The sequence below is a fragment of the Cricetulus griseus genome (assembly GCF_003668045.3).
Source record: "Cricetulus griseus strain 17A/GY chromosome 1 unlocalized genomic scaffold, alternate assembly CriGri-PICRH-1.0 chr1_0, whole genome shotgun sequence".
NCBI lineage: Eukaryota > Metazoa > Chordata > Mammalia > Rodentia > Cricetidae > Cricetulus > Cricetulus griseus.
The window spans coordinates 138,642,930-138,787,108 of NW_023276806.1; the positions used below are offsets into that span (position 1 = coordinate 138,642,930).

The 144,179-nt window shown below is 43.7% G+C and overlaps 2 protein-coding genes and 3 pseudogenes across 3 annotated transcripts; 3 read left to right on the plus strand and 2 right to left on the minus strand.

Moving 5' to 3' along the window:
- Positions 1-8,728: 8,728 nt before the first annotated feature.
- Positions 8,729-29,654, plus strand: Mdm2 (MDM2 proto-oncogene). 2 transcript variants are annotated; one of them, XM_027392338.2, is made up of 12 exons: positions 8,729-8,922; positions 9,407-9,484; positions 9,590-9,674; positions 14,261-14,335; positions 17,384-17,517; positions 17,913-17,962; positions 20,658-20,725; positions 21,437-21,530; positions 22,547-22,695; positions 24,883-25,038; positions 26,387-26,464; positions 27,818-29,654. In XM_027392338.2, exons 1-12 carry the CDS (start codon positions 8,915-8,917, stop codon positions 28,376-28,378), a joined length of 1,536 nt encoding a protein of 511 aa, XP_027248139.1. In that variant the 5' UTR covers positions 8,729-8,914; the 3' UTR covers positions 28,379-29,654. The 2 variants fall into 2 exon arrangements, with proteins under 2 accessions (XP_027248139.1, XP_027248140.1); XM_027392339.2 differs by lacking the exon at positions 9,590-9,674.
- Positions 11,766-11,866, plus strand: LOC113832383 (annotated as a pseudogene).
- Positions 29,655-32,752: 3,098 nt separating the features above from the next.
- On the minus strand, positions 32,753-91,084 carry Cpm (carboxypeptidase M). The gene is made up of 8 exons (XM_035450620.1): positions 90,925-91,084; positions 58,095-58,192; positions 50,077-50,249; positions 48,009-48,193; positions 46,053-46,223; positions 41,806-41,958; positions 39,517-39,665; positions 32,753-37,311 (listed from the first exon to the last, which is right to left on the minus strand). The coding sequence occupies exons 1-8, from the start codon at positions 91,082-91,084 to the stop codon at positions 37,069-37,071; spliced, it is 1,332 nt and encodes a 443-aa protein (XP_035306511.1). The 3' UTR covers positions 32,753-37,068.
- A 35,984-nt stretch (positions 91,085-127,068) lies between these two features.
- On the minus strand, positions 127,069-133,600 carry LOC100772416 (annotated as a pseudogene).
- A 570-nt stretch (positions 133,601-134,170) lies between these two features.
- On the plus strand, positions 134,171-138,541 carry LOC100772709 (annotated as a pseudogene).
- The last annotated feature ends 5,638 nt before the right edge of the window (positions 138,542-144,179 follow it).

Genomic DNA, 144,179 nt, shown 5'->3' on the forward strand with positions numbered 1-144,179 from the left:
CTGATGGGGTGACTCAGCAAGTCCAAACAGTGACCTCTGCCTCTCAAAGGAACTAACACCCTTAGGAGAAAACATGTCCAAACATGTCCAAACATGTCCATTGCAGGGTTTCTCAGGGAAAAACTATGAATGCTGAGATGGTTGGTAAATAGACTGGCAACCAAAATGTACAAACTACAATTACTATGCTACACCTTAAAAGAGTGGGACAAGGTCAGGCATGGTGGTGGACACCTTAAATTCTAGCACTTGAGAGGTCGAGACAGGCAGATTTCTATGAGTTCAAGGCCAGCCTGGACTACATATCTAGTTCCTTTGTCATATCATTAGAGTAGAACAGTAAGCATAAATTGTTTTCCTGAGTTCTGTGGCCATCCTAGAAAACCATCACCCCTGAGAGAGCATTGTGGGAACTGATGGGAAGCAAAGTCATGCATGATCTGGGACCTCTGATGAGCTTTTGAGGTCCTTGGGAACAGCCTTTGACCTTCGGGAGCTGACTCGAATGCAGGTGGACTTTTTCCTTTACACAGGTTTTGTAAGGACCACATGAAAATGTGAGCACATATGTGAGAGGAACGAGGAGCAGCCAGCTTAGTTGGTGAACCTGAGAGATAGGGACTTGAGCATGCTCCTGTTTTTGTTTTAGAGCATTATTTGTTACTTGTTTAGATTATATCTAAATGAAAATATGTATTCATTTATTTTCTAGCCAAATATACATATTGTTCTGATGGAAGCTTCACCGCAGCCCCTGGCAGCCATATACCCAAAGAGTTTGGGATGTTATGGTGGAGGTTCCACCCAAGCCCCCCTCCCCTATCTCTCTCCAAACCCTGCAGCATCTCAGAAAGCTGTCAAATGATGACCCCTCCCCCAGAGATACTGGGGTACAGTATTGAAACTGTACCCCAGAAAACAGACTCATGGTTCAGGTCTCCCTTTCCCATCTCCTCTGGGGGGAGGGGGCTGGAAAGCCATCTGGGAGTGCTGTGTTCATTAAACATGGCTTTTCTATTTGGTTTGATTTGCTCTGATTTGGTTTGCTATATTGGCAGAGAGACTTATCAGGATACAGAAACTTTTCACATAAACCCATAAACAAATAAAAATGCTGTATTAACTGTCATATGTGTAGAGACAGAGAGGCAACACAACTTGAAATCAAGAGAGATGCTTTCTTTTATATCCAAAATGAAAAAGAGAGGCCTAAAGTCTAAACAGTTGAAAAGTTTCTGCACCCTAATAAGCCTCTCTGCCTTTTCTGGGGTGCAGTTTAAATACCCTGTGGGAGTGGTCTTGAGCATCTCTGGGGGACGGGTCATCGTTTGGCAGCTTTTTGAGATGCTGCAGGGTTTGGGGGGAGATAGGGGAGGGTGTTTGGGATGGAACTTCCTCCAGAACGTTCCAGATTCTTTGGGTGTATGGCTGCCAGGGGCTGGGGTGAAGCTTCCACCATAACAATAATAAGGATGCCTAAAGCCACGGGGCTCCAGAGCAAGCAATATGAGATGAGACCTCATTCCTGGGGATGAGGTTTGAACCTCTGGGCTACAGCATCAGAAGCTACCAGAATGTGGAAATGAGTGATTATGGGCCCCATAGCAGAGCACTAGGAAAGCAATTTAGAGTGAAAACAGGGAGTGAGAGAAATCCAAAGTAAATATTGAACATCTCTCCTCTGAGGGACTAGACACTGACTAAATTAACTTACTGAGTCATCAGATCCAACCAGTTTTAACTAATATTTGCATTTAAATAGCTCTCTTAATAAACTGCAGGCATCCCCTGACCAATATATGTAGGCAAAATAAAAGTGCTACTTTCCCAGCTGCTCCTCTGGGTTGTAAAAAGTTAAATATAGTTTCGGATGACAGTATCTTACAGTATCCATAGCAATGTCCATGGTCATAAACAGAGTCAGTAAGACACAATGCACTCCAGGGTCTGTCATTTTGGCTTCTTAGGCCTAATTTTCAGCTGTTTAGCGCTTACATTCTAGGGACCTGCATGACATCAAATGTCAGGCGTTACCTCTGTTCATGATACTGTCTACTGATTCACAATAAAGAAACAAAGAATACCATGGCATTTTGGGAAATAATGAATGTCACAGAGACTGCCAGAGGTTGGTTGGTGCTGGGCTTCCAGGTTCAGCTAGGACAGAGTTCAAGCTCCCATATGTGCATCGGGCAGTTCTTCATCACAACGAAACTGATGGCGTATTTTTAACCACTTCACAGGTCAGTAGCTGAGACCCGTGGTGCCAATTATGGTTACAGCTCCACCCCAGACCTCCTTGTCCTGGAGATTGAACCTAGGCCCTCATTCATGCTAGACGAGTGTTCTACTATTGAGCTATATCCTCAACTCTCTTTGTATTTTCTGCTTTGAGGTGTAGGCTCACTAAACTGTCCAGGTTGGTTTGAACTTATGAACCATGTTCCCCCTGATCCTCACTAACTGGAATTACAAGCCTGTGCTATTAGGCATGGCTATGATTAGAAATTTCTAAATCCCTTAGCAGTCAGAGTAAAAATACAGAACAGGCTTTGAGCCTGATGCTCTTGAGGAAAGAAATTCTAGACACACACTGAGCATGGCCAGAAGTATTCCAGGCTCGCCGTGGGAGGAGAACTTTCATGCGACCCAAGACTGTCAGGCAGTCCCACAAGGCAGTGCTGCTTTTGTGAGATTTTAATTTGAAGCCCATGCAAACCTATCTTTCAGAAATACTATAACTGCTGGGCAGTGGTGGCTTATGCCTTTAATTCCAGCATTTGGGAGGTAGAGGCAGGTGGATCTCTGTAAGTTTGAGGCCAGCCATGTCTACAGAGTAAGTTCCAGGACAGCCAGAGCTACACAGAGAAACCTTGTCTTGAAAAAAACCAAAAAGCAAAACTATACAAAAGTACTGTAGCTGCCTAACAAAAATACTGTAACTGTCAGACTTTCTCAGTTTTAGGTTGTGCTATCTCTAATTCACTCAATGAAAAACTGCATCAGGTCTGGACAGAAGGTTCAGTAGTTAGCAGTACTAGTTACTCTTGCAGAGGACCTGAGCTCACTTCACAGGATCCACGTGGTGGCTCACAACTATCTGTAATTCCAGTTCCAGGAGATTTAGTACCCTCTTTTCGGAGGGCACCAAGCATGCATGTGGTGAACATCCATACATGCAGACAAAATGCACATAGAATAAAATAAATCTAAAAATGAAGAAAAAGTAAGAGAAAAATTGTATCAGTCGTTCATGATAGTTGTAAGCACAGAAAGCAACACTAACCTTGAGGGAGGCAGAGAAGATATGTTTTAAAAAATTAGCTCAATAAATCATGGATTACTCTAAGAAATAGTTTGGGAATTGAACAGGTTGGACATGGCCAGAACCACAATGAAAGGTATGACCCAAGCCAGCCCAGAGAGAACTTCCTACATTTGTAGGACATTGGGTGGTACAATCTGAACCGCTCTGGAATCTTCTGTGAACTCTTGGCTTTCCCATTATTAGCACCTGATCTCAGTCAAGGTAACTTGCCCTTCTTGTCCTTGCTGCCCTGGAACTGGGAAAGCAAGTATGTGGACTTTTGCTTTAGCAGTAGGGAGGAGACTGTGCTACCTCCCACCAATACAGGCAAAGAGAAGGGGATTAGAGGCTAAGCAGTCTAAAGGAATAATGAAGTCCACTCCAAAGTATGTTTACCATCTCTACCCTTGTCCACACAGCCACTAGAAACACAATATTTGGGGCCACAGTGCTGAGCTGACCCAGAACTCCTAGATTCAAGTAATCCCTCTTCCCTCCAGTCAAGTTTCCTTTTTCTAGGGAGATGGTTGACCAGATGGGGTACCAATGACAGACCAACATACAATTCCACCCATTAGAAAATAGGCCTGCACCTCTGGGCCAGATCCCAGAACCTGAATTAGGCCACGCTTTCCTGCAGCTCCCTCTGGGACAGAGGGTTAAGAAGCTTGTCTGGGCTGTGGCCTGAGAGCAGATGCTGATTGATGATCCTAACCAGCACCAGGCTTCTTCATGTTCTTTGTCACTAATGCAATGTAGAACCGAATCATGCCTGCCACCCCTAAGAGGTTATAAAAACCCAGATCTTTGTTGGTGGTGCACGCCTTTAATCCCAGCACTCAGGAGGCAGAGGCAGGCGGATCTCTGTGAATTCGAGACCAGCCTGGTCTTCTACAAGAGCTAGTTCCAGGGCAGCCTCCAAAAGCCACAGAGAAACCCTGTCTCGAAAGACCAAAAAAAAAAAAAAAAAAAAAAAAAACAGATCTTTCATTTGTCCTGCGGATTGGGCTGAGACTCCTTCATGGGGTTGGGGGCTGCTGGAGAGGCTCTCCAAAGGAATCTGTCCTCTGATCTTCCCCAACTCTGCCTTTCATGGCTGGGCCTCTCTCTCTCTCTCTCTCTCTCTCTCTCTCTCTCTCTCTCTCTCTCTCTCTCTCTCCAGGCTTTAAAGGGACCCCCCTCCTCTTTCTTTTTCATATCCCATCTTGTTCAGATCTCCCGATATTGCATTGCTTCTGTCTAGTGTGTTCCATTCCCCTAGAGGCCCAATCATGACCTCGAGGTTCTTCTAATAAACCTTACTGGAGAGAAATAGGTACCTGCTCTCTCTCAGGACCAGCAGGCTGCTGCTTTACCTCTTTATGTTTAACATCACAAAATCCAACTTGGCAAAACAGTGAGTTTATTGGGTTCACTTACGGAACATGGGTGAGGGGTTACTTATAGGAGAATGAGTCACACCCCCCCTCCAACTTCACATCCTCACCTCATCATGGATAATGACCTAATACAAGTTGCCTCATGGAGTCCTCCTTTTAGTTAATCTACCCCTTCCTATATGCTAGATAGGATGTATAGTATATATTCTAGTCTCTCACCAAATGGCTTGCAGTTGAGGAGGGAAAAAGAAGGGGCAATGGTTGGAACCCCAGGTGAGGATCGTAAGACCCTTTCATCCATTCCTCTACTAAGGAGTGCTGACAGGTCCATTGGCATCATTACAGATCTCACTACTCTACTGTTCTGTTCAATTAGTTGCTATGGCTACCAGGCCAAGGTGACCTCTGTTCCAAGATGATGATTGGCCAAGCATATTATTTCTGGAGGAAAAATGCCATACTACAACACGCAGTCTCCCCAGCAACTGAGACTATGTGTGTATGCCACCAAAAAAAAAAAAAAATAACATTTTTCTCTATTTAACCACCATCTTCTCCAGGGCCTGCCTGGCCTGGGGGAAACTCCAGCAACTTTTCCATCTGCCAGAGTGAGGATGCTGGCCACCTTCACTATGCCTCTGCTCCTTCAGCATCTTTCTCTTGAGATCTGAAATTAAGGCTTGGATGTATGGAGCATACAGGAGCTTGTGGCTGGAAGAAAGGCTGCTGCAGGTGGGCGTGGCCTGAGTAGCAGTCTGGTCTGGATTCTAACACCAGAGGCTTGCTCATGCCAGGCATGCTCTATCCCCAGTACTGTAGCAATTGCTTTAGAGAGAGAAGATCTAGTTTGACTTCTCATGCCTCAGGTCCTTAATGTAGGCAGTATTGATCCAGTGACTCTCTGGCCCAGTGTAGGTTGGCTTCCTAATTGTTCCTCTTAGTTATTCTTTGGCTCTTCGAAGCTCCATCTCCAACTCAAGCTTCAGTTCCAGGCTTTCTACTCCTGAGTGGTCTTTGATGTTTCCTCATCCACACTTAACAACTCAACTTCTTGCTTCTTCTAGTCTTACTGATGTCAATAGTAACACCAGTTTTCTTTGGCTGGAAGGGGAGTTTGGGTAGAATCCATTACAGGAAGGGGTCTGCCTATCTTTGTTCCCCTCTCAGCCTATTGCCCTGGTACATGCTACTTTGGTGTGTGGTAATGCAGGGGAGTTAAACGTCTTTCCTCTTCTGAAGACTAAGCAGAGGGCGGGCAGACTGACATTTGGAATGGCAAACAAATTTATTGTGTGCATAAGCATGGGAACCTCACAAAATGTAAGACTCAAAGGGCCTGGCAACTGGAGCTTGTCTAATATCCCGAACTACAAGAGAGACACAGAGGCTTGGGGCTTCTAGAAGCAGGTGGCCAGCAGGTGAGGGGGAGGGGGTGAATGCACAGGTAAAAGGTTGCTTTGCTGTGCAGATTCTGGAATGTTAGCACCGCCCTTGGAAGAGTGGTGATGGGCTGTGGCAATCTGAGTGACCTCATGTAGATATCTCTGGTTGGACATGTCTTGGCAAATGCCACCACTTGATGTCTGCCATTCACTAATGTAGACAGATGGACATTTATCCCAAGGGGATGATTTCCAGAGCAATACTTGTGTCCACCCTTCCTGTAAGAAGCCATCTCAAAATATGGTATGAAGTCTATTTTGGGGGAGGCATGTATTGGTCTACTTTTGTACATGCCATAAACTTGGAGTACTAAATCCATGAAAGACTGAAAATTAAACCCAGGAATTTACACATGCTAAACAAGCACTTCCACCATAACTATGGCTATTACCAGCAGGTCTTTGGTGGTGATTAACCCTTCCCCCAACAGGCACAGTTTTTTGTTTTGGGATGTAGTTTTTATTTATAGCCCAGGTCAGTCTCTGTTCTTTATTTGGCCTCGGCTGACCTTGAACTTTAGATCCTCTTGCCTTAGTCTCATGAATGCTGGAATTACAAGTGTATACTACAGGTCCAGCATTACACACACACACACACTTCTACTACTTGAGGTTTCCTTCTTTCTTATTCTCTCTTCCTCCTTCCCATCCCTCTGTCCAGCCATCATTTTACTACATAAACCAGGGTGGCCTCACACACCAGGTAAAACCCCTGTCTCAGACTCGTGAGTGCTGACAGGGCTGACATTCCAGCCATGTGCCACCACACCCAGCTTGAGGCCTTTCCTTCATCCCATGTCAGGTGTAGTGTCACAATCAGAAATCTAGTTGTATTTGATTTTATAAAGGCATGGTTTCAAAGCCACACCAAGTCCCTGGGGTTAACAATGGTGGGGACTTATTTCCTCACAGGGTCTCATGTTGTCTCTGACTGGCCTCAAACTCACTGTGGTCAAAGATGACTTTGAACTTCTGATCCTCCTGCCTCCACCTCCCAAGTGCTGGGATGGCACATGGGCATCATCATGCCTGGTTTATGTGGTCCTGGGGATGGAGCCAAGGCTTTAGTGTGCTAGGTGAGCACTCTACTGGCCGAACTACTTCATCTCCCAAGGATTTACTTTTGTTTGTTTGTTTTGAGGCAGGGTTTCTTTGTGTAGCCCAGACTGATCTGGAACTCACTGTGTAGACCAGGCTGGCCTCGAATTCACAGGTTTCTTCTTCCCTAGCCCCCAGTGCTGGGGTTAAAGACCTATGCCACGACACCCGGCCCAAACCCCAAAGAAAAAAAAGTCCTTTTCTCTTTCTTCTTGAGATGGGTTATCGATGTTATCCAAATTAGCTTACATTGCTCATCTCAAGCTATTCTACTGTCTCAGCTTCCTGATCATCTTTGACTGTACAAATTGCCCTCACACTTGTTTTGTTTTTAAAATTTAAGATCTGGGGCTTTCCATTTTGGTGTCAATGAATGAACAATGCAGGACTTCCCCAACAAGAGCCTTATGCCACTCTACACTCTTAAATGTATCTTAAAAAGTAGGCCTGGGGCTAGAGAGATGGCTCAGCGGTTAAGAGTACTGGCTGTTTTTTCCAGAGGTCCTGAGTTCAATTCCCAGCAGCCACATGGTGGCTCACAACCATCATGTAATGACATCTGGTGCCTCCTTCCGACCTGCAGGCACATATACAGACAGAACATAATAGATCTTTGCGGAGTGGTGATGGCGGCACACACTTTTAATCCCAGAACTCAGAAGGCAGAGGCAGGTGGATCTCTGAGTTGGAGGTCAGCCTGGTCTACACAGTGAGTTCCAGGACAGCCAATGCTACACAGAGAAACCCTGTCTCTAGAAAAGCAGACAAACAAATAGAACCAGCCAACTTGCTGCTCTCTCTGGGATTACAGACACACCACTACACCTGGCTTCAGCCTCAAGCCCAATTCCTTCAATAACTTGAGCCCCGACGATAATCACCAACTAGAAAGTTTGTAAACACGTACGCCCGAGTGTGTTTTTTCATTTAAAATTTTATTATATGTATGTGTCTGTGCACACCAGTGCAGTTGCTCATGGAGACAAGAGGGTGTTTGATCCCCTGGCGCTACAGTTACAAGTGTGTGCGGCGTGGGTGATGAGAACCGGAAAAGGAGCGGTATGCACTCTCTACCAGAGCCATCACCCCAGCTCTATTTTTGCTTTAAAGTCTGAAAATAACTCATTTGTCTACAACTCCAGCTGCTGGCGTGGTTGGTTTAAAATACCACACAGCTGTTATTCTTGCTTCCGTTTTGGTAGCAGCAGCATTTGGATAATAATTTGCCTGGCTACTATTGCGGTTTGAGCTGTAAACACACGAAACAGAAAACAAAACAAAACAACTCCAACTCATTAAAAGACTGCGAGCCACACCTGGGTTCGGCGCCGACCCCCCCCCCTTCCCACCCATCTCCTGCGCACGCGGGCACTGCGCGGCCACCGAGGCCCCACCCAAGCCCGTCTCCTATTGGTCCAGGAGGTGGCGCCGGACGTGCGCGCACGCGCGCCCAGGTGCCCGGATGGGCCGTGGCTTCCGTCGCTCTCCCAGCGGGCGGTAGGAGGCGCGCGCCGCCCAGCTCCGGTTTGTTGTGTGGGGAGGAGGGGTGGGGGGCGCCGTGGGCCCGGGTAGCCGAGAGGCGGCCGCGCTCTCAGTGAGGAGCCGCTGCCGCTCGAGCACCGGAGCGAAATGGTCGCCCAGGCCCAAGGCCTCCGCGCGTGCCGTGAAGGGTCGGGAGCCACGCGGGGATGAGCAGGTACGCGCCGGAAGCGACGCTCGGTCCCGGGCTGGGCGGCGGAGGGGTCCCCATGGTTCCCGCGTCCTCCGTGGCCCAGTCGCAGGCCGGGCCGGTTCGCGGGGGAGCGGGGCACGAGGCTGGGCGACCGTTTGGTGGCGGGTGGCGTCGCCCGGCCGGAGGGCGGGGTCTCGGTTGGCGGGGCTCGCCGCGGGTGGGGGAGGGGAGAGGAGCCGGGGTCTCCCGGCAGGCCCCGCGGCCGGGCCGGGGGTAGGGGGTGGTCTCCGGGTTCGTTCTGGGCTCACTGCAGGGGTCGGGGCGTTAACAGGTGCCTGTCTCCCGGTCCTCTGCTCTGGGAGGGGCGGGACGGGGCCGCTCTTTGGAGTTGACTCAGCTTTTCCTGTCTGGCTGGTCAAGTTGAGACAAGTTTGGCGTCGCCTGTTGGAGGAGCTAAGTCCTGACTTGCCTCCCGCTGGAGCTATTTAAACCCTGTCGTTCTCCGCAGCTGTGTGCTGGCGAGCGGAGAGGGGACACCTGGGACCTCCCCGGCCACGACGACGGAGCCTCTCCTGCGTGGATCGAGGTGAGGAACAGCCCGCTTAATGTCTCCTTTGTGATTTTTCGCACGTATCTTACCATTTCAAGTTTTTATCGTGTGTGTGTTTTCTTTTTTCTCCCCTACTTGTAGGCCAATGTGCAATACCAGCATGTCTGTGTCTACTGATGGTGCCGAAAGCACCTCACAGATTCCAGCTTCGGAACAAGAGACTCTGGTTGGTATTTTTGTCTTGAGTGTGCAAAAGTAACTTATTTTTTTTTACCAGGTAATCAATAACTTTAAACCCAAATTAGAGCACAGATCTTAAAATGTAACCATGTATTTTAAATAGAAATTGTTTTTCGCTTGAATTAGAGAATTAACAGCAAGAACCTGTGTTGTTGTTGGGTTTTTTTTGTTTGTTTGTTTGTTTGTTTGTTTGTTTCCGAGACAGGGTTTCTCTGTATTGCTTTGGAGCCTATCCTGGAACTCCCTGTGTAGACCAGGCTGGCGTTGAACTCACAGAGATTCTCCTGTCTCTGCCTCCCGAGTGCTAGGATGAAAGGCGTGTGCCACTACCGCCCGGCAAACCTGTGTTTTCAAACTTGGAAAATGAGTTCCATTACCTCAGGTGTGGATGCTGACGCTTATGACATGCGTTTTCTGGTTTGTCCTATCACTGTTTAACTTTTTAAATAATAACCCGAAAGTCACAGAATGTGTGCTTCTGTGAAGACTTTAGTCACTATAGAAATGCATGAAATAAAAATTCAAAGTTCCAGTCTTTGCTCTATATCTTTAAAGTTTCCTATTCTGTATTAACATACAAAGGTGTTGTACAGTTGTCACTGAGCTACAGGATTACTTTTAATGGCTGCTTAGCATTTGCTAACATGAGTGCACCATTTGAACAGTTTTCTTGTTTGCTTTTGGTGTCAGGCATTGAGCCCCACCCAGCCTTTGGGGTGTGGGTGCATAAGTACTCTCCCACTGGGCTGAGCTACAGTCTTACCTTATGACCTGCTGGTAGATGTAAAAGTCCTCTCCTGTTTGTGAGCAGAATAAGTATGTGATTATTCTGTAAGAAAGATAGGGCGATAGAAACCCTAAGACCTGAATAAACACAATTGATTGCTACCTGGTAACTGGTTCAGCAAAAGGTTATGATAGTCTTTAAGCTTGTCAGCACTGAATCAACCAACCTTTCTTTCCTCCCTCCTTCCCTCCTTTCTTTCCTTCCCCCCTCCCTCCCTCCCTTCCTCTCTCGATGTAATTTTGTACATATTGTGAAGAATAATATAATTTGGTACATGCATGCAAATCAAGGTAGTTAACTTTCCATTTCCTTAGACATTTATCATTTCTTTGTTGTAAATCTTCAGACTCCTCTTCTAGTTCTTTATAAAATATCTCATAAGACTGTGAGCCAATTCCTATACTTACTGGACTGTTTCACTATATATGCCCCAGACCTCTCGTGAGGCAACACATCTTTATCCTGAGGTTTGCCCAATATCTCTTTCTTTAATTCCCCTCTTCCTTCCCTCTCCCTTTCTCCTTTTTCTCCCTCTTTCCCTCATCCCTTTTTGCATTTTTCTTGGTATCTTGTATAACTCTTCTATGCATTTCAAGTATAGTTATTATTTTAGTACTGTATGCAACTTGATGTTGTCTTCTCCACTGACAATATTTTTATGGAGTCAGACTTGTCTGTTTGAATGGCTTTTGAATTTTCTTACAGTGCTTTGAAAGAATTCCTCCATTTCATGATTATGTACATATTTATCGTATTTTCATGTAGCATTTTCAAACGTTGTTGGGGGCAGGTCGTGGTTTGAGACAGGGTTTCTCTCTGTAGCTCTGGCTGTCCTAGAACTCACTCTGTAGACGACTGGCTTCTTTGAACTTTCAGAGATCCTCCTGCCTCTACCTCTTGAGATTATGTCACCACCACCTGGAGCATTTTAAAACTTTTACATGTAGATCTTTACACAGAATTGACTTTTTTATTAAGTATAAGATTACAAAGAGTGTTATCTTTTTTTTTTTTTTAGATTTTATTTATTTATTATGTATACAACATTCTGCTTCCATGTATATCTGCACACCAGAAGAGGGCACCAGATCTCATAACGGATGGTTGTGAGCCACCATGTGGTTTCTGGGAATTGAACTCAGGACTTCTGGAAGCGCTGTTGGTGCTCTTAACCTCTGAGCCATCTCTCCAGCCCAAGAGTGTTGTCTTTTAATAGTAATTTGTCTTGTTTTTAAACCAACTCTTGTAAGCCTTTCCATTGTAGTTTTGATTTGAGTTAATAATAATGAGATGCTTGCTTGGGTACATGTGCTAAAATTGACACACTACAGAGAAGAATAGCATGACTTCTGCATAAGTGACATGAGAATTAAGTAATTTTCAAATCTTTCAAGAGTAGTTTGTTGGTTTTTTTTTTTTTAAGGGGGTTTCTCTGTGTAGCCTAGATTGCCCTGGAACTCACTCTGTAGACCAGACTGGCCTTGAATTCACAAGAACCACCTGCCTCTGCCTCCCAAGTGCATGAGCCACCTCGCCTGGTTTAGCCTTTGTCTTCTGAGTGCTGGGAATAAAGACATGTATCACCATGCCTGGCTGGTTCCCATTTCTGTTTTAAAACTTTTTCTTTGTTTTTGAGATTAAAATTATACCATTTCTCCCTTCTGATTCCATTATCGAAAGCCTCCAATATACCTTTTCTTTCCATTCTTTTTTTCTTAAGATTATAATTTTATGTAGCTGGGTGTACAGTGTGTATGTGCATGGTGCTTGCAGAAGTCTTAGAAGGAATTAGATCTTCTGGAATATGAGTTACAGACATCTGTGAGCTGCCATTTGGGTGCTGGATGGGAATGAAACCTGGGTCCTAAGGAAGAGCAGTCAGTACTCTTAACACTGAGCTACTTATCCAGCCTCTCTTTCTCATTGATTTTTATCACACACACACACACTCACACACACACTCTCACACTCACACATACTTACTTTTCTAAATACAACTTGCTATGTGTGAACAATTCCATTTGTATGTATGTTTTCAGGGCTGACCATTTGGTATTTGATAACATTTGTGCGCTCTTGAGGAGTAAATGCACTTTTAAAAGAACATTTTAAAACTGTGCTAGAAATAGTCTTTAAAAGAAAAAAGTTGACTGGAGAGATGGCTCAGAGGTTAAGAGCATTGGCTGCTCTTCCAGAGGCCCTGGTTCAATTCTAGGCAATCACATGGTTCTTCATAACCATCTCTAATGAGATCTGGTGCCCTCTGGTGTGCAGGCATACAAACAGGCAAAACATTATACATAAAAATGAATACACCTTTAAAAGAAGAAATGTGGAGAGAGAGCTCAGCAGTTAAGTGCTCTTGCAAAGGACCCAGGTTTGATTCCCAGAACAAAGTCGCTCAACCTTCTTGTGCCAATTCCAGAGGATCCTGGGCCCTCTCTTGGTCTCCACAGGCACTGTATGCACATAGTGCACTTACATACATGCATGTAGGCTACATACCAATACACTATAAATAAAAGTTAAAAAAGAAACAAAAATATGCCGGGCATTGGTGGCATATACCTTTAGTTCCAACACTCTGGAGTCAGAAGCCAGCCTGGTCTACAGAGAGAGTTCCAGGACAGGTTCAGGTTCCAAAGCTACATGGAGAAACCCTGTCTCAACCTGCGCCCCAAAACAAAACACCGAAAATATGTTCTGATAGGGAAAAACAGCTAAGTGACTAGGAGCACTGGCTACTCCTCAGGGACCTGGCTTCCATTCTCAGTACCCACGTGATGGCTCACAACCATCTGTAACACACAGTTCTAGGTGATTTGACACGCTTTCTGGCCTCCCTGGGGACCAGGGACATGAATGGTACACATAAATACATGCAGGTAAAATATCCAAAGGTTGTCCTTGTGGGCACCCCGTAGTTACAGAACATGGCTAATAGGAGCCATGATCATTAAAGCTGTAAACAATAGGAGCAGCTTCAGAGCAGTGCTTGACTGATGGTAAAACTGTGATTTCAGACTTAGGTGGCTGTAGCAAGTTCAGTGCCACTTTATCATGGTGCTTTTTGGTGTTGCTGTACAGGTGGATACTGGCTGCTAGGCTGGGCTCACCAGCTGCTCTGTGGGCCATACTTGTCAGTTAGGTGGCAGTTGTCCAATTTTCTTCTTTTACACATTTTTATGTGTATGAATGTTCTGAATGCCTGTGTATATGTGTACCATGTGGATGCCTGGTGCCTGCAGAATCCAGAAGAGGCTGTCAGATCCCTTGAAACTCAAGTTATAGATAGTTTTGATCTATCATGTGAGTGCTGGAAACCAAACCCAGGGCCTCTGTAAGCAGCAAGTGCTCTTAACCCCTAAGCTTTTCTTCAGCCCCACCAGTTAATATCTTACTACTGGGAAAGGTAGATTAGAGTCAGACAGACTGTAGCTTCTAGGAAAATGTGACCTGGTGGGAACTCCCTCTGTAAACCAGACTGACCTTGAACTCACAAGAGATAGTCAGCCCCTGCCTGGTACTAAAGGCATGTACCACCACTGTCCAGCTTGACCTGTCCCATGTTGTTCTCCCCCTCCCCCTCCAGGGTTTCTATGTGACTTTGGAGGCTGTCCTTGTAGACCAGGCTGGTCTTGAACTCACAGAGATCCACCTGTCTCTGCCTCCCGAGTGCATGGTCTTTGCTGCCTTTTTTGGGCTGCTTTCTGGACAGACTTGCAGGGCTTATGCTATAGAGTGCTTTTATGGGTGTTAACAGCAGCTCTTCTTTTCTTTTACAGGTTAGACCAAAACCATTGTTTCTGAAGTTGTTAAAGTCTGTCGGTGCACAAAAAGATACCTATACTATGAAAGAGGTGAGCGGAACTGAGAGATAGGGAACTGATATCCTAATAGTCACAGCTGTATGTAGTAGTTTTCAAGTTTGTGGGTGAGATTGTCCATTGGGTGAGAAAGAATTTGTAGAAAGTAGGGACATTATTTTGTGACCATTTGAACTATATTTTGAAGCTAAAAATACTAATTTGTATGACTTTCTTTTTTTGAGACAGTGTCTCTCTGTAGCTGTGATTATCTTGGAACTCACTATGTAGACCAGACTGGCCTCTAACTCACAGAGATCCTTCTGCCTCTGCCTCCCAAGTGCTGGGATTAAAGGTGTGTGTTACCACACTTAGCAGTGCATTTCATTTTTTTAAACTGGAAAGCCAAACAGAAAGAAATAGTATAGAATTCTTAGTGTTTTGGGCTATGAACTCATTTGGCAAACTGGTGAAAGTCTCATATCTGTCCATAACTTCTCAGAATCATTTAAATTCATAACAGTAAGCAAATTCGTGATAATATACTTTTTACTTGTTTGAGACAGGGTTTCTCTGTATTACTTTGGAGCTTGTACTGGCACTCACCCTGTAGACCACGCTGGCCTCGAATTCACGGAGATCCGCCTGCCTCTGCCTCCCAGGTGCTGGGATTAAAGGTGTGAGCCACCATTACCTAGCTACTTTTTACTTGTTTTTTAATTTTTAAAGCTTTATTTATGTGGGAGTATGTACATGCACAGTGGAGATTAAAGGACATTTTAAGGGTATCAGTTCTCTCCTCCCAAGTCACTCCTGGGTAACCAAATAAGGGTCATCTGGCTTGGCAGGAAGCACCTTTACCTTTTGAGCCATCTCACCTGCCCAGTATATGCCTTTAAATTAAGAAAATACAGTAAGTTTAATACATTTGATTTTAATGTGGTGAGGAATAAAAGATTATGTTGATGTGCATGCTTGAGGCAAACACATTTTGATCAAAAACATTTTGATATTTATTTGTGACAAAAATCACTTACAAATATTATAGTTTATTGCCTATCTTCATAATTGAGGGGAAAACTAAAATTGAAGATTTACCCCCCCCAATCCAAATTGTTGGATTCCCTAAATTTTATCCAAGGACTTCTTGGGTATCCCTGGGTCCCAGGTTGGAACTTGTACTCTGGAGCTACATGAGTACAGCATAGTGTACTTAAGTTCTCAGATGAGCTGATTCATCAGCCTGTGTCCTGTCTCATGGATACAACGTTGTAATGTTGTTTTGCTTAAAGTATGCTGGGCAGATTTAGACAGAATTTCAGTGTGAGTGAGATACAAGTGTTTCTTATCTTTACTTAAAACACTATTGTGACAGGTTAGTGGGACAGGAAGAGACTCCCAAATCTTGTCTTCAGCTATAAGGTTAGAAACATCTCAGGATCCTTTGTAGGAGGAACCTAATCCTTCCTGTTTGACCCATTACCTGTCAGCAGCAACTGTGATCCATGGACGCATACAAACATTCCTTTAGGATTGATGGGCCCCTGCTTAGCTACCAAGTCTCATAAGTGTTAAGTGATGTTTTATGGTCAATAACTGGATTGACCTTTATAAAATTAGTTAAGGAAACAAAGTATGGATTTAGTAGTAGATAGACTAGAAAATTGATCAAGGCCATCAAAAAGATGTAATGCTTGTACCAAGCTGTATGCAGTGGCTCAGTGGTCTTCCTTTACTCTCCGAAGGATATTGGTTCGAGGACCCTGCCTTCTAAGTCCCTTATTTATTCATTTTAAGATTTATTTATTATGTATACAGTGTTCTGCCTGCATGTATGCCTGCTGGCCAGAAGAGGGTGCCATATCTCATTACAGATGGTTGTGAGCCACCTTGTGGTTGCTGGGATTGAACACAGGACCTCTGGAAGAGCAGCCAGTGCTCTGAACCTCTGAGCCATTTCTCCAGCCTTCCTTAAGTTATCTCTAGATTACCTATAAACATTAGACAGTTGTTAATGCTGTATTATTTAAGGAGTATTGACGAGGAAAAACATTTCCATGTTTAGGACAAATCCCTGGATGAATGGTGGAGGTGGGACTTAGAGTAGTTTATATTGTCTGCACTAGTTTTCAGTTACAAGATCTTTATCCTGGGGCACTTGAGAGAGTAGTGAAAACCAGTGTAAGTGCACTGGAATGCAGTCAGTCCTAGGGTCGTTTCCTCATTTTTTTTTTTTAAAGATTATTTATTTATTATGTATACAACATTTTGCTTCCATGTATATCTGCACATCAGAGGACGGCACCAGATCTCATAACGGATGGTTGTGAACCACCATGTGGATGCTGGGAATTGAACTCAGGACCTCTGGAAGAGCAGTCAGTGCTCTTAACCTCTGAGCCGTCTCTCCAGCCCTCCTTATCTTTTTTTATGCTTGCTTCTTTTTTGGTGGTGCTGGGTGTCAGAAACGAAGTGGTAACCTCTTCATTTCTGTAGAGTGATAACAACTGTGTGGTGTCCGGATGGTAAGACTGCACTGACAGCTGCACTGTGCACTGTATAGCGTGCTCACAGATTTATGTTTTTGGGCTTCTTTGGGATAACGGAAAGTATGTGGCTAAAGCTGAGCTAATGGAGCATATGGAATATCATTTAATAGTAATAGTAATAGTTGGGGCCATGGACTAGTTAGGTAGATCACTTCATAACTTTGAATTATTCTGTTCCTCTGGGATAACTAAAGAGCTGTTGAAGTATATGTTTGTGACATTTGTCATTGCTCTAATTCACTGCCATATTTTAGTTGATTTTTTTTTTCCTTCAATTTTTTTCCATTTTTGCCTCCCTTTCCTAGTATGTTAGTATCTAGATTTCTGGGCAGAATCAAAGTTTATGAGAAAGAAAGAAAAACAAGAAATATTTGAGTAATAAGGAGAAACAGTTATTTCTATTTTCATCAACATGAATGTGTTCAGAGGAGCTGCTTCCAGACACAAACTGTACATGATTGTGGGTATGATTTAGATAAGTGGGTATTTCTAAAAGTGTGTAGAGCTGATGTTTAGTTTTCTTTAATACTTAGAAACCTTATTTCTATTTCAGATTATATTTTATCTTGGCCAGTATATTATGACTAAACGATTATATGATGAGAAGCAGCAACATATTGTGTATTGTTCAAATGATCTTTTAGGAGATTTGTTTGGAGTGCCAAGCTTCTCTGTGAAAGACCACAGGTAAATAAGTCAGTAAAGCTGCAGCTCACCTCTGTCTCTCCCTGTGTCAGAGAGAGACTAAAACTGTGTATGCAAATGACAGGATGGGGTTTCAGTTTGGTTGCTTTATTGCCCTTAACACTCCTCCTGGTCCTGTCCCTAATATTTGGGGTGGAGGTGGGGGTTAGTATGTTGTTTGAGAACCTGAACTCTGGAATCTTAGAAATCCACTATTGGGTTGGTTGGTTGGTAGTTTTAATTGTGCATGTGCCATTGGGTATGGAGTTGAGAAGCCATCAAGGAGTCAGCCCTCCTCCCACCATGTGAGTCCAGGCATTAGTTGTGTGGGTGTGTAAGTGGATCTGACTTCTCTCAGCCTTAGGTTCTCTGTTTGTAATTTTTCTTTTCCTTACAAGGAAAATACATATAATGATCTACAGAAACTTGGTGGTCGTAAGTCAGCAAGGTAAGTTAATTTTGAATACTATGAAAGTACTGAAACTTTAAAGACCTTTTTGATTCAAGGTCTCATGTGTTCTAGTCTAACCTCAAACTCACAATGTAGCTGAGAAAGCTGAGCTTTTAAAAAAAAAAATTTTTTTTTTTTCCGAGACAGGGTTTCCCTGTGGCTTTGGAGGCTGTCTTGGAACTAGCAATTGTAGACCAGGCTGGTCTCAAACTCAAAAAGATCGCCTGCCTCTGCCTTCCGAGTGCTGGGACTAAAGTCATGCTTTTAAAAAATTGAGTAGCTTATTGTGTGTGTATATGATAGGCATCTGTGGTGTGGGCCTCTGCCTTCCGAGTGCTGGGACTAAAGTCGTGCTTTTAAAAAATTTGAGTAGCTTATTGTGTGTGTATATGATAGGCATCTGTGGTGTGGGACACAGGTACCATGATGTACATGTGAAAGTCAGAAAACAACTTCATGGAATTGGTTCTCTTTATGTGGGTTCTAGAGATCCACCTCAGACCTTCAGGCTTACAGGCAAGCATGTTATCTTCTGAGCCATCTCACCACCCCTCCCCCCCAAAAAAGCAAAAACCCCTTTTAAGAGTGCTTTCCTTGAATATGTGCAGTTGTGACTGTACCCCTTAGCACTGTAAAATAAAAGGTAAAACAAAACATCACAGAGATGTTGTTACCATGTGCATGTATTTTGTATTTCTGGTTTTCTTATTTTTTTAGTCAGCTCTTTCAGTGCCCACTAATTTTTTTAAAAATTATTATTCATTCTTATGTGTGTCAGTGTTTTGACTTCATGTGTGTCTATACCATAGGGACGCTGTCAAGTCTTGGAGTTACAGATGGTCGTGAGCTGTTGTGTGGGTGTTGGAAATTGGATTGAGAGTCTGGAATAGTAGCCAGTGCTCTTAACCATTGAGCCATAATTCTAGTCTCTGTTTACTTTTTTTTTTTTTTGAGATTGGATCCTTGTAAATTACTCAGACTGATTTGGAACTGTCTTCCTGCTTTCCTCCAAGTAGCTGGGATTACAGTCCACATGGCATTCATTCATTTATTCAGCACTGCTGGGAATTGAACACAGGGTCCCATCTGTGCTTGGAAAGTGTTGTACTAGTTAGCTGCCTTGACAGCTCTATGGTTCATTCTCATTCTTTCTTCAAAAATTAAAAATGCTGGGAGGTGGTGGCATGTGTCTTTTTAATTCCAGCCTTCAGAAGGTAGAGACCTGAGTTCAAGGCCAACCTGGTCTACAAAGTGAGTTCCAGGACAGCCAGAGCTGTTAGACAAGGAAACCGTGTCTTGAACCCCCACCCCCACCCCCAGTTAAAAACAAGGTTTTTCATTTTATGTATATGGGTGTTTTGCTGTATGTATGTCTGTGTACCTCTGGTGTACAGTGCCCAGAGACCGAAGAACAGCATTGATCTCCTAGGACTGGAGACTATTGTGAGTGAGCTGCTCTTGGAAGAGCATCCAGTGTCTCAACCTCGAGAACCATCACTCCAACCTTCTTTTGAGAAACATTTCATTATGAAGCCTGGTGTGATGAATGCCTTCAATCTCAGCACTTGGGAGGCAGAGGCAGATGGGCCTGTCCAGTCATGTCTACATAATGAGACCCTGTCTCAAAGGAAAACAAAAGAAAAGATTTCATTTATGCATGTGTCCCTGTATGTGGGTATGTGCACATAAGTGCAGGTGTCCACAGAGTTGTTAGATTCTCTGGAGCTGGAGTTACAGGTGATTTTTGATCCATCTGACATGCTTTCTGGGACACTGAACTTAGGTTCTCTGTAAGAGCAGTATGTGCTTTTACCCACTGAGCCATCTTTCCAGTCCCAGGAGTTTCCTTAAAAACAACAAAACCTTACATTTATTTGTGTGTCTATGAGCATTTTATGTGCTATGATGTGCATTTGGAAGTCAAATGACAACTTGGGGTCAGTTCCCCTTCTATCCTGTGGGTCCTGAAGATGAAACTCTGGGTTGAACTCAGGTCGTCAGGCTTGACAGTGAGTGCCCTTACTTCCTAAGCCATCTTGCCCCGTGATTCTGGGCCTCCTGAGTGCTGGCATTAAAGACTTCCGCCACCACCACCCAGCTGTATATAGGAGTTTTATGATTGCTCCCTGGGGAGAATAGTTGTGAGTTTATTTCTTAAACTAAAACCCTTTTAGTGGTGAAAGATTCCCAAATGGCCTTAAGCAAGTTTATATAACTGCTTAAATAACAGCTCAGAAGAATGACATCTTGTGTTACTTGGCTGAGCACACGTGGCTCCTTGCACAGTGACCCTGCTTCCATTCCAGTAACAACGAATTAGTCTTATTTTGTGCCACAGGAAATGTTTGTGTCTGGATGCTTTTTTATATACTGTTTTTTTCTTTTTTTTTTTTTTTTTTTTTTTTTTTTTCTGTCACAATGTCTTTCATACTCCAGCTTGGGCATAGGCTATTACAGTTTTTTGTTTTTGTTTTTGTTTCCCCAAGACTGTCCTGGAACTCACTTTGTAGACCAGACTTTTTTAAAGTTGAATTTATCTCCAGATTTTAGCATGCAAATGACACTTGGGACATACATGGTTAATATTTGTTGAAAGATTAAACTTTGTGCAGGGCTGTGTTAGACTGGTCTGGTGTATGTTGAATTCTTTCTTGTTCTTTGTTTTGAGTAAGTTTTTACTTTCTTTTATTAGAGTCTTCAGACTCAGGCACATCAGTGAGTGAGAGCAGATGTCAGCCTGAAGGTGACAGTGAACAGAAGGTAATAGTTAAATTCATTTTTTTCTTTCTTTTTTTTTTTTTAAGATTTTTTACTTATTATATGTACAGTCTTCTGCCTGCACACCAGCAGAGGGCACCAGATCTCATAACTAACGGATGGTTGTGAGCCACCATGTGGTTGCTGGGAATTGAACTCAGGACCTATGGAAGAACAGTCAGTGCTCTTAACCGCTGAGCCATCTCTCCAGCCCCTAAATTCATTTCTTACTCTAATACAATGTTTCTTTTTTTCTTTTTTGGGTTTTTTTGTTTGTTTGTTTGTTTGTTTCCCCCAAGTCAGGGTTTCTCTGAGGCTTTGGAGGCTGTCCTGGACTAGCTCTTATAGAACAGGCTTGAACTCACAAGTGCTGGGACTAAAGGCATGCACCACCAACACCTGGCTACAATGTTTCTTTTTAAAAAATCTTTGAGTGTGTTTGTCTATGAGTGTGTGAGCATGTGTGTGCATCCTCCTCGGGCCAGAAGATGATGTCATATCACCTGGAGCTGGAGTTACAGGTGGTTGTGAGCTGCTCCAGACATTAGTGATGGAAACCAAAGTTATCCAGGCAGGAACAGTACATGTTCTTAATCTCTGAGCCATCTCTCCAGCTTCATGACAGATAGTTCTGGAAAGTTGAGGTTACATAAAACAGAACTTGGATGAGCATGTGCTGTGTTTGTCATATTTTATGTTTTCTTGTGTATTTAGGACCCCGTGCAAGAGCCACAAGAAGAGAAGCCTTCTTCAGATTCAGTTTCTAGACCGTCTACCTCATCTAGAAGGAGAACAATTAGTGAGACAGGTATATATGACTAATTATTTGATTGGGGGGTTCTTCCTCTAATGCAGCAGTTCTCAACCTGTGGATGGAGACCTCTTTTGGGGTCAAATGATCCTTTCACAGGGGTGGCCTGAGAATGTCAGAAAACACAAATATTTACATTATGATTCTCTTTTTAAAAATCTAGTGATTTTTTTAAAAAAGATTTTATTTATTTATTATCTATACAGTCTTCTGCCTGCGTGCCAGCAGAGGGCACCAGATCTCATTCAAAGTGGTTGTGAGCCACAATGTGGTTTCGGGGAATTGAACTCAGGACCTCTGGAAGAACAGTCAGTGCTCTTAACCACTGAGCCATCTCTCCAGCCCCTACATTATGATTCTTAACAGTAGCAAAATTATAGTTAAGTAGCAACATCAAGAACCATGTTTAAAAGGTCGCAGTATTAGGAAGGTTGAGAACTGCTTTAGAGTCCCAAATTTTGGTTCTTTTAGTAAAAGGATGTGAAGTCTTGTTTTCTGTATTAATTAATTCTTGAGACCGAATCCCTATATAGACAAGGCTGGCCCCAAACTCAAGAGATTGACCTGCCTCTGCCTCCCAGGAGTTAGGATTAAAGGTATGCATAGTCTTTGGGGGGGGGGGGGGTCCTGGAACTCACTCTGTAGATCAGGCTGGCCTCGAACTCACAGAGATTCGTCTTCCTCTGCCTCCCGAGTGCTGGGATTAAAGGCTTTCGCCACCAATGCCCGCCTGCATAGTCTTTATTTTTAAAGCTTGGTGTTGACAGAGAAACTGTATATTGTTGGGGCAGAAAAGCTCTACATGGATTAAGTGTATTGTAACTTGTGGAGGTAAAGTTCAGGAAAAATATTGGAAGCTTTTAAATGTACTTAGCTGAACAGATCGAGTGAGCCACTTGACTTTTGGGATGTAAATGATTGACTTTGTGTTTAAATTAATTGAATTTAAATTTTGTTACAAACAGGTAGCCACAATATAGGGATTTAACTACCCATTTTCCCTTAATATATAGAAGAAAACGCAGATGAGCTACCTGGTGATCGACAGAGGAAGCGCCACAGGTCCCTTTCCTTTGATGAAAGCCTGGCTTTGTGTGTGTTACGAGAGATATGCTGTGAAAGAAGCAGCAGCAGCGAGTCCACAGAGCCCCCCTCAAATCAGGTAGGCTTGTGGTGGACGCTGTGATAAAATGTCACATTCCACAGGGGTTAGGGTCCCATCATGGTGGGGCAGGGGCAGGGGCAGGAGGGAGGCATGGTTTTCGGATAAGGAAGCTGAGAATGTATCCATAACAGCAAGCATGAAGCAGAAAGACTAAACTGGAAATTGCCAAGGCCTTTTTAATCTCAAAGCTCTCAAACAGTGCCCATCCAAACCACCACACTAGTTATATGGTAGTGTCTCTACAACCATTGTCACTATTTTTAATTGTGTGTGAGTATGTGCACAAGTGTGTGCATGTGTCCTCAAGAGTCCAGAAGAGGATGTCAGATTCCCCTGGAGTTGTAAGCCCGTTAAAGTAGTGATGGGACCTGAACTGCAAGAGTGGTGTGTGTCCTGTTCTTCAACAGCTGAACTGTTCTCCAAAATACAGCTCAAGGAAGTTTGTTTTCTCCTTCTGCCATGTGGGTCCCAGGGATAGAGAATTCAGCACCTCAGTCTTGGAATCGTTACCCATAAGCCATCTCTCTGGCCCCCAATAGTATTCATAGTTTTCATAATACTGAAGAACCAAAGGGTTGTTAAATAACATATAGTTAACCATTTGGATTCGGTCAGCTTTGATCCCTGTTAGGTTGTCTTAATGTGGAAATGCATCTGTAGATGTGTAGATAGACAGGCACAGCTTTGTTCAGGAAAGATTTATTTATAAAAATACGGTGGTGTTATGGCTTGCAGACCACTGCTGCAGAAAGTAGCCTCCAAAGCCACAGAGGAAACCCCCCCCCCATAAAAAAAGAAAGTAGGTCTGATACTAAAGAGTTGAGTCGGTCACTAGAGATGTAACTGACTGTCCTGTCTTGTATCAATGGATTTCCTCAGGAATTAGAGCTAGTTCTTGATGATTTGTGTACTGTTAAGCAACATTACTTGAAAGTCTTTACTTAGAAATATATAAAATAATAGTTTATTTTTGTAATCCTTTCACACCTCAAGAGACTGTCAGTATTCTCTACAAGTTAAATATGTCTGAAGTTAAACAGCTTTTTGGCAGCAAATTGAGAATGCCTGTCTCCTGACTCTTAATGTGTTTTTCTCAGTTATCGATCAAGATCCACTTTCTGATCAGTTTAGTGTAGGGTTTGAAGTTGGATTTCTTATTAGACTGATCTCTATTTAATCCTGGCTCTTGCCTGTCCTCTGTAGACTAGGCTAGCCTTCCCCCCTCCCCCCAATGCTAGGGTCAAAGGTGTGTGCCACCATACCCTGCCTTGTAGTTGAATTTCTTGATTCAGAAGATTTACAGCCTTAGCATAGAGAGACAGCATTAGGTTCTGAAGCTGTGAGTTATTAAATACTAAAATGAGGGTCAGTTGAAAGTACACAGAACTTAAATAAATTTTAAAAAATTCTTAAAGCTTTTCATATCAAGTTATTCTGAAAGTTTATTTAAAAACAAATACACCATTGCTGGGCTGGCAGCATCAGCTTTTAATCCTAGCATTCAGAAAGTAGAGCCAGGCTGAGCTCTTTGAGTTAACAGCTAATGAGTATGGTCTACATATCAAGTTCTAGGCAGCCAGGGCTACATAGTAAGAGCCTGTCTCAAAAGAAAAAAAAAAAAAAAACCCAAATACCAGATTTGCATTTATCCTTCCTTCCTGTTTTTCTTTTTCTCTCTTTCTTTTCTTTTTCGTTTTTCAAGACAGGGTTTCTCTGTGTAGCTTTGGAAGCCTATCCTGGCACTCGATCCGAGACCAGGCTGGCCTTGAACTCACAGAGCTCTGCCTGCCTCTGCCTCCCGAGTGCTGGGATTAAAGGCGTGTGCCACCAACTCCCTGCTGGGAGTGGGATTTAGAAACTCAATTTATCTTATGAGGGAAAGTTAGTGTCAGGGTTAGGAAACTGATCTGGCTAGAGTGTGGGTGTTGAGTAGGGTGGAGGGTGGGTTTAGCTGGAGGCATTTGAAAATGTTAAAGCAGTCATAATGAGTGTAACTTCAGTGCTAAGGGCCCTTGACCTTTTTCCTTTGTGTAGTAGAATTTTGAGTTGGGAAGATTCAATATTAATGTAATAACCTTGAACCTTAACCTTGCGCCAGTCCTGTAATGGCACAGGATGAATTAAGAAGCTCTTACTGAGGCCCAGAGGCAGTGTACTTAAGTTCACTTTATTGTTTCTCTATAGGATCTTGACGATGGTGTAAGTGAACACTCAGGTGACTGGTTGGATCAGGATTCGGTTTCCGATCAATTCAGTGTAGAATTTGAAGTTGAGTCTCTTGACTCAGAAGATTACAGCCAGAGTGAAGGAGGGCAGGAGCTCTCAGATGAGGATGATGAGGTGGGTCTCCGGGCTGGTCAGTTTTTAATAAGACTGAAGATGGTGGGATACATGGGGGTGGGGGTGGGGGGGTGTATATTCAGACTCCCTTCATCCTGGGTTTTTGATTTGTGGACTTAAGGCAAAAGTATAGTTTCTTTTTGCCTGGTTTGTTATAGTCTTATATTACTAAGTCAGAAACTTAGACTTTGGTGTTCATTCTTGTAATAGCCTGCCCACACACTTCTCCATTTGGCTCTCCCACTTACTTATTCATTTGTTTGTGTAAGACAGTATCAACATGTGGCCCTGGTGACCCTGAACTGGCTACGTAGACCAGGCTGGCTTAGAATCCACAGTGATCTGCCTGCTTCTGCCGCCTCTGCCTCCAGAGTATGAGGATCAAAGGCAAGCACCACCACTTCGTTGTTTTTTTTTTTTTTTTTTTTTTTTTTTTTTTTTTTTTTTTTTTCCCGAGACAGGGTTTCTCTGTGTAGCTTTGGAGCCTATCCTGGCACTTGCTCTGGAGACCAGGCTGGCCTCCAACTCAGAGATCCGCCTGCCTCTCTGCCTCCCGAGTGCTGGGATTAAAGGTGTGCGCTACTAACGCTGGCTAAGCACCACCACTCTATCCCTCCCTTTTTAGTACTAATTTGTTTTTTTGTTTGTTTTTCTTTTTTTTGGTTTTTCGAGACAGGCTTTCTCTGTGACTTTGGAGGCTGTCCTGGAACTAGCTCTTGTAGACCAGGGTGGCCTCAAACTCAGAGATCCACCTGCCTCTGCCTCCAGAGTGCTGGAATTAAAGGCATGTGCCACCACCGCCCGGCTTGTTTGTTTTTAAGATTTCTTTATTTATTAGGTATATAGTGTTCTGCTGCCTGCAGGCCAGAAAAAGGCACTCATTACAGGTAGTTGTGAGCCACCATGTGGTTGCTGAGAGTTAAATGCAGGACCTTTGGAAGAGCAGGCAGTCTTAACTGCTGAGCCATCTCTTCAGTCCCCTGTTAATTTGTTTTTCACAAACATAAAATATGCAACAAACAGTTAAAAGTGTCAGTACCTGTGTATCTCTCTCTTGGGTATCACTATACCTTTAACATTTCTCATTGTTTTCTGGTTAATAACTCTGAATTTATAAAGTAGGCTTTCTTGAATATTTTGTTTGGTTTAAGTATTTAACAACTCTTACCATGGTGGGTGAAGAGTTTACTGTCCTACATTTTCTACTTGATTGGAATTGAGTTTGACTTTCCCATTAGAACTTCTCATGGACAGTAGTGGCTCATGCTGTTTCTTTAGGACTTACTAAGAATTCAGCTTTCTTGGTTAAAAGGTTGGTAAATTGATGCTAATAAATTTGTCTTATTAGGTCTATCGAGTCACAGTGTATCAATCAGGAGAAAGTGATGTAGACTCCTTTGAGGGAGATCCTGAAATCTCATTAGCTGTAAGTATTCAGATACTTGACAGAAATACAAACAATGCTTACTTAGATCAGAACTGTGAAAATGTGCTTAATTTACTTAAAATGAGGCAATTTTATACAGTTAAAACTTTTCAACTCTTATGACTTAGAATATTTTCCTTCTTTGTTATAGTGGGATCTGTTGCCATATTTATTTGGTTTTATGGGGTGGAATTTAAAACTTGAATATATTGGACCCATTGAAACATCCATTCCTGCCTGGTAAAACCTTTATGTATGGTTTTGGGTAAGAGTGGAAGCCACACTCAATAAGAATCAAGGAGTCAGTGTGGGAAAGTATATAGACTACCCCCATTGCTTGTGTATTAGGCTGCTTGCTGGGCAGTGTAAACTGGAATGTATTTATTCAGGGTACACTAGGAAGTGTCTTCAGGTAAAACTCATCCTTCGGTTATGAAGGATGTAGGATATGTTCATTGATAAGGCAGAGATATGGAAGAGTTTGTCTTTCTAGTTGTGTAAAGAGAATTTGGATAAGGGGATACACTGAGCAGTTAGAATACAGGAGGCGATTGACAAGGAAGGGCAAATAGTTTGAATTGTGGTCAGAGTGGTAGATTTGAGCTCTAGTAGCTGACAATATTGTTGTCTTATGGATGAAAAAGGGGTGTTCAGTTGAACTGGCCTTTAGAGCATGTCTGAAAGAATCTTAGGGACTGTGGGTTGGAAGTGTTTCTTTGGGAAAAGCAGATATCTGGATTGATCATGTAATGTCTGGGCAGTGTTCAGGATTGAGCTTTGAAGGAAGTGGGTACAGACTTAAATACAGAGGAACACATGCTATGCCATTTACTTCCATTAATTGGATAAGCTGTGTTTGTCCTCAAACAGATACAACTTGCTAGGTACACAGTACCACAATAAGTGGTTGTAGCTTTGGGATTTTTCCACTATGAGAAGGAAGACAAAAGTATTCAAAGTCATGCACATATCCAACAACAGTTCACCAGTGAACTGTGTCCCCAGCCCAGCTGACTATATTTTTAAAAATCTTTTAAAAATTAATATATTTGGGGGTTTATAACTTTTTTTTCTTTTTTTTTTTTAAACAGTGCTAGGGATTGATCCCAGGCCTGTAGTCTATTATTTTCACATAGATCTTTTGTGTGTGTACATGTAGGGAAAGTACCTTAAATTTACTCTCTTAGCTGATTTCTGGCATACAGCATTAACTACATTCTTCATGTTCTTTTTTGCATGTTTTATATAAAACATGAAATACTGAAAATTAAACTATGTGATATACAATATACCTCCAGTATGTTGAAGGTACTGGCCTAATAACTAAAGAGCTAATGTCTTCTTTTATTGAAGGACTATTGGAAATGTACCTCCTGCAATGAAATGAATCCTCCCCTTCCACCTCACTGCAACAGATGTTGGACCCTTCGTGAGAATTGGCTTCCGGAAGATAAAGGGAAGGATAAAGGGGACATGCCTGAAGAAGCCAAACTGGAGGCAGAAGGCTTAGATGTGCCTGATGGGAAAAAAGCTACAGCGAATGATTGTAAGGAGTCCTGCACTGAGGAAAGTGATGATAAGGAAATATATACCTCCCAGTCACAAGAGAGTGAGGACTATTCCCAGCCGTCAACGTCCAGCAGCATTGTTTATAGCAGCCAGGAAGATGTCAAAGAGTGGGAGAAGGAAGAGACACCAGACAAAGAAGAGAGTGTGGAATCTGGCTTCTCTCTTAATGCCATTGAACCATGTGTGATTTGCCAAGGGCGGCCTAAAAATGGTTGCATTGTTCATGGCAAAACTGGACATCTCATGTCATGTTTCCCATGTGCAAAGAAGCTAAAAAAAAGGAATAAGCCCTGCCCAGTGTGCAGACAACCAATTCAAATGATTGTGCTAACTTATTTTAGCTAGCTGACCTGCCCATAAAAATAGAATTCTATATTTCTAACTATATATAACTCCCCAGATTAGGTTTTATTTTTTATCTGCATACACTAAAACGAGAAAAGTGTCTCAGTCCATGTAAAATTTGTTGTACAATTTATCTCCTTTGGAGTAAGAATATTTCCTTCCTTTGGGATAACTTCACTTAATTATATTTTACATTGAGGTTTTGATATAATCTGCATTGGCCATGTAGCTCCTTTTTCATTTTCCTTATGTTTTAAATAATTTCCACTTGGACTGACTGTTGGAAGTGAAATGAGTCCTCTACTACTGCAAATGATGATGGCTCTTTCTGAGGAGTGGCTCCATAAGAAGTATTTGATTTCCTTTTTTTCCTCTACAAAGAACATTTAATTTATTTAGTACCTCTCATGTAAGGAGTTAAAAACTGTGTGAAGGATTAAATATTTAAGTTATTGAAATTCTGAAATTCTTTAGGTCTCCAGTGGTTATGGGCTGGAGAGATGATGCAGTTGGTAAAAAGGCACTTGCTGTGTAAGCCTGATGGATGACATAACTTTGCTCCCTGGGACCCCAAGAACCAAGTTGTTCTCTGAACTCACACCTGCCCCGTGTACACACAATTTTTTTTTAAAGGTACGAGTGTCTGGTGATATGTAAGTAAAAACACGCACCTTATTTTCCAGCTTTTTGTCATGCGGAGTAGTGGACCAGGTGATGATGCAATGTTCTCCAAGGTTGAGAATTCTTAGGCCCTTAGAAAGCTCCTCCTTGGGCTCAGCTCCATGGTTCCTGATGTTGCCTAAGGATCCAGCTGTACTTAGGCTATGTTTAGAAACCATTCAGAAAGACTTTAAAACACACATAGTATTTTAATATGATTTCTCCATCCATGTAGATTAACCGCTTGATTCATAATAGGAATCTTTCCCTTTGATCAAAGGGCCCAGTATTTTTCACATGCTCAAGTATAGAAAATAAAATCATCTGGACTGTAAGTTTAGAGTAACCAAAGGATAGTTTTGTACTAAACTTGTTGATTTATGCATTGAAAACAATAAACACTCCTCCCCATTAGTAAGCATCTCACATCCAAGGAGGAGAACCAGTGAGGAGTGAGTCTTGAGCTTTGGCACCCTGTAACCCAGTGAAGCTTCACTCTTTGGATTTGTAATTCCGAGACTATATCCTTGGGGAATACTAGTCTCTTAATGTTAAGGTGTGCTATAATACATTATTTATTTGCAAATAAATGGTTTATTAAATATTTAAAGAATTATATCGAGAGCTTCATTAAATCTTATGTTTTTCATAACAATCTACATGGCTGACAAGTCTGAATATCTCTGCATCTGGCTGTACTTTCCCACTTTGCTGTGATGCCATCTGGAGCCACCAGGCACTGAGTAAGAAGTAATGCTGCAGTTTAAGAGGGGCAAGAATGAATGCTGTTTTCACTATGCTGCTTGTGGGTCCATCAGGTGGCAGACTGGCTTAGGTAGTGTTTGTCTTGGTGGCAGTGAATGGTATAGTATAACCTTATTGAAATTGCTTTCTTTGAAACTAAATCCTAGGAAGCCAGGAATGTCTTGTCACAGCTTTATAGGTGCTCATCAGGAATTGACCGAATGGGGCTGGTGATTGAACCGAGTGCGCCCATGAGCTCCTCAAGTCAATTCTCTAGCACTGGGGGAAAAGTAATTTAGTTTGTCTTGAGACCTGGGTCTCGAGGATAGCCACACAATAGCAGCATGCAGACTTAGAACCCCAAACTGAATCCTCCTAAAAAAGTAATTGCATCAGTCTTTGGGACTTTAGAGGTTTAAGTCTAGAGACCAGGAGAGGCCTGGCACAGCCACCTGGAATAGACATCAGCTTAACAGGATTCTTTTTATCTATATCTATCTATCTATCTATCTATCTATCTATCTATCTATCTATCTATCTATCTATCTATCTAAACAGGATTCTTTAGGACTCATTTGTGACTAGCCATTTCCAGGACCCAGCTAGGAAGCCCTGATCCTGTCTGCTCAAATTCATGGTCACAGGACAAGGTGGTCACAGGTCCCTTTGTGTTTTCTCTCCCTGGTAGATGGTTGCTTCCTTCTGTTCCCTTCTTCCTCAAGCTATGAGATGAAGTGCATTGTGCCTGCAATTGGACATCCAGGATGTTGACAGGCAATGAAAACAGCTATGCAGACTTTTTTTCTCCCAAATTACAAAGAAGACTTTTTTTTTTTGTTTGTTTTTCGAGACAGGGTTTCTCTGTTGTTGCTTTGGGGGCTGTACTGGAACTCACTTTGTAGACCAGGCTGGCCTCAAACTCAGAGATCCGCCTGCCTCAAGGTGTGAGCCACCAACGCCCTGCTGAAGACAACTTAAAATATGAAAAAATACTGTTGGTATAAAAATTATCCCTCCCTAAAAAGTTCTGTGAAGACTGGTCTTTTAAGACTCAGGTCAGAATTGTAACATAGAAAAGATTCCTCCACACCCTTTATATATTCCCCTTCCCATTTACGGACTTTTTTTTTTTTTTTTTGGTTTTTGAGACAGGGTTTCTCTGTGTATCTTTGAACTTTGGAGCCTATCTCTGGAGACCAGGCAGTCCTCGAACTCACAAAGATCCGCCTGCCTCTGCCTCCCAAGTGCTGGGATTAAAGGCGTGTGCCACCAATGTCCAGCGACTTTTATTTATTTTTTTAAATAAAAAGTTTTCCAGAGTTAGCATGGAACTATGACTTGGAAGCAGCATGTCAGGAGGGCTGAGCTCAAGCACCCATTAGCGGTAGACTTCTAATTGCTACTGGAATAGCTCAGGAAGAGAAGTTGCTGGCTGGCAGTGCAAAGAATTAGCCCAATTTCACTGAAAAAACTGCAAACAACAATTCTTTATTGTTGGACACAATAAAGTTGGTGCTTTTATTTTGACATAGTTAATGAGTTGCATTTTTTTCCCCATTACAAAAGCAACAGGGAAAATTTGGAGGCTGGGGTTTCAGTGCTGGAGAGAATTCAGCCCTCACACTCATGAAAGAAATGGAAGAAACAGTTCTACTATCCAGAAACCATTTATAGTTTGATTTTTTTTCTGGCTTTCTCTTACACCTAATTATGGTGATATCTTTCTTACACAAAGCCTGTCTCGGGGTCAGAGAATGGAGCTTGCCACTAGCTAACCATAGAGGTCTGGAGGTCTGTATAGACACACAGGAAGTGACGAAGCTGGGCAGAAACAGGATATAAGTGGGGAGAAACAGGAAATCACTCCCTTGTCTGCTGAGATGCTAAGGAGGTGTACAGTGTATTGTGGCTTGTACCTTCTCTCTGATCTCTCAGCATTTCCCTCTATATCTGACTCCCCGCTTTTTATTATCTAGACCAATTAACTCCATTTACACCTGTTTTTAAATTCTAGCATAGGGCTGGCTTATTAGGGAAAGCTAAGCCTCAGACTGTTTAATCCCGGAACTCACTTGGTGGAAGGAGAGAACTGACGTCTGCAGGTTGCCCTCTGACCTCCACATGTGCACCATAGAGTGTGGACATGCATTGTGTATGTACAAATGTAATAAAAAATTTAAAGACTAGTTCATCTTAGAACTGCTTTGTCCTCTGTGAGGTGGATTTGTAATGGATGTTTCAATAGTGGCAATGACCTGATTTCTACTGTCTGACCAAAAAATCACCAGCATGTGAGTTTTTTTTCCTGTAGCCCTGGCTTCCCTCACTCTGTTGACCATGCTGGCCTCGAACTCAGAGATCCACCTGCAGACCTCCTGAGTGCTGGGAGTAAAGGCTGGCGCCACCACTGCCTGGCCCAATTAGCAAGATTTTTATAGATGAGGTTAGGACCCTTAAGTGCCCCAGATCCTTCTGGAAGCAAATTTCTTGTTCACAACTATGCTGTGTGTCTCAACAAAAGGACTGGGGAGAGCCAATAAAACTTGCTACTCAGGACAATTTTTTTTTTTGATTCCTCAAAATGTGTTTGGAAATCTAAGATTATACTAGGCTTGTGATTTACTCGAAATGGTTCCATGGCTAAGTGTACTTGGGAAGTCGGTTTCTCTCCTGCATGACTTCTCAAATCCTTTATTATGTTACTGTGAATCTCCCAAAAGTGTTTCGTTTCTATGATGTTGGAGAGTGAATCCAGGCCTTGTGCAAGCTTGGCAAGCATTTCCACACTGACCTGCACCCTTTGCCTCAAATTAGTTTTGATCAGAAAACACTCTTGCCTACACACAGTCACACAATTCAAATTAACTTGGAATATGTCACAAATAGCATACACTGTCCTGGAAGGACCATGTGGACTTTTGGGAATACTGTTGAAACATTCTTTTTTAAGATCTTAAATTTGGTCTCTCCTACAGTATATTTGATGGCAGTCTTTTCTAGTTTGTAGATTTTGTTATGTTTGCAAACAAAGTAATGGAAAGAGCATTCACTATATGAATATTCTTTATTGATAAACAGATAATGTAAATTTAATAAGCTCAGAGGTAGTCATGACCCCTCCACAGCCAATGTTACAGTCTTAGACAATCTGAGCATATTTATTTTTATTTTTTTTGAGACATAGTTTCTCTGTGTAATCCTAGCTGTCCTGGAACTCCCACTGTAGACCAGGCTGGCCTCGAACTCACGGAGATCTGCCTTCCTCTGCTTCCTAAGTGCTGGGATCAAAGATGTTCGACACCACCACCTGGCTCAATCTGAGCATCTTGCTACTTCTTTTAATGAGAAGAATCACTAAGAAGCTTGTAATAAAAAACTAGCAAGAAGCCGCTTGCGAAAGGCTGTGGGGTGGCTTGTATGCTAAAATACGATAAAATGGTCTCTGAGTAACACAGTACAGCATGTGCTTATTAGTGATGTAGAGTCTAGAACAAACCCAGGGGGGTGAAATATGGTGTAGGCGTCCAGAACACAGTGTTCTTTACCTAATCTAGCCATTACCCCCGCCTCACCCCCGGGTCGGTAGGAAGGCAGAAGTGAGCTCATAAACAACCACTAGGTTGCTGCCTCACAGAATGAGAGTCAAACTTCTATTGCAATAGGAGAATACCCATGTGATGCAGATTTGTACACATTTCCTAGAAATAGATACTTCTCCACCCAGTGTGACTTCATACATTGGAAAGTAGAGCTAGCATACACCATTTTGAGAGACAAATTACATGTAAAAATTTGCTTCTGGAACAGAGCATGGCATTGATTCTTGAAAGACACTGAGAAGTGAATAGAGTAGACCAACCATTTCTGTTGTGCTCGGCAGTCTATTGAGTGAAAAACAAAGCACCAACTTATTGTTTCTCTAAACATCCTTCACTACTCATTTATCTTATTTATTTACTTATTTTGAGACAGGATCTCGATTATGTAGCTCTGTCTATCCTGGGACTCACTCTATAGACCAGGCTGGCCTTAAGAGATCCACCTGCTTCTGCCTCCTGGGTGCTGGGATTTCACCCATCTCAATTTGAATAGGCACACAAGTGAGCTAGGTCACTTTGTGAAGAGTTTCCTTGAAAATGACATGATTCTTGCTAACCAGTCTTTCAGTTTGCAGCTCACCTTTAATACGGTGTTCTGCCTTCAAAATAGTTACTCACCAAATATTAGTTGTGCTTTTTCAACCCGGAGGAGCACCAGAATGTAGTCTACCACCACTGTGTCAACAGTCAGGACCACTGGGGAGCATGTGTCGTCATCATTAGACTCCTGCACTGTTCCGATATACAAAGTAACCCTTGTTACATTGTATATCTGAACTTCAAAGTATCCAACAGGTTAGAGGACACAGGGACAGGTGTTGTGGAGATTTGAGGACCCAGACCATAGAATAATTTCACGTTCATGTTTTGTTTTGAGGGTGGGATAGTTACTGGAGATCGAACCCAAGACTTTGTGTATGCTAAGCACACTATCACCGAGCTGCACCCCTTACCCTGTTTAGTTTATTTTTCCATTGGGTTTTGATACAGATTTCTGATCTAAGTAATGTTACCTTAAGATGTACATAGTGGTCCAGACTATAACAGCTACTTCGGAGGCTAAGGCAGGCAGACTCAAAGCCAGCCTGGAGTATGGTGAGTTCCAAGCCCAGCCTACACAATTTAGTGAGACCCTGTGTCAAAACAAAAAGTAATAAAAGAAGTAGCTATGGCTCAGTGGAAGAGCACTTTCCCCATGTGTGTAAAGCCCTGGGGCCAGTCTCTAGTAAGACACATCCATGTGCAAGTTATTTCAATAACCAGTTTGCTGTTAGGCCCATGAGCCAATTCAGAAAACAGCTCATTTCCTTTAAAAACTACCCTAGAAAAGGGTCAGTCAGAATTCAGACCCCACTCCCACCCCCCATGGCAAATGAAGTTTGCTCTTACAAATTTTATTGTTTTTGTTTTCCTAAGATGGATCTCATTTATAGTCCAGGTTGGTCTTGAACTTGTGTCAGTCTTCTTGTCTCAGCCACCACACCTGGCTTTACATTTATACTTTAAAGGTAATATACCCAAACCAGTTTCTGAAATATTAAGATATAAGCTAATGATTATTTAAGTAAAATGATCAAGATATTCATGCTCTTTTCAAATTTAGAAGTGGTTAAAAACTTCAAATGCTACAGATATTAAAATAGAGAATAAGTTTGGCACCGAGAAAGGGCATCAAGGGGCCCACGGATCTCTTCGGCTCTTTAGAGTCTCAAGCCTTCACCATGTACCAAGCCCGGAATGGTTTCACAGCTGTGCAGGGCTTATGACCAAAGAACCAGATGACGCAATCCCATGGAAAATGCACTCAGAATCCTGCACACCAGAGCTTACTGATTTTCCTGTTTGAGCTTCATCCTTATTTAACTATTTTTGAGACAGTGTCTCTCCCTGTGTAGCCCAGCTGGCCTGGGGTTCAGAGATCCACCTGTCTCTGCCTCCTGAGTGCTGGGGTTAAAGGCGGCACCACTGCACCCAGCTTTTAATTCTCACAATGAATTAGAATAAATTTACTTCCACGGGGGGCGCTTCGACTTCAGACTGATTGTAAGAATCATTTTTGTGGTCTAGAAGGTAGTTTGAAGAGCGTCTAACAGCTAGCAAACGCCCTCCCACCACCCTTCCAGTGCCTTCACCCCCATCTATCTTCGGATTGTTTTCCTTGATGTATCCATGAAAATCTCTCTCTCTCTCTCTCTCTCTCTCTCTCTCTCTCTCTCTCTCTCTCTCTCTCTCTCCTCTCTCTCTCTGTGTGTGTGTGTGTGTGTGTGTGTACACTAGTGAGCTGGATGTTGCCAAATGTAAAACTTATTTTCATAAAACTGCTCAAATCCCTACAGTTCTGGAAAGGTCTGTAGCAGGTTGCTGAAACACCTCCCCCACCCCATTCATTTCCTGTTTTGTGCTAGGCTCTGAGGATACCGGAGTGAACTTTTTCAACAAGTAGATCCTGGACTCAAAGCGCCCATGCCAGACTAGAGAAGGCCAGCATGAAGTAGCTAGCACCACTGTGCTGTAAACTAGTAACCAAGACAACCACTTCATTTGAAGGGTCCGAGAGGAGCGGCCTTGACCCAGATCGCCCGGCATTTCACGGAATAGGAAATGCAAGTCTCCCTGGTTGAAGAAGGTACTTGGAATGGAGTTTTACTGAGTGGGAAACAGATGTGGCACAATCAGAATGGCACACAGATCTGGGACGGCGAGCACCGCCTTGTGTTTAGGGAGCGGAAGGGCTTTTGGGCAGCCCCCCTCCTCCAGTACTGTGTGGAAGATGGACCTGGCAAAGAGATACCCATGAGCAAGAGACGGTGGCGCTGGGTCAGCGGTGAGGGGGAATCACTCGTGTGGAGAGGACAGGATGCATCAACACAGCAGCTTTCAGTGACTCACTGGCTGGATACCCAAAACGAAGAAAGCGTCAACGGGGACTCACGAAGCAGGACCAGCCTTCGCGTGGTATCTCAACTGTCAATAGGATGAGGTCAAGTTCATACGGGTCATATCCGAGTGGGCGTGTCCAGTGAGCAGCTTGCTGAGCATCTGGGACTCCAGCATGAGGCTAGGATTACATACGAGGTGTCATCTTGGTCGGACTGTGGCATCGGGTGCAGGGAGGCAAGGACATTGGCACCGGAGACAGAGGCCATTTCACTTCAGGCATGTTTGCCCATTTCCTCTCACTTCTCCTTAGAACACTGGAAAAGTCAGTGCTCTCAGTCCGGTTACCTAGGAATCTCTTCCTTTAGGGAGAGCCACTTCTACGTGGTGTTAGTTCTTCACAAAGAGCACTCATGGCATGGTCACACATAGTAGGTGATCAGGAAGTGTTCATCATCGCTGCTCAGATCCATTGGCCTTTCTGTATACAAAATTAACTTTTTTTTTTTTTTTTCCTTCTAGGGATGTCTGTTTTGCTTCTCAAGTTTCTTGCAAATTTCTGGTTCTATTTCAGGATGGAGTTTCATGTAGGCGGCACTTGCTAGGCAGTGACCTCCAATCATCCAGACTGAAGATCACTTTTGTCATCGGATGCTGCTCTCAGCTGGGTTTGGAAACATCCAGTTTTCCCCTTAGGGAAAACAGTGGTGTTTATCCCATGGCAGTCTCGTAAGAGGGACAGTTGCCATCACCTGGAGTAACCAATCCCTGATTCCAGGTGGTGATGGGGCTTGAGTTTCACATTTGACTTTATTTGAAAAATATGTGCAAAAGAGTCAAGAGGAATACATACAAAGTAGGCTTTGTTGCAGCTGTGTGGTTTGGCCTTAGTTTATACAGAGGAACCATTGGGCACGAAGGATCTGATACGAGGATGGAATCCAGTTGCACTCGAAACGGGAGGTGGAAATCCTTTTTAAGAGCACCGAGGGTCTGGGAATTCCTTGGGATAGTCAGCTTTGTGAGGTGCGGGTCATGCCCAGGGACTGTAACCTGAGAAGGAACAAGAAACCATCCCATGAGTGATCTCAGATGCGTGTGGAGCCGTGCTGAAGACACAGTTCTCCACCACTAGCATGTAGCCTTTGTGCCGTGGGTGACAGCCTGCCGGGCCTCAGGGGTGAGGGGGGGGCTCAGGGGTGTGGGGGGTGTGGGGGGTGTGTGGGGGGAGGGGCACCACTGCTGGATAAGTTTGCCCAGTGTCTGCTGATAGCAAGAATTACAAAACGAAACTAGAACACAGGCTGGTCCAGCATCTGGTGGTGAGTAAGGAGAAAGGAGGAAGCAGGCAGCTGATTCTGCCATGGTAAAGATGATTTCCTTTGTACCAAGCCTATACTCACCTATACTCAGTATCCTTAATGGGTAGCAAGATTTTAACTACTCTTATCCCAATCTGACACCATTCCCTTTGCCATTGATTTAAGTGTACAATTCTACCCCTGCCTTTGTTTTTAAATATGCATGGTTATTTTGCCTGATGTTATCTATGTACCACTTGCAAGTAGTGCTCACGGAGACCAGAAGATGGCATCAGATCTCCTAGAATTGGAGTTAGAGATGGTGGTGAACTGCCATGTGGGTTCTGGGACTCCAGCCTGGGTCTTCTGAACTGCTGAGCCCCTCCACTGCTTTCTCTAAAAAACGAGTTTTTCTAGCTTTGTTCTTGTGCCTCTTCAGTTAGATTGTGATTGCTTTGTGTTTTGAGGTCCTGGCTGGCCTGGAACTCACTGTGTAGACCAGGTTGGCCACGAATTCAGAGAATCCACCTGCCTCTGCCTCCTGAGTGCTGGGATTAAAGGCTTTTGAGTCCTTTTTGTATCCTAGAAACCAACCTCTTAGCAGTTAATTGGTTTGTAAATCTTTTCTCCCAGTTCTGAAGACTGTCCCTGAATCTGCTGATTGGCTCCTTTGCTTTAGTCTTTTCCCATTCTGTACAGTACTGCCTGTGAGCCTTCACATACAGACTTGGGAATGTACTTTACACCTAAGAAACCGCCGAGATCATTTGCATCTGCAGCTGTGGTCCCGAGGCTGTGGTTAGGGAGGAGACCAGGCAGTGAGCGGTTGGTCTGAAGCCACCTGGTAGCTCTGTCCCTGGAGCTGTGGGGCTCAGCTGGCACCTGGATAAGCTCCTGATTGAGTGTTGTGGACTGAGTGTTGGCTCGCTGCAGTGCCAATGCTGTGGCTGGCAGAGCCTTCCCTAGAACTTGTGGGGCAGACTGAGATAGACCGTACTTGGGCTTCGGCTCTGGTAGCTGCTGAACTCTGTCATCTGTTCAATGAAATGTATACTGGACCAAGGCTTCGGTCAGAGTCCAGGTTGGGCTACCAGCTCCTAAGCCAACATGGTGCCCAGCAGTGGCTGTGGAATGGCAAGGAAGAGTTTGAAGTGACAACTTTCGTTGGAATGGGAGAGTCACTTTCAGAATAGCACCCTGGACTGAATCTAAAGCTTGTGACTTTTCATTCATGGTCTCCTGCCATGCTGATGCTTGCTAGTACTTCTCTGCCTTCCCCAGGGGGGAGGGGCAGGGTGAAATTGCCAGGTGTTTCCTTCCTTCTTTTCTCTGGGTTCCTTTCCAACCATCGCTGCCGCTGAGGGCTCCCATTACTCCTTTGCCAGTCTTCCGAGTTCTCCCTCATTCATCCTGACAATACAGTGTCTCCTTTGCTGCCCTGGCCTCTCTGCCAGGGCTACATGAAAGGCACCTTGCCTCCTTGGCTTGCCCCTGGTCTGAATAGTGAGGTTGCAGGTGTTTATTAGATTAGCCATCTCATGCTGATGAGATGGTTCACCAGGTGAAAGTGCTTGCCTTGCAAGCCCGACAACCCACGTTTCATCTCTGGAATGTTAGCTGGAAGGAGCAAACTGACCCTCCCCGCCACCCCTTCCCCAGCTGCCTTCTGACCTCTGCACCTGTGCATGGCACGCATACTCGTACATGAAAAAATGAAAAAAAAATAGTACTTGGCTTCTATTAAGAATTACCTGCCAGTTAAGAAAACACAGGATTTTCCTTCCTAGTTTGTTCCTGTCATTCCTACCTCTCCATTTCTTTTCTATCACCTCATGCCTGATGTTATCTTTTCTTTCTGCCTTGCTATCCCCACAGTTAGATTTCCCCCTTAATTTGGGTGGTCCTAGGTGAGCACTGTGCACTCTATGTTTCACAATAGCTGGCCTTGCACACTTACATTGATCACGTAGGACCCTGGCAAAAGAAGCAGGTAGTACTCTCCAAGTTTGTTGGTTCGATATGGGCAGATGTGTTTTCTGTCTTGGACTTCCACAATTACATTCGGCAATGGATTTCCACTCTGGTCAAACACTTGACCTTTTACACCTGTAGGACAAAAAGAAAGTTAAATATAAATACCAGATTTGGGGCCAGTGAGATAGCTCTGTGGGTAAATTTCTTGATGGGTAAAACTGAAGACCTGAGTTCAATCCTTCCCACAGTGGGAAGAGAGAAGAGACTCCCTAAAAAGCTGTCCACTGGCCTGCACAGTAATAATAAAATTTAAGAATTTTAAAGTAAATGAAACCTCTTATGGCATGCAGAAGAAATTTCCTCTTTAATGATTTAAGAAATATATTCCTAGTATTCATCTGTCTTAACAGCATTAAAGAAAAGAGTAATTTTGATCCCTGTAAATCACAGTCGAGCTACTTTACAGTTTATGCTCGCTGGTTATTGGCTATTCAGTTATGGCACTTATCGTCAAAACGGAAGATCAAAAATGAGAATAACCCAAACCATGTGGCGTTCACACTGGCTCCGGCCCTCTAGGCCAAGCCCTTGTGCTATAGAGGAGGCTTCTGTGTCCCAGCTAGGGCAGGTCGGAGACTTCCCGATGAGTCACCATCTCAGACTCAGAGCCTCCTAGCACGTGGTGAACTGAATCAATGGATAAATACAGTGTGACGAAGACCAGGGAGTGCCACTAAAGGGGCACTTGCCCTCATCACCTACAAATAAAAGTGCTCTTTGATGTCAGTCAGGGCCCTAATAGGGACGAAGACGTTCTACTAAGTAGGAACACACAGTAATTTGAAAGTTTTCTATTTTTTTTTCAAGTCAGAAAAAGACATTCTTGTTTTACACCACAAGGGGGCAGGGTTGATATGCTAATAAACGTACTGTGAAGTGAGCTCAGCGACAGGCAATTTTTTTTTTCTTTTTTTTTCGAGACAGGGTTTCTCTGTAGCTTTGGAGGCTGTCCTGGAACTAGCTCTTGTAGACCAGGCTGGTCTCTAACTCACAGAGATCCCCCTGGCTCTGCCTCCCGAGTGCTGGGACTACCACCGCCCGGCCAGACAAATATTCTTGATACAACATAATTAAATGGGCTTGTATTATTACTTCTGCATTAATAGTAACAATACTTAAGCTACAACTTGTGTGGTATTTATCGGGCTATACAGCTCCTGCACAGTCATATCCTATTATCATGGCAGGCAAAGCTCTCTTTGAGTCATCTGGACAGCTAGATTAAGAGTCTACAGGGAGAGCAGTGAGGTACAGGGACATGTCACGTTCTGTCACACTTTCCCAAGAATACTGACGAAGGGTGAACTTCAAAAAAGAATTCAGAGTAACACCAAAGGTTCAACACTGGGAGAACTGCGATGGACCTGTTAGATGATTACAGGACCACAGGGAAAGGCCAATGAAAACGGAGATGTCACAACAACAGCAGAGGACCCAACGGAGCAATTACATGAGGGGAAGGAGGAAGAGTCAATAAATACGTTTGGAATGTTATTTTGGTTTTATTTAAAATGTTTTTAGATTATTTACTTATTCATTTATTTATTTATTTTTGGTTTTTCGAGACAGGGTTTCTCTGTATTGTTTTGGAGGCTGTCCTGGAACTAGTTCTTGTAGACCAGGTTGGCCTCGAACTCGGAGATCCACCTGCCTCTGCCTCCTGAGTGCTGGGATTAAAGGCGTGCGCCACCACCGCCCGGCGTAGATTTATTTATTTATTTATTTATTTATTTATTTGGTTGGTTGGTGGAGGCACTCCTGTGGTATGGCATAAGTAGGTGGAGGTCAGAGGACACTTTGCAGGAGTCAAGTCTCTCCTCCTTTCCTGTGGGCTCCCAGGCTGAACTCAGGTCACCAGGCGTGGTGTAGGCACCTTTACCTGCTCAACTAGGGGGTTCAAACTAGGCTTCTAATTGGAGATGTTGCAAGAGTACTGTCTTGTTTTCCTGCTCTTTTGCCAGATTTTCATATCATTCAATGTGTAAAGTTAGGGGTACTCTGGGCTTTCACACCCTCAAATCAACTGAACATGAACCATCCAGTCTTAGGAATAGCTGGGCACAGCACTGCTCACACACTGCAGATAAAAAAATGCTTAGTCCTGGTACTGAAAACGAAGTCCTGCCCCAAGCCTCCCAAGAGGTTTTGAACATGCTTAACCCAAAGGTTCTTTGCATGCTGTGTGCGTTAACAAATAGTATTAGACACAAACCTAGGTGCACCTGTCTTATATATTCAATCAAAGAGGCTCTGTTGTCATTCCAAAACACTGGTAGCTTTTCTTCTCGAGGGTATTTACAGCATGACAGCTCCAATGTAAGTTCAAAACACTGGGCCCAGATGTAGTTGTAATCTTGCATTCCACCTAAAAACAAGCACATTTCATTTTTGTTAAGCTCTAATGCTGGAGTCAAGCCTAGTATCGAATGCCCAGGAAATGTGCGAGTGAGACAGTTGCAAGGAAGCACTTAGAAATGGAAAAAGAAGCACTGACTGTTTAGCATGTCATATTTACATTTTATCACCACGTGACGAGGCAGACACAAAGAATCCCAAGAGGTAACTGGGTCAGAGCTGACTGCTGTTCATTTTGCACCAAAATTAAGTGAGAGACAGAGAAAGAGCCCTTTTTATTTTTGAAATTCAACATTTCAAATAGTTTTTCCTTAAATTGCATTTTTTTTTAAGGGGGAGTACTAGAGATATGGCTGAGGGGCAGAAGTTATATTTTATATGGATACAAACTAGGATAAGAGTTTTTTCTTTTTCTTTTTAAGAGTAGCTTAGGGGGCTGGAGAGATGGCTCAGAGTTTAAGAGCTCTGGCTACTCTTCCAGAGGTCCTGAGTTCAATTCCCAGCAACCAAATGGTGGTTCACAACCATCTGTAGTGAGATCTGGTGCCCTCTTCTGACCTGCAGGCATACATGCAGATAATACACTGTATACACAGTAGATAAATAAATCTTTAAGAAAAAAAAAGAGTAGTTTATTTAGGAGAGGGACAGCTAGAGATAACTGAATCCAGTACTCAGGTTCTCAGGAACACTTTTAATTAATTAAAAATACTGCAAAAAAGAAAAAAAAAAGAACAGTTTATTGACTATACCAAAAAAAGTCAGCGGGGTAAACAGCTATATTGCCTGCAGTATAGGGCAAGGGGTGCCCAGGACAGCAGAGTAAGATTATTCTCACAAATATTTCTGTAGGGCTGGAGAAAACACACAGCAGTTAAGAGTGCTTGGTGCTTTTCCAGAAAACCCAAGTTCAGTTCCCAGCACCCACATCAGGTAGCTCAAACCATCTATAACTCCAGCTCCAAGGATCCAACCCCTCCTTTTGGCCTCCTCAGATACTTGCACAGACGTGGCGCGCGCGCACACACACACACACACACACACACACACATTTTTAAAAAATATCTTTGTAAACTATAAAATTAATTAACTAAATCCAGGAACACTAGTGTTAGAGGAAATAATAATGTCTAATATTTACTGAATGTTTGGTGTTTTTAGGTTCTTCCCGGTGTTTTTAGGGCAGCAATCATAAATACTAAGTCATGAAGGTCCAGGGACTCTTGCCTGTGGGCTGCAGAGACCAGGGTGCAGCCATCTTGCAAGGAACCCGGTGGCTTTGGCCCTCATTATGACAATGTTTCTATGTTTCAGAGAAAGGACACTCAGTCCTAGGAAGGCTCAGACTTGGGTCCCTGTGGCTTCCAGCTGTCACTGCTCATGTTTCCTTTCCAATTCTTTGACATTCGGAGACCCTAATTTCAAAGGTTATATTAGAGCATATTTTGTAGGGTGTGAAGTTTCATATGTGATATCTCTGGATTTATGTGTCTTAAATTTTATGCCTGAAAAACATGTGTTTAACTGAGGAGATCTTAGGATTGTCTCTCCTGGTGGTGTGTTGTATTTTATAGGAATGACATCTTAGACTTGATGAAATGCAGTAAATTTCCTTTTTCTTCTTTTCCTCCCGTACTGTACTGAGGTCACGTCATACTAAAGTGGTCCACCACTGAGCCACACTGCCAGTCTTATAGTAGCTCTGAAGGAGGTGGGTTTTACCATCTTCTACTTGGTGCCTGGTATGTTTGAATATGCAATGCCTTCCTGCAGGGTCATTGGTCCTTGGTTGGTCCTGGCAGAGGCAGGGACACACTGATAGGTCAAGAGGCTGGCATCTGTCCTGGGTCTGACCAGTGGTCTCTGCTTCCTGATCTGCCAATGGCCCCACCTCTGCCTCAACCGTCGTGCAAGTGTGAGGTAGAGGAAGCCTCCTTCCTCTCAGTTGCAGTGGTCATTCCCAGAAATGACAAAAGTAACTACTGCAGTATCTGCCTAAGAAAATGCAAAAATGTATTGTCAGTTCTACCAGGTACTAGAGAAGTTCAATTTCAGCAAACTGGTCAAGGGATAGAGAGGTGTCTCAGTGTGTGTGTGTGTGTGTGTGTGTGTGTGTGTGTGTAGGGATGTGGAGGTTGGTAAGAGCAATGTCTGCAATCACAGAGGACCCAGGTTTGATTCCCAGCACCCACACAACAGCTCACAGCCCTCTATAACTCCAGCTCCACGAGAGCCGATGCCCTCTTCTGGCCTCTGTGGCACAGGGCACATGTGGTTCACAGACATACATGCAGGGAAAACGCTCATATATATAAAATGCATAAATAAATAAATATATATATTTAAAAAACTCACAAAGAAAATATCAAAATGTTAAGTAATCTAATATAGATCCAGATTCTAGTGACAAAGATTACTTTGTCCTTTCAATTTCTGTTTTTTTTTACCCTATGGATTTTTTATTCCTCTCTGAGACCATTTACACACACACACACACACACACACACACACACACACACACACACACACACCCATACATATATACATACACAAATACACAATTGCAAATAACTTGCAACAACTTTGGAAATTTCCACACATCTGGATTTTTGTCTTGGCAGTTACAGTTGTGCCTCAAAACAGAAGGTCCTTTGTAGTAACGAAGAGTGAGGACCAGGGCTATGCTGGCGACCTGAGGTGGGTGGGAACAGATCTTGAACAACAGAATGAATTTTAGGGTGCCTCCATGTCTAGCAGGGCCCAGTGCCTGAACACCATCAATTGAGGTCTATGCTTATTTACTTCATCTGGAAAGTTGGCAGCAGGCCACCCAGACACAAAAGTACCAGTTTGTGCTAGATTACTAGACAGCCCATGCTTCCAAAGTGACAGCTGGGGGAGGCGCCTGTGGAAATGGCCTATGTGCAGAAATGCAGCCTGAAGCTTGCTGTCTAGGGGCCAGGCCGACTAGTCAGGGGGGAATGGCTGCTCATCGCTAGCATGAGGTCTCTCCTCTTACCCTCCCTCTCTATGTCTCTCCTCTTGTGTTTCAGTACCTAGACTAGTCCTAACTTCCATACACCCCTGTATGGAAGTAACTACATATTGTAGTAATTACTTTTGTCATTTCTGGGAATGACCACTGCAACTGAGAGGAAGGAGGCTTCCTCTACCTCACACTTGCACGACGGTTGGGGCAGAGGTGGGGCCATTGGCTTCTGTTGACATTACTCTTTCTGCTAAGTGTGAGCTACGCCTTAGGGTACAGGCCTATAAATCCCAGCTACTTGGGAGGCTGAGACAGGAGAACTGAGAGTTCAAAGCCAGCCTGGGCAATTTAGTAAGCCCTGTCTCAAAATAAAAGTAAAAAGAGGGCTGGGGATAGTTCATTGAAAGAGGATTTCAAATTTGCACTTGCACATGCAAAACCTTAGTTTCAATCCCCAATAACGCCAAGAAGACAAGACAAAACAAGACAACAACGGAATAGCCTTCCTTCTGAACTCCCTCCCTCCATTATCACTCTTTCTTTGTCTAGCCATCTTATTCAAGGATGGGAAACCAGAGCCCCACTCCCTGGTCCTGCCTGAAGAACATTTTTTCACGATATCCAAGTTGGAAAGAGACTAGCCACATGGTCTCCACTATTGCAAGGTCATATTCAGTGGCAGCCATCCTTGTAGGAGGGATGTAAGTACCACCTTCCTTCGAGGTCCCTGCTGGTGTTGGCTGTGGCTGTCCATCCCTTCACAACACCTGAACCTTGTCTAACCCTCTCTTCCTACTCTCATGGCACTGTAACCCAACTCCTTATTTTCATTCCACTGGAGGGTGAGACAGTCTTCCATCTTTCTTGGCATTGTTTCTGGATGCACTAAGCACACACAGAGTCAACAAACAAATGTCTGAGTCAATGAAGGAGGCCATGGGCAGTGAGGCACATGTCTCTACACCCTCCCAAACTGCCGGTCACCTCCACTGCTCCTGTGATATTATGGGATGGAGACCTGCCTGAGGGACTGCATTGTGCCTTAGAGATCTTTTGACACTACCTGGTACCTCCAGGTGAAAGCAGCAAGGCAAATATAAGGAAGACAAGCTCACCTTGCAGTGGATACCAGGAGTACCCATTAGTAATTCCATTGGGGAAGTTCCTTTTGTTTTTGCACTGATCTCCTTTTGTCATATTGGGGTTCCGGGAAGCGTAGGTATATGCGAGGTGTTGAAAAACATCGTCATCTGGGGTTAGGCTTCGGGACAACAGTGTCCCCGTGGCTGTGTCAGGAAGGCAAAGGGATGTGTACAACACATATCAGCAGACATATCACAGCACTCACAGTCTCATTCTCTACTTCTGAACACTCCCTGTGGTAGTCTGAATGTAATTGGCTTCCATAAACATATAGGGAGTGGCACTATTCTGAGGTGTGGCCTTGTTGGAGGAAGTGTGTCACTGTAGGGGTGGGCTTTGAGGTCTCCTTTGCTCAAGCTATGCTCAATGTGACACTCAGTTCACTTCCTTTTGCCTGAGGATCAAAATGTAGAACTCTCAGTTCCTCCTCCAGCACCATGCAGGCCTGCAAGAAAACCATCCTTCCTGCCATGATGATAATGGACTGAACCTCTGAAACTGTAAGCCACCCTAATTAAATACTTTCCTTTATAAGAGTTGCTGTGATCATGGTGTCTCTTTGAAGCCATAGGAACCCTAACTAAAGTATGCCCCTCCATTTTCTTTCTGCTTTTAACCAGCAAGAGTGTAAGATCACAGAATAATTAATTTAAAAATGAAGTCACCTCTTCTTATGCTTGTCAGTTTCTGGAGTTCAGCAACTTTCCTTAGGTGTTGCTAGGGGTTCATGCATGTCACTGTCATACTTTCAAAGATATTTTTTTAATTGTTGGTTGTTTGTTTTCTGAGATAGGGTCTCTCTAAATAGTCCTAGCTGTTCAGGAACTCACTGTGTACACAGGCTGGCCTCGAGCTCACTTAGTTCCCAACTGCTAAGATTAAAGGTGTGTACCACCACACTTGGCCCTTATACTAAAGCACATCTCATTCAACAGACTCTAAAGCAGGGTTCTCCACCTTCCTAATGCTGCAACCCCTTAATACAGTTCCTCATGTTGTGCTAACCCTCAACCATAAAATTTTATTTGTTGCTACTTCATAACTGTAATTTTGCTACTGTTATGAATCGTAATGTAAATATCTGATATGCAGGGCTGGAGAGATGGCTCAGAGGTTAAGAGCACCGGCTGCTCTTCCAGAGGTCCTGAGTTCAATTCCCAGCAACCACATAGTGGCTCACAACCATCCCTTATGAGATCTGGTGCCCTCTTCTGGTGTGCAAATATACATGGAAGCAGAATGTTATATGAATAATAAATAAATAAATAGAATCTTTTAAAAAATCTGATATGCAACCCTGTGAAAAGGTCATTAGACCTGCAAAGGGGTCGAGACCCACAGACTGAGAACCACTAGAGTCAACACTGTTCATGAGATTAAAAAAAAGATAAGCCATCCTGGTTTTGTTTTCTTCTAGCCACATACCCTAAGTCTGTGATAAAATCTCCATCTGGCTGTAGGATTTCACCCATGAGTATCTTGTTACTGGTTGTTATTTCAGTCTCATTGTCCACCCACTGTTTAAGAATTACAGGAAGAGCTAGCCATGTAGCTCAGGCTGCCCTGGGCTTGCCTATTACACACAGAGCCCTGGGTTTGATCTCCAGTCTTTCATAAACCAGGCCAGGTGGTGCAAGTCTGTGTGGATCAGAAGTTCAAGGTCACTCTCAGCTATGTAGTCTGTTTTGGGTACCCTGGTACAGAGATTCATTCTTATTCCTTTTCCTCGACAAACAAGCAAACAACAACAACAAATCCAATGACAGGACAGTTCAGTATTAGGGAAAGTGAGGCTTTTTTTTTTTTTTTTTTTTTTTTTTTGCCAGCCAGAGAAAGTTAAGTGTGGGTTGCAGACTTCATTCTATTTCAGGGATGGAGCATTTGCAGCTCAGGTTGGCCAGGGTCAGAGCAGGGGCCACATCACCTACCTTGCACGCCATTATCGAAGGGGTAGCTGGCCACCAGGGCACCCCCGTGGAGATTGGCAGAGAGGACAAATGTCTCGGTTTTCAGCCACTTCATGACTGCCAGGGTCTCAGGCTGCTGTGTCACGTTATTATTTTCGAAGGCATCAGGAAAGTTTCTGTTCAGGTCATAATTGTTGTAATTTTCCCTTGAAAAGAAATGATTTTGTTTATTGGGGTGTGTGGGTGTGGGGAGTTGGTCTTGTGGTTCCAGGTGTTTCCCAGATGTGAACACAAGTCCAGTGGATAATTGATGTGGGGACCTCTCGTGAATCATAACTAAAGCCCCCATCCCCTACTGTGTGATTTGTTTTCCCGATGGGACATTAGCTACTGTGTCACAACCAAAGGTTGGACAGTTGTTTGCATTCTGGAACTTTTTGTTCTGGGAACGGTGCCTTTTAGACACTGAGGCACCACTGGTAGCCACATGGTGGGCTACATAGGACAATGAGGAACCCAGGTGACAGCCAGAATTCAATGCCAGACACATGGCCCCAGGCTAACTGTCTCAGACAGACCTGCGCTGAGACCCCAGATGAAGCAGGGGTTGACATCAACCCTGCTTTGCCCCTCTTAAGCTCAGCACTGCCAGAACCAACAGTCAATAAAAAGGCTCTGTCACCATGCTTGGCAGAGGCTCCTTACACTACACCCAAGGGCCAGAACAGGTCACTTTATACAAACATGCTTCAGAAAGCTGTTGTGACCATGCCTAGCTATGCTAGGAAAGTTAAAGATGAATGGAATCCAGTAGTGAGAGTTTACTTATTTATTTTCGGCGAACTCAACAAATTTATAAACTGTGCAAATATATGTGTCATTAAGCACCGAGAAACTCAGCTCCCTGAGGCACTTTAAACAAAACACACTAATAGACCATGCTGTAACACCTACACTTTTTAGGGTATTGGATTAATATACCAATGGGTAATTTTGGAAGGTCTGTGTATGATGCTAAGCCAGCAGCTCTCAACCTGTGGGTCACGACCCACTTGGGGAGATCAAACAACTTTTTCACAGGGGTAGCATATCAGATATCATTTACTTATTTATTTTAAATATATTTATTTATTTATTTATTATGTATACAACATTCTGCTTCCATGTATATCTGCACACCAGAAAGAGGGCACCAGATCTCATAAGGGATGGTTGTGAGCCACCATGTGGTTGCTGGGAATTGAACTCAGGACCTCTGGAAGAGCAGTCAGTGCTCTTAACCTCTGAGCTATCTATCCAGCCCCATCATTTATATTATGATTCATAACAGTAGCAAAATTACAGTTGTGAAGTAGCAATGAAATAATTTTGCGGTTGGGAGCCAGCACAACATGAGGAACTGTGTTAAAGGGTCACAGCACCAGGAAGGTTGAGAACCACTGTGCTAGGCAATGTTGAGCTAACAATGATAAACTGCCCTTAGTAGCTTGAGTTTAGTGGAGGGAAAGAGATTAAGTAAGAAATTAGACCTTGGGACCCAGGAGATGGGTTAACAGGTAAAGGTGCCCGATGCTGAGCCTAGTGTCCTGAATTTGATCCCCAGGACCCACACACATGGTACAAGGGGAGAATCAACTCCCACAAGTTAATTCTCTGATCTCTACATGCCCACTGTGGCAAGTCCTAGATCATGCCCCACAAATAAATAAACATGCTAAAAATTGTGCCATGAAGGTATAGATTCAGAGGATCAGAAAGCACACGGTGGAGGGACTAAATACATGCCACATGTCTGGGGAAAGAGTCTTTGTAAGAGTACTATTGAGGCAGTTGATGGGGATGAAGAATGGGAACGGATGTACACGGTTCTTGAGCTAAGACAGCACCTGAGAGTTCTAGGAGAAAGATCAGAGGGCCGAACGAAGCAGGGAGGGTGAGCAGTGGTCAGTAGAGGCTGAGGGACTAGGTAGGTGGCCTGAAGAGCCCCAGGGCACCCATGACAGGCACAGGATCTGGGGTGCTTGACTGGGAGGTGACTCCTCTTGCTGGGGCCTATGGGTGCCTGACGGGAGACCATGCCCCTCTTTACCTTCCGTTACTGTAATAACAGTCGGGCTTCTTGACGGCTTCAAATCCATCTGGGTTCATGGAAGGCATGATGTGGATCCGAGTGCTGTTGATTAGTTGTGTGATTTCGGCATCTTTCCCGTGATTGGTCACCAGGTAGTCGATGAGGTGGAGCAGCAATTCTCGCCCCACGGTCTGTGTGCAGAAAGAGGAGTGGGGCTATTATTATTAAGTCAGAAATAATAGGGAAAATGTTCCCCACGCACAGATCCCCCTGTGTGTGTGGGGGTCTCCACATTTGCTGCTTTAGATTACAATTCGTTTGTGAGACCACTACTTTTCTTCCTCCCTTCCTTTCTCTTTCTGTCTCCTCTCCTCTCCCTACTTCTCTCTCTCCCCCTCCTTTTCTCCCTCCCACCCTTCTTCCTTCTGTCTTGCTTGTTTGGTTGGTTGGTTTTTCAAGACAGGGTTTCTTTGTAGACCAGGCTGGCCTCAAACTCACAGAGATCCCCCTACCTCTGCCTCTGCCTCCTGAGTGCTGGGATTGAAGGAAGGCCTGAGCCACCAGCAGGTGAGACCACTTGTCAAACAAACCACAGTGGCAAATGTCAGTTCACAGTAGACTGCTGAAAAGGATTCCTTTGTGACAATTCAGGGTGTGTTTGTAAGTTATCTGTTCTGGTTTGTCGTCGCTGCTCAGAGTCACCTGACACAAGCGACCTGTGTGCCGGACCAGTTCGGCGGCGGGTTCCGAACACCGAACACCCAGAGGCAGCCTGCCTCCATCCGCCGGCCCAGGACCCTGCACCCCCTGAACACTGCCAACACCCAGGGAACAGTGACACCTCTATTCACGAGAACAGGACCGACATCAGAGTATTGGATCTGTTTGCATCTACCAGAAGAGAACCTTGGTCCCACACCCACCAGGAGAACCAAGAAACTCTTGCTATACCCCCCAGAAGAAAGGATGAGAAGAGGACAAGGTAAAAACACATCCAACAACAGAAAACCCAATATGACATCACCAGAGACTAGGAACCATACACCAGTAAAACCTGAACATCACAATACAGATGAACCAGAAGAGAATGACCTTAAAAACATCTTCAGGAAAATGATAGAGGAACTCAAAGAGGACATGAGAAAATCCCTTAAAGAAATGGAAGAAAAAAACTAACCAAAAAATACAAGATATCAATCTTCAAGTCAATCAATATCAATCTCTCAAGGAAACAGTTCAAGAACTAAAAACTGAAATAGAGACAATGAAGAAAGCACAATCTGAGGGAATGCTGGAAATAGAAAAGCTGGAACTACAGATGTAAGCATAACCAACAGAATACAAGAGATGGAAGAGAGAATCTCAGGGGTTGAAGACACACTAGCGGAAATAGACTCATCAACCAAAGAAAGTCTTAAGTCCAACAAATCTCTATCACAAAATATCTGGGAACTATGGGATACTGTGAAAAGGCCAAACCTAAGAATTATAGGTATAGAAGAAGGTGAAGAAATCCAACTCAAAGGCGCAGAAAACATATTCAACAAAACCATAGAAGAAAACTTTCCCAATGTAAGTTCTTTGTATGTGCATGACCGAGTGAACTCAGAACGATTTAAAGGAGAATCAGAGTGACAGTTCTTGTCATCGAAGTCTTCATTTCCTTGCCTTTCAAGAGAAGAACATGGCACACATGAAACCCAGATCCAAGTTAGACACTGGATTTTAAGGTGGTTAAATTTTATTCATTACTCTCAGGACTCAAGCAGGTTTCAGCGTTCCATAGTCTCCTTTTGCAGCCTCTGCTTTTGCTCATCTATGTTATTTTTCTGTATATTTCTGACTGTTACATTCTTATGGCCATGGAACTTATCATGTTGGCTTATTATCCACATACCACTCACAGTTTTTGCCATATGATTTTGGTATACACTATTATTTACATTTCCTTCAAACATGCCCACTTTTTTGATTATGTTAAAAGTAAAACTCTGGGGCTGGAGAGAGGGATCAATAGTTAAGAGGTTGCTCTTCCAGAGAACCCAGATTTGAGTCCCACATGGCAGCTCACACTCGTCTATAACTCCAGTGCCAGGATTCAGTGCCCTCTTTTGGCCTCTGCAGGCACCAGGCACTTATGTGGTACACAGACATACATTCAGGCAAAAGCCCACACATAAAATAAAACTAATAATCAAAAATTAAAAATTAAAGCAAAACCCACTGATATCACCAGGCTGTCCTCTGACCTCCCTGTGTAAGCCTGTGGCAGTGGGTCCAAACACTTGAACACAGCAGTATCTCTCTCTCTCTCTCTCTCTCTCTCTCTCTCTCTCTCTCTCTCTCTCTCTCATACACACACCCTCTCAAATACACACAATAAATAAATAACATATAATAAAGAAACTAAAAAAAATCCACAATACCAAGCTCTCCATCTAGTTTTACTTCAGTTTTATTCTCTGGTTAACACATTAAATTTGAATAAATTCCGTGCATTTTACATATGGACTATGCCATACATTTTATTTTAGATTTTTAAACTTTTTGTTTAATTTTGAAATTTTGTTTCCTGTGTATGGCTGTTTTTCTTGCATCTATGTCTGTTCACCATGTACATGTCAGGTGGGGCCAGAGAGAAGGCATTGGATCCCCTGGAACTGGACTTACAGACAGTTGTGAGCTGCCATTTGGTGCTGGGAATTGAACCCGGGTCCTCTGGAAGAGCAGCCAGTGCTCTTAACCACTGAGCTGTCTCCCCAGCCTCCTTCCTCCTGCCCTGCCAGATTATTTTAATTTCTCCTATTCTCTTGTCACAGAAAGATATGAATTTCTGGAAATATTTTTGAAAATATTAATAATGGCCATTCGGGGTGATAGTTCCCGGATGGCTTCTCAATGCTTATTTTTCTAGTATCACTTTTGAAACTGAAGAAAACCCATGTTGTCATAAAATAATTAAATAACGTTTCTTTCAGAGGAAATCCATGTGTAACCAAAGAAGTATCTTAATAAATTTCTTAGTGCTTAACTAAAAAAAAAAAATCTCATGAATACGCAGAAACAACCGTGCACCAGTTAGCTTTAAAAGGCTGAGGCAAAACACATGACGTCTCAGAGAGAGTTAAACAAAATCCTCTTGTTACTTTCCTTATTGGGCCATATTTGCCGCCCTGTGATTTATGACAAATATTATTCAAATGTATTCTCCCTGGACTGAATATAAATGGCTCAAGTACTCATTCATGTTTTATGTATAAACCTCTCTTTTTCCCTTAAGTTTAAGGCTTGGAGTATGGAACCTCGGGTGGCCAAACTTTAAGAGAGAATGTGGTGAGATGGCCTCTCAGCTTAACCAGCTATTCTCCACACTGACTTGCTAGAGAACACAGGGTTCTTTCTCATTAGGGTCCCTGGAAACAATGGCAGGCCTGAGACACACACCGGCTTCTGGGACTCCCCACCCCCACCCCAGGTGACTCAACTCAGAAAGCAGAAAACAAATTCTGTATCAGTTTAGTTCACTCAGCCAAATGGGAGCTGGCCAGATAGGTAAAAATGCGTCTGGGTGTCTGGGTCTCATTCTACAGAGAATGCTTAGAAATGGTGGAAAATTTTGAAAGCATCTCCTTGGCGGGTGCCAGTGAGAGAGCAAGTGGTAAGGAGGGAGGGGAAGAGAGCAGAAGGGGGAGGGGGGAGAATGAAGGAGGGGAGGGAAAGAGCAAAAGCTTGAACCAGTGGGGGTTATTTTTAAATTGCTCACTGGGTGTGGTGGTGGCAGCAGTGCTCGCTCACCTTTAATCCCAATGTTCCCGAGGTAAAGGCAGGTGGGTCTCTGTGGGTTCAAGGCTAGCTTGTTCTACATAGTGAGCTCTAGAGGAGACAGGGCAGTATAGTGAAACTGTATCTCAACAAACAAACAAAAAACTATGCTGTACGGCAGCTGGGGGTGGCGGCAGTGGCAATAAGTCTGTCAATTGTGGTTGTTACAGGTTTAATCCCTTTGTCGATTGCTTAGTCCTTCTTGTTCAGATGTTGGCCTAAATATTATATTATCTTGCATGTGTGGTGATATTTGGTTTATGATCTAACAAATAAAGCTTGTCTGAAGATCAGAGTGCAAAAGGTAGCCACAATAGTTAGCCATAGAGGCCAGGCAGTGGTGGCACATGCCTTTAATCCCAGCACTTGGGAGACAGAGGCAGATGGATCTCTGTTAGTTCAAGGCCACCCTGAGCTACTCCAAATTGATCCAGTCTAAAAGAGAAACAGAGCACACACAAAGGAGATCTCAGCCCTTGGGATCCCACACCTTTAACCCCAGCACCAGAGAGAGGAATATAAGACAGGAGCTCAGTGCAGTCTGAGGTTCGGTGGAGACAGATGCAGCCTGCTCTGAGCATTGGGAGAGGTGAGAACACCCCAGTGGTTGGCTGCTTTGTTTCTCTGATCTTTAGCTTTAACCCCAATATCTGTCTCCAAGTTTTATTATTAAGACCAACTAGAATTTGCGCTGCAGGCATGCTTTCTCTGACCTTCACATCTAGGTTGTGGCCCCATTACACTTGACATCTCTGTTACTAACACAGGCTACAGTCCCTGAACTAACCACCCTTCCTCTTCCACTGAAGCCTTCAGAGTAGGAATTCTGTTTTCCTCTTCATCCACGGGTCCTCTGGACTGTCTTGCCTAGCTTCTGGCAAAGCAGGCATGTTGTGGAATATGATTTTAATTGGGCAAAGATGTGTTACGTTTGTTTATGCTGTGGAATATTTCTTTAACCATGTAAAGGCATGTGTCACATTTGTTTCTACTGTATTTGTTTAATTATGAAAAGATGTGTTACTGTTTCAACCTTTCCTGCCTAAGGCGCTTGATGGGTCTAATAAAAAGCTGAGTGGTCTATAGGTAGGCAGAAGAGGAAGAGCTGGGGCTGGCAGGCAGAAAAGACAAAGCAAAGGACCTATCACAGGCAGGAGCAGAAAGCAAGCATGTACTGCTTGCTTGTTTGTTTGTGCTTAACTTGGCCCCTTCCCCCTTTAGAGACGGGGTCTCACTCTGTAGCCCTAGCTGGGCTACAGAGATCTGCCTTGTGAGTGCTGGGGTTAAAGGTGTGAGCCATCATACCAGTGATTTCTCCATTCTTAGAAAGGTCAAGACTCCCTGCCTACGGAATGTGTGTGTGTGTGTGTGTGTGTGTGTGTGTGTGTGTGTGTGTGTGTGTGAGTGTGTGTGTGTGTGCGTGTGCCTGTCTGTCTGTCTGTCTGTCTGTCTGTGTAGGTACACACGTCCCAGGGCATGTGGAGGTCAGAGGATGTCTTTTGGAAGTTGGATCTCTCCTTCCACTGCCTGGGTCCTAGGGATCAAACTCAGGTCATCACTCTTGGAAACAGGTGCTTTTACCCCCTTAGCCATCTCACTGGTCCTTAACATTATTATTTTAATATAAAGATAGATGATTCTAAAATAAGGTGTTGAAGAGGTAAAGTGGAAATTCACAGGGGACAGAAATGGGCCCTGATGCTGCAACTAATCTCATCAAGCACATAGAACCAATTATGAACCTCCCCCTTCAGGTGATGGTGTCTAGGTGAGAGAGGAAATGTCCTCAAAAAATCATGTGGTACAAACTGTCTGCTGAGCCACTCAGTGTGTATGCCTCCTAAAGGAATTTACCATGAGGCACTAAACTTTTGGAAGTGCTGAAGATCCTGGGGTCAGAGGTCCAAGTTCACATCAGGAGATCAAGAAATACCTCTAAAGAAGGGCAAGAGCCACAGTCCAGGATGTTAGCTACATGGCTTTCTAGGAGGATTGAAATCAAGAACTTTCAAAAGATCTAAGAGGATCATGGTGGGGCTCAGATTTTATGCTCAGAGTAAGCCCTCTTCTTCCAGGTAGGGCATCCCTGTCTCCAGCCCCTAGAGGCACCAGTAGGAGGGCAGAAGACACAAGACCTAGAGTCCAGAATAATACATTTCTTTAATAGGCCCGTAGAGCCCACAGACACAGCCATGAGCTGGGACATAGAAGACATTCACAATACTTCAGATCCCCACTCAGAACATGTGAAGGCTTTCTCCATCATCCCAAATCCATTCTCAACGTTCCTTAAAGACTCGGGGTGAACCACAGAGCCTGGGTTTGATGGGACACAGTGATGCCCTGCAGATAGGATATCAAGAGTTTGTAAACGAACACAGAAAGGGCAAGCATAGCTAGGCAGGGAGGGCAGGGACCAGGCTCTTCTCTGGAAATTTTGGTTCTGAGGATTAGTTTCTGAGCAGCAGCCTGTAACCTCTGAATCCCCGGGGAGTCAATAAATAACTTCCTGGAGACAATGAGTGCCATCTGTCTCTTATTAAAAATGGATTCCAGAAGCCCTTGATCAATAGACTAGATAGCAAAAGGAAAAGGAAGTCTGGGCCGCTGTGTGTAACAGACAGCTGTTCATTAAAAGCGATTTTGGGCAGATTCCTAGCAACATGAAGTCTTTTAAAGAAACAGTCCATTATGATTAAAAACAATGACAACAAAATAGTTGTATTGTTCTGTATGCTCCCCAAATCAGGTTCCTCTCTTGCAAGCATGCATTTGCATTTTAACTCCTGCTGCAAGAAACAGCCTCTCTGCAGGACGGGTTGGGTGACATGCTTGGCAAGGGCTGGCCCTGTGTGTCATAAAGGGTGGAGACAGGTCCTATGGAACCAGAGCTTGAGGAGGTTAAATTGGGTCACAAGGTCCAGCATTGACTAGAGCATCCCACCCCAGCTATTGCAAATCGAGAATGATTTGGTAACCAGCAGGCTGTGCTTCTGGCCATATGCATGGACTCTGAAATTCCTAAAGGCTAAATGTACTTTATAGGGAACTTTATACATCCCCTGTCAATTTCATTTACAGTGGGAGTTACCATTCCTTCCTCAGCTGTGTGGAGCCCTGGTATACAGACAACAATGAAAGGATCCAGAGGAAGCAAGGTCAGAAAGAGGTAGATATCTTCAACAGCCCTACTATCCTGGTTGGTTTTCAGTCAACTTTGTACAAGCTAGGGTCATGTGGGAAGAGGGAACCTGAGTTAAGCAAATGTCTCCATTAGATTGGCCCATAGGCAAGTCTGCAGGGCATTTTCTTGAGTAATGATTGATGTGGGAGGACCCAGCCCACTGTGGGTGGAGCTAACCCCTAGGCAGGTGGTCTTGGGACTTATGAGAAAGGGAGCTGACTGGGAGCTAGAGAAAGGCAGTAAGCAGCTTTCCTTCATAATCTCTGCTTCAGTTTCAGTCCTGAGTTCCTTCTCTGACTTCCCTTAATGACCTGGAATAAACCTTTTTTTCCCTCTAAGTTGCTTTTGGTTATGGTCTTCATCAGTGCAAAAGAAAGCAAACTAGGGTACCAGCCATTCTTGTAAGAGCGGTAAGAGGGTAGTTTGTGGAACAAAATAAAAACAATGTTCATCTCCTCTAATTTGGAAGAGATGACACTACAGAGTCTAAGTGGTCGAATGGAAGGAACATTGTGTATCTCTCGACTTGCACCCTGGAAGTCCCAGAGCTGTAACAGACAGCTCCAAACGCCATGCTGGGGCTGGAGGAACAGCTCAGGGATGAAGTACTTGCCTAGAAAACATGAGACCAGTGCCATAAATGAATAAAGATTAAAATTAAAAATGCCAGATGCTGGGAGTCTGGATTGTTATTTGGTGTCTTCTCAATTGTTTTGAGTTCAAGTACAACAGAACTCCTGTGCTCCAAGAAGGAGCCTTGGGACAGGGCTGGAGGCAGCTCAGAGAGTGCCCCAACACAAGGGCAGCTCTGGTTACTCTCTCAGGGGACCAAGCATACAGCCACATTGTCTGATGCTGCTAGAGCTGGCTCCCTTAATTTCCTCCCACGCCTCCCAGGGAAGACAGCTCGGGCCCTTGCTGCCTGACTACGACTCATGGTGTTCATCCAGGCTTTCTTGTCAGTGTGGACACAGACCATGGGAAACCTGAGGGCAAAAGTTTCTTGCAGATATTCCCACCAGGTACATACCTCATCTCCATGCATATTAGCCACGTATTTGAATTCTGGAATCCCAATTCGGTGTTCCTTTGGAGACTTCCCCACAACAAGAACCCACAGGTTTCTACCTTTACAGAGAAGAAGGAGAGAAATAAGTTATCTCAAAAACACAACAAATGAACTCTGAGAGAATGAGAAGGTTAGCACTCGTCTCCCTCCTGGAGACTTTACAATTTCACGGTGACTTATGTTCATGCGACGAACATGGGCATGCTTCAAATACTCATTATTTACTGTCGGAATGGAAAGAAACTCAACTTAATAGAAACATTTATTACCCTAAAATGTAATTTAAAAGAGCAGTATATTAGGTTACACTGATCTTATTTTCCAAACATTTATGTACTGTGTTCTGGGATCCTACTGCCTTATAGCAACAATCTTGCTAAAGCACACATTATACAGTGAAATCACAGTTGATGGTTGACTGGAAGGGTGCCATAACTTATAAGCAAAAAAAGGAAAGGCAGAGCAGTGAAACTTGTAATTTAGGAGGGATTTTTTTTTTTTAAAGTAAGAGAGGTCTTGTATTCTTGTATTCTATCGTAGGTCTTGTATTAGGGTGCTGACATAGTATGGCCTTAGCTGTACTTTCTGTGTTGTGTGAAGAATTCAACCCAAGGCTCTGCATACCAGCAAGGAATGTGCTTTGTCTACTGAGGTATAGCCCCTCTCACCCTCTCCTTGTTTTTTTTCAGGGTTTATTTATTTTATTTTATGTGTTTGCTTGTATGCTTGTATGTATACACATTGCAGGCAAGTATATATACCTCATATATGTATACATATACATGCATGTATGTATACCTCTTGTATGTATACACATTGCAGGCATGTATGTATACCTCTTGTATGTATACACATTGCAGGCATGTATATATACCTCTTATGTGCTTGGTGCCTAAGAAGTCAGAAGAGGGTGTTAGATCTCCTGGAAATGGAGTTACAGATGGTTATGAGATGCCATGCGGGTGCTGGGAGTTGAACCTTGGTCTTTTGGAAGAGCAACTAGTGTTCTTAATTGATGAGCCATCTCTCTAGCCCCTCTTTTGTTGTTTTTGAGTCCAGGCTGGCCTCAAACTTACAAGTCTCCTGTTTTGGTCTCTCAAGTGCCAGGATGGCAGGCATGCATTGCCATGCCTGGCTTTGGCTGTGCCTTTGACTGTGCCTTTGATTCTATTGGGTTCTGTCAAGTAAGCCAGAAACCACAGCCCAACCTAACAATGCCAAGGACAGCTTGCAAGTCCCCTTTCAGCCACAGACTGGGATTAAGGAAAGCAAAGGCAGAAACAGATCACTGAGGTTGTGTGTGTGTGGCAGGCATGACAGTTGGCACTCTGCCTTGTAATCTTAAGTGCTTTCTTGTCATGAACCACTGAGCTAGACTGCCAATAAAACTTTTCAAATGAGAAGCTATTATGCAAACTGCTATGATCACACAGTCAGTAAGAGACTATGATTTGATTCCCAGTCCTACAAAGTTAACATTTTTATAGAAAACAAAGTTGCTTTTTTCTTAATGGAGGAGCTGTTAATCATGGTTCTTTGAGTTTGTTCTGATAAATACTTTTTTTTTTTTTGTAATGATTAGTGCTTTCGAGGCTGGTAATCATAGATTTGTATTGAGTGTAGTCTTGCTCCTCAAAGTCAAGGGGGAAATTCGGTACTCTCTCAACAACATTTGCCAGCTGTTGTTCATAATTCAAAGTCTGCAGTTGTTGGCATGTTGCATACATGATAGTGAATGGCAACAAAACTTGACTTGAAATGGATGCCGAGTATTATTTAGTATAAGGGAAGGGAAATCAAATCAATCAAACATAAGTAAAAAAACATGTCAGTGGGAAACTCAATCCCACTTTTGGCATGGACGACCTCTAGATGAACTGCAAGATAAGAAACTGACCTTGAGTGATTTCAATGACTCCCAGTCTGAGGATAAGAGCAATCGGTCACCTGAACAATACATATAATCCTTTTTGGAATGAGGACCCTCTTAAAGGGCTTTACCCACCCTCTCTACTAACAATGGGCCCTTGAGCTTGGTCTCAAGTAAGCAAACAGGAGATAAAGTACTCGCTTTTAACCATACACTTGCCAGAGTAAATTTTTCCAGAGTAAATTTTAAGCAAGATACTCCTTCCCCACCCGTAAGGTTGGAAATACTTTATTTCCCAAAGTTCTAACAAATAACGGTGTGCTCAAGAGATCTGAGTTAGGTGGGAGAGAAACAGCTCAGCAAGTAAAAGTGCGTGCTGTGTGAGCCTGACATAAAGTCATGGTGGAAGGAAAGAACCAGCTTTCTCCTGACCACCAATTAAATGAAACTTTCATTCTAGACATTTCAGTATGGATTTACTAACTTGGTTTGACAGAAATCCTGGGCTTGTGACATGGGTACAACTGGGTTTGTATGGAGGAGCAGGAAATGATTGACAGTTTAGAAGCATTCGCTGAAATACAGAAGACGCGATGGGAAGGTGGCCCAGTGGGTTAAAGTGCCTGCCACCAACCCAATGACCTGAGTTTAGTCCCCAGAACCCACAATGGAAGGACAGAATTGAGTCCTAAGTTATTCTCTAACTTCCACATAGATTCCAGGGCACACACAGATCACATATACATGTGCACACATAATAATAATAATGAATACTTTCTAGATTTATTCATTTATTTAATTATGTTATGCCTATGTGCTGGAAGGAGAAAAATCAGTTTTCTATAATGGAGTGTCACTGGGTGTATAAGCTGCACTCAGGCCCAGGAGTAGTTGGCCAACCCAAAATGAACTCGAGGGTTTTTTTCCTAATGGGCTTTCTTCTTCCTCCTCCTCCTCCTCCTCCTCCACCTTCCTCCTCCTCCTCCTCCTCTTCTTCCTTCTTCTTCCTCCTCCTCCTCTTCTTCTTCCTTCTTCTTTATCTAATTTCATTTTGTTTTGCCAGTTTTTGTCTTATTGACTTTTTGTTTGTTTTGATTTTTGTTTTTGTGTTGAGAGAGAGTGAGAGAAACACAGAGAGAGAGAGATACTGCTTTAATCTGTAAAAGCTTTAAATTAAATAATGGAGTCATTGGCATAGGTCTAAGGGATAAGAAAACCAAGTATAAGCTGGGCCTGAGTGTAGCTTATACACCTATAGTTTGCCAATTTTTAATTTATCAACATGCTAACGTAGCATTTGTTAAGTACAGTTATTATATGTCAGGCTCTATGCTAGGAAACTGAGTTAAATGGCAGAACCATGGTTCGAACCCACTCCCATCTGATTCCAAAACTGCTGCTCTTTTGACAACACTAGACTGCCCCAATCCCCAAGTGCATCCTGGGATAGGGCCTGAGGCAGTAGTGCCATGTCCTATATTTTGCATTGAAGTGGATTCTGCTTGCTGCCTGGCAATGACTGCTCCAGGACTACATAGCTGAACTAGAGGCTGTGTTCTAAGGACATTCCATGGTGGGTGTTGCTGTAACAATCTGATCAGACAACCTCTGCGTTGAGAATCTCAGTGGACATGTGCAGAGAGGAGTAGGGACTTTGAATGGTCCTGTCACTAGAGCAGAGCTGCAGGTGTAGTTTGTCATGAGTCTTGTCAAATGTAGGATCTGGTACCCAGAGCACTAAGTCAACTTCTGGTTTCTCAACCTTCCACGTTTCTCTGTTCTTATAAGCACACTTTGACTTAAGTCAAAGCTTGCAAGCACTCACATGTGTACCAGGTTTCTGTTTCCTCAAAGACCAGAAGGAGTCAACCCACTGGGAAAGCTGCTCCAAGGATGCCCAGGAACAAGTTACCAATTGTTTTGAGTTCCTTTCACCCTTCCATGAGAAGATCTTGGATCTGACACCATCTTGCATTCCCCAAGCCCACATATGATCCCATTACCACCCACACAAGAATCTTATTACACACAACATGCAAACTATGTTGAGTGCACTGAGGAGTTGAGCACCATATACTCTCTAGGTCAATATAACCTCATTCTTCAACTTAAATCTGTCTCCAAAGTTCACACGTCCTCTTCATGTGAAGTAGAGAAGTCATTATAAAACCAAAGCAAGTTTCACAGACACAGACACACACACACACACACACACACGCGCACGCGCACGCGCACGCGCACAGATGATAACAAAACAGAAGCAAAAAGCATGTACAGAATGTCCTGACTGTTTTGTGTCACCCCCAGCTAAAAGCATCTCACATATGTTCATTCATTTAGCACTAATAGCCGCCAGCAGTAGGCATTAGTAGTAGTCTTCTACACCCAGGCTTCAGAGGGCAGCACCCACGTCCCCTTCAAACTGGTTAGAAACACACATCTCTGGGCCCCACCAATATCTGATGGGAACTCTGAGCTCTGGGGTGGTTTTTATTTTCTGAGACAGGGTTTCCATGTGTAGCCCTGGCTGTTCTGGAACTCACTCTGTAGACCAGATTAGCCTCAAACTCACAGAGAACTATCTGCCTCTGCTTCCTGAGTGCTGGGATTAAATGCTTGGACCACCACTGCCAGGTTTCTGGGATGTTTCCATAAGCTCTCCAGGCACACACAGGGCAAAAGACCACTCCAGCAGAAGCTGGTGTTGGTCCAGCATCCTTGTTGTTCTGCTGCTCAACAAGAAATGGAAAATGCATTATATAATCAAATGAGCAAGGCAATAACAACAAAAACACCCACAAACACGAAAGTCTGTGCAAGCTCACTGCGAACCCAACTTCTGATGTGGGGACTTTCAGCTTTTCCACCCTGAGAACTAGAGAGGGAGGGAGGAAGGGGAGGGAGCAGTTTCCAGGGTTACAGCTACTACCAGGTGGCCTTTACTTTTTGTTTTTAACCAGGCTTCCGCTGTTGCCTGCCCAGCCTCCTCTGACTTTGGGCTTGCAGGCAAGCCCAGTGACTCTGTGCTCCAAAGCTGTGGAATCTGGTCTGGCTGTGTTTACGGGTCTGGTTGACCCATTTTCACTTGTGTTGTTCTCAGCATAATAGGGCAACCACTGGATTGCCTACTTCAAGTACTGTGAATTCCACAAAGAATTCTAAGAAATTCCCTCCAAATAATTAGCTCACAGATATCACACCTCAGATACCAATTTACACACATGTACAGACCCATTCTCTCTCTCTCTCTCTCTCCCTCTCTCTCTCTCTCTCTCTCTCTCTCTCTCACACACACACCACCACACACACACACACACACACAGAGAGAGAGAGAGAGAGAGAGAGAGAGAGAGAGAGAGAGAGAGAAACTAGACAGCAAATACATTGGCTAAACTATAAATATGAGGCCAAGTTGGAAACAGTGGCCTTGCCAGGCTCTAGTCTGTCATCATTGTAAACGTGTTGTCCCCTAAAGAGCCAGCATGCATGGACAGTGTGACCATAGTGGCTAGCTTCCACTCACTCAAGAAAAATTCCTTTTCCATCTAATCTCCTGCTATTCTCCTCTTCCTCCCCTGCCACTATTCCTTTCCTTTTTTTTCTTGTCGCCTCCCCCACCCCCCGCCTTTTAATTTTTGAAATAGGCTTTCCCTGTGTAGCCCTGGCCAGCTAAGAACTTGCTGTGTAGACCAAGCTGATGTTGAATTTGTAGCATTCATCCAGCCTCTGCCTTACTCTGAGTGCTGAGATTAAAGGCATGGGCCACTTGGCCTCCAACATCTTTCTTATTCTTCTCCTACATAACCCTGGGTTGGATAACTCTCGGGCAACACTCCACACTTACTGCAACCACAGAGTATATGCAGGCAAGGAACCATGATTCCCTGTACTTTTTGTATGGCCCTGGCACGATACTGTAGAGGATCATAAATGTATGCTGGATAAACAGACAAGCAGCTAAGTTAACAGGCAAATCAAGGAGGCCAATTGGAGCTGACATCACCCCTGGCCCAGAGATTAGATGGAGGATTTTGGTTTTTCCAGTATTTATGGAAACACCTGTGGCCTGCCAACACAGTGCCTCTGGGGTGGGCTCTGGGTAGAAGTCAGTTTTCTATTCCAGAATAGATGGACCTTCTCGGAGCACTTCCATATAAATGAGTCCTGAGGCCCAAAGCAAACATCTGGCTTTGGGTTAGACTCCGCCAATGCACACCGAGGGATGGGGTTTCATTTGCTCAGACATCTGTCCCCATGGATGGAATGCTTTGGTATGGACCAGAGAAGCGTTGATGTTAGGCTTCATTTTATTTCTTGCTGAACAGGTGAGGGGGCGGGGGTAGGGAGTTTTAATTCCTAAATGAAAGGCCTTCCATTTTTATTTATTTTTTAATTAAAATAAAGCAGAAAAGCATAAACAATGTCAGGCATCAAACCCAGGTCTTTGTGTGTGCTCTGCCAAGAACACGAGTGGCTAGTGGCAAGCATTCTACCACTGAGCTACACTTCCAGCCTGATGGTGCATTTTTAATTAAAAAGGGGAAAGAAACTATCTGAAGACGAGTCAGGTTGGAATACGTTCTCTTTTTCTGTTTGATTTCAACATGGTTAAGACTCCTAGAGACACAGGAGTGCATGTCATCAACCAAACAGAACAGCCAAGGCCAATCCTTTGCTTTCTTCCTCCTGCTACTCTCCACTTTCTAGGCCTCCTTCTCTCTAGTTGTTCTCATTCCACACACCACAAACTGAAAATTACTCATTTGTAACAAGTTTTCAAAAAATAGACATAAAACCATCATGTCCTAACCATCATAATTTTCTCTGTCTTTTTTTTTTCTTCACACAGAGACAGGAAACTTGTTTTTAAATCCCCAAAGCTGAAAAAATAAATCTCTAGAGGTCTCATACTATAAAAAGCCCCAGCTTCCCTTATTGGTCCCTTGGGGGAGAGATAGCAGCTGAATCTGCTCTCTTTTGAAGGGCAGGTCAGCAATACTGATGAGAAGTTGAGCACCCCCTTGAAGAAGTGCAAACAAGTACTTAGAGAATTCTTAGATGTTTTTGGTGTTGGGGCTGAACCCCAGGGCCTCACACATGCAATACACATGCCATGCACATGCTCTGCTATGCATGCTCTACACCTCCAGTCACTTGGTTTTAGAAGATGCAATTCCCCATAGTGTATTGTCATTTGGGATTTCTGTTTTATTGACAGAAGTGTTATGGTCCAGTGGTGATGCCGGGCAGGTTAGACCCAGGATGAACTAACCAACCAGTCTCCAAAGATATGACATAAAAGACAATGGGTGGGTCAACTTGAGGCCCCAAAACAGCATATACGAGGATGGTAACGGACTGGTGGTCAAGAAAGAACGCTAGTAACAGTGACCACTGTGCCAGCTCAGGGCGCCATACACAGGACTTAAGGATAATGGGTGATAGTGAACATTATCTAGATTGGATCAAAGCAACTTTAGGGATTTCTTCAGCAGAGGTGCCAAGGCAGAGCTGCCACCCTTCCCTCTAGCGAACTTTGCAACATTAGGTGTGCCTAGGCTCTTCAACATATCCTTGCACCCTATCCATTTACTTAGACTGAGTTCTGGGTAAAAGGGGCTTTTTCTAGAAGATGAGTTCTGGGTAAAAGGGGCTTTTTCTAGAAGATGACCTGGGAGAGGCACAAGGGAAAGACAAGAGGGAGAAGAGAAATCTAAACCCCATGGCTAACAAGACTGGGGCTGCTACTGGTTGATTCAGACCTCTTACATTTTAAAGAGTATATAAAAATTTTTGGAATTAAAATAAAATTAAATCATTTTCTTCTTTCCCCTTCCACCATCTAAGCCCTCTCATGTGTTTCCACTACCCCATTTTCTCTCAAATGCTCGCCTCTTTTTCTTTGACTGCTATTATAATCCTATAATGCTACTTGTATGTCTATCAGTCTGGAGCTGACCACCGTGGATAGGATAACCAACAGGGGTTCTTCCCCAGGGAAGACTACTTCTCTCATCCTCAGAATCCTTTGGTTGCCTGTAGTTCCTTGTCTAGGAGGATTCTTGGTGAGATTTCTTGCTTCCGAGTTAGCCTGTCTACGGGTGTCATCCTTGTTCAGGTCTTGTTTAGGCAGCCATAGAGTTGACACTTCATGAGTGTTGTTTCCCTAGCATTTCTAGGAGATGCAATCTGACATCAGATTTCCTGGTCCTCTGGTTCTTGCAAACTTTCCACCCCCTCTTCCACAATGATTCCTGAGCTTTAAAATGTAGGTGCAGTAGTTGCTTTCTATATGTATTGTTTATGGCTGGGCACCATGAAATCACTTGTTTTCTGCATTTTGATTGGCTGTGGTTTTCTGTAATGGTCTCCATCTGTCGCAAAGAGAAATTTCTTCAATGATTGTTTCTTTGCTTGCTTTAACTAGAGTCTTAACTGCTTGTGTTTTGATGAAGTCTTCTCTTTGGGGAATCACAGGACCTGAGAGGCTGCTGTTGAAGTTGAAACTAGAGGATACCAGGGTCCTCTCATGACAGTGAGATTGCAATTCTTTCAGCTTAACTAGTCGTCTTTTCTTCTCTTGTTCTTCCTTCTTCTTTCTCTTCCTCTTCCTCTTCCCCCTCCCCTCCCTCTCTGTCTCTCTCTCCCTCTCTCTCATTTCTATAGTGAGGGGTAGAGATTTGTATGCCGTAGCGCATGTGAGGAGCTCAGAGAACAACTTTGTGGCGTTGGTTCTCTCCTTCTACCTTTACCTGGGGTCAAGAGATTACATGGTTGTCAGGCTTGCACAGGCAGTGGGGGTGCACACCTTTAATCCAGCACTTAGGAGGCAGAGGTAGACAGATCTCTTCGAGTTCAAGGCCACCCTGGGCTAATGAGATTGATCCACTCTAAAAGAGAAACAAAGCTCACACTTTTGATCTCAGCACTTGCCAGGCAGAGAGAGGAATATTAGGCAGGAGGAGACAGGAGATCATTGCATTCAGTCTGAAGGTTTGTAGGGACAGGATTGCCCCTTTGTTCTGAAGATTCAGTAGAGGTAAGAACTAGTTGCAGGCTGCTCTCCTTTGATATTTCAGCATTAACCCCAATATCCAACTCCAGGTTTTGTTATTAAGACCAATTAGATTTGTGCTACATTCTGTCAGTGAGTTGAGGAGGTGGCTCAGTGGTATAACACTTCCCTAGCATGATCAAGGTTGTGAGTTTGAGTCCATGCACCACAAAACACAAACAACTACAAAGGCACCCAAACTACAGCAAGACATATTTGTTAATGGACAAACCTCAGGCCCTTCTGGATAGTGCCTCATTAGAGCAATTAAAGCAACATTTCAAATATAAACAGTGTCCAAAACGAGTGATGGAGACCTTGGCCAGCAGCCAGCAGAGGCATATGCTCCAGGAAATCTGCCATTCAGTTTGAATAGACCAATACTCACTGAAGTGCCTAACAAGAAAAATGGAATATGGCTTCAGAAAACATGATCTTCAGAAGGCCTTAACAAAGTATATGTCACAAAAAGGTCACACCATCTGGCATCAGCTGAAGTTGCATTTTAAACTCATAATTCCCAGGGCATGATGCCAGAGGACAGTGTCCAGCCTGAAGTGGCATGCACACACCGCCATGAGGGCAGGGCTGGAAGATACATCACCTCTGCTGGCTGTGTTGGATCATTAAGCACAAACATCTTACACAATGCTTTCTCCCATGGCCTGTTTCTGAAATGACTGAGGTCACCATGCAGATTTTAACTATCTCACTGCCAACGAGACTTGGAAGCCATGTTGAGAATCTCTAGTTCGGCTCCTCTGGAGAGACTACGAGGCACCATCAAATGGGGTAAGCCGAGGGCTTGTAGACAGGAGTCCGATCATTAGGAATCAATCAACGACAGAAAGTTTGCTCAATATGATTGGCTGATGTGAACACAGGGCAAAGGGATTGTCCTGGATTATAAGGCTGGGCAGAGGGCTCATGGGGTAAGAGCACTGACTGCTCTTTTAGAGGACTTCTAATCTGAAGACCCAATAGCAAGACTAAATTTTCTCCTTTTAAATGTTCTTTCATGTGTTTTCCATGTTAAAGAATGGTTAACTAACATAACTATACAACTATTAGAATTGTCAGCATCTGGGCCACTGACAGTATCAAATGTTGGTGAGGGTACGGTACAACAGGTGCTCACTCATGGCTAGTAATCATGTAAAACAACATGGCTACTCCGCAAGACAACCTAGAAGTTCCTTACACAACTAAATCTCCACTTACTGTATGATCTAGCAACCAAACTCCTCATTACTAACCCAAATGAAATAAAAATTACAACCATGTAAAAACATAGACACAGGGCTGGTGAACTGGCTTAAGTAAAGGTACTGGCTGCCAAGCCTGATGAACTGAGTTAGATCACCAGAACCCTCATGGTAGAAGAGAACTCACCTGTGCAACTTGTCTTCCAAACATACATACGTCCAAAATAAATAAATGTACACACACACACACACACACACACACACACACACACACACCCCACACGACATAAGTGTAGTAGTTTTATTGACAAGTTGGAAGCAACCAAGATGTTCATCGGTAGGTGAACAGATAAATTGTTGCACAGCCAGACAATAGAATACTAGTGTTAAGAAGGAAGGAATTATCAAACCATAGAAAGACAGGGAAGAAAACTGAACACATGCAGCTAAGTGAAAGATACCAACTGGAAAAGATGAACTACTGTGTGATTCCAAGTACAGACTATCCTGGATAAGGAAGAATTATGGAGACAGTAAAAAAAAAAATCAGTGGTTGCCATGGGTTAGGGGGGAAAGAGGGACAAAAAAGTGGCACACAGGATTTTAGGGAAGCAAAGGCACTCTGTGTGGTGACAGTGGATTCATGCCATCATGGATTTATTTAAAACTCAGATAAACAGAACTCATGGCATTGAGAATGCTGTTTAATGGGCCCCGGGACTTGGCTGGTTACAGTGTGTCTATGGATACCAGAGACCTGGCTACTTACAGTGTGTCTATGAATGCTCATCAACTGTAAAAAGGATGCATTCTGGGAAGAAAAGCTCAAAGTGGGGAGCATGCACAGAAGGAGGAGATAGAGGTTGTATGAGAACTCTCTGCACCTCCTCTCAAATTTGCGATGAACTTAACACTGCCCTAATAATATTAAGTCTTGACCAAAAAGCAGGTGGGGGCAAAAGTTTTAAGAGCAATAGAAGAAACCATGCCCTAGTCCACCTGGCTTCTTGAGAAGGTGGGTCAAGAGACATTGGGGTTGTTCAAAGCCATGGGAGACAGAATATCTACCCTGGGGTGAGGTACTCACAGGCTGCTTCCTCTTGATAAAAAAGCAAAATTATACTAATGATACTGGAAAACATATAAAGAAACATTACTATGTCATCCTCCTGAAACATGGATTTATAAGTCTCCCCACCCCCCTCGGCTTGGCACTCCATGCATTTTTGGAAAGAAAATAATGACACCAATAACAATGTTAACTAAAAGATGGGGATTTTAATTTTTATAACCAGGAAAGAGAACAAAAATATTTTAAATTATGTGATTTATGTGATCATTTAGTATGGTGATTATTCAGTCATTAATTTATCAAAGGCCAAATGATTAATATAGGAATTAAGAGGCCCCATGTAGTGGTACATGTCTGCAGTTCCACTCTCTTGGCAGAATAAAGTGGCAGGATCATCTGACCCCAGGAGTTTGAGATCCATCTGGGCAACATGGCAAGATCTCTATTTCAAAAAATAAAACACAACAAAAAACAAATAATGAAAACAAAGTCAAAAAATGGAATCAGTAAATTGTAGGTGCCGGGCAACTTTATCACAACCTCCTCCTTCTTCCTCCAAATTTGGCTTCCAGTGAGGGGGAATGTAAATGGTGTCTTCTCTGAGTTTGAGGCTTTCACTCAATGCATGACAGGGCTTCCTGTTTCCACCCTGAATGGAAGTGATGTTCCCCTTTCTTAGGACAAAGAACTTGAGGCATAGAACTCTGGAAACAAAGTAAGAGCAGCACTCTCCCCATTCCACAAAAGCAAAGACTGATGTCCCTGAGACCTCAGGCATCACTAAGCCACTGCTTTCTGGAGAGTCATTAGTTGATTTTTTCTTGTCTTTGTAAGAGCTTGGATACTCTCAACAGTTGAAAATCAACACCATCTGTAAAACCAGCCCAAGCATAGCAGACAAAACCCACAAGTTTGAAAATCACTTGATTTCAAGTCTTCCCCAAGCTGAAGTCTGTAACTTCAGAGACCTCAGCATCTACCTGCCATTGCAACTTTTGCTCAGTATGTTACAAGCCAAGGCCTTGAACCAGCCATTGGCCACAAGATCCACGATCACACGGACCACCTCCACTGAGGTTTTTAAGACTCCACTTGGTAGCTTCATCAAACTATAATTAGCTTGTATCTTAGATCAGCTTCTGCCTTCCAATGTGTTGAGAAATGCCACCTCAGAAGGGACGTGATGCAGGCGGTTGCCAGTCAGCAGCTGAGCTTCCCCGCCCACTCAAGTGTATCTTATCTCCATCTTAGCTTGTACTCATTTAATTAACAATTCACACCCGCCAATTTCACAAAGGATAGGAGGCAGCCTGGTCAGACAGCACACTGCTCACTGGCAAGCTATTCTCAAGAAAGAGTGGGCCACGTGCCATATCCAGAGTCCTACTATTGACTTAACACACATATGTACATGGGTGGGACAGGTTAGGCCTCTGAAATGACACAGAAACCTTAGTAGGAAGTCCCCTAAATCATAAGGGGCCATTCCAGAGACACTCTTAATCATATTAGGTTTTTTCACAGTGGGCTAAGGGAGTCCTGATTTATGTCCAATTCACTGGCATCATCAGAACTTTCGTTATTTTGAGACAAGGTCTCACTATGTAGCTTGCCCGCCACAAACTCACGGTGTAGACCAGGCTGAGTTCATGATTCTCCTGACTCTGCTCCTGAGGTCACAGGTGTGTGCCACCATGCCTGCCTCACAGTCACAACTTTGCACTGTCCCTTGCAGCACTCGATGGCTTGCCTTGATCCTCTGACTGTATGCCTTGCTTCAGTTAAGTGGAAGGAATCTGTGGACCTGAGTCACAATTAGGCTGTCATCGTCTTTGCTTTACCACACCACCCAGCCTAATGGTGCCCTGAATGGATGAGGCAGATGCTCAGGGAGGAGCACACCAGAGGATTCGTTAAGGTTTTCTCCTCGCTCTCCTAGTTAGCGATGGCTAGCAACAGAATCACTAATAGGGCAAGGCCTGGAGACACGCCCAAACATCACGCAGGAAGAGACCAGCTCTTAAAAACCAGGGATAAGGTATTGTTCAAGCCGCCTCACATCATGATAAATGGGCATGAAAAGGCATGAAGAGGCCCCCGAAGGAAGGCTGGGAAACAGCTTTTGTGTTTATGTGGAATGTGAGGGAGATGATGTGGAGGGAGGATAATGAGATAGGCATACGGTTGATTCTCTCTAACGGAGATACGACATGATAGGATAGAGTCAGGGCCGGCGCCATTTATTCTTCTTGTACTTAAAGGATGCAAAGGGTCTTAAAACATCCCCCGTGGTGGGCATGAGGAGGATCCCAGGAAACCTGCTTGCATTGTTGTGCAATTTTCTTTCAAACCATGAGTGAAAGGATATGTGAACAGATATCCTGTAATGTGAGTTTAGCCTCTCCTGGATAATTCTTTGCTTACAGAGTCCTGTGTATGGCAAGGGGCAAGCAGATCGGTGATGCTCTCAGTCAGCAGCAGGCCTGTGGGGGCTACTTTAAGTTGGTTGTGGTGGGGGAGGATATGTTGACGGCACTTGGTTGGAGGGGGAGAGTTTCAGGGGATGGGGAATGATCATATTTCATGTTTGAAATTCTCTAAGAATAAAACTTACAAACTGAAAGTTCAAAAACTACTATGGAGAAAAGAAAATACCGTCGAGAGGAAAGAATTAGTGTAACATGTAAAGATCTGAAAAATTACATTTTGCCCATTTAATGTATATGTATAAGCATTGGTTTAAGAAAATCAATATAACTTACACATGAAGAAAAAGAAGTGTAGGAGCTAAAGCTCCCAAAGTTCTTAGAGGAGGGCCTGGTACACACTGCAGTAAGCAGATGTGTTGGGTAGTTGACTGGTGCCTCTAAACTTGGTATCACAGACACTAAGGGTCACAGGGTCCAGTGCCAAAGGAAGAAAGGAACTGTGATGGTTTGGGCAGGTGATTCTAGAGAGTCTGACACAGCCATCTTTAGAGAATTATCCATCTAAATCCTGTCCAATTGTTATCCATACTTTTGCTATACAGCGTTATCGTTCTAGAATCTCAAAAAAGTATTGATTAACATTTTAAAACACTTTCACAGTCCATACCTTCTCTAGCCAGAACAAACGGAAGTAATGGACAGTTAATCTGGGGCTGGGGTATTTTTTGGAATAGGGTACCCTCAAGCTTGTTTTTGTCCCAGATGATGGAGTCTATCACAACTCCAATTCCTTCTGACTTGTCATCTGGCTTCTGTAAGGCTGTGACATTTCTCTATGCTTCGTGTTTTTCCTGAGGTACCTTAGTTCCCGGGACACAAAGTAAACCAGGGTTGCTCTTCTGGCCTCTTGTCCCTACCTGAACCCACTACAACCTCAACCTATCCCTTAGGCTATGGCCTTGTTCCTCGTCCCTTCCCCCTTTCTATTCTAGACATCATCCCTTGCATTGCTTTTCAAACTCCTCATGGCTATTTCTGCTTATGAAAGTCACCAATACATGAGAATGTGAACATTCATAAATGTATACTATAGGATGTGAAATCTGGTGGCAAACAACTCCACTCTAAGAGATTCCAGACAAACTCAGGTCCTAAAGTGAAACTATAAAAATGCTAGACTATGTTTATGACCTTTGGGTAAAGGTGACTTTTTAAAATGATGCATGGAATGTAATGGCTTAAAGAGAAAGCCTGATGAACAGGACCTTGCACAGATGAAAAAAACTTACACAAGGCAAAAAATGTTGAAAACAAAATCCAGCAGACAAGCCACAGAGTAGATGAAAATATCTGCTGCATTTATAACAGAATGCCTAAGAAACAGCTAAACACCGAGCCATACTCCTGGAATTCAGGTGTGGAGAGGGAGGAGGGATGAGCAAAGGAGTCAAGACAGTGCTGCAGAAACCCGCAGAAACAGTTGACCTAGTGAGAGCATGGAGACCCCAGTCATAAAGCTGGGGAACCAGCATTGGACCGAACCAAGCCCTCTGAATGTTGGTGCCAGGTAGGAGGCCAAGACAGTCTATGGGACCTCTAACAGTGGAGCCAGTCTTTATCCCTAGAGCACAAATGGACTTTGGGAGCCCATTCCCTATGGAGGGATACTATTGCAGCCCAGATACAGCAAGGAGGGCCTAGACCCTCCCCCAAATGATATGACAGACTTTGAAGGTCCCCCATGGAGGGCCTCACTATCCCTGCTGAGTGGGTGGGGGGTGGGTTGGGGGTCAGTGGGGAGCATGGGAGGGCGAGGGAATGGGGGGATTGATATATAGAGTGCTTTTAAAATAAAAAAATATTTAAAATTAAAAACAAGAACGCCTAAGAAAGTCTACAAGTTAGTAGACAAATAGGAAAAAAGCCCTAGAAAATGTACATGGGCAACATACTGGAAGGTTAGGTAAGGATTAGGTCCCCAAGGGCAGCAACTGTGACATTCACGGGTGTCCCGAGGCACTTCCTTATTGCTAGATAATGAGAAAACTCACTCATTCTCAATTTCAGTCACAAAAATGGCATTTAAAGCAGAGGGGTTTTCATTCTTGAAACAGGAAAAAGTTTAAGCATTGATTAGCAATGTGGGATAAATGTACTACTTGCTCCTGTGTCCATCAGAGCACAAACAGTCTCTGTGTAGGAAGGGGAACTGCCAGGATCTACCAGGAAGGGCACCAATGTCCCTGTGGAGCTTTTGATTCGGTGATGCCCACCATGGGAAATGGCTGTGCACCCGTGCTTTCTCAAAGGGCCTTGTCACAGCATCTGTCTGAAATATCTAAAAGTTGTAAACAATCTGAATGCTCACCAATGTGGAATAATTAGTTAGATCATGATAAAAATCATAGCACAGAGCAATTACGGAGCAGTTTAAAAGATGAGGTCGGTACCTACCAAACAGCACCAGGTGAGAAGGGCAGGCTGCCCTGTGGTTCTTGCAAGGGTGATGCCCATAGAGCAGAACTGTAGATGATCAGAAACATGTTTGTTCCTGAGCCCTTTTACCTCACAGTGTGTTCTGGGCATTGTGCCAGGTCTAAACAGTAAGTCTACCCTATTCTTTTTAATAAAAGTCATATACTATCCCATTGATGGGATTTGCCATAACCTTACCAATTTTCTGTTGTTTTCTTAAAATAAAAATCTCTATTAAGATACAATTAACACACCACACAATTTACTAAGTGTACAGTTCAGTGGTGTGTGGTGTATTACATAATTAATTTTTCAAAATCAGTGTGAGAAATCAGATATGATTAGTCACTGTATACATGTGTCACACTAATCTATTTAGAAAAAGCAATTTTTTGTTTAAAAAAAAGAAATGTTTTCATTTGGGAGGCAGAAGCAAGTGGAATTCTGTGAGTTCCAGGCCAGCCTAGTCTACATAGCAAGTTCCAGGCTAGTCAGAGTTATGAACTGAGACCATGTCTCAAAAATAAAAATGTATGTTGGGCTGTGGTGGCGCCAGCACTCAGCAGGCATAGACAGGCAGATGTCTGAGTTCGAGGTCAGCCTGGTCTACAGAGTGAGTTCCAGGACAGCCAGGGCTACACAGAGAAACCCTGTCTCACCCCCTGTGCCCCCTAAAAGGACAGTTGTAGCATTTTCTAACTTGACACAATCTTTAATTGTGAGGATTAGATGTGTCCACCATTCTTCCTCATCTGCCCTGTGTAACACAAGGTTTAGATTGAATCTCAAGTTTGCACAAGTGACTATTTAGAAGGATTTACACTGAACATTTGAAAACAAACATGTTGTCTCACTTGCCAGATTGCTTTCTTATATGTTCCTTCCAAAGTAGGTTTTTAAAACAATTACCAAACAAAACAAAAAACAAAACAAGAAAACGATAATTGTGCTAAACCATATAACAAAATCTGTCATGTTAGCTGTTTTAGGTGGTTTTAACCATATGGCTGCAGTTTTACTTCTTACTGATGTAATCCAGGCAGCAAATCTCCATCCCTTTTTGTGCAAAGGTTTCCTTAGGGTAGAAAGCCTGTGATGAGGGACAGTGGGGAAGGCAAAGGGTGGCAGAGAAAACTGGGTTTGCCTTTCCCTAAGATTACTACTTTATTCCTGAATGTGATTTTTAAGCATTTGACTGAGACAGGGATTTCCCAAAGCAAATGTAAAAGTCTGGAAAAAATTAGAACCCCCCATAAGCTGATTTTCTTGTGTTTGATCACTGCCAAGTACATAGCCACACAGCTAGTGACAGAAAAGAACGGGTTGCTACTCAGAAGTGTATATACGGAAGATGGCATCTGGACCTATTTTTATTTTATGTGTATGAGTGCTTGAATGCATGCATGTATGGATGTGTGTTACATGCATGCCTGGTGCTCACGGAGGCCAGAAGAGAGACCTGGATCCCCCTGAACTGGACTTACAGAGAGTTGTGAGTGGCAATGTAGGTTTTGGGTCTTTACAAAAGCAATAAGCGCTCTTAACTACTGAGCTACATCTCCCACCACCCTGAGTTTTTTGTTTGCTTTGTTTTTCATTTTCTTCCCCATACATCCACAAGCAGCTGGGCCCTACCTAAACCTACCTAACACACAGCTAGATGGTGTGAGATGTAGTGTCCTAATCCACACATCATAGGTCCACTGTACTCACCTTCACTCTGTGCCCTCAGGCTCCTCTTACACAGGAGTGTTGTAACACATGTGACCCAGGTCCCAGTGTGTGCTGGCATTTGAGAGTAGGAACAAGGTCATCCTAAACCGGTTAGCAACAGAGAGCCAAGTTCTGCAGATGTGGTGCTCTCGGCCCCATGTTGTTAGGAACTCCCTAGTGGTCCAGGACACCCTAACACCACAGGTCAGTCTGTAAAGCTGTGCAGTGGTATTGGCCTCTAAGGGTGCTGAGAAAGGTCAATAAGATGAAGCTGGGCCACTGCCTCACTGTCTAACCTGGTGCCTGACACCCAAAAAACATGTCCTCAGTGAACCCTGAGGGTTTTTAACAAGTTTGAGTCAGTGCCTTACTCCAGAGCTGCCAATCAGCACAAGTCATGGAACAGCAACAACAGTGCATTCTTCCACTGTGTTCATGTGCTGATTTATTCTATGCCCTGGATGTCAACTTGCTCAGCCCTCTCAACCACTTACAAAGCAGGGACCATTATACATACTTTGTAGAAGTGGCAACAGACAGGGGAAGACACAGGGCAAGATCATAGTCACTCAGCTGCTGAGCCAAGATTTGAACCCAGCCAATATGTAAGGTCTGTATTCTAAACCACCATATTGTGTATGAATATCTGTGAATTTGGGGTAAAAACATAAATAGGTGTTTTCCTTTTATTCTGGTAGTTCCCCAACTCCTGTAACTGATATGAAGACCTCTCTCTAAGTTTTCAAAAATCAAGATGACAGTCTGGGGATGAAGCTCAGTGGTACAGAGCTTGCCTAGCACACTCAAAGCCCAAGGCCTGATGTCCTGTTAGCTACAACAAGATGTGTCTACATCAATAGTATCAAGATGATTTTGCCAGTTTGTTTTCATGCGCCTACCGAGTTCAGGAACATTTATTTCTTTCTGAGGACCCCTGTCTGCATACCACAGGCTGGCCCAAATATTGGCCTCAAGGGACCCCTGCTTTAGTTTCCTAATAACCTGGAACTCCAAGCACCACCATGTCTAGTTTCTAGAAACACACTCTTTCTCTTCTTCCTTCCTTCTTTCGTTTCTTCCTTCTTTCTTTCTTTCCTTCTCTCTCTCTCTCTCCACACACACACACATACACACACACACACACACACACACACACACACAACACACACACACACATATTATTTATATATATATATATATATATATATATATATATATATATATTGGTTTTTTTGAGACAGGGTTTCTCTGTGTAGTCTTGGCTGTCCTGGAACTCACTCTGTAGACCAGGCTGTCCTGAATTCAGAGACCCACCTGCCTCTGCCGCCTGAGTTTTGGGATTAGAGGGGTGCAAAGCTACCACCACCTGGCCTCATTTTTCCCCAACAACTACTTGTTATTCGGGTGATGTCAAAATAGGAAGTATAAGAAAAGCCACTATAAAGTTGTCATTGGTTATTTATGACCTCTGAGATCTATAAGCCTAATGTAGTTGGACTCAAATGCCTGACAAGTTGCCTTTGGTGCTGTGACCTCTTCTGTTTCCCTAGCTTCCTCCTCCGCGTTGAACAGCTTCTCATAAGATCACAGACAGGCACCTTTACAGCTGCCTGTAATGTAATTCCTTAGAGGAAATGCTGACTGAGCAAGCCTCAGTGTTTTGTCAGCCAGAGGTTACTCTGTGTTCTCCTCTTAACTTGCTCCTGTCTCCACTTGCTCCGCATGGGGAAAAGTTTCTCCCTCCAGCTAACACCACCCCCAATGGTGCTGACGACTTAACTACCTGTGTGAACAGAGACCCCTTCCCAGGATTCAGAAGACCTCAGCAGCCCAGGACTGGCTCCCAGCACTGCACTGCCATCTTTTCCCAGACAGGGAAGGAGTTGCGTATACGCACTCATTGAGTGCTTGCTGACGGCAGCACTGTTTTGCCCCAGTGGATCAGCATTCTTAGTACTACAGTGTCTGGGATGCCACGTGTCTCTGGTCTGTCTCTGTGTCTCTCTCTGTCTCTGTGTCTCTCTCTCCCTCTTATTCCACCTTGTCCCCCCACATAGTTTGTCTAAATCTGAAGTTTGGTTGTGAGCAGAGAGGCTCCTGAGTGCAGGCACCTCGAGAGAAAGGGTAAAACATCTAAGGATGTGAGAGTGGGAGGGGTCAAGAGCCGGATCATCGGCTAACCTATCACAGGTGATCTGTCAAGTCGCCTTATTTGGCTTAGCATAGGGATGCACTCAATATTTCTTAACCATCTTGTTTTGATCAAGTTCGGAGGGCTCCAGACATTTGTAAAGTGTCCCGTGTGCACATGTCAACTGGAATGCTGCCTCCCAAAGCACAGGGTGTCTCCAAACAGCAGAGGACTCTTGCACATGTGTCTCCCAGCAGTAACTTGCTGATAGTGCATGCTCAGTTTGCTCCTGATAGTCCATGCTCAGTTTGCTTTACCAAGTCAATACAGGTTGTTTTGTTTTTCACAAAACTCACTCCTGGGAGTGGAACCTATATCCCTGTAAGCTCTCATGTGGAAACCCAATGTAGACATCCAAGATGAGCTGCTCTGGCTTGGGAGAAGGAGACCTAAGTGTTCTGTCTCCTCACCGAGGAATGAGCCCAGCTGAACTCTACTGAAGCCTCCATGTCCTAGAGACCTATGTGAAAACTGGGACTGGGGCTCTGAATCCTGACAAAACTCCATTTCTCACTAGCTACGCCACTTTCCCTGGGCCTCAGTTGCTCATCTGCAAATCGAACATGGCAGTATCTCATTCACAAGAGTGAGGATTTACGGGCTAGTGCATACTAAGCATTTAGTGACACAGACCGGTTGCATTGCTAACCATCACATATCTCGTTTGTTCCTGGGGACGCAGTCTCCCAAGAGCAAAGAACAGAATGTCCAATGGAATCAGTTCCCCTGGGACCACAAATATTGCCAGTTTTAGCGAGAAGTTATGGAAGTCAAAGTTCTCTTCCGGACTCAACCACTGTTCTTTGGACATTCTGTTTTCAAAAATAAAGCACACAATGACCTAAACATCCCTGACTGTATTTTCCAGTGAGTATGGGTTAAGATGATGAGGATGCTAAGATACACTGGAACAAACCCTCATCCTGGACCAGTCGTAGAAGGTAAGTCCCATCTGTTCAGCTCATACAAGGTGGGAGCTGCCTCTTGTATTGTCCGTCTGGCCCCAGTCTGCACTGACCAGCTATGTAAGTTAGTTGCCTATCCACATCACCTGGAATTCCTCTCCCCTGCAAGTCTGCCTAGGAGTACTGGAACTATTTATTGTTCAAGCATCAGCTTCCCTCATAATCGTTTCTCAGCTTTACCAAGAATCCCAGGGGCCAGACCTGGTATCATGGTCCTCCTAGTTAGTGATGGCTAGCAGCAGAATCACTAATAGGGCAATGCCTGTAGACACACCCAGCCACCACAGCAACAGGGTTTCAGCTCCCACAGCTCTAGTGCTGAAAGAAAGAAGCCTGGGTTTTGATCTTTATACCCTCCTAAGGGTTCGGGTAGACAGCAGGGGCTCAAGGCATAAATGTGTTAAATACACTCATAAATGAATTACTAAAAGATGGCAGTTTTGGGTTAATGAACCAAACCTGTCAGTAACTAAGATCTGACCTGGAGTCACTGATTTGTTTGTTTCTTCCTATGTTTGTTTGCTCACACTCGTAGGGAAGTGTGTGTGTGTGTGTGTGTGTGTGTGTGTGTGTGTGTGTGTGTACATACATATTCTTGTAAAGGGCCAACAAACTGAGTTTGGTTCCTAGGACCCACATGGTGCAAAGGTCACCCTCAAAAGGCGACCTCTGATCTCCACACTAACTCTGTGGTACACACAAATGCACACAGGTGGGGAGATAAATATAATTTAAAAAAACCTATCCAATTATAAAATCGCTAGAAATTTTCTGATCAAGAAAATGAACCTGTCACCTTCCTACCAGGCATCAGTCCCCAGGATGGTTATGCTATGCTCCCCTTTGAATGAAGTGAAAGGTATTGACCAGGCATTTAAGATCCTCAGTCCACCTTCCTCCACCCTGGCTGCAATGGCTTCTTCTGTATCTCTAAGTCGATGGACTCCTTCAGACCCAGGCCCACTGTCTGTCCTGCCTCTCCCATTCCATCTGGCTGACTACCCTTCAGTCCTGCCATGCTGCCCCCTACCCCAGAATTCATCATGCCCATGTTTACTTGCTGTCTTGCTTTCCCACTGCTCACCCCAACTCTTTCAGGGCAGGGGTCATGTCTAACTTCTCTACCTCCGTATTCTTAGGCAAGCACAGGCCACCAGCTATTTTAAGCACTGAGCAATTGCTAAAGCAAATAAACCTGTCTACAGAAAAGCACAATTTCATTAACTATAGTTTGGGTCATATTACTTTAGTTTATGGCTCTCAGTTTTGACTTCCAGCAACATTTACTATTAGCCATGACCTTGAGAGGAAATGGTTAACACAGGCCAATCTGCTTTTTTTCAGTTCTTGCTTATCTCTGGGAACACCTGCAGGCTTGGCAATGACCCTGAACCTAACCAAGCACTAAAGCCCCGAAACACTTACTAGTTAGACTATTTTTGAATCCCAAGGCACTGGGATTCAAGATAAAAGCATGGTTCAAAACAATGCAATGTGCATCATTAGAGGTCGATATTCCTGCTCCTTTGGTCACGTGGCTATGGAGAACTCTCAATTCCAAGGCTTGAGAGGGCTTCCCTGGATGAAGGATTTTACATGTGTCTCTGCAGTTTACAGCTGGGAAGGTGTGTGCACCATGTGAACCAGCTACTGAGGTGGGGACAGAACCTCTGCAGCCCACTCTAGCTCTTGCCATCACAGCCTCAGCCTACCGTTTCTGCGTCCTTGCTGCAATCTCAGGCTTGACTATGAGTTTATCTTGACTTATAAGAATCATTCCAAAACAAAAACAAAAAGCCAACCAACCAAAGAGTCCTTTCCAACACATCTTTAGTGGGCAGCCATGGCACCCTGGGCACCTGCTCCTTCTTGTGGCCACTCATCTTAGCTTTTATCTGTCTCAATACTGATTTCATTTCTACTGCCTTTGTTGGCTCCTAGCTCTGCCAGGCTGTAAATGTTGGTCTGCCCTACAGCTCTATTCCAACTTTTACTTACCTCCACTCTCTTTTTGTTATTTTCATGGCTGCCAATATCATCAGTATTAGGATGATTCCCAAGTTCATTTTCACGGTCAGACTTCTCCTGAGTTCCATTTACCTAAATACCCACTGAAGTCCTGCCTGGGATCTTCTGAGGATTTGAAGATTTAAAAAAATGTTTAAATCAGAGGCATTTTTTTTTTTTTTTTTGAGGCAGGGTCTTACTGTGTCAGCCTGGCTGGCCTGGAATTCAGTATGCGAATAAGGCTGCCCTTGAACTCACAGAGATCCTCCTGTTTCTGCCTCTCAAGTGCTGGGATTCAAGGTGTGCATCACTATGCCAGATCTGTATCTAAGCTCTTTATTTTATTTTATATTATTTATTGGCTTATCGAGACAGGGTTTTTCTGTGGCTTTGGAGGCTGTCCTGGAACTAGCTATTGTAGACCAGGCTGGTCTCAAACTCACAGAGATCTGCTTGCTTCTGCCTCCTGAGTGCTAGGATTAAAGGCGTGCGCCACCACTGCCCTGCTTGTATCCAACCTCTTGATTCCACCCCAGATCTGGCCTCTTCTAGTGTTCTCAGTCTGGGTAAATAGCACTAATACACTGAGCTGCGAAAGCATGTACTTCGTGGTTAAAGCATGAAGCTCCAGGGGCATCTTTGGGTTTTCTGTTTCCCTCACAATTGTTTCCACATCCAATCTATCTGGTGGCACATGATGGTGGCTGTATTTCAAGAACAAATCTCTAATGTTTCTGCTTCTCTCCATTTCTCATAGTGTGTGTGTGTGTGTGTGTGTGTGTGTGTGTGTGTGTGTGTGTGTGTGTGTGGTCAGACATGGACATGCTACAAAGGACAACCTCTCATATTTGCCCCTGCCTTCTACCTTGTTTCCATACTGCATATACCAAGCTAGCTGGCCCATAAGCTTCCAGGGATTCTCTCATGTCCACCTCTCATCTTCCTCTAGGTGTGCTGAGGTCATAGAAGCACTACCCTTACGTGGGTTCCAGGAGGCTCTCACATTTTAACGTCAACCACTTCCCCAAGCTGAGAGAGCAGCCCAGCCCTTACTTTAAACCCTTTCTGCTCTTCATAGCAATTATCAAGACGTGCTTTCCTTTTTGTTGGTTTCCCCCTAATAGCAAGTGTGAAAAACAGCGATGTGGAGACGCATTCTTTACTGCTATTCTCAGCCTCTCGTGAGCCTGCACAGAGACTACTGGCCCTCCCTTTCCATCAAGAACCAATTGGCCAAAGATCTTTCTGCATCAGGACCGCAAGTCTCTGAAACTGCCATGATGGGCTACGATGGCTTACCACAGCTTGAAAACATTTACAAGTATGACTTGCTATGAGGTAGGCATGCGGCATTTCCTAGCTTACCTTTCTGTTTCTCACAAGAGGGAGGCCACTGTGCAGACCTGTAGGTTATCTTTATTACAGTTGACTCCAAAAGAGTAAGAGGAAAAATAAAATGACTGTCCTCAACTGTGCAGGCCCTTTGTGAAATTTAACTCTGTGCCTCTGGTGTTATTAGTAAAGTATAAATTAATCCCCTTTAAAACATAAGAAAGCTCTGAAAAACGGCTGCGTGTTGTACATGCATCTGTGCCTCCCATGTGACAGTTGCCTACATTGTCACAGAAGAGTGTCTCCCATGAAAAAGCACTATTTAAATAGTCACCCTCTCTTTTTCTAACACCACCCTGGTCAGTGTTCATGGGGACCAAAGGCAAAAGAAGGAACAGAACCACTTTAGTCTCTTGGAGAATACTTCAATTATATCCTTCACTGCTTGAAAGATGGTGTATATGGCTTACAACACATTTATGTGCATAGTTTTAAGAGGGTCAGTCTGATGTTCAGACTGCATGTAGAGGAGAAATAAAGGGGAAATTAAATGAAACATGACACTAAATTGTAAGGACTCTTGAGGTGACTCCACCAGAAGGCAAGGAGAAAGTCACGTTTGTATACATGATCCAAATGGAGAAGTTTTACCTCCGTGGACACTGGTGACAGACCTTAGAGGATGTGAAAATATCTCACAATTAAGTTGAGAGCAAAACAATGCTATTTTCTGTCAATTTACCTACAGCTGAATGCCTGGAAAATTTAGCATACATTAAAACTGTGAGGGAAGGTATTTTGTTTTGTACATCAATCTTGTTTTGGGTTTAGGTATTGGATAGGTCTTTCACCTATGGAGGACATTAGAAAACAGACAAATTTTCACCTTGTGTGACTACACGGTACTTCGCTAGTTTCCTACAGGCCCAAGTTGTGACCTAAATCATCCCTTTACTTCTCCTCAACCACCCCCCAAATCCCCCAGGGGGAAGTGCTGTTTTCAATAAAAATCCCCATTCAGCTCAACAGCTCAAGCTCAAGATGGCAGCCCCCTGATAATGTGCTGACAACAATCTCCCTTTCCCATCTGCTTCATAATCCAAGATGGTGGGCACTGGAGCTAGGAGAGCGGGCTAATTATACCAAAAGATGGAACTCAAAGTACTTGGATGCAACTATGAATACCGAGAAGGGATCAAAGGATCCCACTGGGGATCACTCTGTTCATGGAGGGATTTTTTTTTAATTTATTTATTAGTTCTAGTTAGGGAACAAACTTGTTTCACATGTAAGTCCCTTCTCCCTCTCCCTCCTCTCACCCCCACCCCTCCTCCCCACCCCATTACCCCCCACCCCATCCACCCACCACTCCCCAGGCAGGGTAGGGCCCTCAACGGGGGCTCTGCAAAGTTCGTGGAGGGGTTTTTAATACCCTTCCTTGTCAACTCTTAGAATCATAGGGTCCAGGGGCAAATGGGGACAGGTGGAGGAGCAGGGTAGGGACAAGAACAGAGAAAAGGATAGCTGGGAATCCTTATAGCAAAAAGGCTGCAGATTCAGTTCTTGGCCAAGATAGCTTTCGATTTTAGTCTAGCCTTTGTTATGAGCATTGGAGAAGTTATTTAATCCCAATACTTATTTGTAGGAGATTTAGTGTGTGTGTGTGTGTGTGTGTGTGTGTGTGTGTGTGTGTATAGGTACCCTCAGAAACCTGAAGAGAGCATTGTATCCTTTAGAGCTGGAGTTATAGGCAGTGATGCTGGGCTCCAGTCCTCTGGAAGAGCAACAAGGGCTCTTAACAGCTGAGCCATTTCTTCAGCTCCAATCCTTTGCACATAAACCAAGGTGATGATAGTAGAGTTGCATATCATTGTCAGAATGATTAGGTCTCTCTCTCTCTCTCTCTCTCCCTCTCTCTCTCTCTCTCTCTCTCTCTCTCTCTCTCTCTCACACACACACACACACACACACACTCACACATCTTTGAGGAAAATATAAAAGTTATTTGATGTGAGCTATCATTTTTATTTTTTAAGGTCCCTGAAGTATTTCTGTTTAGACGTATTTGAGATTTGGAGCGCACAGCTATAAATGAAGCAAAGTAAAATGCTGCTTACTCTTTGGATATTCTGTCTCAGTTTCCACTTAAAATATCATGTGGGAAATGCAGAGGATGTATAACACATTTCTTTACATTTGAAAAAGGTAGTATATTTTTAAGATGCTTGAATAACTATAAAATATGGCTTTATTTGTTAGATTTGTTAAAAAGGAAATGCTTGCTGAGCACATCAGACCAAACCACACACATGGACATTGAGAGAAGAGATTCCAAGGTTTTAGTGTTTGTCTTGGGGTTTAGTACTGGATCGGTTAATATTTTCACCACTTTATATAGGAACTCAAGCAAATTGGTTTTGGGGAGTGTGTTTGGAAAATGAGAAGAATGTGATGAAAACCAACTGTTGTGCTCAAATTTTATACACGTGGCTCATTTTCCCTCCCGGATAAACCACTAGCTAAAGCCTGTCCAGTCAAGAGCAGGAGAGCATGAGAGAGGGCACGCAAAAGCTCAGCCTCCCTGCTGTGGGGCAAGAACCTAAGCCAGCTCTGGGGAGATTTCTGAACAGCTGAGACGGCATACAGTCTCCAACCAACCGGTGGAAGTGAGACCCTGGAGAAAGAAGTGAGAAAGAGAAATCCCTCCTTATGCTTTAACCACAACGAAAAGCCACTGGTGTGATTTTTCCAACTAATCATAGGAGCTATTATAAACAGTGTAAGTTTTAGAAGATTTTTCCCCAATATACATTCCTTGAGAGACTATAAATCAATTAATAATAGTTAAAAATTTTATTATTTTTAAAATTTGAGTGTGTGTGTGTGTGTGTGTGTGTGTGTGTGTGTGTGTGTGTGTGTGTGCCACAGCACATATGTGGAAATCAAAAGACAACTTGTGGAAGGTGGTATTTCCAGGGATCAAATTCGAGTCATGTCAGGCTTGGCAGCAAGTGCCTTTACCAGTTGAGCCATCTCACCAGCCCAATAAATTATTTTAAAAAGACATTTTTTTGTTATTTGTACAAAATTATTTGGTCATGCATATTAAATGTGTATCACATTCTTATCATTTTGTGTATGATGTGTGAATGTAGATACATGCATGCCACAGTGAGGTGCCGAGAGAAGACAACTGCTGGGGCCAGTTATCTCCTTCCACCATGTGGGTTCCAGGGATCAAAGTCAGGTGGCCAGGCTGGGAGACAAACACCCTTGCCCACTGAGTCATCTTACCAGTCCAATATATATCAAGTTCTTAAAACGGTTTTAGACTCAGTAATTTCTTTTCAGAAGCATATCTACAATGATATCACTATTCACCAGTATCAGCACTTGTTTTGGGTCAGGCCTGGGGTGCACAGCTACAACACTGAGGATCTAAAAGTAGAACTTGGGTACCATATTTCTAAGGCCTGTGCTCAAACAATTCTTAGTTATGAGGATGCTCACCATGGCACTGCACATAATGGGAAAAGTTTAGAAACCAACCAAATACCTTGTAACCATTTCCATTTGTGGCAAGGTGTATCTCCAAAGAGAAAGGAGATGTGCTTAGAAGATTAGCAGAATCTAATCATTGCTTATGTAATGGGGGTGTTGTCCTTCTGTGTATATGTTTCTGTTATTGGTTGATGAATAAAACACTGTGGCCAATTGAGGCAGGGATATAGGAGGGACTAAGAGACGAGGAGAATTCTGGGAAATGTAGGCAGAGGCAGTCGCCATGTGAGCCACCAAATGAGTTAGAGGTCTGGACCCTTCTCACGTACGATTAGACCACGTGGAAATACTTAGATTAACAGAAATGGGTTAATAATTAAGACAGAGCTAGCCAATAAGAAGACCAAGTCATTGGCCACAGTTTCATAATTAATATAGTGTCTGTGTGCTTATTTGGGGCTCTCAAGGGCAGTGGGACTCTGCTGAACCAGAAAACCTTTCTTTACACATATCCATGCATGTGTGTACCCGCATACAGAGGCCAGAGGTGACAGTGAGTGTCCTTCTTTATTGCCTTCCCACTTATGTCTGAAGTTGACGCTCACCTGATTTGGCAAGACCAGCTGGCAATGAGCCCCAACGATTCTTCTGTACCCAGATGGGGTTACACGTACAAGGCACCACACACAGCCTTTTATTTGCATGTTGGGTATCTGAACTCAGGTCCTCATGCTTGTATAGCAAGGACTTCATGGAACAAACCCTATCTCCAGCCCCAAGTTTGAATCTTCTAATGAATGTTACCCATGTAACTTCTGCATGACCCATTCAACATATTCTCCAGGATAATGCCACTTGAGTCAGTGATGATGAAATATTATATTCAAGCATTCAGTAAATGGAAGGTAGCTGGTAACAGAGTATCTACCCCTTTGCCTTGCAACACTGCTTATTCAGATAAAAAAAAAAAAAAGAGCTTAGATTTAGTAATAGACAAGAGACGATCCTCAACTCAGATACTGAAGAAGCATTTCAAATGCTCCTTGGGATTTTACATGCAATGAATAGCTCTTTTGCTGTAATCTATTGAAAGTTAGCCTTTGCTGGGTGTGGTGGCACAGACTTACAATTCCAGTACTACGTTAGCTGAAGTAGGAGGATCTTTGTTGGGGGCACCACAGACCTCCAGAGAAACCAGGAATGTTAAGCACACAGAATTGTCTTTCCAGTGGGAAAGATGGAAAACCTGTTCTTCCATCCAGAAAGCTAAGAATTGGAAGAGATTAACAGCCTGGTGATCTTCCTTATCTGTTGGGTCAGGCCACATCAAGCTCTGCCCACCAGGACTAGAGGTGGCTAGTAATCAAATGACCCTGATAGCCAGAGGCTCCCCCAAGCTCCCTCACCCAGGATGAGAGGTGGCTCACAGCTCAGATGACCTCTACATTCTTTGTTTGACTGTGACCAGGCCCAGCCCCTAGGCACTTAAGCTAGTACAGGTAGCATATCTCTAGAACCCATCTTCTTGGATTGTATTACACCAGGAAACTTTTTCCCCAAAATATGCTGGGCTTAAATACATTGGGAATCAAGCTATTACTCTGAAGTCTGATCCAGGTTGAAAGTCAGTTTGCACTAGTTTTCATTCTTATCTCTTTGAGCAGTTTGCTTCCTAGATACATCTGCAGGGAACTCCTCAGATCATGTGATTAGGCAAGCCCGCACTCTATAGTTAGTTCATGGCCAACCCAGGTTACATTTAAAACCCTGTTTCAGCTGGGCGTTGGTGGCACATGCCTTTAATCCCAGCACTTGGGAGGCAGAGACAGGAGGATCTCTGTGAGTACAAGGCCAGTCTGGTCTACAAGAGCTAGTTCCAAGACACCTTCAAAGTAATACAGAGAAACCTTGTCTCAAAAAAATAACAGCAACAAAAACAAAACAAAAAACCAAACCCTGTTTCAAGACAGGCATAGTGGCATGGGCCTTTAATTCCAGCGCTCAGGAGGCAGAGGCAGACAGATCTCTGTGAGTGCAAGCCCAGCCTGAGCTACAAGAGTGAGTTTTGTTCCAGGACATTCAGAGCTATATAGTGAGACCCTGTCTCAATAAACAAGACAAAACAAAACAACAAACAAACAAAAGCCAAAGCATTTTTCAGAAAAAAATTTAAAAAAAAATCAGAGTAAGCAATAGTCCTAAACTGATTTGGTAAGGTGTAGAGAGCTGAGCCTGAGAAATTAATAATAAATATATTTGTATCTGAAAGAGGATACCTGATGACAAGCAGCAGATGGGACACATCTTTCTTTAAACAGATATGCAATTCATTTTACACTCGAACGCATGCGCGTGTACACACACACACACACACACACACACAGACATACTACAAATATTGAATATTGTGCCCTTTAAAAATATCCTGACTTGGTGATTAGGTTTGAGCTGTTTCTCTTGTTTGGCCTAAGATTTTTCTACACAATGTCAACAGGTTGTAAGAATTCCTTCAAAGCCTTGAGTCCAATATGGACTGACCAAAAAGTACATTCGTGCTCACCTATTGTGTGAGCTTCAATTTTTTAAAAGTAAAAGTTCATGGCTGAAAATATGGCTCATTTGTTAAGAGCACTGGCAGCTTCTCCAGAGGACTGGAATTCAATTCCCAGCACCCACATGGAGGCTCACTGCAGCTAGAACTCCAGTTCCAAGGGATACGATGCTCTCTTTGGATTTTGTGGGCACCTCGTGCATGCAGTGAAATGTGCAAGCAAGACACATGCACACATAGAATAAAATTAAATAATCTTTAAAAACTCAGTGATAATATAAGTATTAAGGTCCACATCAATAGATTTATATCATCATTTGTAACAGAAATAACCAAAAAGTATTCCAATGTTCCAAGGAGGCAAGTCACTAAGACCAGAGTGTAAAATCAAGAGAATTCAAATCACTAGTCCAAATCATATTTGCTAAATATAAATAATAAAACAGTGTGAAACAGGAAAAAAGCTAAATTCGTAATTGCAGCAACAGAAATGTATTTCCGTATTTACAAAACCCAAGATGCACTTGGCCAATGTTCCATTATGCTCTCTTCTGGGTGAGGCTGTCCATATTGACAACAGGAGAAAGGAAATCTAGAGTAAAATCTGCTTGCTAAGTACAACATCCCACACCAGAGGGCAAAAGGTTCAGGGGAAATTTCTTAACTAGTGGAAAGAACACCATGCTTCAGTCAACACACTAAAGTGTAGGGTTACCTTGGCAACTGGCTCCTAATCATAGATGTACAATTTAACCCACTACCTGGAACCAATGGGAGACTTGGGAATTTTTTTTTCTAATTCAAGTAATTATCTAGAGATACATACTCAACACAAACACTTGATGGTCATACTAAAGTTTATTTTAACATGATAACCTCTCTATTCCTTAACCACAAATGTGCATACAAGGCTAAAATCAAAGGCAAGCCTATTGGCTTTCACTATTCTCATGGTTGGATTTCAGGTGGGACAGATCAGAGTGGCTGATTTGTGTCACAGTCAGAGAGTCCTACCCATCTATCATAAGCACCTTGTGTTTGGAAAGACAACAACACATCAGTCGTGTCTGGAAACACAAAAACACGAGCCGTTTAGTACTTATATTTACAGCAACCCATAACCTCGTAGTTTCAAAATGATTGAAAAAATAGCAGCAAGTTAGTTAGGTTGTGCATTTCTTTTATTAATACATTTAGTATTCTTAAATCTTTTAAAATTGCTCTACTCTAGCCCTTGGGATAAATTATTTCGAGAGGTTCATTATATCCACTGATTCAAGATATACAATTTCACATAACTAACCTCTATAGTTTGGGCTTTTAGAGCCCAAATTACTTCAGATTATGTCTGGCACCAACTCTTTGGCAATGTGGTTTAAAAATAAAACTTCTATTACACAGTCCAATATTTTTTATTGTACTTCAATATTTTTCTGTAACATAAGAACCATGATATTAACCATTAGGAAAAAGTGACTACTTAGTAATATGGTTATGTGACTCCCAAATGAGTCAAAAGATCAGAGCTAAGACTTCAGGCAAAATTTGAATACAACTTCCAAAGTTGTGATCCAAACTTCGTTAATTTTATGAATCTTTGATGTCAAGCATTAAGTTTTCTGGTAACCACTTTGGGGCAGGAATCAATGTAGTAACTAACAGAAAATGAAGGAATAATGATAGCTGCTAAATTTGTCCCACTCAAAATGATCGGGTCAATGATAGAGTGCTTGCCTAACACGCATGCGGCCCTGGGTTTGATCTCCAGGAGTGAAATAAAATAAATAAATAATAAAATCGCCATCTAGGTGACTTGACCAAACTACTTAATTCCTATGATTCACATCTGCTTCCTCCACCGATAATATATAGTTTCTAAATTAAAGTAAAATAAGTGACAAACACGAGCATGTCAAGAATATGTCATTCGTCGCTACTTATTACCTAGCAGATGTGTCCTTTAAGTGGATATATTCTGAAAGCAGCCTTTAGTCATATAACTGCTCTCTCTCATAACTTTAAGTCATAGGGTTAGATACACATGCATAGAACTCCACAAAACTATGGTGGCAGTGTCTGTTTTAAAAGCAGCCCGAGAAAACAGTAGTTAACAATTCCAATCAGTGTGCAAAGAAGCCAACAAAAAGGGAAACTGAGTCAGATTAAACATTTTAGGAGGATGTTTACCGTGAAAGGGAACGAAAGTACACCTCCCAGATAAACAATGCCCTCCTCTTACTGCTTGCCCTGATATAACAAAACCAAACCAAACAACAAACAGCACAAAACCACCGGCCGGGCAAGGTATGCTTTACCTGAGTGGAGCGCGTCCCCGGAGCGTCCCGGACAAGGGGACCAGACGCTGCCATTCAGTAAACTTTTGAACGGGAGCTGAGGGTTGGGGACGTGCGCGGGAGGCGACCTACCTCTCACAGATTTCCCGATGCAGTGTAAGTGCGTGATGGAACTGTAGTTCTGGGCAACGCTCTTTAGGAACGCTTCCATCCCTTCCTGGTGGTGGTATCGGAAATCCAGGGCGGCTACTAGGGGCAGCAGAAGCCCCAGCCACAGGCGCGCGAGGTCCATGTCCTAGAGATGGAAGAGAAGGGAAGAGCTGCGGAGGACCGCCCCGGGGAAGCGCGTCCACCTCCAGCCAGGACTCCTCCCGGCCCTCGTGGGGCACCTGAGCTCCACGCTCCCTCTTCAGAGATGCGAGGTGAAGGTGGCCCCTCGGGGCCGCGCAGCGCGATCCGGAGCCCCGCAGCCCGCCCGAGTCCCGGCAGCTGCACCCTTCTGCACGCCCCGTCTCACCACTGCCAGGCGCGCTTCTCCGCCCGCCGGCGGCCGCCGGGCGCTCGGGGGAGTTATAGCCCGGCCAGAGGGGCGTTCCCAGGATCTCAACGCCCACTGACACGCCCACTCGGTGCCTCGCCCGCCCCTTAGGGCGGGGTCTCTGCCCTCGCTCCAGGGACTACGAGCCCCACGGGGTTTTGAGAAGCTGGTGGGCGGTGGAGCACGATCGGTCCGCGCTCCTGTTGGACGTGAGACCTGCCCTTGGCCACCGCGGCCCTGAGACGCTGCACAGTATCCTCCCACGGTCTCGAATGTGCCGGCCGCGGTGGACACGGTGCCCGCGGTGGGCGGTGCGGGTCACCTGGAGCCCAAACGCGGCCAGGCTTCCAACCCTGTGCTGTAATTGTGGAAACCAGGGGTAGGGTAGGTTGGGGTGAGGTGGGGTGGGGGCTTTAAGAAGAACTTGTGTGTGAGCTTTAGCCGAGCTGTGCAGTACGGGAACGTGTCCAACAAAAGTAGATAGAATCAGAGTTAAGTTTGCGACCAACTCGCAGATCAAAAGCAGAGCCGCTGTCGCTACTCGGATTCCTCAGGCTAGTTCCAGCGCTTCTTCCTAAAATGCTGCTTTCCGGGTGCGTGGGGTGGGCCGTATTTGCAGCAAACAGAACACAAGTCATGACTGTTTTGAAGTGGATCGTGACACGGGCCATCCCGCTGAACACAGACCGTGACTAATGAGTAGTGGTTCGTGACACGGGCTATAGTGCTCTACAGGACTCCACATACACTGACCGTCCCAGTGTCCGGTGGATTTGCAGAACCCTATTAAAGAAATACCGACTCCTGCAAGGGTCTGATGAAAACACACTTCAAAAACTACTGATTTGTTACAACACTCGTGAACAGATTTTTAAAATAGTGACGACAGGGACCATCCCAAACTGATGGGGTGGAAGTTCCTTCCCGGAGCACGAAAGGAGGGGGTTATTACTAAACGGGTCCTTGAGGGTGGGAGAGATGCTCCGAGGGTAAAATTTGCTTGGGTTGCAAAACTGGCCACCAGAATTTGAGTCTCAGAACCCACCCACGTAAAGGTAGAAGGTGAGACTAGACTCCCTGAGGTTGTCCGCTGACCTCCACAGGTGTCCTCTGACCTCCACAGGTATCGCCTGACCTCCACAGGTGCAACGTGATCCTTTCTGCCTCCCGCCCCCTCCCCACTATGACCCCACCAGGCACATACATAATAACGAAAGAATTAATGGTTTAAAGCTGCGGTTCTTAACATGTGGTCACGACCAGATAGCCTGCTTATCAAATATTTACATGATGATTCATAACAGTAGCAAAATTACAGTTATGAAGTAGCAACGAAAACAATTTTATGGTTGGGGGGTCACCAAAACCTGAGGAACTGTAAAAGGGTCGCAGGGTTAGGAAGGCTGAGAGCCACTGCTGTAGTGATTTGTGGCTGGAGACTGGGAGTCAGTGGCTTCATCAGTACTGACAAGGATTGCCCTTCCTATTCCAGGAAAATGAAAGGGTGAGAAAAAGTTGCAATCTCTGTCCTGGAAGTTCACACCAGATAAGAAAAACCAGTCAGGGGATGGGGTAGGTAATCAGAGGCCCGAGGTCCTGAAGATTTAGCACTTAGTGACCCTAAGTGTGGTCTAAGGACATCGATGTCACCTGGAGCATGCCAAAAATTCTGGATCTCTCATTCCATTGCAAACCTAAACAGAATTCAGAGATCCATCCTGCAATCAGGTTTGAGATACACTACTCTAGAGGAAGAAAGAGAGAAGAGAGAAAAGGAGAAGGTTCAGCATGGGACTATGAAAGCCATGGAAGAATAAAAGTTTAAGTTAATAGAGAAAACAAAACTCATTTATGAAATGATTAAGGTAAAACCATAGTCTAACGGCTGATAATTTGTCGATTGGAAAGCACAAAAGCATGTGGTTTAAAACACAGCATAAAGTTTACAAATAACAAAAAATAAAGGCAAACCGGATGTTATGGTTTGCAGAGGAAAGTCCTCCACAGGCTCCTGTGTTGAAGGCTGGGCCATGATTGGATCATGAGGGCTGACTTCATTAATGGATCGATCCACTGGTGTGTGCATAATTGATGGCATTATTTCAGGATGATGAAAACCAGGAGATCGGGCCTGGTTGGAGGAAGTAGGTCACGGGGGCATGGCTTTTGAGGACATACCTTGTTTTTAGCCTTTTAGCCTTTTCTCCTCACCCTCTGCTTCCTGCGTCTAAAGAGCTGAGAGGCTTCGTTCTGTCATATGTTACCACTGTGACTGGCCTCTGAACGGCCAAGAGTCTATGTACTGAACTCTCTGAACCTTTGAACCCAAATAAATCTTTCTTCCTGTATGTTGTTTTTTCTAAGGTTTTGTCATAGCAACAAAGGCTGATTGACATACCAGGAGGCAGAATTAACAGCTCTTACGAAATCAAGAATGGGCAAGGGACATTAATAGGCAGGTCCTAAAGCAGCAATATAAGTAGCCAATAAACACAGTGAATGTTACCAACCTGGCTAGCAATCAAAGAGTTATATTTAAAGGGAAAGGTAATATTTTGTTTTGCTAATCGCTAGGCATGATTTTTAAAAGACTGACAAGCCAGGAAATGGTATTTATGTTCTTTCAATTGTGTTATAAACAGTTACCCTTGCTGTGGGGGTGTGGGGGTGTGGGGTGTGGGGTGGGAAGGGGGGGTGGCACACCTGTGAAAAGACAACAATGTTTCAAGTGTGCAATTTCTTCTTGAAAGGTAATTTGAAAATGTGTGTTGTTTTTACCCCGTAGGTTAGAGTTTCAAAATCAGTGTTGTTTTCAAATTCGGACAAAGTTAATAAAACCTAAATGTATAACATAAGCAAAATGCATAGAACAGTGATCTTCTCTGGGGCATTATTTCCCAGGGAACCTTGGCAATACCTGGAGCTATTTTTAATGGTTATGACTTAGGGAAAGTGTGTTCTTGGCATCTAGTCCTGAGGCAGTGGGTGGGGAGGTGTTTGCTGTGGAGGACTCTTACAGCAGTGGTTTACAGCCTTCCTAACACTGTGACCCTTTAATACAGCTCCTCATGCTGTGGTGAACCCCAACCATTTTTGTTGCTACTTTATAACTGTAGTTTTGCTACTGTTATGAATCATAATATAAATATCTGTGTTTTATGATGATCTTAGGCAACCCCTGCAAAAGGGTCATTTGACCCCAAAGGGAACCATGACCCACAGGTAGCGTATATACAGCACTGCCCACCTCAGCAAAGAACCATCCAGGCAGAAGTGTCAATCATACTGGTTGAGGCATCTTAAGTTAGATGAAAACTGTTATGGCCACTCTGCAAGTTATTTTTCAGTCATAATAAGGAGGATGTAGTTAAGACTTATTACCTTGGGAAGACAGATCATTCAGTGGAAAAAAAAAAAACAAGGCAGATGATAAAAATAAAAGGTAGGAACTTTGGAGGTACAACGGATTAAAAACCATTTCTAGCACAATGCTGAACCATTTTCAAACAGGCTGACTGGTAATCCTTGGGCCCAGTGTTTTAACTTCCCATTCTTTAAAAAGAAAACAAAAGCGTTTTGTTTGTGTGTGGATGTGTCTGTCTTAGTAGCAGATGATTGCAAATGCCCTCTCTGTCCACATAGGTAATCTTCACTCTCAGCATTGCTTCCTTTGCTGCCCAGGAGTTCTTTTTGATTGTTTTCCATCTAGCCATCTATTTTTATGTTTGTAGATGTGTGTGCATGTGCCTCAGTGTACATGTGGAGGTGTGTGTGTGAGAGAGAGAGGGGGGCAACAATCAGTTCTCTCATTCCAAGATTTCTGGAGTTCAAACTCAGATCTTCAAGCTGGCATCAAGCCTCTGTATGCACTGAGCCATCTGGTTGCCCCCTCTACATACATGTTCTTAAGTGCAATGCTGCCCCTGCTGCCCATATTTTGTTTTTGTTACCTGTGATTTTAGTGTCCTTTTTGAGAAATCTTTGCCAAATCCAATGGTTCCTTGCTTTCTTCTACTTTTATGGTTTTAGGGCCTAAGTTTACTTGTCAATTGCTTTGAGTAAATTTTTGTACATGGTGTACAGTATGGGTCTAAATTCATTCCGTTTGGATGTGGAAATACGGTTTCCCAGCACCATTGTGGAGGGGGCTGTTTTCTCCCCCAACACTGCGTCACCTTTGTTCCCTTGTCACAGATAATTTGACTGTATTGATGAGGGTTTCTTTTTGAACTCTCTGTTGTGTTCTCCTGCCTTTTAGGTCTTGAGTTTACAGCTGTACCATGCTGTTTTGATTACCGTAGCTTTGTACTATGTTTTGAAGCCGGCAAGTCTACAGCTTTGTCTTCCCTTCTCAGGTTCATTTTGACAATTTGGATTTTAGGATTTTTTTTCTATTTATTAGAATTTCAATGGAGATTGTATAGAGTATGTAGGTGGCTTTGGCTATTGTAATATGAAAGAGACTTTTGATGACTACTAAGGTAGTTGATGGTTGATCTTTGTAAGCTTGTCTTAGTTTGTCTTCTATTGCTGTGATAAACACCTGAACCAGAACTACTTGGGGAGGGAAAGGTTTATCTCCATTTGCAGGCTACAGTACATCTTGAAGGGAAGTCAGGGCAGGAACTCAAGGCAACCTGGAGGCAGGAACTGAAGCAGAAGCCATGGAGGAACACTGAGTACTATCTTGCTTCCCATTGCTTGCTCAGCCTGCTTTCTTATACAACCCAGGACCACACATCCATGGTATCATCATCCACAGTTGTCTGGTCCCTCCCACATTAATGATTAATAAAGAAAATGCCCCCACAGACTTGTCTAGAGGCCAATGTTATGGAAGTATTTTCTCAAATAAGAATCTCTCTTCCCAAAGACTCTAGCTTGTGTCAATTTGACAGAAAACTAGGCAACTTATCTCATATTTAATAAAATGGTAGCAGACCCTATGTCTGCTTCCCATTTGCTGGCCTGAGTGGGTGAGGCCGGGATTCTACTTGACCATTACACTCCTGTGTCAGGGACATACTAGCCTAGACTACAGATGGAAGCAAAGTTTATCTACAACTGTCCAGTGACCAAACAAACTAGATACTCAAGGCACCCTAAAGAAAAGCAAGGAGAGAGAGCACCCCCACCCAAGGTTATAGCTCAGCCTCTTACATCCCGTCATAGCAATAAATATTTACAGTCTAAAGTCTTCGTGTATAGACAAATAACAAATCCCGATTATTTCATTATTCTTTAACCTCAGGGACTAGAACTCCCTTAAATGCTTTAGTTTTTTTGTTGTTATTGTTTTTGTGAAAGCAAAAAAAAATGTAGTTTTGGCTTTGTTTTTTCTTTTGTGCTAGAGGACTGAACCCAGGGCGTTCTCTGAGCTGCATGGCTGACTCTGCACACTGCTACCAAGTGAAAGAGTGCATGCAAGGGCACTCAAACAGTGACTTACAGAGTAAAAATCTCAGTAATTGTCATCCAGTAGGAGTATGCTAGTGTTGCACCCCCACAGCAACTCACCAGCATTAAACAACACCTACTCCCCATCGTCTGCTGTCCCGACTACAAGTAACACAGTGTCACTTTTCTTGCTCACTTTTGTGCCTGGTATGGCTAACTTAATTGGAAGCATTCTTATTTCCAGGACCTTAGTATGCATTACCCCCATTTAATCCTCACACCCATATGAGTCATGCACACTTATTATCCCTGCTTCATGGATGAAGGATGCCCCCCCATAAGCCCATAGTGCTCCTGCATGTCCTGGCTGAATGTGCCAAGAATTCAACCCTAAAAGCCATTCCTTGGAGTTGTGTTCATCACCTGTGGCCTTGAGATATAGTAATGCCTATAGTGGGAAATTACCAATACGGAGTCAGGTAGAAATATAAGGGTATTTAATAGGGAAAAGACTTACTTACAGAGCGACCTAGCCAGCCGGCGTGGCAGCAGTTTGTCCAACAAGTACAAAAGTAAAACCAAAAGAGAAAACGCAGTATCGCTCTACGTCACCCTGACCACGCCCTCGAAAGCATGGTCAGGCATACCTGTAGCTAGCCCCTAAGTAGGCGTGGCTACAGCTTCCCCTACAAATGCCTTCTTTGAGGACAAAGAACTATGTGGTTTCTGTTTCTTATAAAGCAGAGGAAAGTAATAAGGGGACTGGCAAGATGGCTTGGTAAAGATGCTTGCAGCCAAGCCTGATGACCTGAGTTCAATCCCCAGAATCCACATGGTAGGAGGAGAGGTAGAAGGAGATGTAGAAGGAGATGTCGTCCTCTGGTTGCCACAGGCATTCCATGGTGCATGCAAGGCTAACAAGTACCAAGTTCCCAAACTCAGCTCTTTGGGGTGCTATATAACCCACCCTGAACCTGTACCATGCACCTGGGTCCTCCCTGTGCAGGACTCAGAGGCAAAGCAAACAGCTCAGGATGCCTTCAGAAAATGAACGACAGCTGCTCTCATCCAGGAATCTTGCAACTTCCCTCTTTCTGGAGAAGCAGTAAGTGTCTGGCTAACTTACTAACTTCAACAAGTCTCACACTCTGACAAGGAAGTGGTGTGGTCACATGCCAGTGTTTCTGCTTGACTGGAAGCCCTGTGAGATGGAAACTCATCTGTCTCCATTTTTACACATGGAGAACAAACAGAGCAGATGCCGAGCAAGCCCTTACCCAGTCCTTGTTGGGTGAATGTTTCAGATGATTAGTGATGTAATTTACCTAACTCACAAAGATCCGCCTGCCTTGCACACCACTGCTGCCAGGCCATAACTTACATATGCAAATACATAAATTACAAATACGCATAACTTACATGCATCTTTCACAAGACCCTTCTAAAGAGCTTAGAAGGTACAGGGCATTATTTCCATTTTTACAAATGAGAATGTGAAGCTCTAAGCAATTAAAAAAATGTACACATGGTCATTTAGCCAACAAATGGCACAGTCAAGACTGAATCCCCCTTTGATAAAAATCTAAAATCCAGGGCTGGAGTGATGGCTGAGTGGTCAAGAGTTCTGCCTGCTCTTCCAAAGGCCTGAGTTCAATTCCCAGCAACCACAAGGTGGCTGGCAACCAGCTATAATGAGATCTGGTGCCCTCCTCTGGCCTGCAGGCATACATGCAGGCAGAACACTGGATGCATAATAAATAATTAAAACTTAAAAAAGCTCAAATGCATTGCTCATGAATAACTCATCCAACATGACAAGGAAAATTCAACTTATATATATTTAATGTATATCTTAAAATTAAATATAACAAATTTACAAAATATCTATTATATATTATAACACAATCATATGATATCGTTATGTATATTAAAACTAGGTTTTTTTGTTTGTTTGTTTGTTTTGGTGTTTTGAGACAGGGTTTCTCTGTGTAGCTTTGGAGCCTCTCCTGGCACTTGCTCTGGAGACCAGGCTGGCCTCGAACTCACAGAGATCTGCCTGCCTCTGCCTCCCAAGTCCTGGGATTAAAAGCATGCACCACCAACGCCCGGCTTAAGACCAGTTTTATTGAGGTTCTATACATATAAAGTGCAGAGCCTATTCATTTCTATTTATGTGTATGTGTGCATGTCTATGAGTGTATGTCATGTGGGTGCTGGTGCTCCCGGGAGCAGAGGGGATACTGGGCTTCTCTAGGGCTGGAGTCTCGTAGTTGTGAGCTTTGGGTGCTGGGGATTGAACCCTGGTCCTCTAGAAGAGCAAGCCAGACTGAGCCCCTCAGCCATCTCTTCAGCCCCTCCGTGGTTATAACACTTGTTATTCCTGAGGTCTTTCTGGGCTTTGGGCACTGATCTTAGGCCCAATTCTCCTGGTCTCACCCTCATTACTGTTGGTTTTTGTTTTGTTTTGTTTTGTTTTGTTTTAAATGAGGCCCTCCCCAAATCAGATCGCTACTTCTGTCAAACCATATCTGTTAGTTCTACCAAAAGGAAAGAACAATGCATTGTTATGATGCTCTAGAATGGAAAGCTGACTATTTTTGGTCAGAGAGATGAAAGTTGTTAGTGAAAACTAGCTGCTTTTCATCAAAACCAGGGGGCGTCTTCGCCCTGACTTCCACACCATTGCCTCTCAATACCATGAAGCAGATGTTTGAAGAACACCATTTAACTCAAGCCCTCTCTATTTAAGACAAGAACTCTTGCTATATGACTATAAAAAAGTTGTTCATTTTTTATGGTTTTTCGTGTGTGTGTGTGTGTGTGTGTGTGTGTGTGTGTGTGTGTGTGTGTGTTACAGAAGGAGTTCTGTAGGAAATGTGACTGTGATTTTTGTTTGCTATACAACTTGTCTGTTGAAATTCAAACAGAGCAGTTCTTCCGTTTTTTTTTTTTTTTTTTTTTTTTTTTTTGGGTGAACAACTGTCAGTGGGGTAGCATTCCCCTGGGGCATTCCAACAACAATTGTGTTCTGATGGACTTCTGGATTTTTTTGATGGTACACAGGAAGAAGTAAATGGATTAAAAGTACTACCTAAGTCATAAAAAGTCACACTTAGTTGTGAAGGAAAATAATAATAGTGGTAGTCACAATGATGATGATGATGAACAGCAGTGATTGTGAAAGCATCTGTTGTCATCATTCTGTCTGTCATCATTCACCCACCAATTATTTATTACTTACTCTGTGCCAGGTAAGTAATGCCCGGGGAGTACCACGGGGAGTACCACAGGCTAAATCCCTGCCTTTGTGTCCCTTAGAGTCTACAAGACCCAATGTCTCCCTTTGGAAGCCTTACACTCTAAGAAACCTGTGGCCTTTCTTGGGTGAGTGTGTTAACATTACTTTCTGCCTCTATGTCTACCTTCATTGCTTTGCATTGCATTTGAAGCTGCATGGAGTGACTCAGATGCAACATTTTGTCTGCTGGCAGTGGAGCAAAGTTCAAGTTTGGTTGCTGTTTGATCTGCCCATCAACTGAAAAAAAATCTACTTTAATTTTGGAGGTTGCCAGAGTAAAGCATGGACAGCTGAGTTGCTTTGTTTCTTCCCTAGCCTCTCTGTCAGAGTTCAGTGTGAGCATGGGGGTCTATAACTGCTCCTCGAGAAATGACACAGAATTATACATGGTAACCAAATGGAGCATTGTTAAAACTTTGCTGTGACCAGGTCAATAGATTATACACAGTAACTGTGGTGGTTTGAATGTAACTGGCTTCCATAATCCCAAAGGGAGTGGTGCCATTAGGAGGTGTGGCCTTGTTGGAGGAAGTATGTCACTGTGAGGGAGGGCTTTGAGGTCTCTGTTGCCCAAGCTTTGCTCAGTTTAACAAACAGACCACTTCCTTTGCCTGCAAGATATAGGGTGTTCAACTACCTCTCCAGCACCATGTCTGCCTGCATGTGGCCATGTCCCACCATAATGATAATGAAACTCTGAACTGTAAACAAGCCACCCCAATTAAATGTTTTCCTTTATAAGAGTTGCTGTGGTCATGGTGTTTCTTCACAGCAATAGAAACCCCAACTAAACAGTAACCAAAATAGTTCATTGTTAAAAGCAAAACCTATGGAAACACAATGTCATAGGTTAGACCCCAGCTCTGTTTCTGACTGCCTGGCTTTGAGTATGTTTCTATGTTCTTTCAGGTATTAATCTATAGGACAGACTGAATTGTGATATTGACTTTATAGGACTTAGAAATCACATCATATTGCAGGTATTAAATGAGTTAATGTAAAGAGTTTAGGAGGCTCAGTCTGACATATCATAACCATCTCACAGATCCCAAACTGTTACTGTTGTATATTTGGTGCCCTGCCATCCTGCCCTTCAGCAATTTGGTGGCAGCAGTGGCAGAGGTAGTAGCTTATGTCATCACCTGTCACTGCCTGGTGCAGTGTGTAGCCACTATCTTTATGAGTTGTGTTGAGTTGCATGGCGACAGACTTCCCCTTTAATGGTCCTGGTTCTGACTTAATCTGACTTAATCTATGGATTAATCATGGGATGGATTTATAATACTGTCTTAGTTTCTTCTCCTGTTCCTGTGATAAAATGCCCGGGCAAAGGAAGAGAGTGGAATGGGAGAAGGGAAGAGGAGTGGGGGGAAAATGTATAGCTTAATTAAAATAAAATATCCTGCCAAAGACAATTTACAGGACAGAAGGTTTATTCTGGCCCACAGTTGCAGGTTATAGTCCATCATGGCAAGGAAGTTACAGGACAGGGGCTTGAAGAAGCTAGCTACATTGTATCCACAGTTAAGAAGCAGGGAACTCTGTTGGTCAGCCCACTTTATTTCATATATTCCAGGATCCCAACCAGGAAACAGCCTCATTCACCAATAAGATGGGTCTTCCCATATCAATTAACATGACAGCAGGGCAAGATAATGAAAAGTTTCCTCCATCTTGTATTCTTGCTGAGGCCATTAGGTTTAACTACAATTTTAACTCCTTGATTGTGAGCCCTGTGAAAAATTACCCAACTCTATTCTAGGATCGCAAGGTCAAGATATCCCAGATAACTTAGCTTTTATTAAATGGCCTGCTTGTGCAGAACACACCCTCTTTCAGATAACCATTTATCTTAGCTTCTGTTTCACTGCTTGCTTGCACAACCTTCCTACTCACCCCCACCCCCCTAGCTACCAAGAAAGATATCAGGATGCGGTTTTTGCTTTGAAGAGCTCTTACTCTAAATGCTGGGTGATTATGTCAAATTGACAGCACTAACCATCACAAATACGATGGTATTATTGAGATGGTGAAAAGTGGGTGGGGCTGAGTTGGAGGATGTAGGGCCTTGACAGTGCCTTGGCTCCTTCCTGTGTTCCTTAGCTCTGCCTCCTGCCCATACTGATGTGGGCTGTTCTAACACCTACTCCCCACCATGGTAGAAGGAAAGTTCTGAAGTTGTGAGCAGAGGAAATCCTTTCTCCCTTAGGTTGTTTCTGTTAGATATTGTTCTTAGTGATGACAGACTGAGGTGGTAGTTGTTTCTGGGCTACTGGTAAGCCACCAAAGGCAGGAAACAGACTATTAATCACCGTATCCTCCATCAGGCCAACACATTATTTTGCACATAATGGAAGCCACTCTGGGTTTGAGAACAGGTTGTAGAGTTAAATAGATAAGGATTAAAAACACAAGAGGTGGACATGACCATGGGTTTGGTATGAAGAGCTGTAATTATGTATCCACCACTTAGCATACATCTAAGCTTGTAATGTCTCAATTTTAGTCCCATGTCAGCTCCTCCTTTCAGAAGGGAGATGACTGACAGCATCTACGTCATATGGATGCTATGAGGGCTAAAGGCGTTTGTCATGTAAGGCACTCAACAATATGTTTGGTTGTCAGGAAATGATATTAGTGGAGGTTGTGCAGCAGGTGCTTTGAGAAGGGTATTAAATCCACATGCTGTGGGTGCTCAGGTACCAGAACATGGGTGAACACAGCAAATGGGAGATTAATATATGATATAACATTCAATCAATGGTATAAAATTGGATGTCAGGGAAAGGAGATCTTGTGTTAGTTAGTACTAGTAAAGAAACTAGGGAAGGGGAGCTGGGGATGGTGGTGCACACCTTTAATCCTAGCAGATTAAAGAGACAGAGGCAGTTGGATCTCTGTGAGTTCAAGGCCAGCCTGGTCTAGCTAGCACACTCCAGAATATCTAGGGCCACATAATGAGACCATGTCTCAAAGCAACACACACACACACACACACACACACACACACACACACACACACACACTCACACCCCTACCTAGAAAAAGGAATGAAGTAGGTTTGCACTGCATCTGTTTAGCTAACAGGAACTAGGGGGTTCAGAAATCCCCTGCCTGTAGAGTTGTGTGTTGTTTGCTTCACAAAAGATACTGTGCCCATGTTTTGGGACGTGGGAGTGCAGTGTCAACTCTTCTTATTCCCAGAAGGTCAGGGCAGGGCACTGGGGCTGTGGTGACTGGGCCACCGACAGTTCTTTGTTGCCTTACCTGGTTGGTGTTTGGTGGCAGTCCCTGCAGATCCTACCAGATTTCCTTCAGCATCTGGACCCCTGGGCCAAGGTGTGTTTGCTCTTGACAAAGTGGTCTGTAGCTCCTGGAAGCCACATTCAGATGGAGGTTGGAGATGGGGAGATGCCAACATTGTTTTTGGCCCATTATAGAGAGCCCCAGCTCATCCCTGTGGCTCCGGTTTCTTTTTGTGTTTACTTCATGCCCAGATTTCTTTGCCGATTACTTGCCAGGCTGACTGTAAGACTCTGGTAGCAGACAAAGAAGCAACAGACCTGCATAGAACAGGAGTTCCTGCCACAGCACAAGGTCCAGTCCTTAGAAACAAATCACTTTGAACCATCCCTGGTGATTTTGCCTCTCAGATTAAAGTCCCGATGGAGCAGGGATGCATAGCTGATAACCTGGCTGCATCCTTTCCCACGTGTGACCTTAGGCACTAGAGTGTTCCTTCTAGGACTATTGTGGTACAACAAAGGGAAATCACTCAACAATGGCCCATCTCCAAGAGTAAATTGCTTCTCCTTTCTGGCTGCCAGGTTTGAGGAGTTTAGCGGGGAACAAGGCAACAAGGTTCCCATTCTGATCCTACACAGGCGTTAGTGGAGGATACAAGCATTTTAACAGGAGTGCAGTCAATACACTGTGGGTCATATGGCCAGAAGATAAAAAGAGTGGCTTTGTTTTGGTGCTGAGCTGGGGGAAAAACAGCACACTGAGGAGGGATATTCTTAGTTTGAATCTGAAATGGCTTTCCCACATTTTAAGCATCTGCTTCCCAGGTGGTGGTGCAATTTTGGGGGATCCCAAGGAGACTTTAAGAAGCAGGGATTTTCGGGGACTGTGGCACTTTGTCCCCAACTCCTGCTGCTCTGTGCTTCCTCATCCCTGCTTCGCCATGCTCCTGCTGCCACAGACTGAGCCACTCCACCGTATCTTTCTGCTATGATGGGTGGATACCTCTGAAAGAGTGAGCCAAGACAAACCTTCCCCACATCAGGTTATTTCTGTGAGATATTTGGTTCTCAGTGGCACAACAATAAGTACTAATAACAGAGTCCCAGAGGCATTGGCAGCCACACTGAGATCTGAGACCAGGCAAGCAGGTTGCTTCCAGATCTCTACAAAATCTGTGTGTGCAAGCGCAGGAGGTCGGAACCTGACAGTTCTCATCATTATTTTAGTTCAGATCACATCTGCCAAGTGCTGGTCACATTCCTGACACTGGTGGACCTTGTGTCAAAGTGGGGAGTAGGGATGGAGGAGGCTAGAGTCCAGGCAAGCAAAGCAGTGCTAGGTGAGGAGAAGGAGACTAAATCAGAAGCCAACAAGACTCCAAGACAGTCCTGGCTGGAGTGGAAAGGGAAAGGGAGCGCTGTTGTCCAGCAAGGGGAAAGGGTGAGAACAAAGAACAGACACTTCTGTGTTGTTAGGTGTGTGCCACTGAAGGCCTTGTAGGAGCCCTGTGAGGGGACAGGAGACTGTGGCCAATGTAGGCCTCTGTGGAACTGGTACTTCCTCTCTGCCCTATAATGCAAGCATGCCCTCCAGCACTGTGATGCTTGAGGGGGCTTGGAGGGCCAAAAGGTCTTTCTAGCCCAGTGATAACTGGACACTGTCTTCAGGAGTCATCCATGTTACTTGAAAACCGCTTTAAGGTCTGGGTGGGGGGGTGTCATATTTTAAAAATATGTCTGACAGGTAGATCAGGATTTAAACATGATTTTTCTTCTGTTTGGTTTGCTTTTTGAGACAACACTTCACCATGTTGTCCCTAACAGCTTGGAAGCTACTCTATGACCTATTATGGCCTCAAACTCAAGTTTTTCCCGATTCTGCCTCAGGTGTGCTGGGATTACAGATATGCACCATAGCACATCAGGCCTTATATTGTGTTTTTAAAAACTAATTAATTTTGTTTTATGAGCATTGGTGTGAGGGTTTCAGATCCCCTGGAACTGGAGTTACAGACAGTTGTAAGCCACTGCTCTTAACTGCTGTAAGTAGCAGCCAGTGCTCTTAACTGCCGAGCCTTCTCTCCAGCCCCCCATATTTTTTGTTAATGTTCTTGTTTGTTTGTTTGAGCCTAGGGCCTTAGGAATGCTAGGCAAGTGCTCTATCATTGAGTCAAATCTCTAGCCCTGTGATGTTTTCCTAAAGGATAAAAATCTAAGTTTTAAAACTTCCCACTCCTCCCTCAGACACACATCAGACAGTTCTATGTCCCTTTGTCCTCACTGGGCATACATGGGAGGAAAAGGTCAGGAGGCCACATAAAAACCCAGGTCCCAGAAGAAGCCCTGAGCTTGCTAGCTTCTGTCTCTGGAGTGTGTGAGGCAAAATGAGATCACTGAGGATTTTGATTAGCATAGCATTCAACCAAGTACATGCTCTTTCTGGTCCAGGGTCCTGAGTACCGTGTGACCAACATAGCCCCTTGGCACCTTTCCCACCCTTTCCACACATATGGGGACATTTCTTTTTTCTTTTTTGAGACAGGGTTTCTCTGTGTAGCCTTGGCTGTTCTGGAACTCATTCTGTAGACCAGGGTGGCCTCGAACTCAAACTCACAGAGATCCACCTGCCTCTGCCTCCTGAGTGCTGGGATTAAGGCATTCGACACCACTGCCTGGCAGTGGGGGCATTTCTAAGGCAGAGTACCAGATGAAGGCAGGGGACACAGGATCTTCCTCCAGTTTTTCCTGCTCATAATCTTTTCATGCCTCCCCGTGTCTCTTCTTTCTCTGAATTTCACAGGAAACAATTCTGGTTCATTGTTATTCAGGTATCCTCTGTGCCTGCCTAGGTTTTCCAATTAAAACGGTACACTTGGAGGCCAGGGGTGTGGCTTCGTGGTAGAGCACTTGCCAGCAATCATGAGGCTTCCAGTTGGATACCCTAGCCTGGCCAAACAAACCAACCAACAGACCAAAATAGGAAGGGAGGGGAGTCGGCTGTGGTAAACCATGAACACTTTCTCTGTGTTTACAGCAGGTCAACAGAACACGGGGCTTGCTACTGGCTGTGTCACAGCTGGATCTAGGGCTACCTAGCAAGAACACTCTTGTACATTTTCAGGTCACCTAACCCCAACTGCTCTTTCTGAAGAAGACAATAACAGTCAAAGGAGGAAGAAAATAGAGTCACTCCCGCCCCCACGCCCCTACTCTTCCCCCTACTCCACCCCTTCAACCCTTTCTCCCCTGCAGACCCAGGTGGGCATACATACACACTGTGCCTGTAGGATACTTGGCTCAGTGGTAGGAAAAGGACTCAAGACAGTACGGACTCATGGGTGGAAAGGGTGCCCTGTGGATAGAGGCTTTTATTCTAGAACCCAAGGATCCTTCTCAAGGTTAAACACCTTATGGAAGCTCTTTCCTCTCATTTCTGTGCCCAGTATATATGTTTTTCATCTCCTTCTACCTGTTGGAAGTCTAACAAGTCTTCAAGGCCACAATTTTTTAAATTTAATTTTATTTTTATTTACATATCAATCCCAATTCTCCTATCATCCCTCTCCCTCCACCTTCCTGATAGGGATAGCCCTTCTGTATATATGCTTCTCTTATTGGTTGATGAATAAAATACTGATTGGCTGATTGGCCAGGCAGGAAGTATAGGTGGGGCTAGGAGATGAGGAGAATTCTGGGAAACATAGGCAGAGGGAGTCATCATGTACAGCTGGGAAGAGAGGATGCCCAAGGCATTCTCTGGTAAGCCAAGACCATGTGGAAATACATAGATTAATAGAAATGGGTTAATAATTAAGACAGAGCTAGTCAATAAGAAGCCCTAGTCATTGGCCAACAGATTTATAACTAATATAAGTCTTGGGTGTTTATTTGGGGATCCAGGGCAGCGGGACTCCTACAGGGTCAGAAAACTTTCCATTAACACCTTCCCTTCTCCTCACTCCTCATCTGCTCCTCTGAGAGAGTAAGCCTCCCATGGGGAGTCAGAAAGGTCTGTCCTATCACCAAGATGAGGCATGACCAAGGCCCTCCCCCTGTGTCTAGGCTGAGCAAGGTATCTTTCCATAGGAAATTTTGGGCTCCAAAAAGCCAGTTCATGTACTAGCCAGTTCATGATCCCGGATCTACTGCCAGTGAAGGCCACAGTTTTTCAATAATCTTTTTTGGACAGTATTCATCCTATGGCCCTTTGCTTATATTTCCCATTTATTCCAACATATTCTAAAGGGTTTACGAACCCACTCACTTATTTAGCTGTGTGCCCAACATGCTCTTTACCTTCATTTAAAATCTATTCATACATCCCCTAATACCAACTGCCTTCAGCCTCCATTTGTAGATTATATTAACCAAGACAGATGGAGTCCCTGTCCTTACTACTGTGGCAGCCAGCCTGGTAGCAGAAACACTTCTTGCTAGCTTCTGAAGGCACTGATTGCTTGTGACTCATCTCTGTCTCCTTAGGAGCAAGCACGGACGGTTCTTCCTATCTGCTCACTAAAAAAATATTTGTGGAATGAAATAGAACATGATACAAGTTCAGTAGCAACTTGTGGACAAATCACACAAAAGAGGGCTACAATTCTAGACAAGTGTTTTGTTAAGTTATGGGGTTTGTTATATTAGGAATTTGGTAACCATAGACATCATTGCCCCATGTTTACGGTCGTTTCCTTAGCATTACAACATATATATTCACCAGGCATGATTTGTTCCCAGCTAGTTTTTCTATTTTCATTCAGCTTTTTTACAATTGCTTTTATTAGTTATTCTTTCAGGATGTCTTGGAGAGCTGCCTCATAAAATTGTTAATGCTGGACATCCAGGAGCTCTTTCATGGCTCTTCACAGTTTATGAGATGCATGGGTGGCAATGAAGTTTTTACAGCATCTTTTTGTTGTTGTGTATCTGTTCTATGTGCCATTCTGTTTCAGGGGGGAAAATGACAAACTTCTAAGAATGTCACACACTCTAGGTCTGGAGCGTCACCTCATTTGGTGGAGGACGATCTAGCCACTCCTTTAGCTCTCTCTGTTTCCATTGCTGTCAAACTTGTCCAGTGACAGTTGCTGGACACCCCCAAGGCCACATATTTGTCTGCCTCTGGTGCAGCCCTCGTCAGTCCTGGGCTCAGTTTTTCCTCCTTGATTTTTAAGCTCTACCTCTTTGGTCTTCTGAGACACACCTATTCTGGTAGATGCTTCACCCCAGCCCCTGGAATCCATTTACCCAAAGACTCTGGAATGTTCTGGTGAAAGTTCTGACCCAAGCCCCCTCCCCTACCTCTCTCCAAACTCTGCTGCATCTCAGAAAGCCCAACAAATGATGACCCCTTCCCCAGATATGTTCAAGACCACTCCCACAGGGTATTTAAACTGTCCCTCAGAAAACAGACGTGTGGTTTTCTGGTCTCTCTTTCCTGTCTCCTCTCTAGGGGCCTGGAAGGCCATCCAGGAGCTATAGATCCATTAAAAGTGGGCTTTTTCTAATTCAGTTTGATCTGGTCTGATTTGGATTATTGTGTCGTCGGAGAAGCTTATGGGGTGGGGAAAATTTTCAACATCCAGTCTGGATTGTCATCCAAGTCAGCAGTGCCGAGGTCCTTGTTGACTTCTTGGCTGGGGAACAGGTGCCTTCAATTCTTTCTCCTTTCCTCTGTCTCTAGATGTTGACTGACACCAGGACACTTAGATGTGCACACTCTACTTCTGACTTTTCTGTACCCCAGACTCACACATTGTAGGTGCACAGGACAGTGTGACCCAGATATCTGCAGGGCACCTCAGATGCAATGGTTTTTCAAAAATGTCACTTTCTAAGCATTTCCTCTCCAAACCCACTCTAACCATTTCCCAACCCTATCTTGAGAAATCAACCCTGCCTTGTGTTCAGTTACTCAACCCCAAACCTAGGCACTATCTAAAACTCCCTTTGTAGCCCTTTCAGTTGAGACGGGGCTAGTCCAAGTCTTTCCCTGAGGCCTGGATGTGTGGAGAAGAAACACAGCTCCTTCTCTAGAATCTGGAACTTACTTGACAGGGTTAGTACTGGCCTGGGGCCTGGGCCTTGCTGAGCTGTGGCTTCTGATACTAAGAATCCTTCTCTTCTCTCTACAGGAGGTTATGGTCCCTAGGCCGCCTGTGGTTGGTTCCTGAGATGCCCTGTGTTCACCGTGTGCAACATTGTGTGATTAGCTCCCCACCGACTGCCTCCCATGAGAGTTTCTTCTGACCTTGTCCCACTTCTCCCCTGGAAATAGTATGAAACACACTGTGCTTCTCAGTGCGTTTCAGTTGGCATGAGATGCAGCCTGCGAAAGACCTCCCGAGCTTACCAGCTCTGTCATCATAATCTCTGACCCCCTGGACCTTCCTCCTCAGGACCCTGTCTGTCACTCGTCTGGGTTGAAGTGGCGTCCCAGTGTAGAAGAAAGAGTAAGTCTGGCTGTAACATAGAGATGAATGAGAAAGAGGCAAAGAAGAAACGGCAGCAAAACACGGGGCAGCTGGATTCTTTTTAAAATTTATTTTACATCCTGACTGCAGGCTCCCCTCCCTCCTCCCCTCCCACTCCCTCGCCCTTTCTCCCTCCACCCTATCATCCACCCCTCCTCTGTAATGGCTCAGAAAGGGTCAGGATGCCCATGTTTGGCCATGGGTCTCTGAATCTGCCTCCAAAAGTCACTGGATGAAAGATCTCCGATGATGACAACTGGAGTAGTCACCAATGCAATCACAGGAGATCCCCAGATCAGCATTTCCTGCTGCCAGGAGTCTTAGCTGGAGCCACATTGTAGACTTCTAGAAGTTTCCCTTGCATCAGGCTTCTATCCAACTCCATAAGACCCCCCCTTTCCAGTCATCTCTCTCAGCACTGTTTCCCCTCCCCCCAACCTGATTCCTCAAGTTCCCATGCTACTCACTCCCAGTCCAATCGGGAGATTCTTCTATTTCCCCTTCCCAGGGAGTTCTCGGCTCCCCCCCTCCCCCCCCCCCCCCGTGAACCCTCCTTGTTACCTAGCTTCTCTGGGTCTGTGGATTGGAGCATGGTTCTCCTTTACTTTACAGCTAATATCCACTTATGAGTGAGCACATACCATGTTTGTCTTTCTGGGTCTCGGTTACCTCACTCAGGATGATTGGGATCGATGGATTCTAAAGAACTGGTTTATCCCCTTAAATGCTTCATTGGCTTCTCTATCCTAGTGAATAGTAGTGAATTGCTAAAGTGCTAAGGAAAATTGCTTACTTTCATTAGGAAAATCTCCCCTAATATCTAGTTCTAAAAAAGGTTCAGTAAATTTAAAAACATGGAGAAGTACAGATAAATATTTCAAGACAAAAATATCACCTACTAGGGCCAAGTGGTTTCTGGTTGATGGGTTTGCACTGTGAAACTGGATTAGAGCTTGTTTAGAATCAGTGTAAGGTTGATTCGACTGTAATTCAACAGCCCTGTAAATATGGTCAGTTTACTTCAAAACAGACTCAGGGATCAATGACAAAAGTAAAGAGAGAGAGAGAGAGAGAGAGAGAGAGAGAGAGAGAGAGAGAATGGCATCAGTTCTTAAATTGCTTTCTCTTCATGATGTCTCAGAGAATGAGGGGAAAGTTCCTCTTTTTAATGGTACAGTTGAAAAATCCGCCCACAATGGCTTCTACCCACTTAGCAGAGCTAAAGGTCCTGCTACACCAGGAGATTTCATAGAAAAATGGAGTAAGAGAAAGAACACAGAGGCCATGTGTGTAAGATGGCCAGGCAGCAGCAGCATCCAGCAGAGTGACTGGAGAGGCCCCGGATCCAGACAACTTCCTGATGACAAAAGGTCTAAAGTCTCTTCTCCTTTTTCGCTCCTGTTCATCGTTTCAACACATCAGGGTTTACAAGCTTAAACTTCCAAACCCAATTCCTCAGTTCCCTCTTACATGCTAATAGGGTAATGAGTGCCCTTGAAGTTAAAACAGAGCAGCCATTGCTGCCAAATTGTCCTATGCTGTTAAGACAGAAAGCTGGCTCTGGAATACAGAATTTGGCCCTCCCCTGTGAGACTCAGTATGTCCATATAAAGGGTTACTCTGTTTCCCCTTTCCCCTTCTCACTTCACTAGCCCAACTTCCTTGAGCTAAGAAGATGTTATTGTTTTAACGTTTTGATTTTTCATTTTGATACAGTTTACATGGCATGTAATACTAGCACACAAAAAGGTTAACACTTTCAGATGGACAACTTTCAACAATAACAACAAATTGAAGAACAATTACAGCAGCTGCCACAAGAGAGCTGTTGAAGTCAGCTTTGGTGAGTTTCACTGCCTAATGAGATGATTGTTCCCCTTTTAGATAAAAGTAATGCCTATGCGTTTCAATATCACATCCATGCACACACGCACACCCCACACTCTTAAAGGAATTTAAAGATACTTTTTGACCTCTTTATATACAAACAAATAAGCAAATGGGTTTTCTTCTTCTAAATTAACTAACTTATCTTTCTACCTTCAGCTATTATGCTGGCCTAAAATGATCACAAAATACTTGTTAAATATTAATGTTAAATATTAATACTCCCTTACAATGAAAAGTTAAACAGGCCATCCCAACCAATTTTATTTTTAAAAAATAGAAAGGGGGAGATCTATCTATATAACTATTCTGTCTCATGGTATTAAAATATTGTAAAGATAAAAGTCATTTTAGTAAGTAAGGATTTGCATATAAAGATTAGATTAATACATGTTTATAAAATAAAAAACTAAAGAGATTTTAAGTTATAAAGAGCCAAATAAACTATTTAAGGTACATAGAGAATGAGACTTAAAGATAATGCATATGATACTCAAGTTTCTAGGCCTAAGATTAGCAATTACAAAAAGACTAGCTAAATATATGCCAAGTCAAGGCTTATTTAAAAATATCTGGCTATTAAAATATTACATAATAGCAATAAGTATCAGACTGAGCTTCTGGATGCTTCTCATATGGTACCTGCACCACTCCAACTATACTCGGACATCACCCACCTTTCATATTTCTCATTGGTGGGTGTCATCATTGGGGTTTCCATTGCTACAGTGAAACACCATGACCAAAAGCAAGTTGGGGGGTGGGTGGTGGGGAAAGGGTTTATTTGGCTCACACTTCCACATCACTGTTTATCACTGAAGGAAGTCAGGACAGGAACTCAAACAGGGCAGGATCCTGGAGGCAGGAGCTGATGCAGAGGCCATGGAGGGGTGCTGCTTACTGGCTTGCTGCCCATGGCTTGCTCAGCCAGCTTTCTTATAGAACCAAGGATCACCTGCCCAAGGATGGCACCACCCACAATGGGCTGAGCCTTCCCACATCAATCACTAATTAAGAAAATGCCTTACAGGCTTGCCTACAGCCAGGTCTTACGGAGGCATTTTTCTCAATTGCCATCCCCTCCTCTCAGATGACTTTAGATTGTGCCAAGTTGACTATCCAGTGCTACCCCACCCTCAACATACACATACATTATGTCTACTGCATATAACCTCATGCTCGTACACATAATCATGTACACATAAACAAACACAGCACACACATATAATAAACAAATACTTTCTTTGTGTGGTGCTTAGGGACTCACAAATTCTAGGTAAGCACCATACCATAGAGCTACATCCCCAGACCCCTAAACTCTTGCCTATTATTTGTCTGTACACCTCACTTCAAGCCTTAGAATGTAAGCCTCATTGGAGCAGGGTCCTGGGGGCAAGAGAGATGGCAGTTAAGAGTACAGGCTGCTCTTCCAAAGGACCTAGGTTTGATTTGTGGTTCACAACCGTCTAATACTCCAGTAACAAGAGATCCAATGCCCCATTTTGGCCTTGTAAGTACCAGGCATGCACATAGAAAATAGGCATACATGCAGGCAAAACACTCATAAATTTAAAAAAAAAATGAATAGGGACTGGGTCATCTTGTTAAGTGTAATCAGTACTTCAATAGGAGAAACATATATTCACAGCACACAGAAGGACATTTCCCTATCACTAACCTAATAAAATAGATGGAATAATAAAGAAAAGTATTTTAAACTCTTTGTTGCCTAGTCAGAAATTCCAACTTTCATATTCACCCCATTGGCCACTGTGTTAAAATATTGCTATTGTATGAGATATCTCGGGCTAAAAAAAGAGTTGATAAGTCCCTCCCCATGCTGGTGTTTGATCAGTGCCTGGAAATGAAGCTCAAACCTGGTCTCTGAGAAGCTGAGAAAATAGACTCAATGGTGACTTCAGGGAGATCAAAGATGGTTAACGAAAGAGGCACCAACATTTCAGCTCTGCTGTGTCCTTCCTTTCCTGATACTAGTTTGTTTCCCTACAAGCAAAGGTCTGTTCACTTCTGGGTTTATGAAATTCAGCAAAATATACAACGGTAAAAACAAATGTTACTTTACTGGTTTGGAATAGATTCTGGCAAGCATTCTCAGATAAAGACACAAATGTGTTCTTTGTTCGTTTCTGTGAACAGACATTGTACTGCTTTGAGATCCGTTCTAAGTCAGCCAAAGTAAGACTTTGTGTTTCTGACAGGCGTTGGCTTTGCAAAACTGGAAAGTAAGAACCATATTTCCTACAACCTATGAATGCACAAGTGACTAGTTCTACAGCTCAGGGTGGAAATGTTTATTTTTGGCATTCTTGCTTCTTTCTGCATTAGTTTCATGATTTTTCAGTCAGATGTTGATGTAGGATATAGATTAGGATGGGCCTAATTTACAAGAAACATCAAGATAAATGGAGTAACATGTCCAATTATGAATCCCTGGAAATATTTGTGAGAAAATGACACCATCTATGGAGATTTCTTTCTGAAATTGTGTGTTTCTGACTGTCCTCTTTGAATGGCAGGCGATGGTGTTCCTTTGGTTTTGCAATGCTACACTGAAACTTGAAGAGAAAATGCTCCTTCTCTATCTGTGTGACTCCTCCCCCTGCAGAATAGAGAACTTTGTATCGTGGAAACAGTGACTCAGGTGCTACACTGGATGGATGCTTTCTTTATAGGCCAAGCATGAATTGAAGATGGGAGAGCCTGCAATGCTGTGGACGTGATCTGTCTTCTCCTAAACCCACTGACATTCACTCTCCACAGTGAGATATTGGAATATGTCTCCTTGGGTAGACCAATCTGACCCTGTGACTTTTTTCCACAGAGGACTTAGACTGTTTGGTCGGGTCACTGGCATACTGAGGGTCTGTACCACCTTGAACCACCACATGTAAGAAGGCCATTGCCAACTGTGGGCCCCTCAGCCTGAAACCTTTGAAACTGTGAGATGAAATAAAAACCCTTTCTTCATTAGCCAGTCTGTGTAATGGTGGTGTTATCAGCAGGAAAGGAAAAAGACAGGTTCATTGTTTAAAATTAATCCTTTCAGGATGGCACCAGCAGAAAATTGAACCAAGCATGGTACCAAGTAAGCATGCATGTGACTATGCTTATTTACATATGTAGATATGTTACAGTCCTTATTTCAGACTTTTAATATATGGCTTCCTTACGGAAATGAACCCTTATAAATCTGCTTGTTCCTGTGTGAAGAGCAGGTTAAAAACAATAATACATTTCTAGTTACTCATGGTAATTGTAACAACCAAAGGAGGAAGTCAAGTTCTCCACTTAAACTGCTGTCCCTGAGCAAGAGAAGAGAGAACAACTCGATGACAACATTGTCCTAGTATAAGAAAACTTGATGACAACATCCTAGTGTAAGGAAACGTGGAGACAATGTCCTAGTGTAAGGAAACTTGGAGACAATGTCCTAGTGTAAGGAAACTTGGAGACAATGTCCTAGTGTAAGGAAATGTGAACACAAAGTCCTAGTGTGTAGGGGAAATGTTAGCCACGCCCTCTTGGGGGCTGGCACAGGTGACACAGACCATGCACACTAGGGTGTGGTCAGTGATGTAGTAAGACCTTAAATATGAGGGTCTCATGCAGGCCGCTCTCTCTGTTCCATGGTTCGCCTGGTTTAGAGGACTGACTCGCTGTGTGAGTACTTTCCTATTAAAACTTCTGTTAGTTAAATTTGGTCTGACTCCTTTGAGGTACGCATTATTTGCGCCCCACTTTATTTGGTGTCCGATTACAGGATTTTTATTTGTCACCCGTGGGTGTTTGTGGATTTTGGCGGGATTTATTCCCCTGCTGCATTGCCAGCAGGCTGTAATCCTAAGAGCATTCGGAGGAATGAGGTTTCGCAGATGGATGTCTTTCACTTTGCAGAATTTGGAAATTTAAAATATGTGCGTCATACTATAGATACATTTTCAAGGTTTCAATGGGCTACTGCTCTTAGCTCTGAAAAGGCTGATTCTGTTATTACACACCTATTACAGGGGATCGCTGTTATGGGTATACCTGTACACATAAAAACTGACAATGCTCCAGCCTATGTCTCCACTAAATTGCAACAGTTTTTCAAATATTGTAACATAAAGCATGTAACCGGTATACCACACAATCCTACGGGACAGGCAGTGGTAGAGAGATCTAATAGAACACTGAAAGAAATGTTCCACAAACAGGCTGGGGGAACAAAACCCCCCAAACATAGGTTACATAATATGTTATTAACACTAAACTTTCCTAATGCTAATGAGAAATGACAAAGAGCTGCAGAAAGACACTGGACTACAGAAAAAAAAAAAAAAAACTGCAGAACTGAATCAGCCGGTATACTTCAAAGATGTACTAACCTCTGTATGGAAACCAGGACATGTGTTACGTTGGGGAAGGGGTTTCGCCTTTGTTTCTACAGGAGAAGGAAAAATTTGGATACCATCAAAGTTAATCAAGATTTGAGTCCAAAAAGAAAAAACCTCTCGATGAGGAAGAATGACAGGGAACATACCAAGGTATATTTCATAAACTGTATAGAAACCTCCCAAAGAAAGGGAAGTGTTTTGCTTTTATCTTCACAGGAAAACTCATCTCTAGAAGTCAAAGGACACTGGATGGGTAGATACTTAAGAAGAGAAGGTAGCTATACCCTTCAAACAAAAGGACTGTGCCATATGGTTAATTTTACAGCTGTCTCTCAGAGAACTCTATCTTTCTTTATTTCTTAGTCCCTATTCAATTAAACCAATGCTGGCTTTAGAGGTGGATTTGGCTTTCCTCCTCTAAATCCAAACACGTTGTTAAAATAAACTTCAGAGTTTCTGTACCATATCAAGAAGCCAACTGATGTAATACAGAATAGGAGAAAGACTAGGGACTGTCATTTTTCTTTTCTTGGCTTTTTTTTCTCAAGGTGTACACCCTTTCATAATTCTTATTTTCCCATAGCTGCCTTTCCCATTATGTATACTTATACAAGCGAACATTTCTCTGCTAACATTTATGTGTGAGTCCCACACAGCCAATGAAGAACTGCCTGACAGCAATCCCTGGATGCTTCGGAAAGTAAATGGGCCACACCTCCTCAAATACACTGGATCCAACTTGCTGAGTTTCAACTAACACTCTGGCGAGAACTTCGGGTACTGACTTCAATCAACACAAGAACTTCAATCAAGATAAGGATTTCGACCTGGACCTTCAATCAAGCATCTCCCACCAGACACAGACTGGATATAACCCATTCAAGACTTTCATCACACTAACATTTCTTCCCACAGGACCCCACGAGGTTGTCGTCATCCCAGTTCAGCAGGAAATAGCATGGAGAATACCACGCCCCCTTCCCCACTGTTGACACCTAGTTAGCGCTAGTTTCCTATTGTTTAAGGTTGGGTTTGGAAGGAGGTGTTCATGCTTGGACATCTCTTTCAGATGACTTTAAGGTTTAGTTGGAATAGTTATAATTAAGATGTGACATTTGTAGATTATTATAACCTCGTGTAATTTACCCTTATGATTGTTAATGATAGATAATTTACACCGTTAAGTTTTAATCTTCTTTTAGACTAAAAGGGGAATTGTAGGGGAAATGTTAGCCATGCCCTCTTGTGCGCTGGCCCAGGTGACTGAGACCATGCACACTAGGGTATGGTCAGTGATGTAGCAAGACCTTAAATATGAGGGTCTCATGCAAGCGACTCTCTCTGTTCCATGGTTCACCTGGTTTAGAGGACTGACTCGTGTGAGTACTTTGCTATTAAAACTTCTGTTTGTCAAACTTGGTCTGACTCCTTTGAGGTACACATTATTTGCGCCCCACTTTACTAGTGTAAGGAAATGTGGAGACAATGTCCTAGTGTAAGGAAATGTGGAGACAATGTCCTAGTGTAAGGAAATGTGGAGACAATGTCCTCACCTGAGGATCCCCTGCCAATGTCTTCTAGCTTAAACTCGGACTCTTGCGGAAAGGGACTTGAAAATCCCTTCATGCGCCAACCCCAAATGTGTGTGGATCTATACTAGGCTACAAAATATTTCAGTGCTGCTCTTCAGTGCTGGGGGAATAGACTATTGCTAACTAAATATTTTTAAATGTCTTTGTTGTTTCAAGTTAGATACTACTATGGTGTATTTGAAGGAAGTATGGTTTTGTGGTTTTCTCTCCTTTTTCCTGTCTACCCTATATTCTCCTTGTAGCTCCCTCTTTTCCTCTTTTATATCCCATTGTCCTTTTGTCCATTCCCCATCCATCCTCCTCAACTAATGCTACCCTCTCTCCATCTTTTTTTTTTAACCCACACTTTTCGCCTGTTGCCATATAGATGTGTAGAAGGCGTCACTCACACCATACAGAATTAGAAGAAGGGGAAGTCAACACTGAAAGGCAAATCCATTTCAAGAGAGGAATAAAACACGACAAAGAAGCAGAAAGTGTGACACAATTAACTGCCAGTCATGAGCCATCATCAACCACCCAGTTCTCCTACAAATAGAATCCAAAGCCACAGAGATGATGGACTGTTTGAGAAACAAGTCAGAATTTTTGGGTGTTTTTTGTTTGTTTGTTTTCTTTTTCTATCTGAGACAAGACCTTGCCATGTAGCCCTGCCTGGCTTTTAGCTCAAAATAATTGTTAGGCCAAAGTGGCAAGTTTGGGGTGTTACTAGTCTTTTTTTGTAAGTACTTCTAACGCGGTCCATCAAGACTCCCTCCACCCAAAAAAAGTACAGTGGTGTCTCCAAAAGGAATCGTTCTGAGTAAAATGTCTCCATTGTTACCATCAGAATATTATTAGGCTTTGAAAACAAAATAAACCATCAATGGGCAAACAGTCATTCAACGAGACAGGTGTCTCTAAATGCAACCGAGCAGTGATCTTGATTTCTCTTCAGCTCAGCTCATTTCCAGCATGCCGGCTTGGAACCAGCAGCATTAAGAGAGCTTTGGCAAACGAATATTTGATTTTGAAAAACAATTATCTTTTTTATTAAAGATATTTTATTTTTGTTTCTCTCTCTCTCTCTCTCTCTCTCTCTCTCTCTCTCTCTCTCTGTGTGTTTGTGTGTGTGTGTGTGTGTGTGTGTAGGTGAGTTAAATGCCCTGTGTGTGCAGTACCTGCAGAGTCCAGAAGAGGGCATCAGACCACCTGGACTGATGTTGTAGGCCTTTGTGACCCATTGGACATGGGTGCTGGGAATTGAACTTGGGTCCTTTGCAAGAGCAGTACATGCCCTTAACTGCAAAGCCATCTCCCACTCCCCAGTCTTCTTGTTAATTCATGTTAGTCTTGGTTATCCTTCTTGGAATTCATGGGGTTTGATGGAATCTATGTCTAGGTGCCTATGATCTAGGCAACAAGATTCAGCAACACCTTGTTCTATGGAACACCTGGCCTCTCTTAGTCCTTTGCCTCATTTTCCCTTCACCTCATTCACTTTGGCTAGAATTGTGTGAGACTTCAGTCATTATGCGAAGTGTCTGTTTGTGTAAGGGAAATAAGTAAAACCTGTCCTAGATAGGACATTTCCTGTCCTAATAAAGAAGAGAGAGGTGACTCATTTGGGTTAAAATAACAACAGGAAAGACTCATTAGAGATTGAAGTGGAATGCTTTATAGATATAAGGCGAGTGAACACACAAAGCATCGATGATTTATTGGTGAGGAAGACCTAGCAGAGAGCAGGAGACTGTTGAACGGAAGTGGCAGGACTTGGAAGCAGAGTTAAATGGAGTTAATTTGGATGTGAGTTTGTGCTCATGACCACAAAGCAATGCAGAAAGTCCCTCATAGATACATGGAAAGCTAATGAGTACTCTCAGAGCTGTGCTGCTTCTCTGGGTGTGTACAGAAAAGGACAGTGAGGTGCATTCTCTGGACTGTCACTGTGACGGGAAACACAGCAACATTAAGATCTACTGGTGTCTAGGAGCAGTTCCAAAAGACATTGGGGATATATATTATATATGTATACATATATTATATGCAAACACCTCATTTGGGAGACTGTCTATTGTCCTAAGGAGGCAAGTCCAAACACCTCTTTTTAAAAGGCCCAAGTTGAACTGAAAGTCTACTAGATTATTTAGCCAGAGGTCTCCCTACTTAAAGTCCAGTACGTTGCTTAATTAAGCACACTTGCCATGGAAATATTCATAGCTTCATGTATATATGAAGCCTCTGGCCCCGACACATAGACACAGACAGACAGACACACACACCCCAATAATAAAAGTCTTACAAAATCAAAAAGAGGACCAAGCTACACAACTGTAACATATATGTAGAGTCTAGGTCAGTCCCATGAAGGCTCCCTGGTTGGTTCAGTCTTTGTGAGCTCTTATGAACCCTGGGTAGTTGATTCTGTGGGTTTTCTTGTGGTGTCCTTGACCCCTCTGGCGCCTACATCCTTTCCTCCCCCTCTTCTGCAGGGTTCCCCAAGATCCACCCAAGTCTTGGCTGTAGGTCTCTGCATCTGTTTCCATCAGTTGCTGGATGAAGCCTCTCTGATGACTATTGTGCTAGGCACCAATCTCTGAGTACAGCAGAATAGTATTAGGAATCATTACATTGACTTTTTTTTTTTTTTTGTTCAGTCATGTTTGGTTCTGTCCTACGTCTCTGGGCTGTCCAGCCACTGGGACCTGACCCTCCAGGCAGTGTCAGGGGTGGGCTTCCTCTCATGGCATGGGTCTCGTTAGTCTTCTTGTGGGACTCATAATAGTAGGAACAGGGGCTGTCTCTGACTTTTTCCTGCTTTGGGGACCCTTTTCCTCCTACTGGGTCACCTCATCCAGCCTTAATATGAGGAGAGGTACCTAGTCTTACTGCAACTTGATATGCCCTGTTTGATTGACATCCCTGGGAGGCCTGCCATTTTCTGAAGGGAAACAGAGGAGGAGTGGAGGGTGGGGCAGAGGGAAGGTGGGGGAAGGGACTGGGAGGAGAGGAGGAAGGGGAAACTGCAGTCGGGATATAAATAATAATAATGATAAAATAAAAACAAAAAGAGGCATTTGGACCAGGACTCAGAGATTAGGCCTGTGTAGAACCATCTCTGCAAATGTTAAGTAGATGGGCATCTTTTTAGTCCTTCATGTTCCCAAGAGAACTGGAAGCCTAAGTTGGCAGGAGTGATGGCATGCCCCTCTGAAATTTACAGATATTTTCCTAAACACAGGTAATATAAAAATTTCCAAGCACCATCAGACATATAATTACTGTAATTATCAAGGGGCTGTGGAATGTTGTATAAACCTGAGATGTCAAACTTTTAAAGTCCTTATCCTCCCACTGTGAACATGGGCCCTGGCTTCTGTGAAATGCTCAGCTTAGCGTTTACCATCTTGATATAGGCCTCTTACTTGGCACGCCCTAAAAAGCACATCAAAAAGAAGACGAATGTTTATGAAGGCATTCCTTAATGGATGGTAAAGCAATGGGCTTCCATGGTTTCACAGGCTGAGGTAATGTGGCAGGGTGTGTAGGGTGTGTATTAATAATTTAAAATAGAGATACATATGAAGCTCATTTCCTGCTGGGTCAGGTTCATTAGTGGGGGCATTGTGTGATTTTTTTCCCCTTCACCCTCCCAGGGGTCGGAGTGAGACTCTTGAGCTCTGGAATTCTGGATTCTGGCTGTCCTTTGCTCCACTCTTAGCCACTGAGTGTCTGAGGCCACAGACCCCTAAAGACTGGAGGTTTCTTCTTTCAGAAGACAAAGCAGAATCAAAGAGATGGGGGACTGGGGGAATGGCATCCTGAGGTACAAGGGGTGCTTGTGCACTGTCCCCAGGGATGCAGTGGCTCCAGCCCCCTCTCTCCATTCAGCCTCCACTGTCTGATGGATTGTCAGACCCTACCCTCCTGACAAGATTTAGAAGATTCCTCCCTGGGAAACTTCTGATGAGCCCAAGGGGAAATAGTCTAAGGTTCTAATACAGAGTTCTGGATGGAGACGAGAGTCAGTAGACTCACAGTGGACTGAGAGTGAAGATTAAAAATCATATGCCATGCTGGGCATAGTGGCACACACCTTTAATCCCAGCCACTAGAGAGGCAGAGGCAGGTGGATCTCTGAGTTAGAGGCCAGCCTGGTCTACACAGTGAGTTCTAGGACAACCAGGGATACAGGGAGAGTTCTTGTCTCAAAAAACAGAACAAATTTTTATGCCTGGGGTGGTTTGAATAAGAATGACCCCCATAGGCTCATATATTTGAAGGCTGAGTCATCAGGGAGTTGAACTCTTTGATAGGATTAGAAGGATTAGGAAGTTTGGGCTTGTTGGAGGAAGCATGTCACTGACCACTGAAGGTTAGCTTTGAGGTGGAAAGCCCTCGCCAGGCCCGGTTTCTCTCCTTCTGCCTTTGGATCAGGATGTAGCTCTGAGCTCCTTCTCCAGCACCATGCCTGTCATGCCTGCTGCCATGCTTCCTGCCATGATGACAATGGACTACGCCTCTGAAACTGCAAGCAAATCCCCAGTTAAACACTTTCTTTTCTAAGAGTTGCCTTGGTGGCAGTGTCTCTTCACAGCAATAACACAGTGACTAAGATGATGACGAAAGTGATGTGGAAATGTAAACCAAACAAACCACCTCCCTTCCCCAAGCTGCCTTGATTGTGGTGCAATGGCATGCCATAGCAACCCTAGCTAAGACAATGCCTAGCTTTGACTTTCAAATCAATTTTTAATTGGCCCTTAATAGGGAGCACTAGTAAGGAAAATAGAATTGCTGTCTTCTGTGAGCTTACAGTTCAACAGAAGTCATAAAATAAAACACATGACGTATACAGTGTGATAAAGAATTACAAATGCTTTCCATTAAAATTGGGTGTTGATTATGAAATGCTGTTATAGAAGAGTATTGCATCGGTGGATTAAGGTCAAATAGAGTGGATGATAACACCAACCACTTCCACACCACCTCTTCGCCCGGAAGCATCCCAACCCAACTGCTTCCTGTTCTGGAAACTAACCTGCCAATTCTGTTCTCCTGCCTTTGCTGATGCATTCCCTGACCTGTAATGTTAGTCTCCACCGAACCTGGCCAGGCTGCTTCTGGGAGTTGGGGCCTTAGCCTCACATTCTTATTTTTCATTCACCATGCAGAGAGGAAAGGGCTTCAGGAACTTCCTTTGTGTTAACAAAGCCCAGTCCAAACCAGGCAATGGTGGTGCTCGCCTTTAATCCCAGCACTCGGGAGGCAGAAGCAGGCAGATGTCTGTGAGTTTGAGACCAGCCTGGTCTACAAGAGCTAGTTCCAGAACAGGCTCCAAAGCCACACAGGGAAACCCTGTCTTGAAAAACAAAAGGAAAGAAATCCCAGTCCTTTGTACTGTTGGGCTCATGAACACAGCCCCATTAACACCGGTTAATGATTGCCAGGTTGGTGAGCAAGCTTTAACCTTGCATGACAAATGCAGCTTGCAACCTCAAGGGAACACACTTACACCACATGGATGCCATTCTGCCACAAGGCCATGCCTAATCTCCAGGTTACAAAGACCTACAGCTCCTTGACCTTAGCCGGTGGGAGACTTCTGGCAGGAGACTGTGTTCACCAAGTGTCCTTATCAGGAGTTTACTGACCACCTTGTGAAAACCCACCCCAGAGTCTCTGAGCAGATGACCCAGGCTCCAGTTCTAGTGACTGCATAAGGGTTTTTTATACAAGAAATACAAAGTGAATTAAGTCTGGGAGACAGGGAGAAAGAGAAGGAGGGAGAGAGAAAGGAGAGAGAGAGGGAGGGAAATAGAGAGGGAGGAAGGAAGGAAAGGGGGAGCAAAGGGGAGGGAGGGAGGGAAAGAGAAATGAGTCCTAAATTGAAAGAGTTTGGAAGGAAGTGGACATTTATACATTGCTTGTAAAGATGAAAATTGCTACAACCCTTTAGGAAATGTAATTCTTTGGTGTGACCTTAAAATGTTTATGAGGGTAATTCTACTCTGGGAGTTGTCTTAAGGTATCATCTGAAATGTGGAAATTTTTTCACATGTAGTGATCATAATATTATTAGCAGTAGCAAAAAGTTTGGAAATGAGGCTTATGTAATAATTATGTAAATAATATCTTGGAATATTATGCTACTGTTAAGATGAGACTTCCCTTGAGTAATGTTACCATGGTAAATGAAGGAACAATACCCCGTCTATAGAGAACTGTACCATCCCATTAAACTTCCCACATGTGGGACAATGTGCTCACAAATGCTCCAGCTCTACTTAAAACAACCCCATTGGGTCCTTCACCTTACAGATACACTGAAATTATTACATTGCTTGTCACAAGGGTCTTGAAGAAGAGGTATATAATCTATGAAGTTTATTCAATAATCATTTGTTTTTCACCCTTGTCTAAACTCCGTCAAGGACAACGATGACAACGACTCACTGGCGGTTGTCTGGCAGGCTGTTGTCTGGAACACAAACAAAAGGTCAAACTCAGGGCAGCAAGGAGGAAGGAAGAAACTGATGACTTGGGCAACCATGGCAGCCACAGTTGAAGGTGCAGGCTTGAGCTCTTACCAGACTCCCTCTCCCAGCATGAACATAATACTCTCAGCCGTCTGCAAGTGGCTTTTATTCTTTGAGATTGCCTGGGTGTACTTGTCCTATGTAAAAACTCGCCATGTGTAGCTTCTTTATTCTGCTGCCCCAGCATAAATAAATCTTGAATTCTCCCATCTGGGTCAGGGCCAGAAAGACCTAAGCCTGGGCCATCAGGCCCACAAGGTTGTACCACAAGAAGCACAGTGTTGTGTCCTAGCAACCACAGCGCCTGGACCCCAGTATCCACACAAAGCATGGGTTTGAAGACAGCACTGTCCCCATTAAATAGCTAAGCAGCTGTATTATTCTTAGAGAAGTCTGTGACAGGAACTGGAAAAAGTGTTTCCAGTTTTATAACAAAAATATAGTTATTTGGGTTTGTGGGCTGTCAACTGCTGCAAACTTAATGTTAAAGATAATCGGGAATGTTTGATTTAGTTACTTTTTTTGATGAAGGCATATCTTTGATAGAGGATCATGATAAATATTAACTATGCACTAAAGGCCAGATCTGCATTTTTCCCGCTGAAAATTAGGCTGAAAATAAGAATAAATGGAATCACATGTTAGGAACACTCTAAAAATGTTTGAAATTTGTATTTTAATTACTAATACATATTCATTGTAGAGGAATAAAATGATTTCCCTTACTCATAAACTCGGCACCTGCAGCCAGTGGACTGTAGCTATTATTAATATATTGACAATAAACTCTTCATGTTCCTTTTCCTCTGCATATGTACACACATAGGACATTCTGTTCTTCCCAAATGGAGAGAGGCTAGCAAATAATAGAGTTATTGTCTTCATTGTTTTTCTATTATTATGATAAGACACCATGACCAAGGCAACTTATAGAAAAAAAGAATTTATTTGAGGATCACAGTTTCAGAGGGTTCGAATCTGTGACCGTCATAGCAGGGAACATGGCACAGGCAGGCATGACCCAAAGTAATAGTTGAGAGTATACATTTTGATCCATGAGCAGTCAGAGCAAGCTAACTAGGAATGGTGTGGGCTTTTAAAACCTCAAAGCCCACCCAAAGACATGCCTCCTCCAAAATGGCCACATCTCCTTATCTTTCCCAAGCAGTTCCACCAATGAGGGACCAAGTATTTAAATATATGAGCCTATGGGGGCCACTGTCATTCAAACCACCACATATTGTTCCCATCTTTCCATGGCAAAACTATATGGTTTTGTAATAGCTGTACATATTTATCTTCAATATTGTCCATTTGGGACATTTATAAACCAATGATTTGCAAATTTCAGCTAATGACCCTTAGCAAAGTGTGTAATAAATTGAAGTGCATTATGACCAGTAATCTTTTTATACTTTGTGATGGCTTTATAATTTTCCTTGTTAAATAGCTGATGGCAAGTTTTCCCTTAACTTTGTTTTTCTGACTTTAAAAAAAAAAAGGTATAATTTCCTTTTTGTAAGTTCAGCCTTTTGGATAATGCTTATCATTATTCTGAATAGGTCCAATTTTTTTTTTTTTTTTTTTTTTTTTTTTTTTTTTTTTTTTTTTGGTTTTTCGAGACAGGGTTTCTCTGTGTAGCTTTGGAGTCTGTCCTGGAACTAGCTCTGTAGACCAGGCTGCTCTCGAACTCACAGAGATCCACCTACCTCTGCCTTCTGGGACTAAGGGTGTGCGCCGCCACCACCCAGTGATGGTGCCTTTTTTCAACCAGAAATAAAGAGTTCTTTTCATCCATTTGTTTTATCTTTGAGCCAAGTCGCAGAGGACTCTTCATCCAAGTCCACATGTTCCCGCTTGAATTTATTCACTGCCATTTAATATTAAGTTAAGTTATCGTGTAAATACTGTTGTTGTTTCCAAGGGAACACAGCCCTATGTAGGGAGACATTCACATTTCTATGCTTGCTTTGTAATTAAGTATACTGGCTTCTAAAAGTAGTTTCCCACCCAAGTTGTGTAGGTCCCATGTGAAGGAGAGCTGGAGCGTAGCTAGACAGTTTGGCTTCCAGCCTGCTGCCTCAGTCTTATATGACTGGAGTCATTTTCGTTTCATGGAGTATGAACAGTCATTTCATGAAAACAGGATGAGTATGAGGCTTTAGGATGTCTGTACGATCCATCACCTCCATGATGAGCACGGTGAGTTTCTGGGTGACAGGACTGAACCTCAGTGGCAGCTGCACCCCTAAACCATGCTCTCCAGAAGCCAGGAGAGCATAAAGGCTGGCTAGGTCTACTGTGTGCCCATGCTGGTTGCTCTCTGTGAAGATGTTATGTTGAGTGCATCTAGTGTTTTCATTTTACAGATGAAAAAATGAGGATGGGAGAGATTAAAAACTTCATCCACTCATTCACTCCTCATGTGTTCATTCATTCATTCATTCATTCATTCATTCATTCATTCATCTAGTTCAGTGGTTCTCAACCTTCCTAACGCTGCCACTCTTTAACACAGTTCCTCATGTTGTGCTGACTATATATATATAGTTAACTATAAAGTTATTTCTGTTGCCACCTTCATAACTGTAATTTTGCTGCTGTTATGAGTTGTAATGTAAACATTTGTGTTTTCCAATGGTCTTTGGCAACCCATATGTTGAGAAAACATACTGAGAATCTAGTATGTATGTATCGAGCTACCAAACACACATCTTTCTCTTATGGCCATGGCCATGAACTAAAAGTCCTCGTCCTCATGCATTATGAAGTTATAATAAGTAAGTTATTACAATGGGTAGCTTGGCACGTGTTGAAAGTGCCAGAAGGCAGAGTATAAAACAAACAAACAAACAAAAAAAAAAACATTGGGAGTCGCTGAACTCCGCAAAGGACCAGTGCCTTCCTTGACAGTTCCTGGCATTTATTTCATTCTGCAGCTTGACCTAAACATGTGAGTACAGTCTCTCCAGGAGGGGGAATGAGGGCGGGTGGCTCCTGTCACTCGACCTTTAAGACACAGGAAACTGAAAGTGGCACAAGCATTGGGCGGGTCATGCGGCTGCTTCATGGCCTACGGTATTTGGGATTGCAGCCGCTCCGAATTGTTTCCAGTGCCGACTACAAAAATCTCTACCCTAAGCTCCAGCATCCGAGAAAGGGAGACACTCGATTCTCTCTTTAGTGATTTCCTAAGGGGATCCCACGTTCCACTGGACTGCCATCTGTGGGAGGAGTGGGCGTGTCCCAAACATGCGGTTTCCGGTGATCGTGAAGCCTCTGCTGTTGTAGCTGTGGATGCTCAAGGCCAGAGGGGCCTCTTTTTGAAGCAGAGAGATGCACAACTAACTGCTGCTGCTGCTCACTATCGGTTGTGAGAACAGCAGGAAGGTCGTTGTCCCCACAGACCTCCAGAGAAACCAGGAATGTTAATCACACCGAACTGTCTTTCCAATGGGAAAGATGAAAAACCTGTTCTTCCATCCAGAAAGCTGAGAATTGGAAGAGATTAACAGCCTGGTGATCTTCCTTATCTGTTGGGCCAGGCCACATCAAGCTCTGTCCACCTGGACCGGAGGTGGCTAGTAATCTAAATGACCCTGACAAGTTCCCTCAACCAGGACCAGAGGTGGCTCACAGCCCAGATGACCTCTATGCTATCTGTTTGACTGTGACCAGGCCTGGCCCTTAGGCCCTTAAGTTAGTACAGGTAGCCTATCTCTAGAACCCATCTTCTTGAAGAAATGACAGGTACTCTGAGTTGAGTTTCAATGTAATTATGCTTCCTTGTGCAATGGGGACAATGGGGATTGTATTATACCAGGAAACTTTTTTCTGAAATATGCTGGGCTTAAATACATTGGGAATAAACCACCTGTTATTAGACTCCTCAAGTCTGATCCAGGTTGATGAAGTCAATCTACACTGAGTTTTCATTCTTATCTCTTCGTGGGGTTCGTTTCTCTGTATGACACTTGCAGAGATCCCCTGAATCATCCTCCGGAGAGAGCTAATCCCCCCATTGCCCGGTCCTCTATACAAGCCTGGCTCCAGTTATGCTCCATGCTCCCCGCTCCAACTGTGCTCTCTACAGGCAGCCAAAGTGATGCCTGTACTGCGTGTAGTGCCTGGATTGCAGGGGTGATGGGATCGCAGTGTAGTCTGCAAATTGCCTTTTAACTGGGCAGGTATGTATTATTAAATAACAACAAATATACCAAAGATCTGGTATATTTTGGACACCATTATGCCACATGAAGAGCACAGACCTCAAAGAAAGTAGCCTCTCACTCCCTGGAGAGCACTCCAGGGTGGCTTAACCTGTGAGAGTTTATCACAGGCAAGGAAGGCATTGTGAGCCATCCCATTCTATATGTTCCACCAAGGATACAGTAGCTCTTTCGTAGGGAATGCACTTTCACTGCTCATTTTATGTGTTCATCCTAAGCACCACACACAGTTATTTATTCCCATCTTTCCTCATAAAACTGTAACTTGAGTCTAAGACATCAAGAATGAGGCAAACTCAGTAAAGAAGTGGTTGCTAGTGAAAGGGGAAAACTAAACCCAAAGGCTTCACTTTTAATAATTTAGAATAAAGGGACCAGACCCTCACTCAGCCTCTGCTTTAGCAGCCATGACAGGCTACAAAAAAGACACATAGGCCTCTGACACAAGGAAACTCCAGATCTTCTGATCTCCTGGAGCCTAGGGCCAAAACTGAACACAAAGAAACTCCACCCCCCCCCGACCCCCACCCCCAGGTACTTGGTTCCTGGGAACTGTTTGGCCACAAAAGAAACTCCAGGAGAGACCCCCCCCATGGTCTCCAGGATACAGTTCTAAAAACTATTGGTATCTATGTACAACAGGCCACCTGCAAGTAACAAGATGAAGCCATAGAAACCACAGAATGTTCCCTCTCAGCACTGACCAGTGAGAATACCTGCTACACAGGTATTTCATGTCAAAATATGAATTTGAAAAATTCTCCTGATTGTTCCCAAATGTCAACCAATCAGAAACCAACCCGTACCTACTGATGTAATCCTGTAACTTTTGTCTTTAAAACCTAGCAGCAGACAGGGAACGTCACCCCTTCTGGAGGCCGCTGTGTCAGCTTGCTAGATGGGGTCCCTCCCAAGGTAGGGTAAAACAATTAATAAACCTTGTATATTTGCATCAGTGGTCTGTCTCCCTTGTCTCTTTGGGGGTCCTTGTGACACGGGCACAACACTAGGATTTTCCTTTCTGTGATAGACAGCTAGCTGGTTTAGTCTGATCAGACAAAACCTTCCAATATCATCCCAAATTACACTTAAAAACGGGGCTGTTGGCTGGGCAGTGGTGGCTCACTCCTTTAATCCCAGCACTCAGGAGGCTGAGGCAGGAGGATCTCTGAGTTCGAGACCAGCCTGGTCTACAAGAGCTAGTTCCAGGACAGCCTCCAAAGCCACAGAGAAACCCTGTCCTGAAAAACCAACCAACCAACCAACCAACCAACCAACCAACCCAAAAAAACAAAACAAGAAAACAAACAAACAACAACAACAACAACAACAAAGTGGCTGTTGGCTAGAGGGCTGCCCAGGTTGACTTTGACAGAATAAAGTTGTAGCGTAGATCTTTGCTACTCTCCTACTTAATGAAAATAATGTTCTTCTTTCATCTCTTATAGATGCTTGATACACACAGAACTTTCTAGGATATCTAGAATTCACTTTAATTTTCTAGAACTTATCCCAATTTTCATTTTAAAGAAAACATCTATATTAATTATTAATTCTTATAAAATATTTGGAGTTAAGGAGACTTGCTTTTAGACCAGAGAACTCTGAAGACTGTTAGGGGTTTGGGTCCCCTTTACACAGTTTAAATACAAGGGAAATATCTCTCTGATACTCACTTAGCCTGAAGTCAGATTTCACTAGCACCTTGGAAGTCAGTTTGAAATTTTCAGCTTTAATATAAAATAGTTGTGTGTATGTGTATACGTGTGTGTCTCTGTGTATATGCCCTGTGTGTGCGTGTGTTTTAACCTGAGAAAGACAAAGGAAAGCAGAAACTCAGAGCTTAAAACAAACAAACCAAAAAAATAAATAAAACAAACAAACAAACAAACAAACAAACAAAAACCCCAAAGCACAAGGATCTCTTTCCTTCTGCCACTCCTTCTGTGATGAGGTTCAGGAAGAGTTGCCAGCACACGCACTGTGGGAAACCTTACAGGCTGAGGCTCAGATAGACCTGCTAACACACGCACTGTGAGAAACCTTACAGGCTGAGGCTCAGATGGACTTGCTAACACACGCACTGTGGAACCTTACAGGCTGAGGCTCAGATGGACTTGCTAACACACGCACTGTGGAACCTTACAGGCTGAGGCTCAGATGGACTTGCTAACACACGCACTGTGGAACCTTACAGGCTGAGGCTCAGATAGACTTGCTAACACACGCACTGTGGGAAACCTTACAGGCTGAGGCTCAGATGGACTTGCTAACACACGCACTGTGGAACCTTACAGGCTGAGGCTCAGATGGACTTGCTAACACACGCACTGTGAGAAACCTTACAGGCTGAGGCTCAGATGGACTTGCTAACACACGCACTGTGGGAAACCTTACAGGCTGAGGCTCAGATGGACTTGCTAACACACGTACTGTGGAACCTTACACCCTTCCTCACTTTCTGTTTGTTCACTACATCATTCGAGGTTCTTACCAACATAGGGACTTTTTACTGGTTGACAAAGGGAGCAGTGATCCTGTGATCCAGGACAAAGTGGCTCTCTTGTCCTTCCCACAAGGACAAGGAGGGGAATTGGCTCCATATTTGGATGTAGGATAGCCAGAATGAAAACTGTGTGTTGTCCATTATGGCTCTTTCGTCTTGTTTACTTTTCCATGACACTGTGAAATTCGTTTCTATGAACTTGAATTTTCTGCAAACGACCTCAAAAACCAAACCACTCAGAGAGAGAGACGCATTGTTCCCTTATCAAATTAAATAAGGCAACAACTTGCCTGTGCTTGGGAATTTGTGGAGCAGAGAGAAGAAAAAAAAATGGGTAAGAGGATTTCCTTTTCTTTCTGTCATATGTTATATATTCATCTTACAGCCTTCTGTGTGCTGCGCTGGGTGCTGGGTTCTGTATGGAATTTATCAGTAGAACAGCACTCCTGGCCTGGCATGGCTCACTTTGCAAATGAGATAGACAAGCAAACAAATCATTCTAAGCCTGGGAGACTGGGGCTCTAATCAGAAGCACCTGGTGGGGAGGAGCGGCTCCCTCGTCCTAAGACCCCCGAGGCGGTCCAGTGGGAACATGTACAAATCACAATGGAAAGTGCCAGATTTTCAATTTTATTGATTCCAACCGGTGTCGCACATATACCCAGTAACTGTTCATTGCCTGTCCACATGGGTGGCCAAAGGCCATAAGTTGGGTAACTTCAGGAGGGTCTCAGACACAGCCTGTTTCTATTCAGAGGCCATCCTAGGGAAATGCTGTATTTCTGTCCTTTATGAGTTGGTCTGAATGGCTCACAATGGAGCCAGTGGCCTCTGCCTTCAAAGATCACAGTGGATTTACAACGTGTCTCCGGGTACCGGTAACTTACTGGGTGTCATACAAAGGCTCTCAGCTTCTATATCACCCCTCCGGGAGCCTCTCACTGACAGGGGGGAATTTATACCGAAGCCAATCAAGCTTCTTACACTTGCGTGTGTCCTCTAACAAGATTCACAACTATTCCTGGGGAGCTTTGTGAAAAGCCCTTGCAGGGAGCACAAGCCTTGTTGAACATGCTGTTTTCAAAGCTGGAGGAGTTGCGTGGACCCATGACAGATGAGCCAGGTCCCCCCCTTCTGTGTTCTTTTCCCACACTCCACATCTCTCTCATTTACATCGACAGTCTTTCACCTTATTTATTCAGTGCCTTGCCCACAAATAGTCATCCCTCGGGGTCCTCAGGAGATGAATTCCAGAAGACAGCAACTTTTCAGATGCTGAAGTGCTTTATGTAGATTTTCGTATTTGCATGCCACACACACACATTCAGTCCGCAATATTCTCCCATCTAATTTATTTTTAATGCTATGATTTATTTGTTTAGTTAGTTTTTTGGTCTTGTTTGGTTTTTGTTCGTTTGTTTTGTTTTGTTTTGTTTTGTTTTTTACAATGTCTCATGAAGCCAGGTAGCCCCCCAGGTGGCCACAAACTTATCAGGTAGCTAACGATGGCCTTGACCTCTTGATCCTCCTGGCTCCACCTCCTAAGTGTTAGTATTACAGGTGTTCAGCCTCATGCTTGGCTTCATCCATATATTTTAAGTCACCTCTAGATTATTTAGAACACAAATGACAATGTAAATGGCATGTAATTAGTTGTCCTTTACTATATTGAATTGTTTAGGAAATAACTTTAGTTTTGAAAAAGTTTATTTTATTTTATGTGTATGGATATTTTGTCCATGTACCACTGATGGATGAGCCTGATACTTGTGGTGGCCAGAGAGGGTGTTGGATCCCCTGAAACTGGAGTTACAGGTGGTCGGTTGTGAGCCACAAAGTGGGTGCTGGGAATTGAACCCAGATCCTGCAGAACAGCAGCAGTGTTCTTAACCACTGACCATTTTCAAGCCCTAGGAAATAATTAGAAGAAGAAGAGGAGGAGGAAGAGAGAGAGACAGACAAAGGGAGAGAGAGAGAGAGAGAGAGAGAGAGAGAGAGAGAGAGAGAGAGAGGCTTATCACTGAGACCCCAAAACCTTAGTCTGATCCCCACCACCCACACAGAAGCTGGGTGTGACATGTGTGTGCATAGTCCTGGTGCTGGGGAAATGGAGACAGAAGGGCCCTCAGGCTTCCTGACTAGCCTCTCTATCAAGCTCCAGGTACAGTGAGAGGCCCTTTTACAAATACCAAGGTGGACAGTGACAAAAAAAGGTACTCAACATTGACCTGTGGCCTCCATTTGCACACATATACGCACACACCGATGAATATGTACACATGTGTATACCATAGACTCAATTCTTTGCATGGTAATAAAGGAAAGAATTGAAGAAACAACAACAAAACCATTTGTCAGCACTAGAGAGGCAGAGTGTGAACAGCTAGACCAGAGATTGTAACTAAGACAAATCCTGATTTCTCTCTTGTCAAGTGGTAAGACTTACAGAGGGAGCTGAGCAGAACATTACGGTGGCAAGAGACTGGTGTCTGGAATAAAGTCATGGGTTCTGATAATGAATGAAAAGAAGTAGCCAGCCCTGTGCGGATCCTAGGATCAAGGCCTGAGGGAGGGGAGAATGTGTGTATTGCTCTTGTTGGTTCTAATACTTCTGCATCTGAGCTCCCATATATGAGGATTCTACCACTGGGCTTCCCCTACCTACGTCTGGGACACTGTCCACATGTCCCCCAAAGAAATGCCGAAGGTTCCTGTCTTCCTCCATGAACTCTCAAAGACTGTCAGAGTGCTGTGCAGTGTGTGTTCTGTGCACCCTTTATTTTTCCTCTGTGATACAGTTTGAAGCCACGGGATCTATAGTTTTCCATTTCTGCCCCCCCTAGAGTCACTTCTTGCGTAAGTCTGAACTAGCCTGTTCCTGATTCGTTCTGTGGACCTGCCTCCCCATCCCTTCTCATCTTATAGTTACGAGCTCATTGCTGGACTTGTTTAATGCTACCGTTAAGGGCGAATGTTTTTCTTCCTCGCCTTTTGGAAAATGTTCCTCCCCCAGCTTTGCTGTGAAATCATCAGCTTCTAAAGTAAAAGGGGAGGGAGAGCTTTGCACAGGTGCTTTATGTCCCAACCTTTGTCGATGGCCCTGACTTAGTCATTCCTCTGTCCTGAAAGCTGGAGTCCTGCCTGGGCCTCAGGGAAGAAAAACTCAAACGTTGCTTTTGCATGGTGTAGCGTTCAGTCCTAAATGCCACAACTCTCATTCATTCCCTAATGAGTTGAATCTTTCCGTCTGCAGCCTTAAACTTTGCAAACACCATTAAACAAAATCACTACCTCGATGAATGCGGACAAGCAGAAAAGTGCCTTGGCTGCAGCATTGAAGAACTAATTCCTAACTTAAAATACAATGAATGACCTTCTTCTCCCTGCTTTTTTGGTAGTTCGTTAAAGGGGGCAACTTGCACCTCAGTAGATGGGAAGCCCTGTTCTTCTCACTAGCTGGTTGTCTTTGAGCATGCTTCCTCATCACAGCCATGTACGAGCAAGCCTGAAGTGTTTAACTTAGCTCCAGAAAAGATCAACGCTAAGCGTCCACTGCCCCGCCACCAGACCCAGCTGCTTGAAATGTCCTCACAGCTGCTTGGTTGAGTCGAGCAAACCCTTTCTGCTGTTCCTGGTTCTAAGAGCAAATGCTGAGTATGAGCCAGTGGGCTCCAAACGCATTCACTTTCGCTCCTTTTACGGCCCTCTCAGATTTCAGGAGAATGAAACTTGAGTCCTGGAATCTGGAAGCAAATGTGAAAATGCACCTCTCGTTCTAAAACCACTTGACGGCAGATTTCACAATCTGCTTGCCTTTGGTTATGACTCACGGGGTTTTAGGGAACCCCCAAGAGAGCCCTATCTGCTTGGATAGTGAAGGTTCCTGCTGGGTGAACAACAGTTGCTCACCTCCTCTTCCCTCCCCCACTTCCCGAATGACAGTAGATTTAGTGGTCTGGACACTGAGAGCAAACTGGTCCTTGGGGTGGGGGGGCTTCCCTATGATCTGATCCTATGGACCCAGAGATGGAAAAACAAAGATGTTTAATGGAGAAAGGAGAGCTGAAAAGACCAATAGCTTCACCCCACCAAAAAGCTGGGGCGGAACAAAGTGAAACAAAAGCTCAGAGTGCAAGTCCGAAGATGCTTTAGTCCTTTTTAGCCCACGCTCTGACCAGTCTGCATTGAAGTGTTTGATGCAAACAGGACTGCCCCTAGGCAATAAAATAGAGACATCTGCCAAATGTGTAATTATATTTAAAAATAGCTGCGTATGCGAAGGTAGGGTAATCACTTTTCCCCTTTTCTCTGTCCTCACTCTCCTGTGTTCAAAGAGAAGAAATGGAAGAGGAGGAGAGGAAGGGAAGGAAGAGGATAAGGGAACATCTGCTTTTGCCCTGGGGATGAGTTTCATCAACTCCTTGCTTGTCCAGAACCCATCACTCAGAGTAAAACAATAGTAACTGACCATGACTTGGAAAAAATGTCTTTTATAGCAAACTTTCACATGTTAAATAGTTCAATAAGGCCGTGGATCCTTCTTTCATTTTCTCAGGTTTCATTGGCTCATTTTTTTTTTTTTCATTCCTACTTTCTTTTCAGAGTTCTCTCTCTGAGTATTTCCCACCAGTAAAAGTGAATATGGCCAACACATTTTTAAAAATGAAATTTTTAAAAATTTTTGTTTGTTTGAGAAAAGTGTACAAAAGCAATTAGTGGTGTACCCGCCAAGTCAAGGGTTCCCAGGCATTGCATCAAGGTTCTCTACAGAGTCGTTGTCAGCCTTCTTAACGCTTTGACCCTTTAACACAGCTCCTCATGCTTTGCTGATCCCCAACCATAAAATTATTTCGTTGCTACTTCATAACTGTAATGCTGCTACTGCTGTGAATCATAATGTAAATATCTGATATACAGGATATCTGATATGTGACCCTTATGAAAATGTAGTTCAACCCCCAAAGGGATCACAACCCACAGGTTGAGATCTAGGGTGTCATAGCCAATCTGTGATACCACAAGGAATCTTAGAATCTTAAGCACACTGATGTCTGTGAGGAGTCACACAAACTACTAGCTCAAGACACTTAGCAGTGTGGGAGCTGGGTTGTGCAGTATTCCTTTGGGTGTATTTCCGAGGCTGGCTCCCACAGAGCCTGACCCAGGGCACCTGCACTGTATTCAGAACAATGAGAGACAATGGGAGCTGTAGTTTGGTCTTATCTCAAAGTCCTTTCTCTTCTTAGTTTCTGGAAATGCTCAGCTGGAGTTAGTGTTCTGGCTTCTCCTTTCTGCCCCGCCTACATGGTCATCTAATTCACTTCATTAGTTTTGGTTTCAGCAGTCCCCAGTGGCATGCCCGTAATTCTCTGGGGCCTTGTCCCAGAGTCCCGTTTTTTAAAGTTACCTTGTATCCTACTCCAGGATTCTACTTCAGAAATGACTGTCTGGGTTTATAACTTGAGGTTTTCAAATTTGGGGAAATTCATTCAAACTCACTGAGCTCATTGGGATAGGTCTATCCATTGTGCTGATGTGGGCGGATTTTATTCAGTAGGCAGTTGGACATTACTCAGATCTGGGTTTAGGGAAGACAACTTGGCTAGGAAGGCAATGGAGAGATCAGAAAGAGTGTGTTTGCCTACCCCTGTCATGAATGATGTGTAGCATGCTCTGTGGCCGAATAGCAAACTAATGTCGACCTGGCAACCTAGATGCTAGAGCAGTTCAGCATCTACCTCACGAACAACTCCTATGTGCCCACATTGCTCAGATCACGTCTATGCCATGTTGCTCATTTCCTGGAGCCACTTTTGAAATGACTTTGTGACAAAGACTCCTGTCTTAACCAAACTTTAGTGGACTCCTCTGAACAGAACACGTCTCAACGTGGCCTCCACCTTGGTACTCCTCCTCCTGTCTTCACTGTGTAGCCTAGTTCTAACAAGATTTCACTACACCAGTGGTTGTCAACATTCCTAATGCTGCAGCTCCTTAATACACTCCCTGGTGTTGTGGTGTGCCAGGATCTGGCCTGTATCAGTCCTATGCTGCAAGGGCCATCTATTCTGGACTGATGTCTTTGGGGCTGTGATCCGAACCAGCTGAACAGCCCCAGGTCTGAACCTGAGTGAAAGAGTGTGGATGAGGAAAAGCCTAGCTTTAAGGACAAGGACTTTAAGGACAAGAAAGAGACATCTGGTTGATGGAAAATGCTTGTAGATTCAAGATACCTTTATTCAGATAAATACCAGCCAAATGCAATCTGGAACACACCTTCTGAACTGATTCGCTGCATCGTCTGGGCAAAGTATTTGTTCAACCAGCTGTTCGGAGAGGAGGATGCTGATCAAGAAGTGTCTCCTGACAGAGCCCACCCAGAAGCTGCTTGGAAGCCAACAGAAGCTGAAGCCAGAGCCAGAGAGTCTAATGAAGATGGAGACATTAAGCATATTTCCACTAAGGAATGGGCTAAGTCAACAGGATATGACCCAGTTAAACTTTTCCCCAAGCTTTTTAAAGATGATATTAGGTATCTGCTGACAATGGACAAACTCTGGCGCAAGAGCAAACCTCCAGTTCCACTGGACTGGGCTGAAGTGCAGAGTCAAGGAGAAGCCAATGCATCTGATCAACAAAACAAGCCCCAGTTGGGTTTGAAGGACCAGTAGGTTCTGGATGTAAAGAGCTATGCAAGTCTGTTCTCCAAGAGCATTGAGACCCTAAGGGTCCATTTAGCAGAAAAGGGGGATGGAGCTGAGCTCATCTGAGATAAGGATAACCTGCCAGCAATGGATTTTGTCACTTCTGCTGCAAACCTCAGGATGCACATTTTCAGCATGAATATGAAGAGCAGATCTGATATAAAATCAATGGCGGGGAATATCATTCCTGCTGTCACTACCACTAATGCAGTGATTGCCAGCTTGATCGTGTTGGAAGGACTGAAGATTTTGTCTGGAAAAATAGACTAGTGTAGAACTATTTTTCTTTTAATAAACAGCCAAACCCAAGGAAGAAGCTCTTAGTACCCTGCACACTGGACCCTCCCAACAGCAACTGTTACGTTTGTGCTAGCAAGCCAGAGGTGACTGTACAGCTGAATGTCCACAAAGTGACTGTCCTTACCGTACAGGATAAGATAATGAAAGAGAAGTTCACTGTGGTGGCACCGGATGTCCAAATAGAAGATGGAAAAGGAACAATCCTGATATCTTCAGAAGAAGGAGAGACATATTAACTAATAACCCCAAGAAGTTGTCTGATTTTGGAATTAGAAATGGTAGCTGGTTTCAAGCAGATGACTTCCTTCAAGACTACACTTTACTAATCAACATTCTTTATAGCGAAGATCTAGGAAAGGATGTTGAATTTGAAGTTGTTGGTGATGCCCCAGAAAAAAATGAGTCCCAAACAAGCTTAAGAAGCTGCCAAAAGCTTCACCAACGTCGGTGACGATGGTGCTCAGCCTTTAGCCTCCACAGCACAAGATCAAGATGATATGCTCATAGTTGATTCCGATGAAGAAGGCCCTTCAAATAGCGCTGACGGCAGCGAGGACGTCAGAGCCCTCAAGCATAAATTGGAAGAGACTGAGAGAGCCAGTGCCAAGAGGTCCGGCTTGGAGCAAGCAGAAGATCTTGGTGATGTCATAGCGTTAGACTAAGCAGATTCGTCGGAACCAAAGGTTTTGTCCTGTCTTGCTGAGGGAAAGCACGGGCTGCGGAGGCTTTGGTTCCGCTCCTGTGTGAAGCATTCATTTGCTAAGACTGTTAGAGACTGCATTGGTGTGTTGAAGTAGGAATTCGGGAGCTGTAGAGCAAAGCAGGGTGGATCAGTGATGAGCCGAGAGCGCATGCCTGCTGCCTTCCCTGTAAATAGTCTTAGCTATCATTTCCTAGTGGGAACCCTGTGGGGTAGGAACGCTGAGACCTGGTTATAAATATTATGCCTTTATTTTTGGCTAGAGAAGAGTTATTTTTAGCCTAGATCTAACCATTTTCATACTCTTACCTGAAAGATCACCTAAGTGTCTCAAGTGCTATGCATTGAAACTTGTTTTTTAAATGCTACCTGGCACTGTGTATATTAATGTAAAACTATGTTAATTTACTCAAATTTTCAGTTTGTACTGCCTGGTATGTCTGTGTAAGAAGCCAATTTTTGTGTATTTGTTACAGTTTCAGGTTATTTAAATTTGATGTTTTGTTAACTCAAACAACAAATATACTGTACTTACGGACCAAATAAATGGTGTCTGCAAAAAAGAATAACAGAGACTCACCAGCAGGCTGCATGAACAGCCACCCCCAAGGTCCTCCATCCATGGTTGTGGCCTGCAGGACACCCGCCTTCTGGTGATAGCATGGGACCTGAGGATCGGGAACTATAAGAAGACTTGCCTATCATTGACCCAAGCAACGGGGGGAAAGTTGATTCCATTGTCCTCTTGTACATGGTCCAAAGAGTCCTTTGCAGCAGCTGAGGTGAAGGGAAGGATTGCTCGCTCAGTAGCCAGTGTTGCCATTTTTGTGGCTGGAGTTTCTTCAGTGCCCACCAGTCTTCTTGGAGGAAATGGGGTGGGGCCAGCAGTTGGTCTATCTCTCTGTTATAAAAAAAAAAAAACTTTTTAATAAAATATCTTAAATGCCATGTTCTCTAGAACTCTGAGCATTTGAGGGCTGTCTGTCTGTTTAGTATCTCAGCAGCCAAAAATTTGCCTTTAGTTAGAGAAAAATCCCCTTTATATTACTATCCCCTATATTACTTTTGTAATATAAAGCTGTATCTTTGTAACCAGCTTATGGGATGGACTGATTGGTATTGTTAGAACCCCGGAAAACTCAGGCCTCCGGGGTCTCAGCCCAGGACTGCTGTCACCCTAATCACCAGGCGGATTCGAAAACTTGCTGCAAACTGCATGAGGCTTTGTTGTTGTTTAACAAGCTAACCCCATGTTAGCTCGGGTCTTTCACCCACCCACCATGGCGAATGGCTAGCAAAAGACAGCTCGAAGGGGCTGCATAGAGATCTTGTAGGGCAGCGTAAGGGGAGTGTCCAGGCTTGGAGGGCTTGCCCTGTGTTGATTGGCCAATTGGTTGTTATGGCCCATAGGTCTTCCCAGGGTGGTTGCTATGCTCTGCGAGTCATTGCTGTGCACTGGTCCATAAAGCACACCCAGAACCATTAAGCATAGTACAACTAGCTAACTTCTGATTGGTTCCTTGTCACGAGGCAGGGATCTGACTTTCTAGTGACTAAGACAAGGTCAGACAAGCTGTTATGGCTGCTGAAATGGGGAGCTGGTCCCTTCAGGTATAAATATTTTGTTGATTTGAAATAGCCCTTTATGATTTTAGATGTTCACCATCATTTAAAGACACATCAGTTAAATTTAAGTTGTATGAAGTTAGCTTATATTTTAAATATAAAGTTAAATTAGACCTTTATGACTTTAAATGTTTACCATCATTTAAAGATACATAACAATTTAGAAATATGAGACTTAGCACAGTTTAGTTTAAGCTGCATATAGAGTTAGCTAAGGTTAAATTTAAATCACATGTACAGAGACAATCAGACACATCAGGAGATTTAACGAGACAGAGTAGAAACTGTCAGTGATAAGAAGACAGGACCACAGCACGACAAAACAGAGGACCCTGGAAAGGCACAGTATTCAGTAAACAAGCCATGCGCAACAGGGTAAGTGAAAGAAGAATTCAGAGACAAAAAAAATAAAAAGCAAAAAAGATCTGACAGCTGGGTTTGCTGGCACAGGGTGGGTGGGCATGCCTATAACTAGGTCATGTGGTCAAGATGATGCTCCCCCCTCAGGTTAGCCCACATGGACAAGATGGCGGCCACCATAAGCATGTTCCGGACTGACGGCAGAAGTGACTTTTCTTCTCCATGAGTGAGGCAGAAAGATGTGTGAAACCAACAGGACACCAGAGTCCAAAGGACACAACATCCAAAAAGACCACTGTAAGTCTGGGAAACAAATGCACCAGTCTATGGACAGTGCTAGGGTACAAAATCCAAAGAAAACTTCATTCGTGAGGGGAAAAAAAATGAAAAATCATTTACCTGTTTGCTGGCCACAACCAGAAAGGTCCCATAAAATGTATTTCCCATGGGTGAAGCCAAAAATGGCACAGATCCCTGTTGGAACTTGTCAGCCTGAGAGCGCAGCCAAGGGCAGAAAGCCCGAAAAGGACTCAGCAGTCTCAAACTGAAAAATAGGCCCAGTCGTCCAAAAGAGGCTACCTGCCAAAGGCTGGAAGCTGAATTGCACTGCTCCAGTAGTGGGGTGCTGGGCCTGACCTGTGGGATTGCAGCAAACTGGCAGATAAGTGAGTTCCAGAGATCCTTAGTTTGAAAAGCTGCGAATTGAAGTTTACAGAGTTCTGGCATCTCAGGCTTCCACAGGCAGGAGCAAAGACCAGGAAAAACTGAGAGATGGAAAATGGATCTTCTGTTTGGATTCTAGGATCCCCGAAATTTCCTGTACCCCTGGCGGGAAAGGTTCTGGGGAGAGCCTAAACCATGTTGGGCGTCAAAATGTTATTCTTTTGCTTAAATTAGAAAGTTGAGAGAGATGGACATGGACTATAGAGAGCACACTAACCAGTTTATTATAGGGCAGAAGAGCGAGAGGGGGAGAGAGAGAAATGGAAGAACAGAGCAGGGCAAAGAGTAAGAGAGAAGAGAGACAGAGAGTAAGACAGAGCATAATTGAAGAGAAGAAGAGAGAGAGAGAGAGAGAGAGGAGAATAATCGCTGTGGGTTTAAAAGGGGGAACTCGTGCATACCCACTATGCAGCCCCATAATGAGTAACGTAGCCATGACATGGCCATGCAACACAGGGCCCTTTAAGCTGCCTTGGTATCTGCCTTATACTTTCAGGGGGTATTGGCAGAAGACATCTATTATCATGTATAGAGTTGATACCAAGTATTTCCTTTAATCCTAGAGACAATCCTAGGCTGCATGTACTCACTAGCCTTCAGGGTGAGCATAAGCTTCCAGGGCCTAGGTCTTTTGTTACACAAACTAGGAGCCATTCCCCAAGAGGCCAGGCACCCAGCATCTGAAAGACAAATAGGAGTTCTGAACTCCTAGAATTCTTGAATGGGCTGAACATATTTCTGAGAAATAACATTTGGGCCCCGACAGTGGTAATCCCCAACCATAAAATTATTTTCCTTGCTCCTTCATAACTGTAATGTTGCTACTGTTATGAATTGTAAGGCAAACATCTGATATGCAGGACATCTGACATGAGACCCCTGTGAAAGGGTCGCTCCTCTTAGAGGGGTCTGGACCCATAGTTTAGTGAGAACCGCTCCTCTCCGTGATATCTGGCCACTCACTACAGCAAGAATCCATCTACCCTTCCATGACCCTCTCACCCCAAGCAACACCTTGCTTTTTCTCTCCTTACTGCCATACTTTTATTGCAATAAAATTGTATGGTCTCTGTTGCTTTCAGTGCTCATACCATGATACGCAGTAAATAGGATACCTTAGAAACTGGGAAAACAGCATAATCAGGAAGGTTCTCTGACCTCCGTTTTCCTCCTTTGAGTTCATACAGAAAGCTCTCTGTCCCCCCTCTCTGGGTAGGAGCCCATGGAACCCTCATTGCTGAGGGGTGATTCCTAGTCTACACCCAGAGTAGAGACTGTTAAATTTTTGCTTAAATTAGAAATAAGGAAGAAGAAGAGGTGGATGAGACACAGGATGAGACATATTAGACATATTAATCGGTTTATTATAAGCCCGGCAGAGTAGAGAGACTAAGAGAGAAGAGGAACAGGGTGAATGGCTGACTGCCATGGCCGGGGTCGCCATAGAGAGAGAAGAGAAGCAGAAGTAGAGAGAAGAGTAGAGAGTAGAGAGTAAAGAGAGAGTAAAGACAGCATAAATGGGTAGGGGTCTGTCTTTTAAAGGGGTCCTTTGCACCTGCATGCAGACTCAGTTCCCATGGAACCCTGGGCTGACCAGGGTTCTGCCTGAGTGGATTCCACCAGGTAACAGGGGCAGGCCAGCATAATGCCTGCACCTTTCAATCCCACCTTTACTTATTAAAAAAAAAGGTGGGGTGTTAGACATGGCAGATTAAGGAATAAGGGCATCGAATTCTCAAGAATGCTTCCTGCTGATGTGGGGGGCGTTGACCATCTTTGGGGGACCTGAGAAGGTTGGGGTGCTGCCACGTCCTGGGGTAGCTGGTTGTTTCATAGCAGTCCAGGCTGTATGGAACTCCTTGGCACCTCTTAGACCTGGCAAGATGTTGGCAGAGCAGAGGACAAGGTTAAGTTTAGAAAAAAATTTTTTTCTTAGGTCCTGTCACTTGAGGGGAAGATTATAAGATGAGAGAGGGGTTCCGGAGGAGTCCCAACATGAGGGAAGGGAGTCCTGGGACCAGGGAAAGACTTAATAACTAGAGTGAATCTGACCTGTTTGTTTGGATCCAATTCAGCTCCCTGGAACTTACAAGAATCCTTAGAGTTTGTGGAAACATTAGCAGTATATTCATGTTAGAAGCAACTTGGCTGAAAGCATTAACATTTTAAAATAGACAGATTTTTTTTTTTTTGGACAATGAAAAGCATCTTAGTCTTGACCTTGTAGTTATGATCCTATAGTAGTATTGTAGAACTTTACTATGAACAGTAGCATGAGAAATAGAGAAATCAGGAGCATATTTCATATTTTTTAATGTCTCAACTCATTTTATCATCACTTAAGCCTTTTTATCCTCAGACCTTCATAACTTTAATTCATATAATTTACAGAGACAGGTCCTGGAAATCCCTCCAGTTATCACCATCACACCACCAATGTGTCTGTAAAAACAGTTTCCCTAGGTGTTTATGCTTCATATTGGAAGGGTCCCCTATACATGTAATGTTTTGTATAAATAAATTTGTCTTGCTTTCCTGTATAGAGATGGTGAAAGACTCCAGATCCCTAAGGGCCTCAGGTTCCCAAGGAGCCTCCAAGACTCAGAAACCAGATCAAGAGCTGCAAAAGCAAGAGGGTTTATTGAATGAATGTGCATTCGGGTGTCAGCAATATCGGGGAAGCTGCACACCCCAGCATGGGGTGCAAGCTCCTTATATAGGAAAAACCCACAGATCAGCATACAGACAAGGGGTACAAAGCGATTGATTATAAAGTGATTGATTATAAAGTATGATTTTATATTAACAGGATCACCTAGGTGTGACCTGGTTTTCTACAAAGGAAAAACCATAGATTGTACTCTGGAGAGTCCTTGATTGTCTGCTGGCCA

Bases quoted from the DNA above. Each gene is read 5' to 3' on its own strand.
- Mdm2 (XM_027392338.2), top strand. The intron at 17,518-17,912 runs GTAAATAAGTCA...TTTCCTTACAAG, and splicing joins TTCTCTGTGAAAGACCACAG to GAAAATACATATAATGATCT. The intron at 22,696-24,882 runs GTAGGCTTGTGG...GTTTCTCTATAG, and splicing joins CAGAGCCCCCCTCAAATCAG to GATCTTGACGATGGTGTAAG.
- Cpm (XM_035450620.1), bottom strand. From the start codon at position 91,084: ATGGACCTCGCGCGCCTGTGGCTGGGGCTTCTGCTGCCCCTAGTAGCC. The intron at 48,194-50,076 runs GTAAAGAGGGGC...TTTCTTTTCAAG, and splicing joins TGTTATTACAGTAACGGAAG to GGAAAATTACAACAATTATG. The intron at 37,312-39,516 runs GTAAGTGTGCAA...GTTCCTTCTCAG, and splicing joins CAGGGTCCTACGTGATCAAT to GTTACAGTCCCTGGGCATGA.